At 46.1% G+C, this 124,815-nt stretch overlaps 7 protein-coding genes and 1 long non-coding RNA gene across 18 annotated transcripts; 4 read left to right on the forward strand and 4 right to left on the reverse strand.

Moving 5' to 3' along the window:
• The first annotated feature begins 482 nt into the window (after positions 1–482).
• ZCCHC10 (zinc finger CCHC-type containing 10) lies at positions 483–10,817 on the forward strand. Its single transcript, XM_030504492.1, has 4 exons — positions 483–594; positions 3,538–3,699; positions 5,619–5,660; positions 9,024–10,817. The coding sequence occupies exons 1-4, from the start codon at positions 512–514 to the stop codon at positions 9,289–9,291; spliced, it is 555 nt and encodes a 184-aa protein (XP_030360352.1). The 5' UTR covers positions 483–511; the 3' UTR covers positions 9,292–10,817.
• Positions 10,818–13,573: 2,756 nt separating this feature from the next.
• On the forward strand, positions 13,574–66,083 carry AFF4 (AF4/FMR2 family member 4). 6 transcript variants are annotated; one of them, XM_030504497.1, is made up of 22 exons: positions 13,574–14,037; positions 32,905–33,031; positions 34,224–35,015; positions 36,418–36,462; positions 37,302–37,388; positions 42,287–42,323; positions 43,812–43,860; positions 45,188–45,208; positions 45,748–45,802; positions 46,765–46,802; positions 47,155–47,317; positions 47,823–48,740; positions 50,330–50,418; positions 52,586–52,823; positions 54,928–55,025; positions 56,410–56,473; positions 56,622–56,758; positions 57,160–57,231; positions 57,929–58,022; positions 59,085–59,128; positions 59,920–60,140; positions 60,405–66,083. In XM_030504497.1, exons 2-22 carry the CDS (start codon positions 32,909–32,911, stop codon positions 60,521–60,523), a joined length of 3,504 nt encoding a protein of 1,167 aa, XP_030360357.1. In that variant the 5' UTR covers positions 13,574–14,037; positions 32,905–32,908; the 3' UTR covers positions 60,524–66,083. The 6 variants fall into 6 exon arrangements, with proteins under 6 accessions (XP_030360357.1, XP_030360354.1, XP_030360358.1 ...); XM_030504494.1 differs by having other exon boundaries at positions 13,612–13,808; XM_030504498.1 differs by lacking the exon at positions 13,574–14,037 and adding an exon at positions 14,397–14,469 and having other exon boundaries at positions 32,904–33,031.
• On the forward strand, positions 17,063–19,480 carry LOC115615854. The gene is made up of 2 exons (XR_003994151.2): positions 17,063–17,215; positions 18,021–19,480. It is a non-coding gene; the product is annotated as an uncharacterized LOC115615854 (long non-coding RNA).
• A 656-nt stretch (positions 66,084–66,739) lies between the features above and the next one.
• LEAP2 (liver enriched antimicrobial peptide 2) lies at positions 66,740–68,668 on the reverse strand. The gene is made up of 3 exons (XM_030504502.1): positions 68,477–68,668; positions 67,953–68,092; positions 66,740–67,023 (listed from the first exon to the last, which is right to left on the reverse strand). Exons 1-3 carry the CDS (start codon positions 68,531–68,533, stop codon positions 66,987–66,989), a joined length of 234 nt encoding a protein of 77 aa, XP_030360362.1. The 5' UTR covers positions 68,534–68,668; the 3' UTR covers positions 66,740–66,986.
• A 3,623-nt stretch (positions 68,669–72,291) lies between these two features.
• LOC115615852 (cytochrome b-c1 complex subunit 8) lies at positions 72,292–73,029 on the reverse strand. The gene is made up of 2 exons (XM_030504501.1): positions 72,667–73,029; positions 72,292–72,514 (listed from the first exon to the last, which is right to left on the reverse strand). The coding sequence occupies exons 1-2, from the start codon at positions 72,818–72,820 to the stop codon at positions 72,420–72,422; spliced, it is 249 nt and encodes an 82-aa protein (XP_030360361.1). The 5' UTR covers positions 72,821–73,029; the 3' UTR covers positions 72,292–72,419.
• Positions 73,030–74,127: 1,098 nt separating this feature from the next.
• GDF9 (growth differentiation factor 9) lies at positions 74,128–76,209 on the reverse strand. Its single transcript, XM_030504500.1, has 2 exons — positions 75,780–76,209; positions 74,128–75,208 (listed from the first exon to the last, which is right to left on the reverse strand). The coding sequence occupies exons 1-2, from the start codon at positions 76,207–76,209 to the stop codon at positions 74,256–74,258; spliced, it is 1,383 nt and encodes a 460-aa protein (XP_030360360.1). The 3' UTR covers positions 74,128–74,255.
• A 5,320-nt stretch (positions 76,210–81,529) lies between these two features.
• On the forward strand, positions 81,530–110,021 carry SHROOM1 (shroom family member 1). 6 transcript variants are annotated; one of them, XM_030504659.1, is made up of 8 exons: positions 93,404–93,465; positions 94,941–95,028; positions 99,689–102,535; positions 103,302–103,360; positions 104,415–104,996; positions 105,356–105,509; positions 106,683–106,955; positions 108,559–110,021. In XM_030504659.1, exons 3-8 carry the CDS (start codon positions 99,794–99,796, stop codon positions 108,811–108,813), a joined length of 4,065 nt encoding a protein of 1,354 aa, XP_030360519.1. In that variant the 5' UTR covers positions 93,404–93,465; positions 94,941–95,028; positions 99,689–99,793; the 3' UTR covers positions 108,814–110,021. The 6 variants fall into 6 exon arrangements, with proteins under 6 accessions (XP_030360520.1, XP_030360518.1, XP_030360523.1 ...); XM_030504660.1 differs by lacking the exons at positions 93,404–93,465; positions 94,941–95,028 and adding an exon at positions 81,530–81,625; XM_030504658.1 differs by lacking the exons at positions 93,404–93,465; positions 94,941–95,028 and adding an exon at positions 82,815–82,891.
• Positions 110,022–116,534: 6,513 nt separating this feature from the next.
• Positions 116,535–119,702, reverse strand: SOWAHA (sosondowah ankyrin repeat domain family member A). The gene has a single exon (XM_030504665.1). It carries the CDS (start codon positions 119,662–119,664, stop codon positions 118,321–118,323), a length of 1,344 nt encoding a protein of 447 aa, XP_030360525.1. The 5' UTR covers positions 119,665–119,702; the 3' UTR covers positions 116,535–118,320.
• Positions 119,703–124,815: the final 5,113 nt, after the last annotated feature.

Here is a 124,815-nt window from a genome sequence, read left to right on the forward strand (position 1 = left end):
TGATTGCAGGTGTTAGGACACATCCATGCTAACAAAACCGAACACTTGTAAAGTGAGAAGCCGGTTGTTGCCAGGCGGTGGCTGGAAGGAGGGAGCAGCAGCGGAGCGGCCGGACCCGCGACTGAGCGGCAAGAGGCTGAGGCGGGACCGGCCGCCCTGAGCAGGCACTGTGCGCCGCGCCATAGCGGCCGGGGGCTGCGGGGCTGGCGGAGGGGACAGCGGGGAGCCGGCTGGTGGGAGGAGAGAGCAGGGACGGGGCGGCACGGACCGGGGTAGGGGCAGAGACCGGGATAGGGACCGGGACCGGGATAGGGACCGGGATAGGGACCGGGGCCGTGAGGGACCGCCCAGCGCGGCCGCCGCCGCCATGGCAACGCGGGAGGAAGCGAGGCGAGACGCGCCGGAAAGCGCGGTCCCCACAGCGCGTCCTCTCTGGCCGCGCGAGGAGCTACTCTCTGTGGCAGCCGCTGCGTCCTCCAATGGGAGGAGACGGCGGACGCCACATCCCGGCATGCAGCGCGGCCGCGCCTCACTTTCCGGTGTGGTCGCTAAGATGGCGACTCCCATGCACCGCCTCATCGCGCGGAGACAGGCGTGAGTGCGGGGGGGGCGGTACCGGGCAGCGCCCCGCGGCCGCCGCCTGCGGGGAGAGGGCTGCGGAGCGGCGGGTGCGAGCCCCGGGGGAGCGGGGCCGGGGTCTCCCCGGTGAGGGGCTCCGAGCGCTTTCTGAGGCGCTCCGCACCCGCCGGCCAGCCGGCTCGTCCGTGAGGGAGCGCGGCCGCGGTGAGGCGGGTGGTGGCACGGCTGCAGTGAAAGGACGGGAATAGCGGGGTTGGGCAGGAGGAGGGGACAGGGAGGGTTCGCGCTCTCGGTGCTGACGGTCCTGGGCAGCGCTGCGGGCAGGGGCCGCGGGCAGCGCTGCGGGCAGGGGCCGCGGGCAGGGGCCGCGGGCCGCGGTTTCAGTGGTGGGTGAGGGGGTCTGGGGCGTCCGGTCACGGGTCTTCATGGTGTACTAAAATAGTCAGATGAAGGCAAGCTGTCAGCTCGTGTTATGGTGTGTTATGGAACTCTAGAAGAGAGGAAAAGCCAGAAAAGAAAGCAAGTGTCCTTTACTCGGATATGCGTATTGCATTCCCGTAATGCCCTGATAGTGAAGGGATCTGATTGTAAAGCTCTGACTGAGAAAAATCCAACGATTTTGCTTGTTTACGTGGAGTACAGCAAATGCCCATGTTCCATGTATGGCTTACACTGGCTTTTCATTTGTTTGTTACTTTGTTGTTTGGTTTTGGTTCAGGGTTTTTTGGTTTTGTCTTTTTTTTTCCTTCTTTAGAATAATTTATTTCTCATGTTTCAGTTTTTGGAGTGTGGGGTTTTTGGTCTGATCACAGTTGCTGGCTAGAGTATGGGTAACTCCTGCATTCTCTTGCCTTTTTCATTGTTTAGTATAATCTCTTGCCTAGTATTTGCAATGGAAAGTAATAGAACTTCAGTGTACTTGTGGAATGCTCGTGCTTTCAAGTTGTTATGAGTCGAGGAATTATTTCTTTTCTTGTTATGTCTCTGTTTGATGGGTATGTGCTGAGTTCTGAACGTGCCAGCCTTTGCCTCCAGGTCATGGGCATGGATCCTGCTGAAAGTTTGCCTCAGTCTCGTGGTTTTCCTTAGTGTTAAAGCTTGTCATTGCGGGTGAGGTGTTACAGCTCTGGAGGTGTTGAGCCGGTCGGATGTTTTCCTGGTAACTCTTCTGAGGCTTGATCCTTATCTTTTTCGCTTGCCCAGAATTGTCTGCCCTGGTCCTGTGAGTCGTGCTAAAACCCTGCCAATAGTGAGCTACGTTATTGTTGCCTTAAAATTCCATTCTGTTCCTGTGGAGGCAGGTGTGGGCTAGTTTGAGATGGAAAAATACCTGCTTTTGAGGGGTTTTATGTTGTTGGAGTGTTGTCATTCTGCTTGTGTAAGTCTTGTGGCAGGGCCAGAAGTCTAAAGTAAAACACAGCAAACCACTGAAAGACGTTGGGTTTTTGTTCATTACTAGACATGTGCTTCCTGTTCAAGTCTGAGTGAATGGTGCAGGGCGGGTTGTGAGTTTGGTTTGTTTTCTGGTGCTGATTTAGATCGGTATTTCTAAGGCAGGACTATGAAGGCAAACAGCGTCTGCATTGAAAGTGATGGACATTCAGAACAAGATTCCCTTCCAGATACAGTAGAACTGTCAGGAAAGGTGATGGTAAGGTCGAACGAGAAGCAGTTCACACCTTGCTTTGGAAAGCAGCATTCCTGTTGAGAGGAAAATGCTACTGGTCTGTAACTTCGTGCTCACTAAATGAAGAGTCTGGAAGCCTCCTCCTGCTTAAGCCAGGCCTGTGAACTGCAGGGAGACGAGATGGGCTGGCCTTGAGAAGCTGGTGTTTGCTTTTTGGAAAAAGTGATAAAGGTGAAAAGAAGTTACAGGAGTTGCAGTGAACGGTGGTGGGAGCTGCAGAGGCCTGATGGCAGTGCTGGCTCGGAAACTGCTCTGTGGTTCCGACCTTGAGCTGAGTCACTTGACCCATGTGCGAGTTTCCTTATCTGTGAAGGAGGAGGCTGGCTGTGAGAAGGTGCCAAAGCAGCTTTTGCAAAGCTTCAGTGGTGGTGTAGGAGCTGGAACATGGAAATTGGAGTTTTCTCCCTTAACTGGCTTCGAAAAATGGTCAAAGACTTTCCCAGAGTGTGAGAACAGAAATGTGGGTGTAAAATGCTCACTAAAATGTCAGGTGTTGGGATGGTTCAGAGCAGGATATGAAGTCTTGCTTACATTGCACAAAGTGAGCAGGAATCTGATTGTTTTTATGACAAACCTTCTGCCAGGCTTGGATCAATCCTGGGAAGTTCAAACAAGCTACAAGTAGGAGCAGCTCTGAGTCCTGGGCTCTTTGTGGGGATTTGGCAGTTTGGTACTCGAGTGTTAAGCAGTTTCATTGCCAAATCCTAGAACTTGCTTCTTGCTGGCAGGGTTCTAAAATAGAACCTTGATTGTGAATCTGAACTACATGCAATTACACTGCGGACAGTTTGTTGCTATCCAGTAATCATTCCCAATAGCTGGTGAACAATTATAGCCTGTAATGCTAGAAGCTGTGCCAATTGAGTTGATCGAATGGAGGCTGCAAGTGAGCTGAGCAGCAGCTAGGGTAAAGCTAAGTGACATTCGGGTGCAGTTGGTGTGTGTTGACAGCTGATGTCAGTAGTTCAGCAGTCACTGCTTTAGCAGAAGATAGAAGCTGAAGTTCTGCAATAGAGGAAAAGTATCTTTGTTTTCTTTCATAAACTGTTGTATGAAAATGCTTTAATAAATGGGAATGTGTTTGCCTAAATTCTGTATATATCTGAGGTTACTGTTGTTGTCCAGCTTTAAGCTAAAAGCTAAAGCACCATGAATGTCTGCTTTAATCCTAACTACATATGCTGTTAAGTATCTGCATGATAAAAAGAATGCTTTGTCAACAGGCAGAACAGACTTGGAATCAGTCACTTAAGCAATTCTGCCTTTTTTAGGGAGGCAAACAAGCAGCATGTAAGATGTCAGAAATGTTTAGAGTTTGGCCATTGGACGTATGAATGCACAGGGAAGAGAAAATACCTGCACAGACCTTCGAGGACAGCTCAATTAGCAAAAATCCTTAAAGAAAAAGAAAAGCAACTATTGCTGCAGCAAAGGTAAGTCCTCTCCTGAAAGGAAGATTAAGTCATGCTTAGGTGGGAGCAGTTTTTAATCCTGGTTAAATTGGGCTGGCTTCACAGTGATCGTATAATCCTAAACTCTCTTGGGCTCCTTAACTGTGCCATGAGGGAGCCACTCTCAAGGATGAAGCTTGTTCTTCACAGGAAGAACAACTTCCTAGGGCACCCTTTTACTCTTTGCATGGCTTGCTTGGGAGGGTTATTTCTTGTCTGCAGAGAACTTGGGTCTGCTTCAGAGTGCTTGTGTCATCATCTTTAAAGATCTGATAGTGAATCAGTAACCAGCAGGCAAACAGAGTCTAACAAGGTTAATATTTACTTTCTGACAACCACATAGCTGACTTTTCAGCATTAACTCATTTCAGCAGTTGTTCCAGGATCCTCCTGTTTGCCCAGTGTTGATCCCACGCTTGTGATGGATATTGTGGAGGTCTCACTTCCTGGTGTCAGTAAAGCCCATTGCTCACCCCCCCTGGAGTGGGAGTTGGGGAGGGAGGAGAGGTGAGAAAACGCGTGTTCCTCAGTGATGTTTCTGCATCGAACCAAAGCCAGCACGCCCGGCTCTTGTGTGTGGTTCTGGAGACAGCCCCAGGGAAAGCAACCAAGTGCTGTGGTGCACATCTGGTCTGCAGGAGACTGAGTGACCACTCTGTTGTGTAACCCCGGAGTAGGGACCTCCCGTACTTACACAAGCGGGAAACGCTAGAGGGAGGCATCGCCCTGTGCCACGGCAGTGCGGGTTACTCGTGCTGAATGAGGTCCTGTCTAGTGAAAGGTGCTTTGGGATCGAATTCCTTTTACTCACAGTGACTTCTCCAACCTGTGAAACACCTCATTACCTACAGTAAGGGCCTTGATAATACAAGTAGTGTAGTATTTTCATACCATATGTGTGAAAATAAAAAATTGGGGGAAAAATGTAATTCTGGCATACAAAAGGCATTGAGTACTTTTACTGAAATACAGTAGAGCTTACACTATTCTTTCTTCTTTCTCCCCCTTTCTGGGGTCTTTATCAACGCATTCTGCTATCTGAGCTCTAAATGAAACATATTTGCATGGTTTACTTCTATTTTTGTCTATTTAGGGTGGCTTCTAATAATAGGTTTCAGTTGGGGAAGAAGTATCCTGGTTCACAAGAGAACATACAACTTCCTCCTCATATATCAGGGGCATATTAAGTTTGTTGTAAGGGTATGAGGGAGGACTCCTTGCATCCCACATGTTCCAGGCTGATTGATGTGCTGTGTATCTGCCGTGGGGTGAGAGCAGCATGTGCCTGGTGGGTTTGACTGAAAGAGTTTTATAGAAAACCCCTTAAATCTGCAGAAGTGAAGACTGGTTTTAAACCCAAATCCACAGTGTTTTGTTAAAAGAAACTTTCTTCTGTGCCATTTACCACTAACACTTTCTGTGAGTGTTTGGGTACTTGGGAATCTCAAAGATGCTGGAAAGCATCAATGCAGATACATTGTGTGTCTTTTTGTACTCAAAAGTAATGCACGGGGGAAGCTACAGGCTAATGCAGTGGTTTACCCTTTGTTTCAATCAATTCAGTCACTGTTAAATATGGTTATACAGAACTTCTTTGTATCCCATCCCCAAATGTCGTTGTCCATATAAGATGAAGAGTAAAGAAGAGCACGTACTTAATGTGGAAAATGAGAGGTGAATTGCTGCTTTTTGGTGTTGTGTCTTTGCTTTCCTGCTCTGTAGCTGCTGTTGTTTTCTGGTTTGCACAGTGGCTGAGGCCAGCTGCCAGGTGAATTTTGGGCAGTGTGGCTCTGCCAGTGCGATGCCAGTTTCCAGTATTTTAAATTCAACTCCACTGTGCTGCTATGTATTTACTTTTCCTGCTGTGTTAATTAAAGCCATTGTTTTCCCCCCTTAACCAGCACTGGAGAAAGTACTGCAGAAAGGAAGACCAAGAAAAAAAGGTACGTGGGGGCCAGGGGCAGAGGGTGCAGTGTCTGTGCGTGACCTTGCTCTGGTGTTGCAGCAGGAACGGACAAGGGCTCTGGGGGGAAAGTCCACACTGCAAATACACATTTGACTTTCCTGCTTTTGGCCTGTGACAGACATTTGCTCCTCCCTGTCCACAAACTCTGTAAGTTCTTTGTCCTCTGCTTTTCTCCCTACTGATTGTCCTGTCTCTACGTGATCTTGCTTTAATGGTAAAGATCTTCCTATTTCTGCCTCAAAGTTCATGCAGTGTGTGTTAAACACCTGTGTGAGAATGGCACACTGTTTGCTAGCCTGTAACCTCGCCACCTGCCCAGCTTGCTCTTCCTCAGGTTTTCATTCCCTTCTCGTAGCAGCTGTCCCTCTCTGAAGCTTTGTCCAGAGAATGAAACACCACATCAAGAACTCCAAACCCAACCCCAAAACCGAACAGCCCCCTCAATCCCAGACCAAAAGCCAGGAAATAAACCTCCCCCAGCCCCAGGTATTTGTTTGAGCTGAGAACTTTTGGACATTATTGCTACTTCACTTTGCTTTAACGCTTCCTTGGGAAGTTGCTGCTGCCTTTGTTAGCAGAACCGTTTGGGACCAGCTGAACCCTGGCTGTGATACACGTGCTGATCGTGGTGGGAGGTTTGCTTCTGGGGGCTGCCTGTACAGCAACAGCCTCTTTGCATTGAGCTGACTGTTCTGTCTCTAAATTGGATCTTCTAAACCCAGTTTGTGGCAGATATTTAAAGGCTCTTGCTTTGTGGGGCAGTCATTAAACAAGCTGCAGCAGCTGTTTTAAACACGCCTTTATTTTAGGCTCTCAGGTGGAATGTGGCTTCATTGGAATGCTTCTTGGTGAGTGCCATGGTGCTGCTGTCAGAGCCTGTTTCACCAAAGGCTCCTTTCTCAGGAGTGTCCATGTATTGTTGGAGTCACTCAGGACCAGGGAGCTCAGAAATTAACTCATTTCTAAGCAGTGTAGCTCAGACCTCCTCCTGCCTCAGCCTTCTCACAGGCTGCATTGGCATAAGGATTTTCAGAGTATTGGAGCTCTAAAGCAATGCAGGAATGAAAAGAGCAAAAGGATTTATGGCTGAGGGGTTGATTTGGCTACTTTTTCCTTAAAACTTTAAAACTCTTCTATTGTTTGCGTTGTTCCTCTGGTTTTATGCAAGCACCAAACCCAGCACTATAAACTCCTTTCCGGATAGTTTGCTATTTATATATTTTATGATGATACAGGAAGAATTAAATATGGAAAACTCAGCGAAGGGTCACCACTGAGTGTGTAAGTTTCAGATTTAAAGTGAAAAAGCAGAAGCTGGGGCTCTGGCAGCACTGGTGAGCACTAACCTTTCGCACAGTGTCTGTTTTGATATAAACAGTAATAAGTGAGCTACAGGCTTAACCAGAAAAACAGGATCTGCAGAGGAGCTCTTGTACAATCTTGTGACCTCAGGTGACGCGGAGCTGTCTCCTGGGTGCCTCTTGGCTCCGAGGTTCCCATACTCTTTGGTTACTAACTGGAAGCCCACTTCATGCTTGGACCACACAGAAATGTGCCTGTCTGAGGGTAGCTCATGCCTTAATTCACTCGTTTCTTCAGGCACCCAGCTGTGATTGTCCCCACAATGGTGGGTGGGATTTATGTTTAAAATCACCTGGGGTTGTTAGATGATGGCACCAGAATTAGGAAGGTCAGAAAGCCTCAGAAGGGTGATAGTGTGTGTTACAAGAGGCAGCAGCTGTTCCACAGCTGGTGCATGGGATCATATGAGATATTAACACTTAAACTTGCTTGGAGGAGAATGAATCCCTGTCTGCTGGAGAAATGTTGGACTCCTACAGTGGTGTAAGAGACCCCAAATCTCAGATCTACTAATCTATAGCATCTGGAATGTTATATTACCTGCCTGGGACAGGGGCAAGTAGGTGAATTTTACTTGCTCCCATCTCCATCTTCTTTCTGTGACTACCAACAGGCCACATATTGCATCACCTGAAAACAAGTGTCTGCTTGTTTCTTCCCTCATAGCTCCAGCTCCTGCTTTCCTCCAGGAGAAGCAGTGTTAAATCCTCATGTTTCAGATTCCAACATAAATACTGGAGGTCTATGGACTGCAGCTATGGATTCTGTGAAAGGTGCTCAGGAAAAGACAGGATTCCCTCAATGATTCTTGCCCGTATAAACGGGTTTCCGCATCTCATGGAACTCTTTGGATTGGAACTACTGGTCCCACTTTCTTTTTGTTTCCTCATCTTAAGACAGTGTTTTCACAAACAATAAGTCTGTATTTGACCAGATTATGGCTTTATCTTTCATAAACAGCCGTGGTGTCTGCACACACAGAGATAACATTGCGGATGTAGTGTAAAGACTGCAGTGGTTCACAGTGTAACGCACGTGTCTGGATTCGTCAGCTGATGTGATGAAAACAACATTACTCTTTCTCCAAGAGCCTTAGCACAGGCATTTCCTGAGTTGTAATATTTATCCAAACCCTCTGATAAAAACTACTCCATTAATTTTCTAATGGAAACAAGACTCTGCATTATTATATCGAGCACTTCTGCAGGCTCTTTGGCTGGCTTGGTAGGAAGAGAGGTGAATTAGTACCTTTATACTTTGTTTGGAGAATGATCAGTGGGAAAATTTAATTGTACCTTCTTGGAATTTGTATTTCCTTACTTGGAGATGTTGATCTTGAGAACAACAGCCTCAGTAAGGGCTCAGCTTGGAAAAAAAAATGCAGAGGATACAGAAATCCTGTTGCTGTGTTCATAATTCTGTCTATCTTGGACTGTTTCCACCCCTTCTCCTCCACCTTAAACACAAGCATCCTGTAGTGGCAGGCACTCTGGGTTCTTTCGCCAGGAGTAGTCTAAGAACAGTTTCTGTTGAGGATAGATAGTTCTGACATTTGTGAAATCACTGACAAAACTTCCACCGCCTTTCACACTGGCAAAGTCTCCTCCTTGCTGTGGGGAGCTCGGGAGTGGATCTTCGTCAGATTTTCCCCGAGGCTTCAGTAGTTGAGGACTTTCATACTTCCCTGCAGCCTCTGCCTTCTCCAGCCAAGTCAGTAAAGACACTCGTCAGTACTAGCAACAAGATCTGTGCCAGCTTTCAAACTTCACCTTTTTGTGTAGTCCTGTTGTGGCTTAATTCATGCACGTGGTGTCATGGAAAAAGGGGAAGGGGAGGCACGGGAATTTGTCTTAGATTGTCAGGCCTGGAAATTTTCAGGCCAAATAATTGATCTTTGGGTTACAACCCAGTCTAAAGAACCCTGCATAATGATGCTGTCCCAGCAGGCCTGTTCTCATCTGTGTTTGCTTGCTTTCAGATCCAAAAGTGTGACCAGTTCCAGCAGCAGCAGCAGCGCCAGCTCAGCTAGCGATTCCTCATCAGACAGTGAAGATTCTTCTACCTCCTCTTCTGATGATGATAGTGACAGTGACGAGAGCTCCTCTACTTCCTCATCTTCTCCATCCTCGAGTAGTTCCTCCTCCTCTTCAGAGTTCGAATCGGATTCTAGTTCCTCCAGCAGTAGCAGCAGCAGCACAGACAGTAGCTCTGATGATGAGCCACCAAAGAAAAGGAAGAAGAAATAGCGTGGTGCGGGGTGGACCTGACGGTTAGTGAGTGGGAACACTCTGCCAAGTTGTCTTCAGCACACGGCTGCCAAACAGTTTAACCTGTCAACGTTTCTACTGCTGAACCTTTCTAAGTGTTTTGCGTAGTTGTTCATAGGCCACGGGAGGTATTAGATGGCACGTGAGACTTCCTGAAAGAGTATTTTTGTGGTTTATCCTTTTATGGAAAATTTTACTTTTTTAGTTGAAAAATCTATCATCAGATTTGTTTATATGAGCTAAGGTCCAGTCACCTGGATGTTTACATGCTGGAAAGCAAAAGCTTTTCACTGCAGATCATGCTGTGCATCAGCCACTACTACTCTGTTCATGACAGCTTCACTGACAGGTAGAAAACCCTCTCAGCTATTGAGAGCAGGAGTTTCATGCTGCTGGCTGCAGAGCACTGTTATTGTGGAAACTGAGTGTTGCACACAGGGCTTTCATCTCGCTGGTAACAAACGTGTTAGACACTGCTGAGCTTTTCCTGAGGCTTCCAGGTTGAGTCTTAACTGCAACATAAAACTAGTGTTCATGTGTTAATGATCAGTATACTACTCACTGTACAGAGGTTTTAGTCTTTTCAACTCGCCTCTTTCCTTAGCTCATGTGTTTGTAGTAATTCGTGAGACCCAAAGCGTCTCTTGCAGCAGGGTGTGTGTGAGGAAAGGAGCAGTGCACAGTGGGAGAGTTAGGAGTGATGCTGCTTAGGAGTTTCATCTTTGTGCCTTTTTTTTGTAAACTAAATGTATCCTAGTGAGAGAAGGGCTTCAGTGGGTGTTTGTCAGAACTCCCCTGGCTTTCTATATGGAATAGGGTCAGTAAACCCAGAGCAACAGTAGTGGCAAACAAAAACAGGCACTACTTTCAAGGAGGTAAGAAAAAGGCTGTTTTCACTGGATGCTCAGTAGGGAGGAGTCGCCTTTAAATAGAGGTTCCCAAAGGAAAGTGTTTCCCTTTTGATAGTTTTACAAAAACCTGTTGTGTGATGCAAGATGACCAGTCGTGGTGTTGGGCACGTGGCGACTGGCATTAGTCTGCGGTGTCATCTGTCCATTATCTTCATGTGATAGTGTGCACGTGTCTGTGAAAATCTGGCATGGGAGAAGCAAGTTAGTGCAAAACCAAAACAAACAAAAGCAAACCCCAAACATCCTGTGCTGCAGAACAAGTAGTGCTGGTTGCACAGGGAGAGTTATTTGTTCTTCTGGTGGTTTGAAGCAGTTGGCGTTAGCGTTTGTGATGCAGTCTCCTGAACTTCTTATTGTTGCAGTGCCCTTGGTTGGGGAGGGGGCATCACATGTGGAAGAATTCCTAAATCTCTTGTTTAGGTAAAATATAGTAACTAAAGTATTTTTTATATTTTTATGGAATAAGTAGTGTGTAGAGTTACTTTTGAATAAAGTGTGCTTATTTAAATGTTTGATATGTATGTTGTGTTTGTCTGTAACCGTTCCTGTTTTACAGAGCACTCTGCAGACTGTAAATAAAATTAGCAGAAAGTTGTTTGTTGTCTTGAGTGAATGTACCGTTTAATGGGAAAAGTTAATAAATTATTAAACAGCAGTTGCTAAGTTCATGCTTACTGCAAAGCCAAAAGTGAGTGACACCGCAGTAAAGCGTGTGTGGAAGCCCTCTGGAGTACTGGACTGTGAACAGTGCAGGTTTAGGGCCATCTCCCCTTTCCAGTAGCCATGTGTGGTGACTGACACAGGCGTGGTGGCAAGCTCACTGCTGGTGACCTCTCCCTTGTGTGGGGACATGCTGTGAAGAGCATGGGGTGATGCTGTGCTGCGCAGCAGCAGCAGCATGGGTGTGAAGGAGGACTGTGGTGAGGAAGAGGCAGTGGTTGGGAAGGCAGAGGATGGGGTCCAGGCTCCCTTCACTGCCTTCTTAAGACCATGCTGTCTGTTCACTTCTTTAGTGCTGCTGGTGTTCGTGTGTAGATGGTTTTGTTGGAAGCACGCTGCTTCACACAGTGTAGCACTTCTCCACACTGAGTCCTCTGCCAAGGGAAGTTAGAAGCTCCCCAGTCCTAAAGCCGGTCACTAAATTTGGAGGGTTGGTCTCTTCATGCATCTGTTTGTTTGCGTCTCCCTTGGACAAATTGGGTCCATTCACAAAGACAAAAGGAAGTGCTTGTGTGTGTTAGGTCCTGTCAGCGGGAGCCAGGATAAGGTCACCTAATTACAGCTGGGGCTATGGAGAGCTTAATTTAACCTCTGGTCTGCTGTTGGGTCCCAAGTGGAGATTCAAAGACATGGCTTGCTGCTTTCACTGGCTCTCCCGTACCACCAACTGCAGATTGAGCCCGAGACCATAGGTCCCTGTGTACTCAGATCTTCAGAACAGTTCAATTTCAAACATTTCTTTAAAATTGCCTTTTCTGTTTGCTTTGTCTCTACATATTCTTATTTTACAGAGTAACCCCCCCAGCCTGCCAAGAGCCTTCCCCCATCACCTTCGCCTAGATCACACCCTGACAGCTTGCTGGATGCTTTGATTCAGTTTTTATTTTTCAGTGGGAAAGGTATTTCTTTAATTACTGTCTTCCAGAGCTCTAGGCCAAGTACGAAAGATCATTAATTTTGGTTTAAAACCCACTGACTAGAAATAGTTGTATTTACTAAGCAGTTACATGAGACCCGTATAGCTCTGAAGAGCCTCCATTTAATCCCTCCAATTACAAGCAAAGCTGCCCTTGCTAATTGAAGGGAAGCAATTGATGGAGTCTGGCAGAAAAACAGCCTTGGGAAAAGGCATCACATTTCAAGGAGAAATGCTGTGAACTGGAGGGAGGGAGGGAGACAACCTGATGGTCTGGTCCAGCTCTGTGTTACACCAAACATCTGTCAGTCAGGAGCAGGTTTTAGGTCCCTCAGCAAAATGGCGTTACACAGTCTCCTGTGGATTGATGGATTGATTCATTTTCTCAGAACTCTAATAAATAGGACTTTTGCGATCAAGTGGATTTGATTTATAAAGAAATGATTCAACATATTTTAACCCCATGGGTTTAATTTGCTTTATGAAATTGTATTTGACCGAGCTCTGCCTTCAACCAGACACTGAGACATCAGTTGTCGGAGGCAGATCTTCACAGCCTGATTTCATTAACTGAGATGTGTCTGCGATACAAATCATAACCACGGAATCACAGACTGGTTCGGGTTGGAAGGGACCTTAAAGGCCATCTGGTTCCAAACCTGCCATGGGCAGGGACACCTTCCAGCAGAGCAGGTTGCTTAAATAATACCAGAGTACGTTTGACTTGTGAGATACGGTATGTCAGAAATGTCACTGGCAGAAAGTGGTTTTATAAACACCACTGAAACTGATAGGAAGGATGTGTTGGTGGTGGTGTTTTCTGTTCCTGTTTGTCAGCTGCAGCAGTGTTACTTCCTCAGAGGAGCAGCTTCTGCCCTCCCTGCCTGTGTTAATCCCCAGGTGGGTCTGGTTCCACCCCAATTTGATCACTTCTTCTTGTGGTGGTGGTTTATTTCAGCATCACAACAAACTTGATTTAACTGCCAGTAAAACAGTTATGAACCGTTTCAGACTGCCTCTAGATTTATTGTGTCATTTTACAGCAATTTTTGCATGAAGGGTCTCTGTGATCACAGTATCAGAGGCTGTATTTTGATTCTGGAGTTTGTTACGCCAAAGGAAAGTGCTGTTTGGGTGGGTTTCCCACCCTTCTGTTGCACTGGTGTATTTCAAACAAATAATGAAGTATTTCCAACAACTAATAAACTATTTTAAAAGCATAATCCCAAAGTATGATGTTCCAGTATGTTTCAGAATCACTTTATGTGGAAGAAGTAGGTTTTGTTTAGTTTTTAATCTAGCCTAAATGTTTATACAGCACAGTTGTGTGTTTGTTTTCGCAGGAGCCTCTCCCTGAGGTGATTTTAGAGCCCGGCACCACCGCGGGTGCGGGGCCTCCTGTGAGCCGGTCTCGCTCAGACTCAGGCACCTCTCGGTCCCCGGGCGCGGGCTCAGGCACCAGGCGCTCCCCGCCGCCGCCGGGTAACAAAAGAGGCCGGTTCCGCCCCCGCTGGCCGCGGCCCCGTTCCCCTCACGGCGCTCCCGCCCCTCCGCGCGGGGCCGTGCGCACACCCTGCGTGACGCGAGCGGCGGGAGGCGTGGCCGCGGCTGGCCCCGCCCCTCCCCGCGGGGGTCACGTGTTCAATGAGTGTATTTCCCCCCACACACCTACCCCCCCACCGTTCCCTCCCCCCGCCCCGTCGGTAGGTCACGTGAGCGGCGGCGGGGCTGCGGCGGCGCGGGGGCTGCCGGGTATCGCGAGTGCCCGGCTGCGGGAGGAGCCGCGGCCCGGCCCCGCGGGCGCAGGGACGGAGGCCGGACCCGGCGAGGGGCACACGGCTGCCCAGGCCGACGCCGCCGGCCCTCGCCGACCTCGCCGCGCCGCCAGCCCGGCCCCGTCCCGCGATGGAGCGGCGGGACCCCTGGGGAGCCGCCGTCGCCTCCCGCCTGTGAGCCGCTCCCCCCTCCCCCGAGCCTCGTTCCCCGCCGGGGCCGGGCCTGCCCCTGCGCTCCCTGGGCGGTCGGTGACTCGGCGGCGGCGCCCCCGTTCCCTCGGGCCTCTTCGCTTCCATACTCACACCCCCCCTCCCTTCCACCCCCAACCCCCCTCCTCCCCGCCCGGCGGGCCGGTGGCGGCAGCCAGGAAATGGTCCGGGCCTAGCGGAGCGGCGAACGGAGGTGAGACGCGGCCGGGGGTGGGGACGCGCGGGGACAGGCCCGCCCGCCGCGACCGGCACCCCGCCGGCGGGGGGGATGGAGGGCGGGATCGCCGAGCGGCCGCCGTCGGACCCCGCGCTTCCCCCCCCCCACCCCCGGGCTCGGAGCTCTCCCGGCCGCAGCCCGGCTCCCCGACACCCCCCCCGCCCCGCCGGGCTGCGGCTCCGGGCGGGCGGGATCGCCCGTTCCGCGGCGCGTCTCCCCCCGCTTCACACCGCGGGTTCCCCGCACGCTGCGAGCGACGCGCCGAAGGAGTTCCACACCCGGCGGGCACGGTGGGGGTCTGTGCCGGGCACCGCTCCCCGACCGGCCGGTCCCGCCGCGTCCCTCCCGCTGGGGAGCAAAACCTGGGCGGCCCCGAGGAAAGGGACGTGTGGGGAGGTTCGCGGAGCCCGGCGCGTTCCCTTCTCCCGGCCTTTGGGTTCGGTCCTTTTCCAGTAATTGACGTCAGGGCTTTGTTCCTTCCCCTTTGCTCTCTGCGTTTTAGGCCCTGAGCCACTCTGGGGATGGAGCGGGGCAGGATGGGTGCTGCGGTGGCCATAGGAAATGGCTCTGGGTAGGTGCTGCCGGAGGTCAGGAGAAGGGAGACTCCCGGGGTTCCTGACACACCGTCATCGCATCCTCCTTGCCAGTGACGAGATGTAGTTACGTAAAGCACCGGCCCTGGCGAGGACCGTGTGGTGCTGTGTAGTCAGAAGAGCCGTCACGTAACGTTTCTGGAGCCGGGGCTGACGGGTGCTTTGGGGTTTTCATTTTTCCAATGAACAGAACAAAGCAGGAGAGTGCCGAGAGGGGTCACGCAGGTGTTGGTGCTTTCACTTGCCGAGTCTTTCATTCGCCTCTTGAAATGAGAGAGTGGTTAACTTTGTGTCGGGGGAAAACTGAGTGCTTGTACCTGGATCTTTAATACAGCCTCAAAAGAGGATGTACTCATGCAAAGAGAGTGCTGCTGTGCAGGTGTGGGTCCCTCTGTTTCACAAGGCTTATTATGGTCTTGTTTGATCATTTACTTACAAAGACAGAGGGTTTTAAACATTCCCGTGTTCTCATTGCTGTCAGTGTTTTCCCTCCGTGTGAGCTGAACAGGCGCTTCCTCAGCATCTGTAGTCTGAAACCAACTTGTTCTGCTCAGGTCTGTGCTGTTGTTTGTCTCCTTATTGCCAGCTCCTTCCAGCTACCGAACTTCTTGCGGCTGAACTTCTGGTTCCTTGTGTTTCTTTGAAACTTGTGGGAATTTCTGTGAAGTGGCTGGAACATGGAGCCCTGCACCCTGGGGGCAGGATTGCGAAATTCGGAGGACTGGTTGTACGCTGGATTTGACATTTTGTTATCACCTCTAATGAGAGAAACGTTATTAAACTCACAGTGCTACAGTTGTGTCGTCTGCCTCGGCACAGTGGGATGTACACAGCCCTGTCGGTACTGTGTAGGGGTGTTATACTGGAGTTATGCAGTGGTTTGTAGTGGTAATCGTGCAGCTCTTGGTGGTCAATAACCAGAAAGAAAATGTAACCCTTTCCTTTGACATTATTAGTATCTTGGCTTTATTAATGTATCAGTATTAATTGTAAAGCCTTACTAACTGCTATACGATGTATTTGCAGCTTTGGGCATGAGCAAGCTCTCCTCTGTTGAACAGTTTTGACAGTGATGAAAGAAAACTATACATTTCAACTCTAATCTCAAAAGCAGGTTCAGGTCCCTGGTGTTTCCTTTCAACATCTCTGCAGTTCTTGTTTTCTGACTTTTCTCCTGTGTCTCAAACACAGACCGAGCCCCTGGGGTAGGTTTTGTGCAGGAAGGCACACAGCAACCAGAAAAAAAGGAGCTCGTGTATGTGTGTTTTGCTTTCCGGTTACAATGATCTGAACTTGATAAAACAGGATAAAACCTCAGTGGAATATTACTTGGATGTTTAGGCTGTCTTTTTAGTGAGCTGGAAGGTACAGATGCTTCTGTGTGCTTATGGCCCAACTATCTAATGAGAAGATGCCACGTGTTTTTGTCTGCAGAAGCCATCCACTTTGTGTTGCTTGGGTTTTGTAGATAAATAGTTGCAGCAGAAATCTGTCCTGACTTCACAGTTGGTAGATAATAAGTTGGCACTAGCTCCTTCTTCCTTTTCTAGCTCACGGCTGCTGGCAAGGATGTGCTCCTGCACTTTATTTTCCACCGTGGTTGCTCCTGGATGTCGAATATGACTAAAGACATATACGACGTGTGCATTACTGGCTGAGAGCACACGTCACAGTGTCTTTTGAAGCAGACAGGGGACTCTGTGAGCAAGTGATGGTCTGTCCATGTCCCCTCTAGATTTTCAGTGCTTATGAAAGTTGCTGTAACTGCTCATAACCACTTCTGGCGCTTTCCTTCCTCTTCATCCTCTTGTTCTGTGAGTTTTGTAATCGTTGCTGCTCTCGCTCTTTGCTCCAGATCAACAGCAAGGTGTGTGTAGAGCTGGGAGGAAGGTTAGTCCTGGTTGGGGTCTACCTGAGTGAGGATGAAAGAATTGGAGATTTTAGTGACTGAGATTTCTTTTCTGCTGCAGGAACTGTTCATGGCCACATAATTTCAGATTGTTGCTCAGATGTGGTTTGTTCTACGGGCACGTTTCCTTTCTGCCATGTTACTATAGTCTCACAGTTACCTTCAACAGAGGCTAAGAAATAGCTAAGCTTGAGCCCACCTCTCTTTGTCATTCGATTTTAATGTCTGTCTTGGAGTTTGTGTCAAGAAAGAAGCGATGTTGGTGTCGTCTTTGCTAAGCAGTGAGAAAAGAACACCTCAAATTGGGGGAGATGAAGAGGGACTGTCTGGAAATGAGTCAGGAAGCTTTTGACAGGTTACATTTAGATAGAGCAGGGTTGGGTGTATGTAACATACCTTGCTAAAATGTGTTAAAATAAGAAGAAATCAGGTTCCTAGAATTGCAAAACTAAAGATGGAAGAACTTACCTGACCATTATTCTTCTCTTGCAGGATTGTTCCTTCTCTGCAGCTACTAATGACTAAGGAGATGCTCTCCAGCTTGTGAAATTATAGGGGTTCTGTCCCTGCTTAGGAAGTCTAACTGCACAGGCTCCTGCTCCTTCTTGTCATAAAGCTGTTCTCCTCAGTTCAGTCAGCCCGAGTGTTTAAGGTAGTTCTGCTCTCTTACTGTGTGTTTTCTCCTGGGGGAATCCAGGTTTATTCCAGAAGTGGCCCGTGGCTCTCTGAAATGAAAAGCTGAAGCTGTCCCTGCGTCCTGCAGAGGTGCCCAGCACAGCACAGTGCTGCAGCACAGCGCTTGCCTCCTCCTCTGGGGCTGTGCCAGCTTCGGACGTGCTGTCCAGAATTCCATTTCCCTGTAGCTGTGATGTTGCTTCATGCACTTGTGTCTGATCTGGTGTTTGCCATTTCCCCACGCTCCCACATTCTTACTGCTTCCCAAGTTTCTTTCTCCAACTTGGTGTTTCAGACCTCTCTTTTCCCTAATAGAGTGATCTGTATTTTCTCCCCAAGTACCTTGTAGTTCTTCGAGTTGTCATGTCTCTTGTACTTACTTGATTCGTTAGTTCTTGCTGATGAATGTAAAACCTGGTTTATTAACTGGCAGCAGCACCAGGTACCAACAGGGAGAAAGCATCTCCTGGTGCTCTGTCCTGTGCAAACATTGAACAAGAGAAGTTCTACCCTGAAGTCTTGAACTAATTTTCTGCTGTTAACAGCTCATTAACAAAAGCTTTCCTGCACTTTTCTGTTGAGCTGCCCCAACCCAACAATGCCTCCCTACACCGCTCATAGCCCCCTTTTATTGAGCTGTCTGTTTTTACAGCTCATCTTGGCTTTTATTCGTGTCATAACATTTATTGATAATTTACTCGAACGTGTTGCTTGCCATCTTTTGTAATGAAACAAATATAGGGTGTAGTTTTATTGTAATCCTGTCATGATTGTGTGTTCAGGAGAGACTGTTCTATCATCCCAAATCTCTCCCTGTGGATAGGTGTAGTCCCCTGCAGCCTCACAGGGGTTTCTGGCTGTTCATTCCCAGTACTACACTGGGAGCAGAGGACTAGACAGAGCAGACAACAGGCCATAACAATGGTGTGGTGGCTCTCAGGGTGAGCCCTGGGTTTACTTACCTGCAGAGGGTTGATGTGTCCCCTGTTGTTGGCAGTTCCCAAGAGCAGCTTTAAGATGTTTGTCTTTTGGACTGGACTCAAAACTTCCCTCAGGTTTTAGTGGCTTATTCATGGAGGGGCAAAACGGACCCTGGGAATGTGTGTGCCCTTCCTGGAGCTCACAGGGGTGACTGCTGGGGTTGGGAAGAGTGGTGGAGAATGTGTCAAACCAGTGTGGATCCCTAAGCTTAGTGCTTTTAATACTCCGTAGCTTCTACTGTGTGTGGTGTTGAAATGAGAAGGCACCAAGTTTTGGTTTGCTGTAACTTCGTTATCTCCAGCAAACTAAGCTGGGTACTTGCTATCTTGCTACAGTGGAATCACACATCGTTTTATTTACAAACATTTTCCAACTTTACAAAAACCATAACAGTATGTTTAAGTTTTAGAAGCAAACATTGGGAACATGGTGTTTCTAAGCAGCGGTTAGCTTAAAAGTGCACTTCAGATAGGAGGAATTGTTTAAACTTGTCCTTAGCTCAGATTCTAAGATTTCTCCAAGGTAAATTGCTCCATATTAGATAACTCCCTCAACAGTTTTGGTTCCTGCTGAAATTTCACACCACTGAACAGTCTCTCTCCTACTTTCTCACTGGAGTGTAGCAGGTACATGTGAATCTTTGCTTCGAGAGCTGAATCACAGTCTGTCATCGCAGTGATGTGAGAAATGGAAATGTGTTTCAGATACAAAAACCAAATAAACATGAGAACAGAGCAGGTGTGTTGTTGCTCTTCTAGCTGTGTACAGTGTGGAGATAGCAAGGCAGTAGGCACCTCCCCATAGATAGGCACGTACTCGCAGATAAATGTGCAACCACCCTGAAGCCGTAAAAGGCAATGTTAGTGTAACTGGTCCTCCAACATCAGGAAACCTGCATGCAAGTTGTGATAGTGTTATTGACCCCAGAGGCACTTGTGTTCAGTGGTTTTCCCCTCTTGTGCTTCAGGGCTGTGTACAAACAGTCAGACACCTGGACTGTGCTTCCCTTAGTGTGATCCTGCTGCAAGTGTCTGGTTTGAAGTTAATATTTAATATTTATATTGGTTCTCTGCAATATTTTGGTATATATTAAGCTTCAAAATACTAAACGTTTACTCCCATGTATGTCACCATCTGTGCTGACATTACTGTGAAAGCTCCACAGCTGATCTGACTTGTACGCCTTGTGAATTCACCTGTATTTTCTTTGTTTCTGCATTTTGTTTAATTTCCAAAAGACATTAAAGAGATTTCAGCGCTGGAAGTGCTTAAATGGTTTTAATCAGGCTTTGATGTGTGTAAATCATGAAAGTGAGTAGGATGAGGGGGTAGGAGTCCACGGTTATCTTTCTATGGTTTGGCTGCAGGGAAGTTAATGGGAGTAGGAAGGAAATCTTAAGAAGGAATTCTTCCAGGCACAGGAGCAGGCCGTGCCCATGTGCTGGAAGACACACAGGGAGGAAGAGTGGCCTGGCCAAACAGAGAGCTTTGGCTGGGATTCAGGGAACAAAGGAGAGTTTATGACCTTTGGAAGAAGGTCAGTAGCAAGGTCAGTAATCCAAGGGGGAATGGTCAGTGGCTGAGACACACACAAGTCTCTGGGGCCGGATGGGATCCACTCAGGGGTGTTGAGGAAGCTGATGGAAGCGCCCGCTGAGCCTCTCCCCATCGTTATCACCAGTCTGGCTCACTGGGAGGGTCCCGGTTGGCTGGAGGTTGGCAAATGTGCCTGTCTACAGAAGGGCGAGAAGGAGGCTCCAGAAGGAGGATCTGTCAGCCTGACGTCGGTGCCGGGGAAGGTCATGGAGCAGATCATCCTGAGTTGCCATCGTGCGGCACGTACAGGACAACCAGGCGATCAGGCCCAGTCAGCACGGGTTTGTGAAAGGCAGGTCCTGCTCGACCAACCTGATCTCCTTCTATGACAAGGTGACCCGCTCAGTGGATGAGCCGGCGGTGTGGCCAGGAAGGCCAAGAGCATCCTGGGCTGTATCAGCACCAGTGTGGCAGCAGGGCCAGGGCAGTGATTGTGCCCCTGCGCTGGGCGCTGGTGAGGCTGCACCTCGAATCCTGTGTCAGTTCTGGGCCCCTCACTGCAAGAGAGACATTGAGGTGCTGGAGCGGGGCCAGAGAAGGGCACCGGAGCTGGTGCAGGGCCTGGAGCACAAGTGTGATGAGGAACGGCTGAGGGACCTGGGGGGTTTAGTGTGGAGAACAGAAGGCTCAGGGGGGACCTTCTTGCTCTCTGCAACTGCCTGACAGGAGGATGGAGCCAGGAGGGGGCTGGTCTCTGCTCCCAAGGAAGAAGGGGTGGGACAAGAGGAAACAGCCTCGAGCTGGAGCAGGGGAGGTTTAGCTGGAGATGAGGAACAATTCCTTCCCCAAAAGGTGCTCAGGCATTGGAACAGGCTGCCCAGGGCAGGGCTGGAGTCACCATCCCTGAGGGTATTTAAAAGACGTGTACATGTGGCACTTGGGGACATAGGTTAGAGGTGACCTTGGCAGTGCTGGGTTAAAGGTTGAATTCAATGATCTTAAAGGTCTTTTCCAACCTGAATGATTCTATGATTTATTTTTTTTTCCCCCTATAGGAGAGGGTAAAAGCAAACCAAAAAAGCCACATCAAAATGGGGATGCAGTTTGTGTGTGATGTGCTGCAGTTTGTGTGTGATGTGCTGTATTCTGTGGGCAGAGCAGTAACCAGAGTTTCTGGAGAGAATAAAAATCCCCAATCTGCCAGTTTAATTTTCCATTGCTATTAGCATAAGCATTTCCGTATTTAAGGGTAATTAAAAACTGGCTTGGTCAAAGTCCAGATCTGAAAAATTGAACTTCAGAAAAACAGAACATGGAGAAATGGGTTAAAGGACTTAGTGGAGGAACATGTTGTAAATGTAATTTAGCGAGTTGTGCTGTGTTGGGGCATAAATAAGAATAGTAACCTAATGGGAGTTGCCATGATGCAAAACGCTTGATTCGACAAAGTTGTCCTAGTAGTTTGTTCTTGTAACTTCAAGGCCCTCAAAGCATAAAGATTGGCCAAGAGGAGATGAAATGGATTAATGTTTTTCCTCTCTCATGTCTTTTTGATGTGCTGGGTGGTCCTGTGTGGAAAAGAGCTTTGTTTGTGTATTTGGAGTAGGTTTTTGTATATTTGGGTGGGTGGGAGCTGGCGGTTTCTGTTTGTTTGAGATCTAGCATTAAACCTTCCAGTTCTCATGTGGTTTGTGTCAGTGGCTCTGGAGGTGTCTAGTTCCTGCAATCCGGGTTGGCTGTGGAAAGCCCTGTGGCCACTGGACCTGTTTAATACAGTGTTTTAAATTGACTGGTGAAGTTTGGGAACCGCTATGTTTAATTTTGTCCTCATGATGCTGATAGGATAAAGAGCATCTGACACGGTGAAAACTCTGCTGTAGAGAGCTTTGAGAAGATAAAGGGTGGAAAGGTTCTCCTGGAGCAATGATGACTTCCTCTGAGATATCTGCACCAATTATATTTAATAAGGGGAAAAATACAGGTAAGAAGTTAGTGCTGTGACACATCCTTAGCCAGTGATTATGTTAGCCGTGTTTTACCAGGCAAGTGCTTTAACAAGTGCTCTTCAGCTTAAATTTGTTAATCTCTAATGACCTCCTAAAAAAAACTTTCTTTTTTTTTTCCCCCTTCATTTTTTTCCTCTGATTTTCTCTTTTTTTTAAGGGAAAAGTTTTCTTTTATGGCTACATGAAGCAAGATCCTTCTGCTGAATCCGTGCTGAACTGACATGTAAAGGCATTCTCACAGTGTCCTCTTCGTGTACCTAACTGCCTCAAATAGGTTGTGTTGGGGTTTTTTGTCTGTTTTGATAAATTTAGGGTTTGTTTTTGCGAAATGCAATTCCCATTTGCTGTGCTGGTGTGGAGGGGAGCACTGGTGATGGTGGGGGCTCGTGTACTTGCTCCTCCTGCTCTCTTCATGGCACGTGCAGGCATGTATTTATTCAGAGGGATGTTAAATTTCATTCAGCCGTGATTGAAAACTAAAGTTGGTCAAAACCCGACGTGGTTTCTCTTTCAGAGGAGTGCAGAATTAGGATCTCACTGGTTGGTATAATGTGATTTCTTGCTAGCAGGAGCGTACTTTTTATTCATACAATTTATTTAATCCATTATACAACTTAATATACTTTTTTTACATTATTATGTGTAAGTAAATAGTGAATTATACATGAAAAAAATTAATCCCTGCTTGTACTTAGCAGAATTCAGTTAATTCAACCAACAGCAAGGAGTTGCCATCCGTGCCAGGTGCCTAAGGCAACAAAACCCTTTCATTGAAGCTGGTTTGTCCACCACATCCCTGGAAGCTTCAGCAATGAGAAGCATTTCGTGTTCTGTAGCAGCTGAAAGCAGCTTTATCTGTTAACAGAGACATTATCAGGTTTAAGCTTTGCAACAAACTGGCATGCTGACAGTCTCTGTATGAACGGAGCTGGCCTGTTGCATTAAGTGTTTTGAAATTCAACTGAATTTTGACAAGACTTCTGCAAGGTTGCTTGTGGTTTTTGTTACCTTCATCCAGCACAAAGCTTAACTTCTTTCTCTGGTGGAACAATTCATTGAGTCTCACTGACTTTAAAGTACATATGTTGTTATGATTCTATGTTTTGTAGTTTCATGTCTGTCAAGTCTTTTAGCTTATAGCTAAAAATACGTGAAGAACAGCAGTTCAAAACCAGCTTGCACAACACCTTTCCTAGTTTCTTAAATGCAGAAGTTAAGGTTTTGGTCTGGGTAGGCACCATTTGATTCCCAGCTGCCCTGCCTGGGATATGGAATCGGGGAGCAGTGTGAAGCATGTTCTCTCTGGGTGTCTTTTGGGGCTCAGTCTCCTTCTGGTGTTTTGATCTGGTAGACCTGTGAACAGCACGGCTTTAGTTTTAAGGCCAAATCCAGAAAAGAGAGGAAAAGCTGTGAGAACTTTAGAGGGGGAAGAAGAACGAACCTAATGTCATTAGGGAAAGAAAGGTAACATTTTAATGAAAGGGTTTATATAGTTCAATTAACATTTATCAACTCTTTTCCCAAAGTCATTGATATTTCACTAAATGTCTTGATACTTGGTGGCTGCTGGAATTGGGACGTTTTTCTCAATCTGCTTCCAGGGGTTATAAAATGCAGGTGGCATTTTATAGGTAGGATGAAAGGTTCAAACTTTCCACCTTTTTTAACTAGTGTTTGTTTGGAAGCACTGCACATCAAAGCTGTGGCTTTCCTGCTGCATTTCAGCTTGCCTCTGTAGATCGTTCTGGTCCCTTCCTCTCGCTTCCAAATTTATTTTGCTTTGTCTGCAGATTTTAAATCCTCCTCTGCCCTGGGGGGTTTTTCCAACGTTTAACTAATGGGTGTCTCATATCTTCACTGTACTTACATTTAAAAAGAAAGTTATCCAACTCTCAGATGTTATGTCTTTTCAGACCAATAGTGATGCATTTGGTAAAATTCCTGCATACAAGTTAGGGCTGAAAAATGGGAATTGGAGCTAAAATTCTTATCCTCTCTTTTCTGGTGCTCAGAACTGTGGATCAAGTGTTTTCCTCTGTTTCTGAAGAGAGTTACATCATCAAATGTAACTCCTTAGCCCTGCCTGCTCTGCTGACCTGCTCTCCAGCATCCTCTGCTCTTGTTTTCATCAGTTGCAACCACGCTGCTTGTTGCAGACCAAAGTCCGCCTGTAACGCAGCGATGCAAAAACATAGGCTGTAATTCATGAGACTTTTGTGGGGTTTGGGTGTTTTGTGTGTATTTGTTTAGATTTTCTATTGTTACTTTGCTTTAACGGGTTGCTTATTCTTGTTTTCTAATGACATGACTGGTTGGGGGCCACAGGGCATTCAAACTTCGCTGTGTTTAAAAATAACCCTGCCCCCAAAATACCTATTTTGAACCTGCACAGATTGCCTCAATTCGGCTTAACCAGCTCCAGGAAATGCTGTGTCAGCACAGCCAGGAGAGTGGTGCGGGGCAGGAGTTGCTTTGGGCCAGGGACTTGGAACCACAGCCGAAATACACGGTCCAATTTAAAACCTGCCTTTGCTTTAAGTGCAAGTAGAGCTGGGCACAGGATGTATTCAGAGCCCCAAAATACTTTATTACTGGTGATTGTGCGGTGAAGATGCATCAAATAAAAGCTGTGTTTAGAAAATAAACTGTGCTTGAAGGAGCAAGGGGAAGAGGCAGAGATGCTATCGGTGCTTACACAGCACTGTCATGTGGAAGAGACCTTCCTGCTGCGAGCACTTGCAAAAGACCCAAGTGGTTTATACAGTGGCAGAATGTATCTCAGCCCCTGATGTTCATTTGAGTATGTTATACGGCAGGATGCCTGCACCTTGGTTATGATGGGATGTCCGAAATGAAAGTCTGGTGGGGCAGTGCAGGCAGGTGGTGCTTCAGTAAGGCTGGGGAAGGGCAGTTAAACCTGGGTAATGCATTTGATAAACTCTCTCCTTGCTTTTAATGTAGTTCCGTTAAGATAGAAGAAGGAGGTGAAATGAATGTGATTTTTCCCTTTTGCCTTTCACTCCTTGAGTTTAGATGGCACCTCATTAGAGCACTGTCTCCTGTTTCCAGTCTTACACAGAGCGTATTTATCAGAGAATTTCTGTGAAGTGAATCCTTTCTTGATCTTAATGCCACAGAGTTCATAGCACTCAAATGTCATGATGTCTTTCATGAAAGTAAATTAATGTGAGGAAGTCAGAACTATAATAGCCCGATTAATGTTGGATGTCTGAATAACTATTGCTTAATAAAATTTAAACAGCAATTGTCTTGGCTTCAAAGTTTAAACAGAAGAACAAGTAGGCACAGGAATCCCTTTGTTAAGTTTCTGCCCAATTAAACTGCAGAATATTGTTGGGAAACAGTATTAGAATCTGCTTTGGTTAGCCTGTGTGGACATGATAAGATTGCATGTAAAAGTTATGTGTTTGATGGTCCATCTTTGCACTGTGCAAGCTATAGAATCTACCAGTGGTGGAGGATGGAAAGGATGAGGAGAATATTGTTGGTTGAGTGTGAGATTGAATTGGGCTGAAGTTTGTTGAGATTTGCATGAGAAACATGTGTTCCCAGTGGAGGGCAGGGCTCTGAGTTCAGTCTGCACTGTAGGGCTTTTGGTCTTCGGAACTGTAGGATGTCAGGACTTGAGCTTCAGATGATGTTAAAAGGAGCATCATGACCTTAAAACCTTGGTTTTAAGACAGCCTCGTATTCTGACAGCAGTTTTGGTGACGAAGCAAATAGAAATGCAAAAACTGGGAAGGCAACGTTGAAATCTGCTTCTCTTAACAGCAGAGAGGAGCTTTGCTTCCCTCTTTGGGCTTAGTTATCGGTAACAAGAGCATGTGGAGGCTCCTCTGTCTTACCTGACCTGTGGTCCTGACTTGGCATCGTGGTCAGTGCAGAAATGACACTTTTAGTAGACAGGGGCTTTGCTGTGTCACAGCATTCAGTTTTAGAGATACTTTTTACCTTTGAGCATCAGTAGCCCCACTGTTGGGTCGTTCCTTTGGGGGATCTGTGCCATCTGCCTCTGTGCTTGCATCAGTGGCAGCTGATGGAGGAATGAACCTTGTGTCCACTGAGAGGAGGAGAGAGCAGGGAGTTGTGCTGTGACTTCCTGGAGTTCCCCATTGCTCTGTTTCTGAAGAGGCAGGGCAAACAGGAGGGACTGAAGTGGTGTCCTGTCGCAGCTCTGCCCTGTGAAGAAAAGAGCTGGGAACATTTCAGTGTCCGGTTAGCCAGGGGCAGGGGGAATGCTTCCATTACCATGGAATACTTCTGCACAAAAATATGACATTTTAAAGAACGAGTAGTTTTGGGTCTTTTAAGATCCCTTTAGTAAATTACATCAAACCAGTCTTGCAACTTCCTCTTGGATGTAAACGATTTAAAGCTATTTCAGCAGTATGTTTTAGAAATGGACTTCAAACATGTTTTAAATGAGCTCCATTGCAACTGCTGAAGTTAGACATTTCTTCCTCAACTTGGCTTCTAAAATCCAGTTGCTGGGTGTTAACTTTTACCCTGGCCGCAATGCAGTCCTTGCTTCTGTGTGCTGAACCTCCTGTATGATGAATAAGAATAATACACCCATTTTCTCATCTGAACCTCTTTAATGAAACATTATACTCACAGAAGCCTCTTTAAGTTCTAAAGGCTCCCCAAGTCCTTTTTCAGCAGTCAGTGTTGAGTTACAAGTGATGGCATAGTTCTTTTATCCATCATTGCGGCGCGGTGGCTTCTCAAGTAGAAGAATGCCTGGCTGGTACGTGGTAACCTGACACAGTTGTGTGGGATGAAGGGGGAGTCTGGCAGTTAAAACTGAAGAGCAGGAATGTCATGAGTTGTATCGCCACTTGACTGAGACCCTGGAATTACCCAACGTGCTCTCAGAAAGTACTGTGGATTCCTTTCCCGACTAGCGTGGGGAAGGATTTGTGCTCGTCTCTCCGAGCAGCAGTGGCAAGTCCAGGCACATAGCGCTTTCTTGGGGATTTCTGCGGTGGCAAGGGAGCTGGGTAGGAAGGAGAAGTGCCTACAGCGAGCTGGGACTCTGCCTCCCTGGGAGCGCTCATCACACATTAACCTGACCTAGGCCAACTTACTTCTTTTGGTTTATTTTGTTTAAAGCTCTCCACGCTCACAGTCCGTACAAAGGTGCTCGCGCCCAGCTCCTGCAGGACCTTGTGAGCGTGTAGAGGAATCCCTGGCAGGAAGGGTGGGATAGGAACATTGATGTTTATGTTCTAGAAACGAGAAACGTTTATATTAATGTGACTCACTGGCTTATATTTGTGTCTTATTCCCAATACAATCATATCTGTTGTATTCCCAATAGCTCAGAAACTTCTAATGGAACCTTGGAAAGAGGGTAGCTCTCTTCTGGAGATGGAGCTCTGTAAGAGTTCATCCTCATCAAAATATCAAAATGAGATTACGGCTCAAGCTGCTTTATGTTCACGTACACATCCTACTGCATGAGCGTGCCCCACAGCGAGTTGATTGATACTGGGTTATAATTTGAGAGTAGCACTGGTATTCCCAACCTTTTCTTTGGTGGAGCAGATCCGTTTGCAGCTGGAGCCATCCACACTAAACACCCCTCCTTGGCACAGAAAACCTCCGCGGTATTAACCAGCGCTGAGGGCGAACTGCAGCCTCTGTGTCAGTAGGTACGAGGGAGAGAAATAAAACAGAATACATCATCCTTCTGAGGAGTTGTTTTTTTCCTGTTTCTTGACACATACGAATATTATTTGAAATTCCTGTAAACTCTCGTTCTGGTTTTATTCCTTATTTCAGTGTTATAAAAAAACCCCCAAAAACTACTTTGATCGCAAGGGCTTCTGTTCTTGCAATGTTGGGGCTGGCCTTAAGCATCCTTCTGTTACGTGTTCTGTTGTACTCTCCTATGATTAGGAGGAAATGTTTTATTTCTCTCTGCATTTTGTTTCCCATAACACAGAAAGCTAGATGCTACCACTACACATCCACTGTTACATGAGAAGTGATGTATTAACTAGTTCTTGGTGGCACCAGAGCATGTTCCTGGGTTGTGTGTGGTGGCTTTTGTTTTTTTTGATGTGGGGCAGTTATTTTTTTAATTTCTAATTTTTTTAACAGCCCTTGTCGTAGTGCATTTGCAATAAGAAGCTGGCAGAGGAGTATTTAGCTTTGTGGTATGTGATTTTAGTGACAGGATTGGTAACTATGCCATAGTTGATGGACGAGTTGGGAGAGGCATGCCATGCCAACTCCATAGATATAAGGAAGAAGCTCTTCCGTGTGCAGGTGCTGAGGCGCTGGCACAGGGTGCCCAGAGAAGCTGTGGCTGCCCCATCCCTGGCAGTGTTCAAGGCCAGGTTGGACACAGGGGCTTGGAGCAACCTGCTCTAGTGGAAGGTGTCCCTGCCCGTGGCAGGGGTTGGAGCTGGAGGAGCTTTAAGGTCCCTTCCAACCCAACCATTCCATGATTCAGTGATTATGATTCTGTGTTTAGATGCTCCATGATCATGATAAGAGTAAGAAAAATACTAGAAATAAGTCACAGGTATCTCTGGGAGAGAGTTGGATGCAGCATTAAGCAGTTTCTGGTATTTTTAAATGCCTTCTGAAAACACCATTCCTTAGTGCAAGCAGGTTTTCAGCATTTTTATTCCCTCCTTTATAAATAAGTAAATAACTTGTGTGTGTGGTGCCGTGCCCCCCTGCATGGGGTGTGCCCTGCACAGAGCTCTAGATACTGGTGTGTTCTCTCTGAAGACTCCTTATCATTCATGGCCAAATGTTGTCAAACAGAATTTGTGTTTCATCACAGCCAGTGAGCCAGCGCTGGGTAAACGATCTGTTTGATTTCTCTTGCTTATGAAACCAATTCAGATAGAAGAAAGCCCTTGAGTTAAATGAGGATATCTTGAAGGAAGTGAAGGTGTTGCAAACGCGCTTTGAAGACCCACTAATGGCTGTTTGCAAAGTGGTGGGTTTAGATTCCTTTTTGCACATGGGGAGGGTTCCTTGGGCAGACCTTCACCTGTGATGGTTTTGCCTTATGGTGTTGGGAAGATGGGAAGATGCTGGTGATGGTGACAGAGCTGGTGAGCTTGTGGAAGGAAGAGGTGGTTCAAGAGGGGTGAGAAGGAGCTGCGAGTCCTGTGCCTGTACCGGGGGTTGGCACATTCCCTTTCTGTTGCCAGTAAAGCTTTGTCAATGTGGGAGTATTGGTTGGTTGGTTTTTTAACTGAAAGTGTGGTCCAACAGTCCCGTACATGGGATGTGGCCCCAGAGCTGAGGGAGCAGGAGGCGGGAAGCAGGAGAAGGCAGCAGCAGGCAGGGCAGCTGCCATTTCATAACACAGAGATGCTGATTGCTTTAGTTGAACTCTAGCCAAAGCCGTGCCCTTTTTGGATTAGGATGAACAGAAATACCAAATGGGATTTAGTGAGATGTTGGACGAGAAATGAAAGTTGCGTTTCTGGTATGGATGACTCAAATGACGCTCGACTCGATCCATGTGCTCAGCAGATCTAGATCCACGGTTAACAGTGTTAAAGAATATGCACAAGTGAATTTAGTGTCAGAAGTTTCTGTGAACTTCCTGATGAATTTCCTGCTTTCTTTCGACTCTTTGTATTGAGCTGGGAGAAGAGGCATGTAGGATGAACAGAGTCGGTTGTGTAGTGAAGTCACGTAGTAACAGGGCTGTGCAGAGCGCAGCGTGGCCAACTCTGCACAAATAATGACTCAAACCCCACAGAATTACAGAATCAGACTCTTAAAAAGGGAAACACTGTGCTGTGCTTTGGGCCTCTTTTCTGATTCTTTAATTTTTGAACTTTTTGTTCCGCAGATGTGGGAAATTAAAGTGACTTTGGCCCTTGCTGCAGGGCGTTAGTTCTGTCTCCCTTAGCCTGGCTCTGCTCCTCATAGGTGGTCACACTTTCACTCAGGCTTCCCGGGAAGAAGGAAAGGGAATTACGGCAGGATCCTCTTGATAGCAGCAGGTACAAAGCGACAAAATTCATCTTCCACTGTGAGCCTGGTGCGCAGGGATTGAGGAGCAGAGATGCTGTTCTCCAGCCAAGAGGGTGGGGTAGGGGTGGCGGGAGCTCGCCTGCACGGGCTGCTCCCGGCTGTTTTATCTTGTGGGAAAAGGTTCATATCCGGGGAGTGGGCGTGGATGTGGGAGAGGGAGAAGCAGTTCTGCCTCTGTGCAGCACTGGCTGTGTCTGCAGCGGTGCTGGGAGCAGAGACAGAGCACAGCTTCCCATCAGTCAGCAATTGAAACTGGGTGAGGATCCTAATAATCCCAGCCTGGTTTGTATTGGAAGGGTCCTTAAAGCTCATCCAGTTCCAACCCCCCTGCCACGGGCAGGGGACACCTTCCACTAGAGCAGGTTGCTCCAAGCCCCTGTGTTCCAACCTGGCCTTGAACACTGCCAGGGATGGGGGCAGCTCACAAGGGATCTTCCATTCTCGGCACCAAGGGTGATGCGGGGCCTGGGGTCTGCTCTGACTTGGGCAAAAAAACCTGAGGACTGGCAAATAGTACCGGTGCCTCCTGCGCAGTAAATGTTAGACAGTGGGTTTGAAAGGCTATTTGTTACAAGTGGTCTGAAAAACAGTTTTGGCAATTTTCCTTTACTGCTGAAGGTAATTGCCCAGCAGTGTTGATATTTACGCAATTAGTCTAGTGCTTTTCCCAGAGTGCCTCTGCTGCTTGCTTTCTGAACCCAGGCACATTTGTCCTCTGTTTAGGTTTCATTGATGTGGAGGATACAGATTTGAATGGGAAGCCCCACTAACTTCATTTATTTACACCTTTAATGCTAGTGGTGATTTTAATAACTTAGTACATGTCGTAGGCACTTAAAATATCTCTGTGTAGGGATTTAGAAGATTACATACAAACAAGTCAACTTGAATCACATTCAAACTAATACAAAATTAAAAGAATTATAGGAAGAAAATCTAAACCCAATCCCCATACAGTCAAAATGACTGCCCTTTAAAGATATTTATCATTTACTAATATTACAAAAGACTGGGGAGGAGTGGTAAAAAGTGTGATTAACTGGTGTAGTTCTGATGACTAATTTTACATTGACCTTGGCAAGGTATAGCCAGATCAGCTCTGGTTTCGCTCAAACTCAAGTGGATCTTTGCTCCTTTCAATGTGACAGTTTTGGCACGAAATGGGTTTTTGCCTCGGTCCAAGAGTTACAGTAAATGTTGATAGAATTTTGAAAGATGATGCTTGTCTCTGTAAAAAATAGTGGAAGGTCTTTGTTGGTATTAAACCCTCTATTTGTAAACTGTAGATGTAAAATTCTTAGTTTAATACTGTAAATCTTCTAAAAGTATAGCTGCGTGTAATTCACACATGTTGAAAGTCAACGGGCTGCTCAAAGACAGGCTACTCCTATTCCTTGCCTCACATTTTGCCCTTCATAGTAAAATGGTTTGATTCAGACTGTTCCACTTGGCTTTAACCAATCAGTATCTGGAATTAAATCTGATCTTTCCTCTGTTTAAATCCTGCATGTATAAGAAACTGGGCTGCAGTGTGAAGAATAAGCTTGTAAAGCCTTAAAGTTTTAGAACAAGTTTGGCCTTAACGTCAGAGTGATCCCCGGCAGTTTGCTCACCCCATTCCAGCATTCGGGTCCTCTCAGTAGGCAGCCTTGATGTTCACTGGCAGTTACATGAGTTCACCTGATCACAGGAGAACTGGAGAAAAAAGTGATTTTTTTTCACATTTAATTTAAAAAGTTATCGCATTCATAGACTGGATATCAGCATCAACTTGGGTTATGCTCATGGCTTTTACCTTGCTTACAACACAAGGGAAATACAACGAACCCATTGGCCTTAAAAAACGTCAAAAGATTTTAAATTTACGCTGTGGGTTTATTCTTTTTGGCATCCTCTTAGATGTCACTCTATTCAGAGTAATAGACAAAATGAAGCCAAATGAGTAAGGAATTACAGTAAGAGGCTAAAATGTTATGAAGGTGACAAGACTAATATTTTTTTAAACCGAGTGACTAGGCTGAAGTCTTGTTCGGGATGGAATAACTGGGTTTGTGCAGCTCTCGAAGGCGTGCTGGAGCAAAGAGTATATTCTTAAGTAATCAGGCAGCTGTCTAAAACCACAGAAGAGTGCTTTTTCTAAGCACAGGATATTTCCTTTTAGACTGCAAATTCTATGGAAGAACATCTGTTTCTTTCCTGGAAGCACCTACCATAGTGTTTGCAGATCAGTAAAAGGCACATGTGTAAATCTCTCAATGCAAAGTGTAGCACATGTTAAGAGAGTCAGTACCACCTGATGTAGCATCTTGTTTACTCCTCGGAGTCCCAGAGCTTTATCAAGCTCAAAGGGAATCCTTTCCAACTTTCTATTTTTTCTGTGGTACAACCCTCTGACATGTTTCTGTTAACTCAAGCAGCAAGAGCAAACTGCAAAGCAAGATTTGTAAGAGGGGAGATAAGCAGGTTTTTAACGTGCATTTTTGCAGTAGGAGAACACTGTATTGGTCTGAGGCAAAATGTGCAGTATTGCCAGAAGTTCCCTGAAATTATTGCTTTGGGTGGAAAGGTCTTTAGGGAGGAAGGGAGACCTGGAAACAACATCAAAGCTTGAGGTTAGGATCTGTGGGTGAATGGGTGCCAATAAATGTATGTCAGCAGCAAAAATAAACTAAATCTACAGTAGAAGTCAGGCACTTGGATGGGTGGGGGGATAAGAGAGTAAAATCCAGAACATCTGGGGGATGTGGAGGAGCAGAAGTATTTTGGAGATGAATGGGAGATGTACAGCGTGGGCTGGAATAGCTAAATGATTCGAGCAGGTGAAATGGTTTGAAATAGCTACTTGCCTGAGGACTTTGTGAGGCTTTTTCACTCTTTTTATTACTGCACAAACTTTCCGTGTCAGTTGTAGCTGTAGGTTGTGGGTTACAGCTCTCCTAAGCGTGAAGTGTCGTAACCTGGACAGACACCTTTTCGGTTTTGAGGAGTCAGGTCAGCGGGGGGTTCTTCACGCGGTCCGTCTCTGGGCAGAGCAGGTCCTGGGGCTCACTTGTGCTCTCCCATCCCTCCCCTTCCCTTCAGTGATCAGAAATTCTTTGTTTGTCTGCAGCAACATGAACCGTGAAGACCGGAATGTGCTGCGAATGAAAGAAAGGGAAAGGCGAAATCAAGAAATTCAGCAGGGTGAAGAAGCCTTCCCACCCAACTCTCCTCTCTTTGCCGAACCCTACAAAGTTGTGAGTTTATGCACAGTTTTTAGAGCAACCTCGTATTTTAAATTCATTTTTACCTGCCTTCTTTTTAGATCCACAGCTCTTACATCAAGTGTTTAAGCAGGGCTTGAAAATAAGGATGGGCAGTTACTAACCAGCTGTGCTGGAAGATTTATTTTCTATCTTATCTGCGAAGGAGTGGCTGCTTTGTAGGGAGTGAGAAAAGGGAGGATAAAACCATAAATTTCTTCCGCTTTCTTCAGCTTTTGCTACAGTGACTCAAACCCATTAAACTGTCCATTGTGTTGTACCAAATTGCTTCTTTTGGGGTGTGTTAGCCTGTTGCTAAACTTTCTAACCTTCAGTCAGTGTAACCCAGACCTGGGTAAGTTCAGAAAGAGAATGTTTAAATAGGAGGTTAATTTTAGATGCTGAAATGCCTGGTGTGACAGAATTATCAGCTGTAACTCGTAGGCCAGGAGTTTGTATCTGGTTTTGCAGTTTATTTTGAAGGAGTTGACTGTGATCTTGTACAGCTTTAAGCCTGTGCTGGGTTTCCTCCCAGGCCTGCTTTGCGGAACAGAACTGGAAAAAATAACCTAAATCTGGGCTTGCTAAAAAAGAACCATTTAAGATTATATTTAGGTATTCTGTGCTTGATAACCAAATCCCACACGTATGAAGTTAACTGGAGCTGGTTGGGATGCATGGGTAGTGGTACAGTGTACCTCATTTGGAAACCAAACTGCTTATATAAGAAAGAACCCTTCCAACTGTTGGCAACAAGAATTACGCCAGGATAAATTCCAATTAAAAATTAAATACAGAGCTGAGGTTAAGCTGATTTTATTTTACTGTTAATTAAAAGCTTTTAGGACTGCTGCATTCTTTGATAGAGAAATAGGCTTTAAGGTGACAGGAGGCATCTACAACTTTTAAACTTGCATCCAGCTCACCAGTGCAGTATTTGAAGCACTGCTCAGTGCTGTTTCAGCTGCTCCTGCTGCTGAAGTACATCCTTTCCTTTTGTTTTAGGGGCTTAAATTACTGCTTTAAAAACTAAAATTGGGATTTGGAAACAATGGCAAAAAAAGACTGAGGCTGGCCATGATCTTAGCCCTGAAATTTCAAGTGACTGCAGTAGTTGTCAAATCAATGAACTGAAAGTGAAGTTGTGACTTTTTTAAAGCATTATTTGTTCCAATTCCTTTCACAGACCAGCAAGGAAGACAAGTTGTCTAGTCGGATTCAGAGCATGCTTGGTAATTATGATGAAATGGATGATCTTATAGGAGACCGCTCAGTGCAAAAGCTTGTTGGAATTCCCAAACCAACCGTACCATCAGCACCAGATGACAAAGCAAACCAAAGTTACTTTGGTGATCAGAGACATAATCCGAGCTCACATCAGAGCAGCAAATGGACTCCTGTAGGACCAGCACCTAGCACTTCCTCACAATCCCAGAAACGGTCCTCAGGTTTGCAGAGTGGGCACAGCGCTCAGCGCGGCAGCGGCAATAACAGCGGCAGCAGCGGCCAGAGGCACGACCGCGACTCCTACAGTAGCAGCAGCAGCCGCAAAAAAAGCCAGCATGGGTCTGAACACTCCAAACCACGTTCTTCCAGCCCAGGAAAACCATCTGCTGTTTCTTCGTTGAGCTCCAGCCATTCGAGATCTCATGGAAATGATCACCACAGTAAAGAACATCAACGTTCAAAGTCTCCCCGGGATCCTGATGCCAACTGGGACTCTCCCTCTCGTGTACCCTCATTTTCAAGTGGACAACACTCTAATCAGTCTTTTCCACCTTCACTAATGTCCAAGTCCAGTTCAATGTTGCAGAAACCCACAGCGTATGTAAGGCCAATGGATGGGCAGGAATCCATGGAACCAAAGTTATCTTCCGAACACTACAGTAGCCAGACTCACAGCAGCGGGGTGAATGAGCTGAAGCCTAACAGCAAAGCACATCTAACCAAGCTGAAAATCCCTTCTCAACCACTAGATGTAAGTTGCTGTCGGTTTCCTGGCTTCTTGAATGTGAGTCCCTCTGGGCTGGGATTTTCCAGCTCCTTTAAAATCCCAATCTGCATAACTAAGATTTAGTTTTTAGTAAACACTGGTTTTGTTGTTACATGAAGCATCTTAAACTTAGGCAGTGAAGACCTGGATTTTAACAGGGGAATGCACAAAAGTAATTGTTTTTGCCTTCTGCTTCTTCCATGTGGATACTGTGATTTTTGTTCAGTAAAGGCTCTGAGACATTCAGAAAGGCTGACTTAGCAGAGAGGCTAATTTTCATAGAGTATTTCTGTAGTCAGAAGTTAGTGAAATAGTGGGATATTCACAGACATTTTGCCAGGCTAGATACATACGTTGTTGTTACTGGGAGCCACGTTGCCTTAGACTGGTGATACTATCTGTGTCTGTCAGATTTCCTTTTGAAGTGTGTAGCAATTACAAGATGTGATTATTATACCTTCACCTAGGGAAAATAAGCAAACCCTAAAGCAGGCTGAATTGACCAGGGTTCAGAACGTTTATCAGTTATGCTGGATACAAAATACTATTGGATTGACAACTTTTAGTAGCTTGGGAATTCTCGAGTGTTTAAGGCACAGACTGAGTGCAGCTCAGTGACAAGGAAAGTGCCTTTCTTAATAGAAGTGTCATTGCCTTGCCTTTCCTAATAGAAGTGTCATTGCCTCTCCTGTTTAACTGCTTGAATTATGGTAGAGAATTGAGCTAGAGAAAAGCCTTCCTGGGACTTCAACAAATAGTGAAGTAAGATCCAGGACATGGAGAAGGGAATTGGAAAAATAAATGATTTTGTAGTTTGTGAAGACTTGACATGCTAATGCTGATGCAGTGAATGGTATCGTAGCTCTGCTTCCTTCTGCTTGTAGCAGTCAGGGGCAGGAGATTCATAGTTTCATAATTATTGCTGTTTCTAGATTCAGGCTGTGATTATGTTTTATTTCATAATGCAGTTTGTCATGACTGTGCGTTCGTGGTCATGCATTTGAGTTCAGGTATTACCAGTGGCTTCTTCCAGGAAATGATTGAAAGCTATGTATGATTCCCCTTGCTCTCCCTCCACAAGTTTTTAATATCACTGACAGGCTGTGATCTCTTTAACTGTCAAGTGAAAAGTAAGAGAATATTGTCACAGTTTTAGAGATCTCATGTATTTGATTTTCATAACTGGCTGTGACTCATACCATAAAAATATGGATCTATCTGATACTAAAATTAATGTTGATGAAAAGAATTAGCAAGGTCTGTTTGTATCTAGAGTCCAGATGAATCATGACAAGGATTGAAGTTTATTTTTAACTGTTTCTAGCCCCTGGGATCTTTTAAGGAAGATTTGCTTTAGGAGATGTTAATCCTGAGTTTTGATTTGTAGGCATCAGCATCTGGTGAGGTGAGCTGCGTGGATGAAATTCTAAAAGTAAGTCCTCTGTTGCTTTTGTTCATAACTTATTTGTTGAAAATACAAAGTTCCTAAGGAGGTGGAAAGTACTCTGCAGTTGAGTAGTGCCTTTTAAATCGACTTGGCTGCAAGTTGTTACAGGAGGGCGCTTCAATTACTCCTCTAGCATAGGTTGGCTGGGGAAGACTGAAAGCAGAGCTGGGCTCTGGGCATTGCTGGGTGTGCACATCATCTCCTGGATATCCTTACTGCATTCCTGTTCTTGCAGGCCACCTCCCTGCTAACCAGAATTGCCCATTTCTTCCACCAAAATACAGTCCTCGTATCTTTTAGATTATAGTAATTCTTCTGGTACCCCATGGCAGAACTTTCCCTTCTCTTCTACCCGGGTTATTTTCTCAAGTCTTCATGTGATGTGTCTACTCCATGGTCCTTGGAGACGCTCTGAGAGAACACTTTCCTGCTTCAGGCATTTGATTTTCCCCTTTTTTCCTCAAACTTCATAGGTTTCCCTTTCCTAGGATTCTTCTTTCTACCCCTGCATCCTCCATGTTCTCTTCACAGTCTGAAATGATCAGACTCTGACCTCTACTGCAGCTTATGTTCAGGCCAATCAATTTTATTGATTTATGCTTTCTGCTTGTTATTATGTCTTGACTCTCTGTTCTCATAGATAGCAATTTAAAATTTAGGTTTACATGCAGAATCTTTGTTACACATTTGGCAGATAAAGCTTAGTGAAGTGTGGACAGTGAACTGAAAATTGAGAGGCAGGGTTACCATTTGAGTCAAGACTGTAACTTGAAATCTTTGCTTTTATTTTTGTTAATAGCTTTCCTTTTTTGTTCTGGTTGTAGGAGATGACCCATTCTTGGCCTCCTCCACTGACTGCTATTCATACACCATGCAAAACTGAACCGTCAAAATTTCCTTTTCCAACAAAGGTCAGTGCTGTAGCCAAACGCTGAATGCTGTTGAAAGAGTAACTCTTGTTAAAGATCAGGGTTTTGGAACTCTCTTAAATTCAATTCTTTTAGGTCTGGCTTTGTTTCAGTGCTTTGTATCTCTTTTATCTTGCTTCACAACAACATCGGTCAGCAGTAGCCTTATGAAGAATGCCATTGGTTTTCCTCTGCTTCACACACTGCAGGGATGTCGATGGTAGAACTTTCATTTTACTTTTTGCTTCATAAATTCAAACCTTCTTCAGGATACTTCTGAAGCTTGAAAATGCCATTGAGCCCTTTTCCCTGTAGGGAATCTTTGCACCATTTTGTGTAGAACCAAGCATGTGTGTTTATCTCCATCTGGTAGAGTAAATGCTAAGAAATTTCAATGTACTTTTGTGCATGAATTGAATTTTCCTCATCATTTTGAAGTCCAGTAAAGTCCTGTTAGGTCTTACATTTTCAATTACCAAAAAAATGACTTGAACAGTTTTAGAATCAGATGTTTTGCTAAAGAAATTTTCAGACTCTTCCAGAAGATCCTCTCCCCAACCTCCCATGCACTTAATAACTACTGATGTGTTTAAGCTATTAATTCTAAAGAGAAATCAGTTGTTCCTTGCTGCTGTTGACAACGCAGGGCACGTTTCCAGGAGACCTGCTGGAGCTGACACCTCTGAGGAAGGAGTTCTCTTGCTGGCTGCTTGCTGCCTCCCCGGGGGCCGGGTCAGCAGCCCCAGCTCCAGGGTTTCCCAGCAAACAGGCTCTGGTGATGATTTGCCTTCAAATCCAGCTCTGCCATCTGCAGCGCTTGGAAGCTGCTGGGTAGGCAGGGCAGATAGCTGGGGGTAGCGACTTCTGCAGGCACAGCTCAGCTTGCGCTAGCTGACTCATCCAAGAATTCATGGTTTGTTTCCTGTATTTGCTGATTACCAGTGCAAGATTGAACTCAACAATACAGTTTTATTCCAGGCTCAACATATCTGAAATGGATTTGGGGTACTCCACCCTAACTTGGCATAACTTCAGAGTGAAGAAATTATGCTTGTTTGTCTTCATAATAATTAAGACTACCCTTTTCCTGGCCAGACTGCTGCTCTAGAGCATCACTTGCTGCTCTCAGTTTCCTCTCAGAAGCAAATTACTCCCCAAAACATAACAGTTCACTGAAGTACTTTAAGAAGATTCTCTCATTGAGGTCTTTAATGTAATCTGTCTAAACCGATTGTTTTATGTGAATGTTTCGACATCAGCTTCTTTCAGCCAAAGGTTCCAGGTCTCACATTGTAAGTGCAACATCCACAAAACTCCCACAGGCTGGTGCAAAGTTAAAACAGTTCAGGTTCCTTTGCTGGGTAATATCCCAGAGCTATGGGCAGTTCTGGAGTCATCACCATCTGCATTTCGTGTTGTGTCTCACTGCGTCTTCCTCGCTTCTCTCCAATGAGCTGAAAATGCAGAATAAGCCATAGACTTCTCAGCTTTACTTTTGAAGGCATATCTAGAAATAAATCTCCTTGTCTATTTTCTTAACTTTAGATCAATATTAATCTTACATATATTACTTTCAGTCAGGGTTCAGTTGCTGTGTGACATAAAACTGTGAACTTGAAATAGTTCTTAACCTTTATTGTAGAAGAGAGAAATTCCACATCTTCCCTCATCGACAAAGGTACTTCACTGCTTTGAATATTTATTCCTGAACCTTCAGGGAAATGTTTTCCCTTCACACTCTTTTCAGTACATTTGCTAGAACTGCTTTTTTCTGTGTTTCTCTGGTATTTGACTCAGTTTGGGAAGAAAGGAGGTGTGCAGCGATAAATGTGTCTTTGTGATGCAGAGAGAAGCTACGTAAGATTGCATGGTGGTGGTAATGTTTGAACAAAAAAGGTAGGTTGTGGGGTTTTAAACCTATCAACCTGGATTGTGCTGCTTCACCCAGTTTGCAAAAAATTCCATTTATGGCTGCTCTGAGTCTTCTGACTTTTCGCCAGCTTTTCTATTTTGTGGCTGCACATCTTAGCCGTGGAACTCTGTCAAATTCTCTCTCGGCATCCAAAGCCTATAATTTCCTCTGCCTTTCCCCTCTGTCATTCTTGGCAGCAGCATCTTTGCAGGATTCCAGTGAGTTAGCGAGCCATAGGCTTGTGCAGTCTGGACCCAGAGCAGGAGTCAGAAAACAAAACAGAACAGTGGTTTACTTTAATCAAGCAGTACTGTTCGGGGAAAGCTCATTCTCTGTAATACTGTGCTCAATGTATTTGCAAGTAATATGCTGAAGTATTTCACAGCATTCCTCTTGTGGGCAGAAGTTTGGTATGTTTTGCCTGCACACATAAAATTCCGCTCCCTTTGGTGAACCAGTCGATTTTCTGGTAAGGCTGTTGGGATAGGACTGTTTTCCCTACGTGTAGATAGTGAGTAGCTTGAAGGAACTGACTGGGGCCTCTCTGGTTACTATAAATATATCTAACAGTTATCAGGAAGTCTTTGAATCAGAAGATAAAACTTCATGAAAATAGGTCAGGGGAAGTTTTATGAAAAAAATACAGATTCCTGAGTCTTGATAAAAAATGTTACCGGGGACCTAACGCTGTAATTTTGTCCTGTGCAACTTTATTAAGCCATGGGCTCGCAGTGAAAACCTCCAAAAACACTGGCATGTTTGTAAGATACGGTAAACCCAGCTGTTTGCTCGAGAGTGGAAGTTGTTTGTTTCAAAGCAATGTGATTGCTTTGGTTTTGGCAGGTTTTGTCCCTGCAGACCTGAGCAGGGACTTGGAGGGGTCTCTGGAGAGGTGGACTCTGTCTCCAGGCTTATTCAGCGTCTGCACCTTGGTGGAGTTGCTGCAAAGGCCCACGCTCAGATCCCTCAAACTGCTGTAATACAGAAACGTCTGAGAAATAAAAATGAGATCTGACCTCAGATTTCAAACATTAAATGGAAACTGGGGCTACGGCCAAGCTGGTAACCTACAAATGAGAGCTTGGTACCCCAAGGCCCTTCTGTCCCCTTGGCCAATGTTTTTCTCTCCACAGTTTTTGTGTTACTTTTTGTTTCCTGCTTAAGTGTCTTCCCTATCGAACCTCAGCAGTCTATTATACTTTGGTTAAAAGGGTTTCCTTCCTTTAAGTTGTTTTTAATGTCTTCTTTCTGAAGTAGACTTTTAGAATGTGCAGCTATAAATAACTCTGGCATTGAAAGGAGGGCTTTTTTTTTTTTTAAATCTGAGTTTCTTAAAGAAATATTTATTCAAAGGCAAAATAGATGGCGAGAGAGTTGGAAAAAGTTGCACATTTAAACGTACCACCTCGTTAAAGTGCACTTCAGTGAAAGGCTGCACTGTGCCTTAGAAATAGGAAGTTGACTGCAGTGAGCAATTAGGCAGGTGTTTGCTGCAGGATTTGTGATACTTGTACTGGAAGGAGTAGGGCCCGTTCCTCCTCCCGTGCTCACCCCAGTGCAGTCGCTCTGTGGATGTAGGGTTTGACCACTGTGTGGTCTTTGCTTCTTTTTTGATTTATGGATTGTCAACTTCTCTGAGCTGACAGTGGAAAAGGGCAATCAGGGAATCGTGCTTATGCTCTTTGTACCTATGTAGCAGGTGAAAATCAGGTTTTATTTTGAAGGAAGTGTAGCTGTTGCTTTCTGTTGAAGTCACAAGGCTTCTCTCCACCTTCAGCTTCACTTTGCAGTTTGATTTTATTTTTATTGTCCCTTTCTTTCCGTTAGTAAAGATTAGAGGCGTTTGAAACCCCTTACAAGGAAAGTTCCGTATCAAGTTCCCTATCAACAAAATACTTGAGTGCATTAGTGCAACTGCTTTCACGTTCGTAATAAAAAGCTAAGGGAAATAAGAAATACACAACTGAGCTTTGCTGTGTAGAGAAAGCTTTTGTGTGTTTGAAAAGCCAGATTTTGTAAACTGTGTCTATAACTGCTGCATGTCACTGGCTCGGCTGTTTGGGAAAACTGGGTCACAGCTTTACCACAAATCCTGGAATTCATTGTTGAATTGCAGTTCTGATTTGCCATTGCCAGAGCATTTAAGTAAAAACTGTGTATTAACATCACGAATTGAGTCAAAGATTTTCAAGTTTGATTTATGGGGCCAGCATTTGTCCTCATTTTGAAATGAGGTCAGGAAGGTCCTATTTTAAAAGGGCACTCGAGCCTAGAAGTAGGTTCTCAGGAACTCAGTAGCCTCTGCGCATTTGTTTGTTGAAACAGTATTTTAGGGTTTCAAAAAACAATCATACAAGTGCTAAAATTTGCAAGGCTTCACCTTTCATGGATTGATTTATAGGTAACAGATTCATTATATACCAAAGGAAGTTACATGTCCTTGTTTATTGGCTTTTGTACAAGTGGCTGGCCCAGTCACATGAAGACGTGGCCTTTGCAGGATGAATGACATGTCAGCCAGCTCTGCCGGGCTGCATTTGCCAGGGACTGGCTTGGAGTTGGAGTGAAAATACATAAAACCAGCAGCAAAGCTTGTCTGTGTATAAGAAAGATAAAGTAAAATATACTGAATGGTTCCTCTCTGTGCAAACGTACATGAAGATGGGATTTACGGACATTACATAGGGATTTTGGAGTTTCAGCTATCATCTAGTACAACTGCATGTGGCCCTTCCTAAATCCAAGCAAGTGGGAAAGCTGAGCTGAGGAAGAGGAGTTTGAAGTGCTCCTTCTCTGTGCTGGCTGGGCTGTGAGGGCTGGTGAGAGGAGCTGGGGCCCAGATAACAAATCCCTCCTGTTCTGTTGTGAGGTGTTGTCTGTAGAGGTTGGGTGCCATCCTTTCAGTCGAAAGAGTATCTTGCTTCCAGCATGGTTTTTGATGTGTTAAAGTTCCCAGTGAAAAACCACTTGTGATCTTTTATTCCCTTAGGAGTCTCAACAGTCCAGTTTTGGCACTGGGGAGCAGAGTAAGTATATGAAACTTCCTGTAATATGTTCAGTGTTTTTGTTGTGATTCACTTTTCTCAGCACCTCTTGCTTTTTAGAGAATGAGATTTTCCAGACTGGTGTTAGGATGGTGTCTTAAGTTAAGATTTTCTGTACTTTCTCAGGTTTTAACCTCTTAAACAATTGCTTGTTTTTGTGTCACATTTCTGTTGCGATCTAGAAAGCTGTAACTGAGTTGAAAGGTTGTTACTGTCTTCCAGGGGAAAAAAATAAGTGGTTTTAATTTGTCATTTGTTCTAATTCTGGAGAAAATGCCTCCCTCTGTGCTTCATCGTACTGAAAATAGCTGAGTCCTAAAACAAAACACCCTGTAAAAAAAAACAACTCCCTGCTTGGAGATATGCTGGAAACCGAGATAGGGCTCATGCTTACATTTCAGTAGAGGCAGCACATTGCAACTTCACTGTTTGTTTTCACTCTGTTGTTTTAAAAGCAAAAGAGAGAACTGGAGAGGAGCTTGTACAGTGTTATGCTTAGTAATAATATTGAATTTCATGTCCCAAAATGCATTTTCAGATGTTAGACAAAAGCAGCTTTTATTTCTCTTTACCTGTATCATTGTTTTGAATATTACTGGAATTAATAACTTAGCACAGGTAACGTACCAGGTGAAATTGAATTAGATTAGTGCTGTTCCCTTCCAAAAGTCTTTCCACTTCCTCTTGAAGTGATTAAATAGATTAAATAGTAAAAGAAGAATGGTTTATTCTTAGATGTTCAGATTAAGCTGCATGTGAATACCTGGTACAGTGGGAAATTAAGGAAACAAAACTCAAATCCATAATACTAAACCATAGACTTTGTTAGAGGAGCAACTGATCTTTAGGTGTGTGAGTGAAGTTAATCAGAAGCAAAGTTAATCAGAACCACTTTTCAGATCCAGTTTGAATTCTCTGGGAAGCTTTTAACAGCCCCAGTTCTAGTTTGTGTTGAACTACACTTAGCTATTTGCCAGAAGTAAAGAAAAGGGAAAGAAAAAAGCCCCAAACCGGAAAGCAGATCACATCAAGATGTATTCCTGTTGTAAAAATTGACTTCTGAGTTTGATTTCTGGATGTGAAGATTGGTCATTCACTGAAAAGCTACGTAGGGGCATGCTGATTTATATCATGTATCCTGCATGTCGAAGGCAACAGATTAATCTTGATAGAAGCAAAACAGTTTTCACGCCATCAGTAACAAGTTGTGTATTGGTTTAGACAGCAATGGTTTACATAATTTTCTAGAGTTTCTTGATTAACGTTTGCTGTATTTAGTATTTTGTCTCTGTATCCACTCACTTCTCCATTTCTTTCAGTCTGTTGGAGATTGTACCTTGTGTCAGCTAGTTACTACTTTCTCCTGTCTACTCAGCTGTTCTGGTTTCTCTAAGTCTGTATACACTTGGCAGCTTTGACTCGTTTTGCTGGCTGAGTTTTCACTGTGCATTTCTTTTTTTCTTCTTTTAGAACGGTATAATCCTTCATCAAAAACATCCAATGGTCATCAGTCCAAATCGTAAGTGGCTGCTGAGAAAATGTTTCACAAACAATAGTTGGATCTTAAGAGATTTGGAAAATAGCCGGTTCTTTCACTAGGATGTGTCAGCTCTTGCACAGACACTTTCACATACTTCTGCTTGACTGGCACAAAAAGGGGATCATCGTTAAGCAGCCATTTTCTGGGACATTAGACCAAGTATTGCTCACTGGAGCGAGTAATACACGCCCTGCGCTGCCTTTCCATTCCCCTGTCGTCTTGTCAGTTGTCAGGGTAAATGTGCAACAGTGTGGACCTTGGAGTCAGCTCGGGAACCACAAAGGGATCAGCATATAGGAATGGGCAGGATGGGACAGGACTTCCCAAACGTGTGCATTGCAGAGCTGTCAGCTGGAAGCAGCTTGTGGTGACAGCACAAATAGGGTGGGAACTGGTTTGTACTGGAAGAGACAGTAAAGTATTTTTGGGATCAAGTTGAGTTTGTTCTGCTCAGTCTCCGAACTGACTGACAAACATTTCTATGAATTACACACACACAGACCCAATGTTTTACTTTGTCAATCGTGAACTGGAATTAAAAAGGCAAGTGGAATATTCTAGATGGCTGTGGTGCACCTTTCTCATACGTGGAAATCAATTACATGCTGTTAAAAGATTGTTTCCAAACAAATATGGCAATGAAAATAAATGTTTACCAGCTGGTTGTATGTTTAAGGAAAGTGTTTGTAGATTCTGAAAACTAAGTTAGCATTTGTTGTGATGCAACCACAAATGAAGTGTAGTTCTGCTTGTCTGTGCACATGTTATGGTATTAGCAAGATTAAAAAGCACATGACCTGTGAGAAGGGAATAGAACAAAAAGAACCCCCCTCAGTTGTTGTAGACATACAATCGGTTTCCCAGAAACATGTCGTTTAAGAAGGTGCTCATCTGCAGCCAGTTCAATGAGTGGTAGAAATACAAGTTCACCGTTTGGCTTTGCTTCTGTCATAGCAGGATAGACTAAGAAGGAACTGTGCTGTTCCCAAAGCTGGGGGCTGTGAGAACATCTAAGAACAAGCATTAGTGTTGGACATGTGTTGAACTGGGGTGCACAGGAGGAAAGTTGAGATGATGTTTCCTGTGGCAGTCCAGTCTTAAATAAATAAAATCCCCTCAGTGGTTGTGATCTGGTCAAAAGAACTTTAAAAAGGAGATAAAGACATCTTTTGTAGAATAGCAATGAAGAATATTTCAGAACTAGGTCCTAGAGGCTGGTGTTTCTTTTCAGATCACCAGTAGAGCAGCTGGACTGTGAAACTGGGACGTATTGCACTTCTAATCCTTTCTCATTTTCTTTTTCCAGATGCGAATCGAACCAGACAGAGTAAGATGTTTTGTTTTTGTAATCAAAGGGGTTTTCAGTAAGCACAAAAGCCCTGTAGTGCTGCTTGATGTTTTCAGTGTGGTCACCTATTTTGTCTTGTGAAATAGTGTGTGCATGTATGACTACCAGAAATAATTATGGCTTTGAATAATAATAAAATAATTATGGCTTAGAACAGTCACGGTGTTGCCATGAAACAGGAAACAGCCCCTAGTGTTAGCTTTCTTCATTCTCTTTAAAACAGTGTTCTTGGCCATTGTAAGAAGTTAACTCCTCCTGCATCAGTAAATTGTGTCAAATTTCCTTTCTGAATTTAACAGAATGAACTAAGGAGTCTCAGTACTAGAATCCTTATTCTTCTCCAAAGAATGACTAAACTCACCATTCTTGAACATTAAATGCTAGAATGGTATCTTGTGGATTTCACCCACGCAGCCTGCTCTGTAGTATAAACAATAGCATGTTGAAATATAGAAGAGTGCTTTGAAAGTAATTAAAGTACATGGAAAAACTTGTCTCACTTTCTCCCTTTTACTTAGTATGTTGAAAGATGACTTAAAACTTAGCAGTAGCGAAGACAGCGATGGAGAGCAGGTATGTTCCTTCAATCAGAGCTTCAGAAATGCAGCAGTGTTCAATATTCTAACAGCAAACTGAGCAGCTTAAGAGGAGGTTTCTGATTAAAAACCAAATGGAATGTTTTTAGACAAGCCTCCTAAATGTAAACTTGGGGGAAAATTACCTGTTTTGTGAAAACAGTATGCTTTTATTTAGAAAATCTTGTTTTACGGATTTCAAATGGGCTTTCTCTGAACATAAAATGGCAATAGCATGCTTTAAACATATGGAATGGGCAACCATTTAAAGATAGAACCTTTCATGTTCTGCCACTCCAGCTAAAGATTATGTGGTATGAACTTCTCTGCACATTAGCGACTTGGGACTGTGCTTGGGCTGATAAAGGACGCTGTAACTGGGAGTATATAGCAGCACCTTTATTTTATTGAAAAGTCTCTTTTCTCCTCTTTGTCAATATTAACTTTGTGCAGCTTCTGCCAGAAATGGCATTTAGCTAAATGAAAAATCCCTGTAAGGTCTGTGCTACCCTGCAGAAAGCCACACTCCTCTCTTGGTTCTTTTCTTCCTGTTCCCAGCTCTAGTACTTGATTGTCTTCATGTGGAAGACTCTGAGATAGTACATTCAGTCAGTTAATTCCTACTACTCTGGGTATCTTGGGGATATGTTGTAAAATGTTGAACCATCAAAAAGATGGAAACATAATGAGTGGTGGAAATAGGAACTCTTAGAGCTGCAATCAGAATATATGAGACTCTAAGATGATAGATTTGTGGTGAAAACTTGGAGAAAATAACTCTGGTTTTCTGCATAAGGGAAATGCAGACAAATGTAAACAGCTGCAAGCACTGAATAAAGATGCTGTTCAGGCTGAAGAACTTAAAAATCTAAAGGCTCTAAAGTGGTGCTTTGCACCTGAACTGTATGTACAGTCCTAAAGTAACTTCTGGAAGTTTCATGCACTTTTTCTTAATTGCAGGACTGCGATAAGACAGTGCCAAGGAGCACACCTGGAAGGTAGGCATTCCTGCCGCATTGCGCAGGGAGAGCAGAGTGGAGATGTTCGGCTCTGTCAGCACTCCTGACTTCTGAAATTCGTGTTTGTGTTTTGTCTTCTGTTAAAGCAAAAGGCAATTAGAATTGAATCAGTGATTAAATAGCATATATCCTGCTAACTACACTAACTGCTTTGGGAAGGGGGGGGAAACAAAGGCTGATGTTTGTTCCAGCATGAACTGTGTTCAGTTATGTTGAATTTTCTAGTAAATGTTAATTAAAATATGACATTTTATTCTTTCTAATTGAAGAATTCTGGGATCTGTTTGTGCCCTGGGTGATGTTGTTAATTTTTGCTCATTTGTCTTTTCAGTAATTCTGAACCTTCACAGCATAACAGTGAAGGAGCAGATAATTCACGGGATGACTCGAGCAGCCATAGTGGATCTGAAAGCAGTTCAGGATCTGACTCTGAAAGTGAAAGCAGTTCCAGTGACAGTGAAGCTAATGAACCATCCCAGAGCGCATCCCCCGAGGTAGGGTTTGACATGGATTTGGGCTCTCTTCATTGGCTTGGCCTTAATCCTGACTTTTGAAAGCAGAAATAAGAATAATAAAATCATGGGATTCTTTTCAAGATGAACCGTTCTTTTGCTGAAGTACCTGTGATTGGATATGGTAACAATTCTCTATATAAGCACACATTTGAGGTTTGAATTTGAGGTGCTGTTTGCTACCAGCTACCTTTAGGAGAGCAGAAGTTAGATATAATAACAGCACCTTAAAAAGATACAGGCTCTTAGTGTGGAAAGCTATGGCAGCAAATAACTGCCTGTTGATAGCAGTTGCTCCAGAGGGAGGAAAAAGGAGAGCTGTTATTTAGACCTATATTCATCAACCTGTACTTCATTCATTATTTATCTCAGGATTTTTTGGTGTACCTCTTGCTTGGCCTGCAGCATGTTACAGCTGTCCCATGGCAAAGATGGGAGAAATGTGAAATGTTTTATCTAACACTGTTTTTTTACTTGGTTTTTTTAGCCAGAGCCACCACCAACAAACAAGTGGCAACTGGATAACTGGTTGAACAAAGTTAATTCACATAAAGTATCACCAGCTTCTTCCGTGGACAGCAATATTCCATCTTCCCAAGGCTATAAAAAGGAGGGACGGGATCAGGGCACAGGGAGCGGATACACTGATCAAAGTGGATCCAAGGATTCCATTTCCTCTACACCAGGGCGAGATTCCAAACCCACCCAAAAGGGCTCGGAGGGCAGTCGTGGCAGGCAGAAATCGCCTGCCCAGAGTGACAGCTCCACACAGAGGAGGACTGTAGGTAAAAAGCAGCCCAAAAAAGCAGAAAAGACATCTGTTGAAGAGCCTAGAGGAGGTCTTAAAATAGAAAGTGAAACCCCAGTAGACATGGCAACAAATATACCTTCCAACAGGCATAAGGCAGCCACAAAAGGCTCCAGAAAACCCAATATAAAGAAAGAGCCCAAATCTTCCCCTCGGCCTACAACAGAGAAAAAGAAATACAAGGCTTCAAGCAAATCTGCCCAGAAATCCAGGGAATTCATAGAAACAGATACCTCATCCTCTGATTCAGATGAAAATGAGAGCCTGCCTCCTTCCTCACAAACACCCAAATACTCTGAGAGCAATAGGACTCCTGTTAAATCTTCCATGGAGGAGGATGACAGCTTTTTTCGGCAAAGAATGTTCTCTCCTATGGAAGAGAAAGAGCTTCTTTCACCACTCAGTGATCCTGATGAAAGGTACCCCCTCATTGTGAAGATTGACCTGAGCCTCTTATCAAGAATACCAGGGAAGCCTTACAAGGATGCTGACGCACCCAAAGTGGAAAAGAAAACCGTGCCAGAGAAGCACACGAGAGAATCCCAGAAGCAGCCGTCTGACAAGAGTTCTACAAAAGGCAAAAGGAAACACAAGCAGGTGATGATTTTGTAGAGAGAGATTTGCCTGTTGCCTCAGCCCCTTAGGGGATTGCTACTGGTGTCACACGTGTAGCCTAGCGATGCAGTTCATACCTCACTGTGGTGACTGAGCAGTGCAGGAGGTGATTTTGTCTGTGTTGTGTAGAACACATGGATCATCCCTGTGCTGTTAGAGACTACTGGGATTTTCTTTTGGAGTGAAAGGGAGAAGGGAGAAGGTTGTACTTGCAGCTGGAGCTCATGGAGGTGGCACAGCTTCTGTACCTGTGAGTGCTGCATCCTGCCCTCTCATGCCTCCACTTGATCTGGCACAGCCCCCGTTGCACTGCAGGCCACCTCAGGCAACTGATCCAATGGAAAATTCACCTGGCCAAGAAAAAGGTAGTTCTCCACTGGATCAGCTCCTCGAGGCAGTGAATCATGCAACTGCATAGTGCCAGGACAAGGGATGGGGCAGAAATGGGCCTGAGGCATGGCAGCAGCAGAAGCAGTGAGCTCAGGGGTGCTGCTCTACTGGGAGCAGAGGGATCTCTCCATGATGATCTTTAATTTTTTCCAAAAAAGCATTTAGTCTTTTCACCTATAAATAAAAAGCAGGGATGCCTGAGGGCAGTAAAGTGGACAGGAGTCGATGGGGAGCTGAATAGAAGTGATGCTCTTAGGGGGGAATGGTAAGGAAGTGGCAGTGTAATCTTAAACTGCTTTTAGAAACCTCAGAACATGGACAGTCTGTAAAGAGCAGACCTGTCAGATGGACTCAGTGATCCAATAAATGTTTACAGATTCCTGGTTTCCATGCAGTCAGCACGGTGGAGCCCTGGCTCAGAGGGTCAGAAATGGGATTTCACTCTGAAAATTTCACTTTGTCAGGGATTTGTCAGGGTTGTAAGACTTGACATCTGGAATTAAAGGATTACATGGTTATGTTCTTCCCTGTGAGGGTGCTGAGGCGCTGGCACAGGGTGCCCAGAGAAGCTGTGGCTGCCCCATCCCTGGCAGTGTTCAAGGCCAGGTTGGACACAGGGGCTTGGAGCAACCTGCTCTAGTGGAAGGTGTCCCTGCCCATGGCAGGGGGTTGGAACTGGAGGAGCTTTAAGCTCCCTTCCAAGCCCAAACATTCCATGATTCCCTAATTCTGTGATACCATTCCGAGAGTCATTTGGCTCTCCAGAGGAGATAGATAATTTCAGTTAAACCAGTTTTCGTACTGAGCAACCTAAGAAAACTTGATCACTTACTGAAATGAGTGTCTTCTAGGAGACCTTTATTCACTGTGTTAATACTTCCAGTATTTCATGGTGATAATATGCTTGTGCTAAAATGAACAACTTGGCTGCTGCTTCTTTTATGCAAGTTGGTAATTCAGAATCCAGACTTTGTTTTCAGTTATGTTCCAGTATTGGGATCTGGTCAAATATTTGACATGGACTAGATGCCGTAGGGCATATCCTTGTCATCTGTACGTATCTTATTTTGTACACTGCAAAACACCTGCTAAATTGAGTCTCTTTATGAAACATTGCCACTCTCAGTGAAGCTCTAAATGTGGACCTTTGCCTGGATGTATTTCTTGTTTGCTTTCCTCAGAACGAGGATGAAAACAGAGCCAGTGAAAGCAAGAAAACAAAACTGGAAGAAAAAGCTCCATCAGGACACAAGACTTCCAGCAGCAGGGAGTGAGTATCTTGGCCATGTTTTCACCATTGAAGGCTCAGGGTGATCAAGGAGAAGATGGGTGCCTGTCTTCTCCCCTCTTCTCCTTCCCTCCTCTCCCCAAGCGTTTCCACATTCTGAATCAGTTGGTAACATTTCATTGTTTCTTACCATTCAGACAGAATTACTTCAGAGTTTCTCCTAGTAGTTGGTGGAAATTAATTTCCATAACTAAGAACATTGACTAAAGACAATTGTTTTACTTAACAGAAGTGACGTAACCCCTCCCGTGAAGGGTTGGTGTCTTATGGAATCAATGCTTCCTGGTTTTGCTCTAATACACAGCAAGGGTGGTTTTGTTTTAGAAATCAGCTGGTTTTTGCAGATTTCTAGCAAAAACCAGCTTTTTGATCTTGCAAAATCTGTGCTTTTAAATTATCCCAATCTGATAATTCTCCATTTAGCAAGTGTAAACTGCAAATAAATTACTTAACTGGCTTAAATGTGGTTTAACCCCAGCCAGCAACTAAGTACCACACAGCTGCTGGCTCATTGCAATCCCCTGCTGGGATGGGGAGGAGAACTGGGAAGTTTAATAATTGAAATAAAGTAAAATACTAATGACTGTAATGAAAAGGGAGATAACCAAAAGAGAAATAAAACTCAAGGAAAAACAACCAAATGATGCACAATAAAGAGCTCGCCACCCGCTGACTGATGCCCAGCTCGTCCCCGAGCAGTGGTTGGGGTCCTCCCAAACAACTCCCCCCAGTTTCTAGGCTGAGCATGGTGTGGTATGATCTGGAATATCCCTTTGGCCACCTGTCCTGGCTGTGTCCTTTCCCAGCTTCTTGTGCCCGTGGCCTTCTCGCTGCCGGGGCATGAGAAGCTGCAAAGTCCTTGGCTTGGTGTAAACACTACTTAGCAACAACTAAAATATCCGTGTGTTATCAGTGTTATTCCCATATGAAGTCCAAAACACGCCACCCTACTGGCTACTAGGGAGAAAAGCAACTCTCCTGGCTAAAACCAGGACACTGGCATTGTATGGGAAGCTGATGGCATTGAGATTTGCATCCGTGGATTTAGCCTCACAGTTGGTTGAGAGATTAGCTAAGAAAAGCGTGAGTTACACAAAAGCAAAGTAACAGAGAATTAACAAATCAATAATGTTATTTAATCCTCCTTTAGTTGTTTGTTATTTCTGTAAATTCCCATGCTTTGTGTAATAGCTGTTATGCTGTTTATTTCTTGGTCCGTGTTACTCCACAGCAGAAAGTAAGGGTTTTTTCCACTGCCTTTTCAAATTGCCATTTCAAGTGACTGAAAACTGGTATAATTATGTCATGGAAAATATTTCTCTATAGTGAGTAATGGCCAAATTACAAATAATGTGAGAAGCTGCAGCACATCAGATGCTAGAAAGCTTGTTTGCCCATTCTGAATTAAACTGTCTTACTATTTGTTAGGAAACAGATGTAGAATAAGTGGATCCATTTCTGGCTTGATTATGCTTTTTTACCTATTATTTCTGATACTTGTTTGATTGCGAGTGCAGTTAGCTGAAGGACATAGAACTAAATGAAACTGTATGATCTTACAAAGGTAATGGGTAGAAATAATTATTATGGGAAGCCTGGAATAGCCAACGTTAGCCCTCAGCAGTCAAGTAAGAGTGTACTGAAAGGCTGCAGTGAGAAAGCTTTCCAGATGCCTGGGTTCCAGAGAACATTTATCTGGACCATCTTCCATCTGAGCTGTTAGATGACGAGTCGGGAACAGACAGCCTGGCGCTAACGCTGGCATCCATTCCTCACATCCCAAGTGTTCGGGGTGGATTTTTTTTATTAAGAACTCTTGGAGGGGTGTGGTTTTATGGTTAGAACTTGTCTGCTGTGTGTTCAGGTCAGAACAAATGAAATGGGGAAAGCGAGTTCAATTTGGCTTCATAGGAACCTACTCACCGGGATGATTAGTCTCTCTCTTTCCCTCTGTATCTGCTTTGCCAGGTTGAACAATAAAAATGTGCTTTGTTTAAAAAATATTTCATTTTTAAATAATAGATGTATTCAAAATAATAAAGAAAAGGTTTTGTGGTGTTGAGGTTTTGGTTTTGGGGGGTTGGTTGTTTTTATTTTGGGGTTTTTAAAGGAAAGAAACCCCAAAGCTGAATTTGTTCCTTTTGTGCAGGTCCTCAAAGCCAAGTGCTATTAAAGAAAAGGATTTGCTGCCATCTCCTGCTGCCCCAGTCCTGCAGAAAGATGCCAAGCAAGAACATGGCTCCCGGAAGAGGACGGTCAGTCAGTCCTCATCCCTGAAGTCCAGCAGCAACCTTGGCAAGGAGAGCAGTGGTGGCAGTAAAGGCAGCTCGTCTTCCAAACAGAAGAAAACAGAGGGCAAGGGTTCTAGCAGTGCTAAAGAAACCAAGGTAAAGGGCTTATCTGCACATGCCTGTTGCTTTGCATTGCAGTTTGACATGCTCAGTGTGATCTAAACAACAATTTGCAGTTCAAGTTAAATGCAGTTAGTTTTGGATGTGCATTGTGTTGTGTCCTAGTACTTGAGTACCGTGGAAGTCTATAAATTAGAAAACAATCTGGGAGATATTGTGGAATACTAATGCTTATTCCTGCCAAATGTGTTTAATCAACTTCTGATTACTGATGCTGCTTCTGTATTGTTGAATTTGTTAGTAAGAAATATGACCAGAAAGCTGTTTACACAATGGTAAATGAGGTTACTCTTGTCTCAACAGACCAGATAGAGCTTGTCCTGATTTTTAAGGAGAGCAGGAGCTCAGTCCACTCTCAGTGCTAGGGTGGGAAGCTGTAACTCTCATTTCATGACAATGTAGACCACAGGAAGAATATTTTAACTCCAGGTTGGGAATATGCAGCACTATCTGTGGTTGGAGTGGAGAAAACATGGTTATAAAGATGGTGCAGAAAATGGTTTTTAAGAGCTATAGGTTAGGGAGATATTTCAATATGATGGAATTTAAAAATATTACAGGAAAATTATACTTTTAGGTCACTAAATTTAATGTTCTTGTTGATCAGTATATAAATGTGTAGTACTGGACAGAAATTAGCCTGTGAGGACATCTGAGAGCATATTGTTGAATGCCTGTGATGCACAGTTCCTGTTGTATAACCAGTTTTTGAGCCTGGTGTTTGGCTGGGAGGGATTTCACCTTTCTGTGTGATTTCAGTGTTTGCTGCACAAGGACAGTGCTGGTGTGGCTGCCTCCAACTTCTCTGCAGCAAAGCCCCGAGCCTCTGATGGGCTGCAGAAACTCCAGTAGCTGAAGGAGCTACTAAACCTCAGTAGCTGGATTTGCAGTGGGAAAGCTCAGAAGCAGAGTCTAACAATGTTCAGGAAAGATAATTGATTTGGGGAGGAGTGAAGCAGCAAATAGACATTAGCAATGGCAGAAACTTAGTCATTGGGGTGGAGCTCTTGAATATCTGAACTGGGAGACATGCTGTGTTAGTGCAGGTGCCAGCGCGGTGGGATCGGAGGAGCCTGGCAGGGCTGTGCACATCGGTGGCTGCAGAAGGCACTTCCAGGAGCTGCACATAGTGCATTTGCCTCACAGGCTGAGGCTTTGCCCTTTGTTTGTCAGCATAGAAATGTCCTGAAGCCAGCAGTTAATGTGTGAGATGTTTATCATGTTATTCTTCACGTATGCTTAGTCATGCCTTTCTCAAAGTAGTACATGCTCTCCCTGCATTTGCACTGCGTGTTTCGTTGCTGTTTCTGCGTTACAATGGCAGATAGCACATTGCCGTGCCAGTCTGGTGCCTTGCAACTCCAGGATCCTTCTGATAAGCAATAATCTGTTAAGTGTAAGTTATGAAATACGTCTATATAGGTGGCCTTTGGTCATGATAAAAGAGCAGAAAACACGTATGAAGCTGGGGAGCTGTTTTCTACTGTTCAGCAGGTAAAAATGGATTCACTTCTGATTCACAGCGTATTTCTAGTGACCAGTCTTTAGCCTGAAGTGTCATGTTGAGCCATAATTTAGAGGAGCGAGGACAGTGTGTTGTAAAGACAGCTACTTTTCTCCCTAATTATGATGCTTATTCTTCCGAAATACTCTTTTTCCAAGGCAAAGACATTCAGCTGAGTGAATTGTTGATAGAAAGGAGAAATCATAAATAATATTCATCAGCTCTTTGTTAGAGTGGAAAAACAGGACTTGGAAACAGAGACATGGGAGATTCAGGCAGGGATTTCCTGGCCTGGGTGTATCTAGAAAGCCTTGGCTGTGTTCATTCTTCTAATGGAGATGCCCTGGTGTGTTAGAGTGAGGAGCTTGGTTACAGCCCCTGCGCCAACAGTAGGTGAAAGCCTCATGGAAGCTGTGTTACTGTCTGTGGAGAATGGCAGCTGAACCAGCTGCAAAACTGACCTTATCACATATAATGTGATAATGGGCGAAATGTATACAACAGATGCTTTTCTTGAAGGCAGAGAAGATGTAACTTTTCTTTACATTTATTCTTTGGCACCAATTTCCCTTTCAGGAAAAGATTCTGAACAATTCATCCAGCTGCCCTCCTGTGTCTGCTCAGTCTACAGAGAGTTCCAAGTCAAGAAGAGCAAAACTTGTTTTTGATGATAGGTAAGAACAGCAGAAGGTGCCTCTCCCTCCGTGGCGCTGAGTCTCGGAGCGTGGCCAGCTCCCTGTGGAGAAGAGCTGTTGTCTTGCTTCACAAAAGACGTTAGGAACACACTCATACTCTGGGGAGCTGCGTGTTGTTCCTGCAGTGCTGTGCTTGTCTGCCTGCTCCTCGGGCCAGTGCCTTGGCAGACAGCACGGTCCTTGAGGAGGAGCTGTAGCCTGCCCTGGACATTCCTGCCGAGCATAAGAGGACCATGCAGTAGATTTAAATAGCTCAGGGCTGTTCTTGTTCTAAATGCTGATGTGTCCTTTTCACCTTACCAGGACACTGCTGCTACCTGTCTGCTGCTCAGTGGTTTTCTCCTTATAGTTATTCCTTAAAGAAAGAAAAAGGAAGAAGTCAATTTGCTGATTTGAGCTACACTGTCAATCATTTAGGACAAAATCGTTTATGGGGATTTTTCAGTTATTCCAAGACAAAACAGGGATGAGAAATTGAGATAAGATCAAACTTCTTTAAAAAAAGAATTCTGAATGTGTGTTGAAGTATAGGAAGATATAACAAGAGAGCACCCTTCAAGGAATGGCCATTGTGCTTTGGAACGGCAACATGTTAGAACTTTATGGTTTTGACTGAGACATTTTGGGATTTCTTGGGCCTAGAACTATTGGAGCTAATTTTGTAGGTATAGAATATTTTTAACATTAACTATTGCTTTTTAATTCCATCAATTTCATGTAAGTGGACTGTTAAAAACGTTGATTTCAAATATCTTTAATTCTTTGACAAGTAAGATAGTGTGGCTGGGAGAATTGATTTCAAACTTGAATCAACTCATAGGTAATAGGTTAATATGTTGAAATGTGTAATTACGCTTTTATGATTGCATTCTGCTCATCTACTTGTGGAAGTCATTTAGCTTTGATTGCTTTGGGTGGCTAAGCAGAGCAGTTAACACCTGAATACAGCTATTCTATATTGCTATTGTAATTTTTAGCTATCTCACACCCTCAGTCATGCAAGTCCTGGAGGCGCTGGATTAATTTGTCCTCAAGTTTTGTGGGTTTTTTCCTTCCCTGCCCCTGTTGTTGGTCAGGTGTTTGGTTTGCTTGACTGTCAAATGCAATAAATTTAACCAAATCACAGTAGTTATCACAGTAGTTACTGTTTTGAGTTACCTGAAACTAGAGAACTGACTTTAAACTATTTTTAACAATTTAATCATACTGTAACTAACCATACTGGTTACCTGTTTTATCATAGTGTAGCTCCTCTAACTTGAGTTAGACAGAGAAAATAGGAAACTTGACAACATTAAGAAACCTCAGTCATAAAATGCAATGTGATATGGCTGGGGCTGATTCTGTATGTCCTCTGTTGCAGGACTTACTCAGCTGATCATTATTTGCAAGAAGCAAAGAAGCTAAAACATAACGCTGATGCATTGGTAAGTAAATCTCCGATACTCAGCCAGGGTTTGCACGTTACACTGGGGTTTGTTTCCTGCTGTTGCCATTTTGCTGCCCTCCTGTACTGCAGCTCTCTTGTACTTCCTCTCTGGTTTTTGTCCTTAAAAGCTTTTCCCATCTGCTCAGTCTGACAGGTTTGAGAAGGCTGTCTACTACCTAGATGCTGTAGTGTCGTTCATTGAGTGTGGGAATGCATTGGAGAAAAATGCTCAGGAATCCAAGTCCCCGTTCCCTATGTATTCAGAAACTGTGGAATTAATCAAGTAAGCATTGCAAAGCGTATACAAAAGTCAAGTGGGTGGGAAGGAGCTCTGGAAAGCAGAGCTGCTACATTCACTGAAGTTGTTGCCAGCTTTTGAGATCTCATTCTCCAGTATTACTGGATCACTTACCAGTTCGTTCCAGTTGGTGAGGCTTAAAGTGTTTTCATGAAGGTTGAGATGTTTTCTGCTAAGGCTCTTGAAATCACTCTACAAGGCATAACACAAGAAGCAAAACTGTTGCAGTTACTGCCTAGTTGGCATTTCGTTCACGGTCTGAGAGAAGTTTCTGAAATGGTGAAGACAGTTAAAACTAGAAATTCCGAAGTGCACCGGTGTTTGCTGACTGATAAATGATAACTGTCATTTTTATTGTGTTGTTTACTGGATGACTTTGTTTGCAGATACACTATGAAGCTGAAGAATTACTTGGCACCGGATGCTACAGCTGCGGATAAAAGGCTAGCAGTGCTTTGGTACGTGTCTTCTGAACTCAGTACAATGCACTGTCTGAACTTAATGCCCTGATTAATGTCAAGTGTGTTCTCTACATGAAATGCTGTATGACACTGAGTTCTCAGGTGGTTTTGAACCAAATATGAGTTTTCCACTTACACAAAGATTACTGCTGTATATCTGATTACTGTAGACCGGGGCTGAGGGGATGTTGACAACGAAGGCCAAGTCTTTGAACTGTTAAGGGGTAACAGCAGAAAGGACGAGGGTCCATCCTGTGTACTCACCCAGTGATAGGTCAAAATTGGAAGTGACTGTAAAGAATTGGCCACAGCAGGACCAGTTGGAGTCAGGCAGAAAAGGATGGGGAGACCATGGTGGAGTGCATTAGACTCCGTATGGCCTGACAGAAGCAAAAAGTAAATGAAACCTTTGTTTGGGAAATAACTGAGTGTTGTCGTCTAAGCTCCGAACTGGAAACTGATTGTATCAGTAAAATCACTGAAAATTACGGTCTCAGCTTAAGTCACACAGAGCTGGGTTTATTTCCTTGAGAATTTAAAGGGGGCCGTGGATTATTGGTTGAATTAGAAGTTGAGAGGTGTCTTCTCAGAGCTGGCAGAGGAAACTTCAAAAACACAACTGTTAGATTTTTGATATTCACTGAGTTGTGATAAGCTTGGCTTGAACTGTAACTTGTGTTGTGTCTTTGGGCAGCCTGCGGTGCCAATCTCTGCTATACCTAAGGCTTTTCAAACTGAAGAAGGAAAGTGCATTGAAATATTCTAAAACTCTGACTGAACATCTGAAGGTAATTGTGTGTGTATGTTCTTAAAACCTGATCACGTTGAAGCTCTGCATCTCTTCAAATTCCTGAATCCAATTTTCAGACTGTGCACGTGGAATATACCCTGTTTAGAACTGGGCCTTTAAAGTGTATTAAAGTTGAGTAGTTTAAAGCTGGGAAGAGACAGTGTGAGTGCCATAACCCCACTGGTCCCAGCATGGAAGCTCTATTAATAATTTGGTCTAGCTTTTGTCTTCTGTAATAAAGTTAGAAGGCTTCAAGGAGAATTTAAAACGGGTTTTCTTGCTGCAGAAATACAAGCTGAAACTTCACTTGCATGTGTAAGCTGAAAGGAATTCAGGATCTAGGGCTATATTACATGTGCTGCAGCAAACACTGGCGCTGGAGCCAACTTCCAATTCAAACCCAAATTGTTCTTTCTTGGTTGTGGTGCTTGCAGTGGGATGTTTGATATTTTTTTCAGTTATCCCCCACCATGAATTTACCTGAATTCAGGGAAAGGAGATGAAGAGACACATCCTCTGAGTGCATTTATTTGAATCGAGATGTTGCAGATGAGAAAAACCGTTACGATACTTCTGTAGTGTTACTCAGTCCTTAATCTAGGCTGTGCTTTCCCGAAGGAGCACTTGGGGATAGGTGACTCATGTCACTGGGTTTCTCTGAAGCTCCCAGCTGAGAGGAAACAGGATTGTCTCGTGCCTGACTTCTCAGAGTTTTTGAGACATCTTTAATTGTCCAATGCCAGAAATAACAGATTTCTTCCTATTAATGGGCTGAAAAAGGCAAGATGTTCTCTAATGGATAGAGCAGAGGACTACTCCAGTCCTATGTGTGTTTAGTGGCCTTTGTGTTGCTAAAATAATCCCTTAATTTATGTCTTAGTCATCAGTAAAAGAGGATATTTTCCCAAATGTTAATTCACTGTGACATTTAGAATGTGGTTATTGCTTAATAGAACAAAAATTAATTTGGCCGAAAATAGCCATTTAAACAGCCAGATAAAGTGTAGCTGGTGAAAGTATGAACATGAATCAGGTGACAAATCTCTTTTTCCCCAAACAGAATTCCTACAATAATTCTCAAGCACCGTCACCTGGTATGGGAAGGTGAGTAGTCAAAGCTGTTCCCTGTGCTTCTCAACCTATAGCTAGTTTTCTACATAACTGTGCCTGAGGTGCTCAGGGAGTGGCTTTTCACTCTTTAAGGTGTTGGGTGATGGTTCTGAGAGTGTAGATTTTGATTCAGTAGTTTGTGTGATGAAAGGCTTGGAAGGCGTAAGGGTCAGTGTGTCACTACCACACAAGTCACTTATCTCAGTGAGTTTTGTTGGTTTATTTAATGCTTTTCCCCTCAAAACAATGGTTTTGTTAATGCTGCAAGCCCAGACTGTTACAAGAACTTTCAGGGTTGTCTGTTCCATAGTACAGCAGTTTACTTCTATTCTTTTAAACCCAATGCTGGACCTGTGATCATTACTCTGTGAGTTGTGGGAGGGCATTTCAGACTTGCATCGTGTTATCTGAAGGTGTAACACTATGGCCAAATAGTGACCATGTAGTTGTAATGTTGTCATTATTATTCTTTAGGGTTCAGTTTATTTAAACAATGAATTCGAGATTTGATTGAATGAAGGACGATGAGGTTTGGTAATTAGGTTTTGGCTGTGAAGTTAACACACAGGAGCTGGAGGATCCTCAGCAGTTGTTCCCAGCTCATGCATTTCATGTGTTGTAGGGCACATCCTGACCTCTTGATGTGCAAGGTGGGAACGCTTTAGCATCTCACACCCCGAGATATGGGAAGAGAGCTCTTAGAGGGCATCTCACAGCATGATGTGCCCAAAGTACATATGTGTATATATGCGTTTTACAATTGAACGTTTCCTTTGGACAAGCAGCAAGCCCGTGGGTATGCCATCTCCAGTCTCTCCAAAGCTGTCTCCAGGGAATTCAGGAAATTACTCTTCCGGGGCAGCCAACCCTTCAGGAAGCGGGTCCTCCGTGACGATCCCTCAGAGGATCCATCAGATGGCTGCCAGCTACGTCCAGGTTACATCCAACTTCCTCTATGCCACTGAAATTTGGGACCAAGCCGAACAGCTGTCTAAAGAACAGAAAGGTAAGAGCTGACCTGGGAGGGTTGTGACACCAGATGTACCAGAGTGTGCTCATAGGCTTTAAAGTGGGGCGTTGCAGTTAGAGGTGTGCAGGATGCTGAACCAGGTCCTCCGCAGAGGTGAGGTGGAAGGTTGTGCCTTCGGTTGCAGTGAAGGTTGTGCAGTGGTGGTGTGTCAGTTTAAGCCATTGAAGATGGGGGTTTGGGTGTAATATTTCCCATATAAAAATACATGCATGGCTTTAACTTGTGTTTCTGTTCTTCCAGAGTTCTTTGCTGAACTGGATAAAGTTATGGGCCCTCTGGTTTTTAACTCGAGCATCATGACAGACCTAGTGCGTTACACCCGTCAGGGATTACACTGGTTGCGCCTGGATGCCAAGTGATATTTGGAACTGAAGGAATGGAAAATCAAACACATTTTTCTCGCTGCCTCTGATTTATCTCCACAACACTGTGTCATGTCAATAAGGAAGACTGCCATAACACATTGCTTAGTTGACACTAAGAGCAAGGAATGCTTTCACACGTCTCCCATCCTCATTTGTGTTTTGTGTTTTAACCCCAAATCATCTGGTTATTGGACTGCTTCAGTATTCCCGGTCTAAGTTATTTAAGTATTTTAAAATTTGCTACATAGAAAGGAGTAGTTTTGCTGATCTGTCATGGGCAGATCATTGGAATTCCAGTCATAATCCAGGAAGAGTCCGTTTAAATCCTATTTATTTTAATTTTTTAATTTTAATTTTGAACAGCCCGGTTTTGGGGCAGTTTTTAGCTATTCCCTAAATTTACCCTTTCGAGTACTTAGCAGAAATTAAACATAGACACTTTATTTAAGTACTTTGTGAGCTTTGTTACTCTGTAATGTCTTGTGGTGGTAGAGCCTGTAAAAGGAAGTAGGGTTGATAGGTTCTAACGTGTAGGGACACCATACTTTCCATGCCTAATGCCTATGAGTCAACTAATAAATGACAACTACAGATTTATTATTGCAGAATTTGTACTAAATAGAAAAGTTCCAGATATTCTTCTACGTATTAAGATACTTCATTTAAATGAATTATAAAGAAATTTATATGGAAAAGTATTTAGCTGGATCTGACTTGGATGGTTTTCCAGGCAGTTTCCAAACATGGATTAACACTATAACAATCACAAAACATTACAGTGATTTGCATTTAATGTGAGATCAAAGTAATGGTGTAGGAATGAGCTTCAGCCCGGCAGGTGCGATGCAGACAGGAAAGGTTTCTGAAAAGGACAATCTTGTGCTTTTTTGCATCTCTTCATTTGAAATACCTTTTGTTTCCGTGCTTGTCGTTTCCTGACGCCTCCAGAATTGGTGAACTTTGTGGTGAACAAACCCCACAGCAGTTAAATTCCTACCAGAACTGTCATTTGCATCTTTTCCATTGACTGAGAAACCAGGAATCTTTAGAAACCGAGGTCCATTTTTTCCTTTTAGGGTCTGATAGGTGATGGACACTACAGGATGACAGTGCAAGAGCTGTCGTGGGGTGGGAGCACACCTGCTATTACAGGGAGAGTGACTGTTGTGATGCAGAATGGATTTAAAGCTTGTATTTACCCCGTGTTGATGAAGGTCCCATTAATGTTTGATGGAGCATAATACTCACTTGCGAGGGAGCGACTTGGTGCAACAGAAGTGGTTGATGGAGTTGCAGTTGCCTGCTCTCAAAAAGTGTAAACCAAAGTACCTTTCCACGTGAGGTGCTTGTCTGAGTTAAAGGTTTAAACTGCTACTGCTTTCAGTAATGCTTAGTGCCCCTACCATGTCTGGTGTGCCTTATGCCTTACTTTTAGATGAAGATTTTATGAACTGTTTACAAGATGTTTTACAGCAGGACCAGGTATATACTGTATGCAGTGGTCTTCTGCAGTACTCTGGTAAAATTCCATTTCCTTTCTAAAAGTCCTAGTGTCTGTCACACAAACTGACTTCTCATTGCGGTGGTCTCCTTCTGAAGAGTCAAACTCTGAATCCTTTGGAGTGAGATTGTGGAATGCTGCTTTGTTTTCTCTCCCACTTAACCTTTTCTTCCATACCAGATATGAACGTGCATGTTCAGGAAAATGATTGCACTAAATTTTGTGTGTAGTTGTAGCTAAGTGCCAAACTCACGGCAACCTCGCGAGAAGGAATAGAATTCTACGCTCTCAGTACTGCAGTATGTCCTATGGGCTTTAAGAGTTTAGAAGTTTTGCAATTAGTAACCTACTAAAAGGTAGCTGCATATTCGTAGAGCTTCCTTTGCGTTCCAGCGTGTTTTGTACTTCCAGAAAAGCTTTGCTACATACGAGTGGATGGATACATGGGCAACAGACCTGTGACTCTTCCCATGACAGCTGAATTTCCTCTTCAGGTCTGTTGGAACATCCTTTTCCTTGAATCACTGTGCAAGGTCACATTTCTGTTAGCGTTTGCTGTTTGAGACAGAATCTGTACCCTCAGACTCCACATCTTGGCTAATGGGACACTGTCAACTCTTTTTCCTTTAATACTCTAAAGTGCCTAGCACACTTTTGACGCTATATAAAAGATACCTTCATAGAAGTTGCATTCACCGTTTCTTTTTTGTGTAGTGCTGCACTAGCCGGCATGGCTGCGTTCTGGCTTGCTCCGTTGTGCACAGGTACCGTTCCTGTTAGCAGGAATGGGCTCATCTCTGGGAATTATTTTTCTTTTCCTTTACTAGAGTCCCACAAATACCTTTTGGTGTCACGTTAAATTGGTCTCCTAAAAATGTATCGCTTATCCCTAGATCAGTGGATCTTAATGGTCTTTGAACAACCACAAGACTTTATCATAGGAATCAACCAGGTTGGAAAAGACCTTTAAGACCATCAAGTCCAACCGTTCCCCAGCACTGCCAAGGCCATCACTAAACCATGTAACTAAGAGCCTCGTTTACATGGTTTGTGGACACTTCCAGGGACGGTGACTCCAGCACTGCCCTGGGCATCCTGTTCCAATACCTGAGCACCCTTTGGGGAAGGAATTGTTCCTCATCTCCAGCTAAACCTTCCCTGGCGCAGCTTGAGGCTGTTTCCTCTTGTTCTGTCACTTTTTACTTGGGAGAAGAGACCAGCCCTTACACATCATGTCAAAATGTGGACCTGCCTGGTTGAACGTGTCCCACCTGAACAGCGGACCTCAGGGTGGAATACCCCTGGAGCGCTGTCCCAGGCCGCCTGCCATACACGAGATACTGGTGGCCTCATGAATCGAAAAGAAATGCCTTATGCATCTGTGGCTAGTTCAAACGGATAAACTTCCCCATTCCAAAAGCACACCTTATTTTGGGATGTACTGTTGTTTCCGAGAGAAAAGTGATGTACTTTGTCAGATTCTGTAGCTAAGTGCTCAGTAGGCTTCCATCCCTCTGTCCAAGTGCAGGCGATGGGTCTCGCCCTGTTCTTCCATAGTGGTGACACACGTCACTGGGGTACCAATACACGTCGCACTAGTGACAAACGAGGGAATCCTGAGCTCCTGCCTTCCTTCCCAGGTGATCCCCCAGACAGCTGTCTGTTCAATACATATCAATGCTGTGATTTTAATTCCCTCGCTGACTGTGGTCCTAGTTGGTGAATCTTAATAATGGCTTACTCAGACTAGGCTTGCTCAGCTATCAGTGCTGTCTGAATCCGCTGTCAGACTTGCAGGGTCCTGGGTGATAAGGTGCAACCATCAATAATTTTAAACATTCAGGACACCAGAGAGAAACAGCCCGAGACTTTTCTTTTGATTTGAAACTATTAGCCATAAAGCAGAGCATCTGGGTGGCTCTTCTTGGCTTTCGATGGCAGTATGCAATTTGTATTGTATGTGTCTTTTAATATATATGTATATATATATGAACTCAGTCTGTCCAAAGTATATGTTATACTTGTTTTTAGATTATGGTGCAACTGACTATATTGATATATTATTTATTGAGTGCTGAATCACCATCTTATTGGTGATAAATATTGCATATTATACAGGAGTGCAATGTATATTCCTTTAGATTGCTGAGGCTTGATTGCTGTGATCACAAAAAGATGCCCTCAACTGTATTTATGAACGGCCCCAACACACCGAGTCAGTACTTCATAGGAATAATGTAGCACTTGCCTGGGGCAAGTAAAACTAACGCCATAGGCACATCAGGAGGTGGTTTGCCAAAATGGCAAGCTGCTGGAGGAAGAGAGACTACCTTTGCTGTATTTAATAGTTTACCTAACAGGTATTCGCTGTCACTGCAGTGTTTGTATTAAGGGATTGAAAGGGCCTGAGCAAGTCAAGTTTGAATTACCCATTGGGGAGTCAGCAGCTTCCAAATTCTGACATTTCTGACAAATACTGTGGTCGGGGTTTCAGTTTCTCTGTCTGATGAATCAGTGTTATGGAAAACCCTGTGTTTCCAAGCAACAAAGCGAATGCTAGACATCTGTGAGAGTAGCCAAAGCTTTTGCTAGCCAACTCAGACAAATCCAGAGCTGTTCCAGGAGACAAATCCCCTAAATAGGAAAGTTAAACTCAGTCAATTGGGGAATCATGATCTATGTCCAGTTCCGTTACTTTGCAAGGAATTGGGCTCTGCTGCCGGGGTGCTGTTTCTTAGAATCATAGGATAGTTTGGCCTAGAAGGGACCTTCACAGGTCTTCTAGTCCAACCCCCCTGCAATGAGCAGGGACATCTTCCACTAGATCAGGTTGCGCAGAACCACATCCAGCCTGGCCTGGAGCGTCTCCAGGGATGGCTTTTGGAAGCGAGCGGTGGTGCTGGGTGGGAGGTGAGGGCTGGTTGTGCCATCAGGATGTTGTGGTCTCGGTGGGAGCCCGGTGGAGCAGCAGCTCTGCCCTGGGCGAGGGCAGCCTCGGGCAGCCTCAGCTCTGCTCCTGGCCGGTGCTCGGAGGGGTTGGAAATGCGGTGGCGCAGTGTGGAGTTCCCATAGGATGTCTTATGTGAATGCTTCACTTGGTTTAATTCCATCTGGAAGCTTAAAGTAAAGCGTTTCCGTTCCTGGTGGAGCCAATACAGGCAGACTGGGACACGGCATTCCTGTCTCCAGTTTTTATATGCAAGCCCGATGGCTGGTGCCGCGTTCCCCTGGGCTGCGCTGGCATCCCGCACCCCAGAACTCAACTCTAAGGACCAGGCATGACTTTTGCAAGCACAGTTCCTGACATTTGTATCTGGTCCCCCCCTTTTAAAATTGTTTTAAGAAATTTTGTATATGGAGGATAAAGTGCTTATATATTTATTAAAACAAATCCTTTATCTTATTTGAAATTATTATTTGGTGAAGAAGGGTTTTTCTTTTGGGGGAGGGCTCGCGGGTGGGGGAAGGTAACTTTGAACCTGTCACTTATAAATGAAGCCCTTATTAACCACTCAGAAAGGTACTGTTAGTAACTAATGGGATGTCTCTGTTTTATGCTTTGTACATGACGAGTCCATGTGTTACATTTTGTTTTCTATCAGAGTATTTAGGCATCTGTCTTCAACCAAAACCTAAAAGAAAAAAAAACAGACTGTGATTTTATTTGTTGCAATACATTTGAAATTTCAAAGGGTACTTTGGGGCTCAAAATTAGGATTTCTAAGTCAGTATGTGCATTTCACGTAATAAAGCTGTTAATGGTGAGCAAAGTATTATATACTAACTAGATTTTTTCCACATCTGTATAGTATATTCTATGTATTTTGTGGTATTGAGATTATAGAAAGTTTAGTGTCTGAAACATGCGTTTAATGTGTATTTTTAAACAAATTTATGGCAATTAAAATATTTGGAGAAAAGGGTATCACATTTCAATTTGTAAAGATCTTTTTAACTACTGTGTCATTAAAATGCTTTGTACAATGCAAAACTGTAACTGGAGAAACTAAGTTTAATAAATATCAAATAGATTTTCTGTATTAAACTTCAAAACCGCTGTGCCCGTGTCTGTTGTGTGGGTCTCCTCCTCCCTGGTGCTGTGCTTAAGCAGAGGTTTCTGATCCTAGTTTTTTGATCTATGTATAGCAAAAGGAAAACAGCATTCAGTGTTTGTGTCCTGCCCTGATTGATGCTGGTCTAATCAAAGGTGGTTTTGTTTCTTTCAGCCCTGCAAGTTAACGTGTGACAGATCAAAACCGGATTTTGATTCATTTATTTTAAAACAGGAGCTACTCCAGTGGCAAAAGTCAGTCTAGGACATGTATTAAAGTAAATTTGATTAGAAGTAATTAAAGGTAAATACTTTTCCTTCCAGTTATCACTGGATATATTTGGGATATTGAAAATGCTATCAGTATTATCAGTTTGTTTGCTCTCCCTTTCTAACAGGCCTTTATCTGAGGTGCTGATAAGAGTTCAGCTGTTGAGACGGAGATAGAAGCATGCTCTGCTTTGTGCACTTGCCAGCTTGAAGGATAAGTGTCTAAAGTCCAGTTTGAACTAAGCACTCCTGCTTGAAACGCCAGCTGTGCACTCCCCGTACACTTTGCTCACAGGATACAAGGAGAACCAAGGTAGCTTGCTGAATAGACATTTTTAATTCACACCTTAAAAAACAGTAATATGAACCATTACAAAATACCCAAACAAACAGGGCATGCACAGTCCTTTTATTAAGCTTGGCCAGAGCCATCCTGAAGTGTGCTGCAGAGGTAGAGCCCTCCGTAGGAAATGCTCTCAAGCTCTGAAATCCTTTTATCAGTTCATGGGGCAGAAACATTAAATACACATATTGCTGGATCCACTGTTCTCGCTTTTGAGCGGTCAATAAATACTTCGCAGGTGAGTGGAGCACTGTTAGCAGTAACAGCAACGGGCGGGCTTCAGTGAGACGGGTCACTCTGAGGCTGTTGTCAGGAAGCAGCGGTTCTTCCTGGAAAAGAAAACCTCATCAGGCACTGCCAGCTCAGGCATGCTCTTAGCAGTGCTGGTGTTCTGCTTACAGGCCATGCACTTTGCATTCTCCCCTTTTATTCGGTTCATCTTGATTAGTGTTCTGTTCTCTGCTTTACATTGCAGCTCCAAAGTGTGTGTCACACAGAGCTATATGGTCAGGCTGCGGTGCAGAAATCACCCACAGCTGAAATCCTGTTCTGTTGAGATCTTCCAGTAGCTGCTGTTGCAGTTAATCAGTAGAACCAAATATGTGTTGCAAATGCACCCAGAACAGCACCCAGCTACCCTGTCCTGTCCATGTACATAGAGCAGAAACTGGCTCTGTTCTGTCCATCTCTGATTGCTTTCTGGTATGTGTAGAGTAGGTGCCATGCAAAATCACCTTTCAGTCACCAAGTAGTAATTTTAACTAATCAATTTAACTAGACATAGTTGGACAATTTGCTCATGTCTAGTGTTCATGAGAACTGAATGGCTTTTTATATTTAGTTGTCTTTTAAACTGTGAGCATAAGTAATCATCTTAAACTGATTCATTTAGGGTAAGATACTGCTTTTAATTAATATGCTTTAGAGTGAACAGAAGTGCCTTTAAGAAGGATTAATTTTAAGGGCTCTAAGCAATTAACCAAAAGCTGTCTCAAATCCTGTGCTCTTTTTTCAGAAGACAGGTTACTTGGGGTTGCAATGAAAGGACCAGGGGTTATCATCAGGGGCACTTGGACTCCACTCTGTTTGCATTGCTTACAAAAGAGGTCTGAATCTATTGCACCATCCCTATTCCTGGTATCTTTTTTTTATGCACAGAATTAACTCCATATCTCATTTAGGGGAGAGTAAGTGGGAACTTCCTCTACATAATACGATACTAAGTCACACTGAGCCTGAACATGAATGAGGATGTTACCTGCAGAGCATTGTAATGCATTCACTGTTATCCCTGCACGAGGCTCCAACAGGTCTCAGCGAGACGCCTCTCCAGAAGGGTGTCATCCTCCTCTGTCGCATCAGCTGAGGCTCTGGATGGTTCAAAGAAGCACAGTGTGTCTGGAAGAGAGTCAAGGTGACTGTCAGAGCGTGCAGCAGCTGGTCATTCTGCTGCTGAGCTCAACAGTCTGAAGAACTTGAAATCTTTCTCATTTTCAGCTCATAACATGCTCTGTTGAGGTATAGTTGCTTGTATCCTAACCCCACAGAAGTATGAAAATTAACAGTGTTTTTTAATCTGCTTGGGAGGAAAAGCAGAACTACTGCTAAGTTATGTCTCAGAGGAATGCAGTATTCACTAGGCAGGTTTTTTGTGACGATGAATGCTCTGAAAGAGCTCTACTGTCACCTCTAACCTCTGCCAGTTACTCATGCAAATCGTAACAGTTTTTATGAACTCTCGGAGCGTTTGAATTAGCACTGTAAATAGTTGTCTCTATTTACCTGGCTGAGCAGCAGTGAGCAGAGAAAGGGGATCACCAGCATTTTCCAACAGTGCATCTTCACAGTGCGCGCTGTCACTTGGACCGCGGGACCAGCCTCGGGCAGAGGAGGTAGAAGAGCCTCAAATAGAACTTCCCAAGCCTCAGCTAGATTTTTATAGACTTCATTCTCTTATCATTGCATCAGCTGTCAGTCATTACAGGAACAAAGTTCGTTTCAAAGCAAGAGGGAATTACTAAATTAGCATCTGCCACAGTGATCTGGTTCAAGGCCTGTCTTTCTGGCTAATGATTTACTCTCCTTCCATTTGTACTTTGTCTGGTCAGCTTACCTCTTGTGCCAACTGTTCCTTTCTTTAAAACTACCTAACGCATTACCAGAACCCGATGGTGGATTTGAATGCAAAAGGGTGGCAAGCCCAAAGTGTTAGGGTAAAGATCAAAAGCCATAACCTTATTTAACTTCCGTGAGAGTCGCAGCATGTGCGGCTTTGAGTTTGTCAGCTGGGGGGAAGTTTTGGTTTAGTGAGCTGCTTTGGAGCAGAGAATCATGGTTTTGATTCTGCTTCTCATTCTTGGTACATGAAAGGATCATGAGGAAGTTACTTAACCTGCTTTGCCCCGTACACAGCATTCAAAAAGCAGAAGGAACACTTGTCAGATAGGTTTTGGAATGTAAAAAGTATGTTGTGCATGACAAATAACAGACCTCTTCTCCCAAGGATCCTGATGTGCAGTTGAAGATGATAATCTCTAGATGGTGAATCCCAAAAGTAGGAGAGACTGCTGCCAGGGGTCGCTGGAGCAGAGTTGCTCCATGTGGCAAGACTGTGGCTTCTTTCAATGAGCCATCACTGCTACAGTCTGCACCTTACGGTGTAACTCACGATTCGTCTCCTAAAGGGTGCCACAACTCCCATTGATGCGAGAGAGCAGCTTGTCATCAAGAGGAATGTTCGTTTTTTCCATTGTGAAATGAGATTGCAACAGCCCAGAGAAAAGAACGTTTAAGAACAGCTCTGTGTTACCTCGTGTTTTCAATAACCCCCTCAGCTCACACACACTGGGACAGGTGGGAGAAGAGTATGTGTAAGATCAGCAGCCTGTAAATGGACCTCACTGGTTCCTGCTCCTCATTTCAGATCTTGTGCCTCTGGCTCCCACAGCTCTCCCCTGTACACCCAACCTGCCAGGTACAAGATGTTTGAGATTGCAGAGTAGCATAAAGAGGATGCCAGCTTATTTGTGTCAAGTATATGTGGGGTTCAGAGCACCCTGTGTTTTAAGCTAAGTCAAGATACTGTATAAAATAGTGAACTATGGTTTTGCTAAATGGCAAATATAAATCTGGATGAAAGAGGCTGCCACTTGGAGTGATTGCTTAACATGGAGGCAGAAGTGCCAGCGTGGAAGGCAAGTTAGATTAAGATAATGCCATGTTGTCAGGTTCCTGTCTACATCTACAAGATGATTGCCTCTTAGCCCAAACTTCATTGGGATTAAATAAAAACCCTTCCCAGCTTATTGTCTACAACCAATATTGGAGAATTCATTCTAATTTCTGCTGTTTCCACTAGGCACTAGCATAGAACAGAGAAAGGACAAGAGGCAGCAGCAGTAGTCTTCATCCGTGGAGCACAGGATTTGGGGTGACAGCTCCTTCAACTCTGACAGCAGGGCCCTCTGTATGTCGTCATTTCTCAGCTTTTTTGGCTAGGTAAGGCAAGTACTTTGTGACAATAAATCAAAATCCTTGTGTGTCCTTCTGGGTTACTGACAGCATCAGCATGTCCCTTTCAAGCAGCAATCTCTATACTCTGGGCAAGAAACTGGGGAAAAAAAAGAATAGAATTTGGCCAAGTGTTTCCACATATACAAGCCCAGGTTGCCAGTAAAAACCCACAGCAAAGACACAAGTTCTAACAGAAAAAAACCCAAAGCGTTGCTCTGTTGCCACTTTAATATTTACCAAAGGGAAGTCAGAACTAAATTAGATGACACACGAATTTCCAGACACCTTGTTCAGGCCCCGACGTACCTGCTGGCTGATGTCCCGAATGCCACGTCCCCGGCTCCCTGCCCGGCAGGCTGGGCCCTGCGGCGAGCACGGGGACACCGGCACGGCGGGGATGGCTGTGCAGGGACAGAGGACATCATCTCGGCAGGGTTGCGACAGGCCAGTGCTGGAGCAAAGGGTGAGGAGCCCCAGCCTGCAGCCTGCTCGCTGCTGACACTGCAGCAGGGCCGAGCACCGGCCGGGCTGCGGTGCCTCCGGTCACCGGCTGAGGGGACGGTGCTGGGAACGTGCTGCACTGTTTACACTTGTCTAGCAGCTGGTTTGGGCACGGTTCAACTGTCTGTGAGCAGGGACAGAGACCTTGTGGGAGAGACCGAGAGGAGCTGCTCACCTTCAGCAGTTGCTGAGATGAAATGCGGTGAAGAATGAGCATTTATGGAAGGTACCACTATAGAAGCTCGCACGTGGTACCCTTTCAGCTACCCATCAACTGCTGTGGGTGCTCTCGGAGGGTAAATAAGCAGGACACAGGGGCATTGGAACTAGATGGTGTTTAAGGTCCCTTCCAACCCAAACCATTCTAGGACTTGTATTTCTCCTGTTTATGCCAACACTGGACTCTGCTTGGAGTAAACACAAGAGTAGGAACAGCCCTAAGACTAAACTTAATCCCATGTGCTTAAAAGCCCCAAAAGAATAAAGCATTCAGCTATAAAAACTGCATAATCCTCATCTTCCTGAAGCACGAGCCTGAGCATCTTTGTCTTCCAGATAGCCCAGCCCTGAGCACGCCAAGAAACGAACTCAGGGAGACGTCATTCCCACACTGTGGATAAGATAAACTCTTGGTACCAGCTGCAGGAACAGCACAACAGGGAGATAAACATATTGCTTTGTGTGTAGCAGGAGCTTGAGACTGTCGGCTGAAAGCGAAAAATAGGATAAGGGAACTGGTCAAGTGTTTGGACTGCGAACAGTGAAGTTTGTTCACTTAAAGCCAAAGGGTGAGTTTGTCACATACTTCAGTAACTTTACTACTAGCAGTTGTTTTTAAATCATCTTCAGGTATTAAACGGTCTTGTTTTTATGATTAATACTAATCAATAGCAGAACTACAGTTAATTAATATAAGTAGGTAATTTCAATCACAGAACAGCCCAGGTTGGAAAGGACCTTGAAAGAGTGTCTGTTCCAGCCTTCCATGGGAAGGGACCCAGCTGAGGCCATCTGGCACCATGTCCTGTCACATCTGTAAAACCCGCAGCTGGGACGCCCCTGGGGAGGTTGTTCCTGTGACCAACTGTTCCCACGGAAGAAAAATCCCTTTCTTGCATGGCGATGAGACCTCTCGTGGTGCAGTGTGTACCCGTTGTCCCTTGGCTCCTGCATGGGGCTCCTGCTGAAGAACAAGCCTCCCTGCAGGGGTCAAGGTCCGTGCTCAGCCCTGACCACCAGCCAGCTCACACAGTGCTGGGCAATACCTTTTTGCCTTGATTTTACCCAAACAGATTTTACCCAAAATCTGTTTGCCTTTCACAGATCTCAAGGCTAGAGGATAAAGCACCAGCCAGTGAGGGAAAGACAAACAGAGCAGGGAGTTGTTATTCCGAGTCATCTCCAGCTGAAGGCACCCCTCGCTGCGTTAGTTACACCGACAAATGCAGAAACAGAGAGGCTGGAAGTGCTCTGAGATAAAAGCATCTGAGCATGCAGAACTTTAGCCTGATTATCTCCCTGCACAGAGCGAACCAGACACATAGTTGATGCTGCTCACCTTAAGCATCCTAAGATACACAAGATTTCACACAGAGGGCAAAGTTTATTAGACAAGTCTTATCTTCTCCTTAATACCCTTCTGGTCATGTGGAGACGCTCAGCAACACCACAGTGATAATACAGCGAGAGAACAACATCCATATTAACTTAATTACTGGTCGTTTTCATAGTCAGCGGGGTTCTTCCTCTTCAGCCTCTCAAACTCTTGGGTTCCCCAGGAATACAGGAGATAGGCTGCCGCGAAGGCTGGAAAGGAAAGGGGAACACTCACAAGCCGCACTGCCGTAAGCACTTCTGTGACAAGAAACAGCCACACAGAGCCTCCCCCATCCCCAAAGTGACGATGTTGAGGGGGGAAGAGGATAAAGAAAGGAGGGGTTCAGCCCCGCCGTACTCACGGGGCACCACCTTGAAGACCTGTCCGCTGAACCGGCGCCACACGTTGGGCACCCCGTGCGAGAAGACGTTGGGGAAGGCGCGCTGCTCGAAGGGCGACAGGCTGTAGGTGATGATGTGGCGGACCCGCGCCAGGTTCCCGAAGTGAAGGCCCATGGCGCCGCCGGGTCACCTTCCTCCGCAGCCCTGCAGCCCCGCGGCGCCGCGGAACAGGAGGAGGAAGGGGAGATGCCGCTTCCCCTTCCGGGGCGGGCGATGGCTTCACCCGTAGTTCTGTCACAGCACGGCGGGTGGAGCGCTGCAGGCGCCATACAGGGTTACCTCAGCGAGGGCATCCCCAGCGCCGATAAAGAAGCCTTTGTCCCGCTCTGCTCGGGCCGCACGTGGAATAATCTGTCAGTTTGGGTCCCTGCTGTACAAAAAGGCTGGGGACCGGCCGGAGAGGGTCACAAAGATGATCCAAGGGCTGGGCAGTGTGTGAGGAACGGCTGAGAGCGCTGGGACTGCTCAGCCTGGAGGAGAGAGAGCTCAGGGGAGACCTTAGAGCAGCTCCAGTGCCTAAAGGGGCTCCAGGAAACCTGGAGAGGGGCTTTGGACAAGGGCCTGTAGGGACAGGCCAAAGGGAATGGCTTTAACCTGCCAGAGGGGAGATTGAGATGAGCTCTGAGGCAGAAGCTCTTCCCTGTGAGGGTGCTGAGGCGCTGGCACAGGGTGCCCAGAGAAGCTGTGGCTGCCCCATCCCTGGCAGTGTTCAAGGCCAGGTTGGACACAGGGGCTTGGAGCAACCTGCTCTGGTGGAAGGTGTCCCTGCCCGTGGCAGGAGTTGGAACTGGATGAGCTTTAAGGTCCCTTCAACCCAAACCAGACTGGGATTCCATGTTCCAGTATCTAAAGGGTGGCTACAAAGAAGATTCCTTTTTACAAGGAATCAAATGGATAAGACAAGGGGTGATGGGCACAAGTTACTCTTGGAGAGATTCTAACTGGACATAAGAGGAAACTTCTTCACAATGAGAACGATCAGCCATTGGAATAATCTCCCCAGGGAAGTGATGGATTCCCTAACACTAGACACTGTTAAGATCCAGCTGGAAAGGGTGCTAGGACATCTAGTCTAGGTCATGTTTACCTAGGAGCGTTGGACCAGATGATCCTAAAGGTTCCTTCCAACCTGGGATTCTGTGATTTCAGGTGATGTTTTCCCTGAGTGGTGAGGATTCAAATGTAAATGAGGGTTCAAAGACATTGATGTAAGTGGTATGCAAGATAGGCATTTATTTCTCTTTTTGAATCTGTAAGAAAACAGCTTAAAATAGACATCTGGTAGTTGAAACCTTTTCCACATTTTAAATGCAAAATTATTTCAATAAAAAGATATTATTTACATTTCATTTCACATTCTAGAAAGACTGAGTGGCTACAAAAATAAGTGCTATGTTGTAAACACCTTCTACTAACTCCATGCTAAATCCTAAGGGATTCTATAGAGCTACTAGAACTACACAAACGCTATTCATTTAATTATAGCTGCAACTACTCTGAGAATGCCAAAACACCCAAAACCCGAGTAAAACCAATCGGGGTTCACCCACTACCGACAAGTGCACTTGGTTGCTATCATGTCTTCATACTCTTTGTAGACAATGGAGCCGTCGGGCTCTATGGTTAGGACGCTCAGCGGGCTGTATTCGGCAGGAACGCAGGAGGGCTTTGGGACAGACGAGTCCAGTTTCTCATAGATGATGTTCTGTACCATGGTGTGCACAGGAGAGCCGTAACGGTGCCCGACAACCCTGGGGCAGTCACCTTTGCAGTACTGGGGGCTGTACCTGTGTGGTGCTATGATCCATTTGTCCCATTTGAGTTGGCTAAAACTTAGGCGGAAGTTGTGAAGCTCACACTCGTTTTGAGGGAACAGAAACTGTTTGAAGTACTCGCTCAGATTAGAGGGTGAAGTTGCTGGCACTTCTTTCCCATTCTCATCTCTCCGCCGTCGCGAGGCCCTTTTGCCCTGTGAAGTCTCTTTTCCTTTGTCACCCGTAGGATCAACAAGCAGACTGTTCCTTTGCCTGGGCCGCACTGGGATTTTCCTTCTGTGCCTAAGTGAGTTCCACCTGTGGTAAGCTTGCTCACTGGTATCATTCAGGTAAAGAAGAAGAGAAGGGGGAACCAGTGCCATATTAACGGGATTTTCCAGGTTAGTGTTCTGTTGTGGATCACCCATCAGACAAGTGAAGTTCACAGCCATGTGAATATTCCTTCTGTTAGTAGCAATTAGGGGCTGGAGAAAAGAAGTCACATCGATCTCAACCCACTTGCGTTTTCTAACTTCAAAGTGCAGGCTAAAAGCGATAGCGTGCGAAACGCTGGGGCATACTTGGCCAGAAAAATCATGCTCCTTGACAGATAAATGGCACATGCACGTAACTGAAGAAGAAATGGGAACTGAGGTGTCAAAGGAGTAGAGCAGGACAGACTTGAGTAAGTGCTCCAGACCAGTGACACGATCCAGGTTGAAGAGTAAATCCACCAGGTGAATGTCTCCTGAAAAGGGAAACAGAAATCTTGGGGAGTTAGTGAGTCTTGTTTTTCCACCTAGACACAAATACTAGCATTTAATGGAGAAACAGAAACAATTCAGCAGCAGATTCTTCCCCAGCACACATACAAGGCAGGGAGAAAAGTCATCTTGTAATGGGATTCTGGCACTTTGTTGCAATGCTGTGTTTTTATGGCCTTGAATAAAGCAAAACAGAGATGGGCAGTAGAAGGAGACGAGATGCCCGTTGTGCCTAACCATCTTTTCCACTTTTCTCACTTTACTTAGAACTGATTGTAGTTTTCTCTTAGTCGCAGTAAGAGGAATCAGCCTGAAACATCAGTATCATCTAGGACATAGTACCAGTGGTGTGGCATTTCCCAAACTGTGCAGAAGATTGTCTAATGCCATTCAACAAGAAGCAGGTTATGATAACCTCCTACAGCTTATCAGAGGAGCCACCAGGATTAAAATAGCAACAGCTCTAACAATAAGACATTTTATGTTACGTTGCAAGCACAGAACACATGGAAACCCCCACTTAAACCTCAGCAGCTGCTGTCCCTGCACACCTACCTTTCATCAGGTCCCTGTGGCGGTGCTTGCATTCAGAACACGGAGTGAAAAGCCGGACAGTGTTATAGAGATGGCTTTTGTTGGCCTTTGGGATTCCCTCCTTGGTAGCAGACATCTTATACAGCCTCTTCATGTACCGAAGGGCTCTGGAGTCCGGCTGCAGCCTGGGGACCTCGCTTTCCCAGACCTGGTGTCCCCGGTCAGACAGCACCTTGAGGAGGGGAGGCAGGAGGGCATAGCCACGTCTCATGCCTTTGGGCAGCCACAGCAACGGATTTAGCTCGCTGGTGCTGTCCTCAGGAGCTACCAGGAACCCAGAGCTCTTGTCAGAGGCTACACGTGCCCTGGAGTGAGGGGAGCACTGGATGCTAAAAGAAAGCCAGTGAAGACAGCAGTAGAAGCAAACACAAATTCTCCAGGTACCCTCCATGATCTTTAGGGTCACAGCCAAAACAGTGCCTCCCCTCAAATGTTCAAGTTAAAAGAGAGCCCCTGAGCCTGATCCCTTATATATGTTGCAGCTGTAGAATGGGAGGGAGGCTTCTTTGTGATTAGAAACCAAAGAGAAAGATCTGCAGCTGGCTACTTAAACCACATGTTGGCTGCATTTAGGCTGGAGCCTTTGCCCATGAAAGCATTATTATAATCAAAAACCTTTCTCTTGAGAGAGAACCTTTTTCACATGGTAAATGAAAAAGCTACAGTGAGTGGCAGCCTCCAGAGGGAGCTGGGCAGACAAGTTAGCGTCAGCTGGTCTAACTAAATCCGGTTTATTTGTGGAAGTACATAAAGCTAAATATCACTGTTCTTAGCAGCAATAAGCTAATGGAGGAAGTTGGTTTTCATTTTCTGTTAATGTATTTCTGACATTTCCTTCTCTGTAAACAGCAATATCCACTTGAGAGAGAAGTAACTATGAGGATAGTACTGTCATTCCAGCACACAGCACATCTTTGCCTCCAGTCTGAGGTAAGGCATGCAGAAAGCAGAGTGCTTTTTCAGTGTCAGTGTCTGTGGAGTGTGCTCCAAATAGAGTAATATTGGTTGCATCAGAAACCCACCGAAACTCTTGTAGCTGAGCATAACTAAAAGGATGACTTTAGTTTTGTTTCATGAGGAATCTGTTTTCGTGGCAGTTGTTTTTGATTAGAGCTCTGCTTTCAATAATCTACTGAAATGCCACTCGTAATCCAACTTTCACAGCTTAAGGCTTCTGGGTACAGATTGCTGGTTCGAGAGTGTTTAGTGTACAAAACTGACACTCTGGTATTCTTTGGAATGGAAGGTTAATTCTGTACAAAGCTGTATAAATATATAATATGAAACAATCTTAAATCTATAATATGAATCTTTTCTGCTAGCTTTCTTAAAGCTGACTTGATTATGATGAGAGGGGGATACTGTCACTTCTAAGGTGAGCTGTGTCCAGCCTGTTTTGGATAAGGTGATCTGTACTTTGATTCGTTTTAAAAATCTATCCATGCTTGCACTAGACAAACTCCTCTGCTCCCTCCCTTGTGGGTCTGGATTAGTCCCACTTTGCGTTAGTTTCAAACAAATGTACCTGCAGTTTCTGCTGTTCCACGACAGTTTAAGCTGCCCTCTAACCCTACCCTTTTCCACACACCACACGTGCATTCCTGCTCTCTCCTTTGCACTGATTTCTGATGTTATCAGATTTTGTGGTGGCTCCACGCAGGGAGCTGAAATGGTAGGAAAATAATCCAACAAAAAGCAAGTATTTGCTTTACATTGCTGAAACCACTGGACAAGCTGAGAACAATTAACCTATCTTGAATGATTGAGGGCTCAACAGGACAGGAGTGGTACTTGTGGGTGGTAAAGACATAGCAAATCCTTAACTAGTGTTCAGTGTGATGAGTGCCAGAATAGTCTTACATATTTCTGTATATACACTGCAGTGAAGAGGGTATTGTTAAACATGTAGCTTTTGGAAATCTCACTTAAGTAGACTGATAAGGTCATGAAAGGACATGATTTAACTGTAGACGTAAACCCAACCCTGACCGAGATATCCCTGCGTAGTCTAGTGGCCTGATCATAAAACTCATCCACATTTATTAGCTGTCTTGTTGGAAATCTAAGCAGAGAAGTCAAAGTCCAGACACATCCGGCTTGAACCAATCTATCAGGCACCTTCCCCAACTGTAATGACAGGGAGAAGCCAAACACAAGCTGCCTCATGTTCTGCTGGCCAGGGCTGGGAGCTGCTGTGGTGGTGGCTGGGGACCACCAGCACAATAGCTCCCCATCTCATTGTCAAGCATAGTGCTGCTTAGTTTATTTTCCTTCATCCTGGTGTCTGACTGGGTTAGGTGCTGGGGAGGCTTTCAAAGGGTGTTATGGGTATGTTTTCACATTTTTAGTAACTGGTTGGTCTAGACCTGTGGAGATGGGTGTAGTTGGTTAGACTCTGGTGTGTGGCTGCTCAACCCTTTAGAAAATGGGATCATTTTCAGAGCATAAATGGGAGCTGAAGTGCTCTGAGAGTGGCTGTAGGAATGCAGAGATTCTCAGTGTTAGTAAAGGCTTAAAATCTTCCCATGGGTGTATTTATGTTCTTGAGCAGCTCCTAATAAATCAGACTTCCTCTGCTCTGCAGTAGCCTATAACAAAGAGGGAGAAGGCTGGAGTTTATGCTGCCATTGATTGTTTCTCCTCTGAAATCCAGCTCTCCTGAACAGATTTACTGATCCAACACAGCCACAACGATCCCGAGGTGCAGAATTGAAGCCTTGCGACTTGCTGGGGAGGGAATGAAGGAGGAAAGAGAGAGCCCTTTAAGCCACACTCACTGCCAAAGGCAGTTTATCACCCTAACTGTGACTTTCTACTGGACTTCAGGTTTCTTAGTGCTTGGACACACTTGCTGAAGTTGTAAATAGCAGCTCTGTTCGAGTGAGGGTTCTGGCATACCTACACGTGCCAGTTACGTGTGCACAAGCACTGAAGATATTAAAGACCTGTTTAGTAAAACACAATGTCCAAGGAGATTAGTAGATTCATTTCATCGGACCTCTTCAAAATCCAGACCATTAGTAGATTGTTTGATAGTCTCATGTTTTAGCTATCTTAAATATTTATTCTATTATTAATCATCAGGTTGTTGCAGTAGAAACCATTTTTTCCCCTGGGGAAACACTGAGTTTCAAATAAACACTGATTCTTAAATTGCTATAAAGCAGAGCTAAAGAATGTGTAGCTGTGCCCTTAGCTAGCTAATGACATCTGTTTGTTTCCACAAGGGAGCAGGAGCATTAATCACAGCTGTAGCTGTTATGCCCTGATAAACACAGTGGTTTCATTTTGGCTGCTGGGCTGATTCAGTGAACTTTGAAATACCAGAAGCATCAGGTGCTCTCTGCAGGCTCCATTAGTGATGTGGCAGGAACGTAGTGAACTGCCCATGCAGAGCACAGCTGAGCTGCGTGTCTGCGCCACACGTGTGAGCTGAGCGGTCCCTAGCAGCTTAAGGAGAAGAAATACTTCTAATAGCTTCTTCCTGCCGTAAACCAAAAAGATCAAACACATACGTACATATGTCATTGTTTGACAGGACAGGAGCAGAGCTAAAAACCTACGTACCACTGGTTTTGTGACTACAGTGTAGACCAGATATTTTTTATCACTGATGAGAGCAGCCTGTGCTCAAGTCAGCCCATATTTATCTCCTTGATGATAACATCATCAATGCCTTAAACTGATGAGAGCCAGAAGATCCAGCTCCGTTTGCACCTCTGTTCCTAACCACTGCCTTCTGCCTCTGATTACAGCAGCCTCCATAGCCTGTGCTGTCCCACCGGCCATTTGAGCTGTTTTCCACAGACACAGTAGATGAGATTTGTTCCCATTTATCATACTTGTAGTTGTCTGATGGAAGATTCACTTTCCTGGCTGAAAGGTCAGCCTTCTGGAAGAGCTTGGAAAAGAACCGAAATCTCCTAATCACAGACATAAGCTGGGGCACTGATGGATGGTTTGTGAATTCCATTTTTTCCTGCAGACTGCTTCTCCTACCACCTATGTGGTTTTGCATGTATCACTTGTTTTCCTTATGTTTTAATTTACCATCACTTGATTATCATTATATATAGAACCTATAAATTCCCCTAATGGGCCATGAGCCCATCTTCCTGTGTGCTGCGTAAACACAGACTAAACTGCCCAGAGAGTTTGTAATCTAAATAGAGGACAAGAGAAGGGACTTGGCACACAAACAGTTACCTTTGTCAGTGGGATAGAAGAGCAGAGTTTTAGGGATTTAAAGAAGATTACAGGAGATCGTTGCTGCTGTTGGCATTAGCGGCAGCACAGAGATGATGTTTGAAAATGTAACAGGTTAACAGTGGAAGCTGTGCCCATGGGGGGGGATACACTGATACTTCCCCTCTTGTGAAAACAACTGATTAACTGAGAGCCCCACTCGGCCATGGAAAACAAGCCTGGTTTTCCCTTGCCGCCAGGCTGCTGGCAGCCATTGGGTATTGCTGTGGTATCATCATCAAACCTCTTCAGTGTTACTAACAGGAGGGTACTTGCTTCTGGAGTGCTTTTTAGAGCTCTCCTGTACCAAGAGTTTCACTTACAGCTCATTCACGTGTCACTTTTCATCATCCATGTGAAGACTGGGGAGGAATGTAGATATTCAGTGCTGAAGCCTGGCACTCAATTTCCCCTGCTCAGCAGATACCACATGGAAAACTAGTAGGTTTCTCCTTGTAATCAGATATTCTTGAAGAAAATAAAGATAATAAAAAAATAACCACCACTGTGGGTGGCAGAGCAAGCCCCTTCCACAGAGCACCTCTCCATTTAGGTTGGTTTAGGTGGTCCAGCGTCTGGTAGGTGTATGGAAAAATATCCAGGTTGAGGTTTTGGTAGGCACTGTCTGCAAATCTGTGACACTGACTTGCTTCATGTAGGTCTTTGAAAAGCCATTATAGGGCAAGTTGTGTGCAGACTTCCAAATACAACTGCCCATGTGGAACCTGGATCAGGTAGTCTTTTAATATAGTTAATTTTTTACTGAAATAAGCCCACTGAAGTTGATGAACAGAGCTGTAATTTCTTTGCTGTTGCAGGGAGGTGCTGTGCGTGTACATCTATTAGAAGTGGCTTTCAGGTCAAAGTTGTGACTACATTAATCCAGGCCGATGGGCGCTGCTGTCAGGGCTGGGCTTTGCTGTTCCCTTCTCGCCTTTTGGCCTTTCTTCACGTGTGGGTGAATAGTTTTCACCTGCTTTGTGATGTGATGATCCATTCCCCAGCTGCGAGCTCTATATAAAGTGTGGGGCAGCCTGGTATGTGCTCTTTGCTAAGGGGGAAGGCTGGAGGTGGTGATCTGCTGCTCTGAGAGCATCTTATAGTTGGCTTAATTTAGGTGCAAGGTGAAGTTATACAATGCTCCAGTCAGGTATGTATTAGATGCTACAGGTACCTAGAAAGGTTCAGTGAGAAAATGGGAGTTGGTAGAACTTAGCTGGGCTTTTTGATTGATTCCTGTTTCATGACCACACAGGCAGGACTGCAGTTCTCTCCCTCCCCTTTTTTCCAGAAAGGAAGAAAGAAAACATTTGGAACAAACTATTTAAAAACCAGGAAACGGACCTTATACTGGAATCTTATACTGGCTGTTGTGCCTCTTGCTGTGGTGTGCCGCTGGGGAGCAGAGTTTGTGAAGCTTATTGTTATCCCTTCCAGCTTCCCTGGTGTATTCTCCTGCCTGGTGAGCTCTTGTGTACAAGCTGGAGAGCAAAGAAAGCCCTGAAGAATGAAGGCTGTGAGCAGCAGAGTGCCTGCTGCTCTTCCCTCAGCTCTCACCCCAGGTAAGGTGCTGTCTGCCAGCTGTGAGTCTTTATTTTTCAGAAGTGTTCTTATTGCTCCTAAATAAAACAGCAGTTCTGGCTGTTCTCGCAGTGTCTCTGCTGTGGGGTTCCGTCGGGGCTGGAAGGTAGGGGCTGGGAAATGGTGGTTTTCAGCTTGTTGGGGTCTTGTTTATTCTGCACAACTGTCAGCCAGGGTTAGGATGTGAGTCCTTACGTGACCCTGAGTGAGAGAAAAGCTGAATTACAATTTAGCTTCTTAAAATTGCAGCAAAATAAATCCCAGGATTATATTCTTTTCCAGTCTCTCTGCTCTTATGCTTCCTATGTGGATGTGCTCCTGGTATGTGGCTGTGTTGGGTTAAAAGTTGGACCTGATGCTCTTATGGGTCTTTTCCAACCAAAGCGGTTCTGTCCTGGGATCAGATCCTGTGCCCTGAGGGCCTTGGCCGACAGTGAAATCCCAGCCGGTGCTGAGAGGTGTGGGGAGCTGGGCTGGGATTCCTTTTTCCTGATCCACCAGAGCCAATGGGATGGGGTGTCTGCAAGGGCATTGCCAGCAGAGATGAAGATGTTATTGTCAGGCCACACCTCGAATGCTGTGTGCAGTTTTGGTCCTTAGTGCACAAAAAAGAGGTGGATGGGCTGGAGAGGGTCCAGAGAAGGGCCACAGGGATGATCCAAGGGCTGGGCAGTGTGTGAGGAAAGAGCTGGGTTTGTTCAGCCTGGAGAAGAGAAGGCTCAGGGAAAACCTTATGCCCATGTTCTGGTATTTAAAGGGTGGCTACAGAGAACGTGAAGACTCCCCTTTTTTACAAGGAGTCATATGAAAAAGACGGGGGTGATGGGTGCAAGTTACTCCTGGGGAGGTTCTGGTTGGACACGAGGAAATTTTTTCCTAATGAGAACAATCGGCCATTGGAATAATCTCTCCAGGGAAGTGCTGGACACTGTTAAGATCCATCTGGGCAGGATGCTGGGACATCTCGTTTGGGTCGTGCTTTGCCCAGGAACGTTGGACCAGCTGATCCTTGAGGTCCCTTCCAGCGGATGGTTCTGGGATGGTTGTGGGATCCTTGCGGGGCTTTTCCCCCGCTCCCCAGAGCTGCCCCAGCGCTGGCGCCGGGTTCAGGTTCATTATCCTGACCCCTCCTCCGTGCCTCCCCCTGGGCAGGGCCCTGCCCGGCGCCGGCCCCGGCCACCGGCGGGCTCTGTCCGGGCCGCGCCTGGGGACGCGGCGGCGGCTGCCGAGCGCGGGGGGCACACGCGGTAAGCCCGGGGGTGAGGGGGATGCTGGGGGCCGGGGCCGGGCGGAGGGAGCTGCAGCGGGAGCGATGCGGGAGCGGTCGGTGCCTGGTGCTAATGACGGGGAACGGGAGCCCGGGGTGGGGGGTTTCGCTCTCCGGTCTCGTGCTTCCACCCCGCTGCACGGCGCGGGAGCGGCCGCTGCCTGCCGGGAACAGGGGAGTTTAAAGTGGCTTTGTCAGACCTGAGCCGTGTTTCAGTGGTTCTTTCGTAGTTTACCGTTTGTGGAACTCCAGAACTAAGCTCTGTGCTGTGGAACAATGCCCCTTATTTAGGCTGTCTCCAGCAGGAGGGGCTTTAATCTGCCTATTAAAGACCTGAGCTACATAATTATTTCCTGCTAAAAATCCCGGGGCGGTAACTGCCCAGACCCCTCTTTCCCTGGTGTGCAGAGACCCGCTAATAGGATTCTTCTCTCACAATGAAAGGTCTCCTTAGCAGCGTTTAGCGTCGAGAATGAGGCAGTGTCAGGTAGAAACTGAGTGTATTTCAATGGAGAAATGTATGCTAACGAATTCCAAACTTGAGCGCTCTGTGTTCTGCAAAGTATTTGTGATGTGCTTTAAAAGTAGAAACATCTCCAAAGGTGTGCATGTAAGTGGGAAAGTTAATGAGAAAATATTAAGGTTAAAACTCAAAGCAATTTGAGTGTGTGCTTAGAAGCTAGAAATCCAGGTTGAATAAATAGGGGAGGTGACAGAAAGTAAAGTGTTTTCAAGTGTGTGTGGGAGGGAACCACAAAAGACTTTCCAGCTGTTTACAAATGGGGAGAAGAACATGCAAATGGATTTGGTTGTGAGTTTGCCTGGGCAGGTTTGTAGTTTTGTACCTCTGCTGCTGTCTCTCGTGTGCCTTTATGCAGAGCTGAGGTGCAGGTCCCGACATGCAGAGGGCCCGATTCGTGTGACTGGGGCTGTGTGTCCATGTGTGCAGCTGGGGCTGCACATGGACATGGCAAACTGCATCCAGGCATCCTGAGAAAGAGCCTCCAGGAGGTGGCTGGAGAGCGGCTGGGACAGGGGCAGTTGTGCTGCGGATCCTGGTGTCCTGGGCTGCCCCATCCCTGGCAGTGTTCAAGGCCAGGTTGGACACAGGGGCTTGGAGCAACCTGCTCTAGCGGAAGGTGTCCCTGCCCGTGGCAGGGGTTGGAACTGGAGGAGCTTTAAGCTCCTTTTCAACCCAAACTGTTCTAGGATTCTGCAGTTTATGCTTTGGGACTAGTGCAGCGTCAGCCCAGCCACAACTGGGAGCTCCTGGAAATTCCAGTGTGTTGAAAACAGAATCTTCAAGATTTAAGTTACTTAAAAGAAAGAAATAAATATCAAAGCATTTTTCAGAGACTCATTAATTTCCCAGACTTGGGAAGAATTTCAGAGGGAACAAAGAGCATGTCCCTGATGCAAATTCATGCAAACCAGAATTGAGTTCCCTTCTCCAAGGCATGGGAAACAGGGTTGTTCAGTGGCAGGTCAGAAGTATTGAAATGAGGCAAGGCATCATTTTTCCCCTAAGCTGCTGCTTGGGAATGCAGGATTCACTTTGTCCGTGTTTTCCCCAAAATTCTGGGCAAACGAGGGTGATGCTGCTGCTGACTCAGCAGGTTTCCTGGCCGGTGGTTGTACAATGCACATCAAGCCAGAATGGGAACCAGGCCCAGCTGGTCCTGGGCATCGTCGCAAGTGACGCAGTTTCCAGTCTGGGCTCTGTGTGTGTGCATGGCTGCGCGCTGTGTGGCTCAGAATGAATTCTGTGACTTGACTTGTATGTGAAGTACCAGAGGGTCTGTACTTGCTCTCGTAGAGATGCATCATTCTGTAAATACAGTGGAGTTTGGGTGCTTTTTTTGGTGCCTCCCAATTTCCCAGCTCCTATTTCAAGCCTCCTTGCTAGGACAACCTTGTCCCTCATTTCCCCTCTGGCCTACCAGCCCAGCCTCAACACTTCTACTCTGCTACATGCACCTGATTCTAACTGTTCTCTGAATTTGGTGGTTCCTTTGTTCCACCTGGCTGATCCGAGCAGCACAGCAATGAGAGCAGAGCTCGGAGGTTTCACAGCTGTGGATGATGCTGAGCTTCCAAAAGAAATTCCAGGAATAGCCGTGTAAGCTATGGATTGAGTGCATGGAGACTTTAATACACCGAGTCTCTACTGAGCTTATGCAAAGTGATTGTTCAGGGATTTAAATTTAGCCCCAAATTCAGAGCACTTTGATTTCACAGCGAATCAAAGCCAAGTGCTTGGTGCAGTGGCTGTTCGCTGCCAGGTTTTCGGTGTGAACTTGAAGGGACAAGAGCTACTGTTTCATAAAGGATTGTCAGAATCTTTAACTTGAGAAGACGATGTGTTACCCTGAGACATGTCCTTAAACAGCTGGAACACTTCATCTGACCACCTAAAAAGAGAACCCCCTAATCCCATGAGCAGAGCTGCAGCTGGAATGTTCCAGTCAAACGGATGAACATTTGTTGTAACAAGTACCTGGCGCAGACGTGAAGCACTGCTGGTTTGTGTAGGACCTTTCTAGAACACGCAAACCTCTCTGGTTTTCTTCCTGAATACGAAATCACATCTCTCTGCTGTGGAAGTTTGTTCTTGGTGCAGCATTCCATCCATGGAGCTGTATGAGATTGTTTCTTGGATCATGGACTTCCCTGCACCTGTCTCAGTTACTGCAGAGGCTTCTGGCTTCAGGAACGGGGAAGGAATATGGTTGGAATGTGAAAAGAATGTCTTTTTGCTATTAATCTATCCAGGAGTACTTGTGCATTGGGCTGTCCTGAGCCTGTGCTTAATGAAACCTCAATCCTGGTTCGAAGCTTTTTAGAGTTGGAAGGGACCTTAAAGCTCCTCCAGCTCCAACCCCTGCCACGGGCAGGGACACCTTCCACTAGAGCAGGTTGCTCCAAGCCCCTGTGTCCAACCTGGCCTTGAGCACTGCCAGGGATGGGGCAGCCACAAGAGAGCTTCCTTCTCTTTTTACGATAATAAATATAAATCAGCAAGAGTTTTGTTTGGTTTTTTCTGAAGAAAGTTACTAATGTAAAGTTACAAATACATATTTATTTTAAAATTGTCAACAAACTTCCCACAAGCTGTAAAGCAAATGGCTTAGCTGGTTAGTGTGCTCTTTGAGCTGAGTTTTGGGGTAAGCTTAGAGCCTATAAAATGTCAAGGTTTGACCCAAGGGTCTGTCTTACTTCTGTGGCTGGTCACTGTAAAGCTAATCTGGGTTTTACTGCTCTGAGTGCTTCACAGGTTACTCTGTTCAGTGACTGCTGACCATGGCCACGCTTTGGTGGTTCTTCAATGGTTTTGTGTGTTCTGAGTACCTTGAAATAAATTGTTTCATTTTGGGTGGAATTGGAGCGTTGTATTTGGCCCAGAACAACAACTTGTACTTCTAAGGTTTTTGTTAGACAAGCTGAAAAAGTGATTTTGACATGAACTCAAGCAATTCTTCCTGAACCAATTCAGTTGTCAAACTGAAAATATCTGTGATGGGGCAATGGCAGGAGGCTGCTCCTGGCACATCTCTGTGGCAAGGATCATGTCTCTGACACTTCCACCCATGTGAAACTGAGTTTCCAGCCCCCGCCTCATGAGAATTCCCTGCAAATCCTTGACAGAAATAAGTCATGTAAGGGGAGAATATGACTTTGTCTGCAAGCAGCATCTGTTCCTGGGGAAGCTGAGCTGCTGCTCCTGCCATGTGGCATTTTCCAGCGAGGACTGCAGAGCCCCATGTATCAGGCAGGTGCCAAACCATATCCAAGCTTGGAATTCCATGTGTGAGAATGACTTCGGGATGTGCCAGTCCCTCCCTGCCCTTCCCTTCGCACCAGCTGCTCTCCTTTTCCCCATGGCAGATCTCATGCTCATGTAGAGGAGACGCATAAATCCCTATGAAGGCCCATGGTAGGTGCTGTGGTTTGTAGAATGCTTCTGTGGTATTTCAGAGGTGTCTTGGGTGGTGTTTCAGGAGGGTCGGTAGAACCTCTTCTGACATGTTTATGAGCTTGCACATGTACTCTTGGGTGTCTTGGGATGAAGGATCTAAGGCCATAACCTGAACTCACCTCTGAAAATGCACCCACAAAGCTTGGCTGGTGTGTGCTTATCCAACATGGGAAACCTGGTCTGGTCAGCAGAGCAGGGAACTGGAAAACAGATTCTGCCATTAACCTACTGCATGAATGTGGCTAAATTGCTGTGTAGCTCCAAATCTCTCCATTGAATAGCTTCAGTCAGCTCTGTCTGAGAAGTGTTGAGTTCAAAGCACCTCTCTATATGCTTATATAGATACATATTGCAAGTAATTTTGCCTAAATTACATAAAACAGACTGGTAGAACAAGAAGGATTTGCCCATGTTAAATAAGAAAGAAGCCCTTTCTGGGTTTGTGGGGCTTGTTAGTGAACTGTCAGGCATTAGAACAGAATTTCACCTTGGGTGTCTAAGGAAATTGCTTCTTTTAATATTTAAAATCAAATTTCAAAAGCCAAGATGAATTATAGCATCTTGTCTAAGCACTTACAGCAGTTTCCACAACAGACACCTTCTGTGCTGCCTGTTCTCTGGTAATTAACTTCTTACAGCTTTACCACATTAAAACATCTTGACATTTGCTCCTGAGCTTTTTCCATAGTGAAAACTCCTGCAGAAGCTCTTGTGAAATTTGCATTGTGCACAGCTTGCAGAATACAGTCCTTATGAGCAGAGATGGTTCATGGAAAGGAAAATGTGTGCTGCTGAACATGCTGATCTTAAACATAAATGCATTTGTACGTTATTCTGTCGTTGCAATGCCTTCTGAAGTCCAGGGAGGCTCCAAACCTGAAATGATTAGCTGGCATTTCCAGACTATAGGCCAAACAAATGCTTACCAAATGTGATTAATGAGCCAGGTTTGCTTGGAGGCCTCTGAAACTCTTTTTACTGTTTGATGATTGGAATAATATTGCTTTGACTTGTGAAAATGTGTGCACAAGTCGTGCTGGGAGACAGGCTGGGGTTTTTCAGAAGACATTAGTTCACTCCTGCTGGGTTTATGTATTTATAAGCTCCATGGCAGAAAACAAAGGCATATAAGACAGACATACCTGTTGCCAGTCATTGAGCTGAACTGTTCTTGATGCCCAGACCTTCATGTTCTGTATCAGTTGACCCTGTGTAATTTTCCCCTTAGCACCTCACACGCTGCAGGAGCAGGCTGCTGGCAGAGTCCATGGCTTTCCTTGCTGTATATTGGTTTATTTGGGAGCGTAATAATCCTGCTCTGGATCTGGAATTTAATCACTTAATGCTCCTTTTCCTTATGGTACCTAATGGCTACATTATTTATTTAGCCCCCCAGAACAAAGACCCCGTTGTACTCGAGTGTTGTGCGGGAGAGCAGGGAGCCTTTGCCATGTAACTGGATCGATGTTCCAGCAGAAGCACTCGCTGTGTATTTGTTAGGTGCAGGGAAGGGGCAGCTCACACTGAGGGCAGCAGCTGGCACTTTGCTCCTCAGCCTGGTCCCGGGGGAACCATCACATCCCTCTCTTCTTACTTTACTCACATTTTACAGCACTTAAACAAATAGATCACCATTTCTTTGGGAGTTGTTTATTGCCATCCTGTGCTGCTCTTTAATACTTGGCTACAAGTGGGATTCCTCAATTTAAGTGTAGTGACAAGTTGCATTTAAATTCTATTTTTATAATTATTTGTGGAAAAAAGCAGAGGAGTGACACATTCCTGGCACAGAACACCCTATTTTTTGAATGCCCTTTCATTTAGCCAATGTAAAGAAAGAGTTTTGCCATAGATTCCCATAGAATCAGTTTCAGACTCCAAGTGGGTTTGTAGTGAGCCTGTGTTTGCAGGCTGAGTGATAGATGCACCTTCCTACTTCGGGCCCTAAAGCTGCTTGTGTTTCACACCCAGACTCAGTTTTATATCGAAGGGAGCTTGGCACAGCCCTAACACTGACCTGGTTTGGGATGAATTCCTGTGTCACAGCTCGAGCTGTGGTGCTGCTGAGACACGGTGTCCTGCCCAGCAGCACGCTCTGCTCCCCTGGCATCGACTCGACGTTCACCCTGTTCCTCTGTGAGCTCTTCCAGCTCAGTAACCCCTGGGACAGCTTCTGCCACATTAGCAAATGGAATCAACTCAGCAGAGCCCGACAGGTACAAGAGGTGCAGCGAGACCAGTGTTGGGGGTAGGAAAGAAGGAAGTGGGAAGAGAAGGAGAGATGGCAATTACTCCCCTGTCAGCAGCAACATTGACTCAGCTGCATTTCCGTTTAAATGCTTTGAGCAGATTCCATTCCAAGGTCCAGGGATCGCTGTTAATCCGTGAGCAACATGAAATGAAGTTCAGCTGATTCAGGGAACAGTATTAAACTGTAAAATTAAACCCACTTATCCAGGCTGGTAAAGCCCCTTGATCCCAAAACTAAAATGTCTCAGTGTTGTGAGATATGGTATCATCTAAAGATGCTTCTCTGGGTTCAAAGAGCTCACGCTCTGGTGGTCTAGATTTAAATGTGCTTACAGTGTGGCTGCAGCTGGAACCTTGGTTGGCTCAGTACTGTTTCACTTGTCTAATGAGGCTTTCGAATAGGATTTAATTGTTCTCACCTAAACACCATTATATCTTTTACCAGGGACAAAGACTGTAACCTTACCCAGTCAAAGCTCACAGTGAAGCTTTACAGGACTAACAGCGTGGCCGTGCTGCCTGGCAGTGACACCAGTTTAAGGGCATTCTTGGCAGCTGAGCTTTCCCCAGCGCAGAGCCCCTTGCCACTGCTCCACACTGCAGCAGAAAATCCTGCTCCTTCCAGCTTCTTATATGGCTGTGAATGGGAAACCAGCCTCCAAAGGAGCGTGAGCAGAGGGAACTTGTGTGAGTTCCTTTGGGTGGAGAACATTTTGTACCAAGCAGGGACTGAAGGAACACGAGGACCTGTCTTTGGTACCTGGTACATAGGTGTGATTTAGAACAATAGTAGTGGCTTTGTGTTGCCTTTCTTCTATAAATTACTACCAAACAATTAGTTAATAAGAAATTATAAAAAATACTGATTGTTTGCTGTAATGTCATGCAGAAGGATTTCCTGCCATAGGAATTGCTGGATTCTAGTGAAAAAGTGGTGAATGTGTGTCTGTCTCAGTGCTCTGCCCTGCTAGCTGGTTTGGTTACGGGGTAGGGCAGCCACATCTGTGGAGCCTGGGATTGATGGGAGATCTCGGGGATGTTATTTTGTCTCTTAGGCTGCTGTTACTCAGATGGTTTTGGTGGGTAAAGCCCAGGATTTTTACTTTCTATCTGTGCTACCATTGACCTAGTTTTGGAAGCCAGTAACCCCGAGCAGCCATCTGTATCCCAGCTGATGCCAAGTAGTGACAACAACATCAAAAGGTAACACCCCGCTGGGCGATTGGAGGATTTTATGGGCAGCGTATGCTGTTTGTGTTGCTTCCCCTTTGGATTTCACTTCCTAACCCCTTGCAGCATTCAGAAACAACAGGAGTATTGATGGTAACTACTGACATCTTTATCGTGAGTGTTATGAGGTTTTATGCATCTCTGAAAGCATTGGCTACAGAGATTTGAGGCTTCCCTGGAAGTCTTAGCTCTCAGTCAGGAAATCTACCGTGTATACCACTACTTTTGGTTGTGAAGAGTTTGCAAACATAATGTAAATGCACTTGAAACATTTAGGAACCCAGGGACAAATGAATCAACCTCAGCTCTGTTGTTTTTACAAAACCTTGGATTGTTTTTACTCTTTGCCCTGTTTATTATTGTTACCATGTAAGTTTATAGCTAACAAACCTAAGCGGCTTTGCCAGGGCTTGTGCATCTCCTGAGAATACTCTGGTTGTTTCCTTTGGTGCTGAATGAACGGTTGCTGTGCTCGTGTCTGATACGAGGGCAAGGTTCTGCCTTGGTGCTATCATGTTCTCTGCCTCTAGTGTATTGTGGTGTTTTGAATTGCCACAAGCAGCTGTAAATTCTCTCTTCTGGGATCTCTCCATCACATCTCATTCAATCCGTGCTAGTCTTTAAGCATATTGCTGTGGTTCAGTCGGGGCAGGGCTGTGCTTACCCCCATCTCTGACGTGTTTTGGCTGTTCTGGGTTTGACTCTGGTGGTGGGGCAAAGGGCAACTACTCAGCCCAAATCCACAGCACTACATGTAAAGGCAGTGGGAAGGTTTAGCTGTTGATGTCTGTATAACATGGATCTCCTGTGGTGGTCGGGACCCTCGGGGAGCTCTGCCCTGGCTCCCTGTTGGCTCTGCCAGTGTCTCGCAGGCTTGTGGCTTCCTCAGGTGAGTGTGGCTGTGATCCTCCCCGATGGCAGTGCTGCTGGAGCCAGCCATGGAACAATTCACCCCTGTGAGGTACAAACCACATGTAATATGTGATAACTTCTTTACAAGGCAACTGCTTTGTAACTTAGAAGTAGCATTTATAGAATTTGTAGACCATAGAATCCCAGCCTGGTTTGTGTTGGAAGGGACCTTAAAGCTCATCCAGTCCCAACCCCTGCCACGGGCAGGGACACCTTCTACTAGAGCAGGTTGCTCCAAGCCCCTGTGTCCAACCTGGCCTTGAACACTGCCAGGGATGGGGCAGCCACAGCTTCTCTGGGCACCCTGTGCCAGCACCTCAGCACCCTCACACGGAATGCACGAAGCTCCTGCACAGAGAAGGCACAACCAGCATCATGTCACCAGTTGTCCCCAGGGGAGAGCTTTGCTCATGGCCTGGCAGGAGGAGCAGCTCAGGATTGTCTTCTTCCTTCCAAGCTGGTATCACGCAGTGTGAGGTGCTTTTATTCTCATTTCTTGGGCTGTTGGGAACGGTCCCTTCACCTCCTGTTGCAGAGCACTTGGCTCCATCAGATACCAAGTTGCTGCTTTGTGAAAACAGTAAATGACCCAGAATGACTAAACACTGGGTTAGTTACTGAGTAACTTCCCGGGAGCCCTTCTCCATACTCTGGGTGTTACTGGTCACATTACCTGGGGTGGAAAATAAGTTAGGTGTAGGGATGGCCTGTTTGGGTACAGGATAGTGAGAGGAGCCTGGGTGTTTGCTTGCAGAAGAACCTCAAAAATGAGTTAAATGAATCAGCAGTGAACAGTATTCCAGAGGCTTCTGTATTCCCCTCATGCACAGGGGATGTGGAGTTGAGCTTTTCCCAACAGAATGATCCCTATCCTCTCCTTCCATGCAGTAAACCAGGGATGGATTTGGAACTCTGTGGTGGCTGTGGCAGCATCTGGCTGGGGACCGTGGTGAAGCCAGGCAAGAAGCAGAGGCTGAATCTGTGTCCCACCATCCTGTGTACAAACTGGATGTAGCCACGAGTGAGCAGATTACTTCTGCAGGAAACGTGGAAGGAACCCCCAGTTTTCCCTTGAGAGATGATACATAAGAACAAATGAGAAGCTGCTGCCTGCATGGTGTTATCCAGTTGGGAGCTTAGTTTGGGGGGTGGGGGGGAAATTACAGTGGCATAAAATTGGCTTATTTTTTTAATCCCAGCTGGAAACTAGTGGGAATTCAATCTCCCCAGATAAGGATCTTAGTATCAGGCTCTACTGCATAGAGTTGGAGGTAGGAAAGAATTTATTGTGGATGTTTGAGCTGGTTCAGAGTGGCAAGGGGAGGTGAAAGCCTCAATCTGTGCCTTCTGTGCTGTCTTATGAACAGAACACTTGATAAACCCCACTGCAAAGCCTGCAGCACACTAAGCACAGCTCCAGTGTTTCCTTGAACTGTGTTAATTTTTATTGTACAACCCTTTTCTCTCCCCCTCTGAAAGCAGAACTTAATTTGGTAAGAGAACCAAATCTCACTACTTTGGTGGAGTCAATCTACTTTCAGTGGCTTTAATTAGCTCTTGTCCAGCAGTGCTGCTGCTCTTGCCCCTCTGGCCAAGAGCTGGGGACAGCGAAGGCCCAGGCGTGGCCGAGTGAAGGATGCTCTTCTGGCCGTGCTGTCCCGGTGGGATGCACAGGAGGGAGTGTGTGAGTGCTGGGGCCTCAGCAGCATCTTCATGGAATTTCTCCGTTGTGCCCACACGGGAGTCGTGGCCGCTGCCAACAGCTTGGGCACAAAAAGCACCGCTGTTAATAATTGACTGGTGCGATAGCGAAAGGGCCGAGCCCGCGGCCTGCTTCCCTCCCGGTGCACTGCAGCGCTGGGCACGGCACAGGGCAGCTTCCAGCAGCGAGGCACAGGGGCGGCTGTGGAAGTCACTTGTGCAGCTTGATGCTGGTGCTGGGTGTGGAGCTGCTCGGAGATGTCCCAGTGGTGTGATGGACCAGCTGAGAGACCGGGAAAACCACCTCTGGTACTGCGTGAGCTGCACTGGATTCACTTCAGGTGCTGGTGTTAGGAAGATCTGTCCTGCAGACGTGGCCGGAATGTGGAGCCAAAGCATTAGCTTTTGTTTTCTAAAGAGAAAACTGGAGGTAGAAAGCTTGTTCTAGCTATACTTCCCATGGATATGCCTTCAGATCTCTAGAGGTAACTAACCCAAGCATCATCTCAGAGTGTGTGTGTGTGTATATTTTAGATGGCTGTATCTGGCATATATTGTCTCTGTAATTCAGCCGTTGCTGTGATGCCTGTCTGGATATTTGCTTTATGCAAGAGAAGAGTGAACATAACACTCTGGTTACTCAGTGTTTGTATTGTGTTTGCTGTAAATCTGGTGGAAAGGATCTGCTGATCTGTGATCTAAGTAACTGCTCCTTAATCTCCGGGTAAGTGTGTGTGTTTGGGGAGGGAGAGTGGTTCCATGAAACCCTCCGTGCAGACCTCTGAGGGCCACAGTGTCTGTGTCCATTTACAGCCTGGGTGATCTCTGTAGTCTCTCCATACAAGCAGATTTTCCTTCATCTGGACAGTGGCCTTTGGAGCATGGCCCAGGAGGGTGCCACACCAGTCCTCACACCTCACAGAGGTTGTGTGATGTTATGTGGTGTGGGTGCTGCCAGGTGCACCCAGCAATGCCTATGCCCATGGCTGTGGGTGCCTGTGGGCATCCTGGCAGCAGTTTACAAGTGGTTTGCAATGTCTCTGCAGCACAGGAGGTGTGGGGGGTGTGCTGAGCTGCACACCCTGCAGAGCTGTTGGTCACACAGGAGATGGACCATTAGACATGTATTGCAAGAGAACACCCAGACCGAGGCATGAGCTAGTGGAGGTGGCAGGAGGGAAAGTGTAACGTTGGAAAACAAAGTGTGGAAGTGTTGTGTCTTCTATTGATCCTTTCTCCCCAGCAAGGGCTCTGGGGTTTTTTCCAGAGCATCTGCTGCCAAAGTCCGTCTGCTCCCATCCCTTCTGTAAAGTCAGCAGGAACACAAATGAAGGAGCAGGATGTACCGTAGGAAATATTCAAACCACATTTGAAATGTTTAACCTGGGGTTGAAAGCAGCTTTAGGCACGTGTGAGTACACAAGGCAGCCTGAACGTGAGGGCTTGGCCTCTGTATCTGTGTGTGAAAGATGGCAATGTTCTTAGGGCAGCGTGCGAGCTCTGATAAAGCCCAGGAAAGGCAAATTCTGATCGATAGAGTGCTGTGGGTGCCCTTGCTTTGGGATGTGTGGCACTTGGTGGAGCTGCCAGTTACAGGCACTCGGATTTTTCTACTTACAGGCTGTTAATAATGGGCATATTTTAAAACCCTATAGCACAGAGGGCTCACTGGGGTTAGCACCTCTGGGCTCCAACCACACACCAGTGGAAAGAGATGCTGAACTGGCTTTCGCCTGTTTAGGGGCCAGTTTCTTCTCTTGTGGGCTTCACTGTGGAAGCTCCGTGCAGTCAGTAGCAGTCAGGAGACTGAGAATTTCATTCTTCTCTGGTGTTTCTTGTTGGTAAGAATGAGAAAGCATCTGAGGCTGCTCTTACCACTGATCTGTGAGTGTGTGCTCATCTGCAGTTTACCCTGTACCTGGAAATGAAATCTCTTTCTCCTTGTTATGTGTTAAAACAGGATGGTTTATCCATCAGAGGGAAAGCAGTGCCAAATGTGTCCTGATCCGTCTGAGCCTCCCTGCCTCTCTGTACCAAGTCGTGTGTGTGTAAGTAGCTATGTGCCTTTAAAAAGCAGCCTTCTTCCTAAACTTGTTGGGAGAGGACACTAGTGAAGGCTTTTTACTTTGAATTTTCTTCCGTGTTCTCTAGGATACAGGATAATATGGACTGATTCTGAAAGCATGTGTCCAAAAATCAACACTCTCATCAGGTTTTTTCTCTTTCTGGAAGTCTATAATTCTTTAATGCTCTTGAATATTTCTGGGTCTGTTCTTGCAGCAGTGTGGATGGTAAATTTATGGCAATAAAGGAACTTGATTAGTTTCTAAAAAGGAAGGAAAATTGCGCTGAAGTAAGAAGGGATGAAATGGAAATGATTAGAGAGAAACGTGTGCGCTTGGGCTGAAGCTGTGATTTCTGGCAGAAGCGTGCTTTGAGAAGGGCTTTCAGAGATAGAAACAAAAATAAGTGTTCGGTGCTCAGCAGATGAGGGAGTGATGATGATGGGAGCCAAGAGCAATTTTTGAGGCTGAATAAGGGAAGTCAGGGAATTCGAGGACAATGGGAAGTATGCAGCGGGTGACTGCTCTCATTAAAAGGTCAGACTCTGCTGGTGCTCAGAAAAGGCCTCTCCGGGGCTGTGAGGAATTGCCAACCCTCATCATCCTCATTAAACCCTTGGCCAGAGATCGGACCGTGGATCTCTGGCCCAAAAGCATTTTATTTGGGCCACAGCTTTACATCAGCCAAGGTTGCATGTCACTGAGATGCCAAACGTTCATGTTCAGCAGTGAGATGTCATCACTGGGTGGGAAGTGGCGCTGGGGAAGGTGTAGCTGGACCTGTGCTGGCACTGTGGCTCGAGCAAAGCTCCTGCACTCATCGGTGGGAATCTCTTCCTTCTGCAGAGAGCAAGGCATAGCTGGGTGAGGAAGTTCAGGCAGATTTGTCTCCCCACTGCCACCTTCCCCACCAGGAAAAGGGGATATTAAGATGCATTAATATTATTTTCATCCTCCCTTAAATGACTCAAGACACTTTCATCACTCCAGAAAGCCTCAAGTCTGTGTCTGTGGCTTTCACTGGAACTGTGTACATTCCTCAAACTGTGCTGAGATTTACTTCTGTGCACACAAGGCTTAAACCTCATCTAAACCCCATTTAGGCTGTTTTGAGAATGTCTGATCCTGTGACTTTCCCTGGCTCCCAGTAGCAGGGTAAGTTTCCCATTGGGCCTGTGTAAGCCAGACTCGAAAGCTTGTCCTTGGGTTTAGATGTATGATACCCTTGGCAAGCGTTAGCTACATGCATGATAGTGCTGGCAATGGCACTAGATGGGAAATCTGGGTTTTAGAGTCCTCAGAAATCTTTGCAAGGAAAATACAGACCATCAGAATGTGTTTTCCAGTCATCTAAAGGGGATGTCATCTGATACGTTTGCCTTCCCCTTTGAAACCTGAAGCTGAAAGCCCCAGGAGATAAAAGGGTTGATTGTAGGGTAGCAAAAATAATAACAATAAAGGGAAAAAGAGAGAAACAGACTTTCAGAGCCACTGGGCACAAGGGTGATCAGCAGCCACGCTTTCCTGCATGTGGTGTCCTCACATTTCAGCAGTCATGTGAAAGTGATGGAATTTAAAGACTTCAGACATTTGTCTGGAATTTCTGGATATTTCACAGTCTGCTCAAAGGAGCAGCTCTTATTTCCAGACATCTCATGTCTCAGAAACACAGTGACTGAGAATGCATTTGTGTTGTGCATGTGCACAGCTTTCTGTCCAGGAAGACCTGGATGGAGACCTGGGAACTTCTGCTTGATCATCAGCAGATGACCTGCTGCAGGCGATGCGGTTCCATAGGCTCTGCACTTGCCTTCCCAGGATTTCAGGCTTCCTGAGGCTTGCCTGAGCCTCACAGGTGATGTTTTGGTAGCAGTTACATCTCCTGGGCTGTGAAGCAGGTGGGTCAGGTGCTGTGGACTGTGCAACTGATTGGAATCTGAGGAATTCTGGCTAATGTTTACATCAGGTGTTTGCTCTCTGATAGGAGACAGGTCATTCACAAGCATGTACATGACATAATATCGGGAGGTTGGTCACGGTGTTTGCTTTGTGTTTCACACACTGACCATGCTCGTTGCTTGGGGAACAGTTGCATATTGTAGTTAGATACAGATTAATAGCTGTGGGTTTCCCCTTAGTTCCATGGACCCATTTGTTTAAAAAGGGCAGTTTTACAGACATAAACTAGAAATAGCCAGTGTTGGTACAGAAAGCTTGGCCTTAAAAGAGAGGTAACTTGTAACTGCAGCCTGGAGTCACTGAGTTTTCTCTGTGCGGTTACTTTGGCAGAGACGTGAGGCTTTGTCCTCCTGAGTTGGTTACAAGGAATTCAGGGTTGTGCAATACAAACCACCTTTCCCTGGAGTTAGGAGGCTGAGGTGGTGACTGGTATTGTAACAGCAGCCTGCGAGGGGCTGGAGGCTTCAACAGGACACAACATTAATGTTTTTCCTTTTACGTGAGAAAGAGAAGGCAGTTTTCATACAGTTCTTTAAACACATTGGGATCAACACTTCTGCTTCCAGAGTTCAGGAAACATCTTCTCCAAAGGAATTGTGGCAGGTTTTCCCTGAGATGTGTTTCAGTACAATATTATTTACATTTTAGCAGAGGCTTCTGCAGGACAGCGTATTACTTTGGTTCTTACCATTTTTCAGTCACTTCCAGGATGTGAAATTGCAGACTTGGTCGTAAGCAAACCAGGTACGTAAAATGTGAACCATGGCAGGAGTGGGACCAGAGGGGACCTGTTGTGCGGGAAGCTCCTCTTGCTTGTCTGGCACTTCCCCACGGAGCAGAAGGGAATGCTGCAGAAAGCCTCAGAGAGGTGATGGGAGAGATAGCACGGGAGGAGCAGAGAGAGGAGGGAATGTGCTGCATGATGCAGCGTCCTCCTGCTCAAGCAGGGACTCTGTGCTTGCTGCTGCTGTTTCCAAATTAGATGTTCGTACCTCAGTCTTCTAAGATATTGAAATTCTATTTACTGTTATTTCTGGTACCATCACAAAAACCCAAGACAAAAAGTCTTTGCTCACTTGCTGACCTCCTTGTAAGTCACAAGGAGGTAGCTTGATATAAAGGAGGAAAAGAGATCTTGGGAAACAGCGGTGTAGGAAACCAAGAGAACACTTTCATTGACAGACATAAACCATGTATGTTACGTAGATTCTGTACATAGCTGTGAAAAGTTAGAGCCAAATTCTCACTGTAAATCTGAGTGGCTCCATTAACTTGAGTGGAACTGTGCCAGCACATCCCAGACGAAGACTTGGCTCGCTCTATTAATAGCAACAGAGTAATAGAGCTGCTTGGAGAGGTTCCACTGCAAGAGAATTCAGATGTAGAAAATGGAGATAAGAATTAGAGGAATCTGCCTTCTGCTTCTCCTGTGGAATGTGGCTCCCACGGGGTTTGATCCTGCGCACCCCCAGCACCTCCAGGTACGTGGCACTCGCACAGCTCAGTGAGACCCAGCACTCCCTGTGGTGGTCCAGGCTTTCAGGTGCAGGACGCTTACTGAGATAATGTAGCAGTGGTGTGATAGCAACTGTGGTACAGCCTGGTTTTGCATTTAGTGTCAGTGCAGTCATTTTCTCAGCCGCTTTTCTGTCTCTGTAGCTTCAGAAAATCCAAGGTTTTCCTTTCACCTTCACTTAAGGTTTTTATTTCTTTAAATGCATCAGTAGACCATGGTGAAAAGGATGTGGGATGTTGTCATTAGCCAGTGATGCTTTGTGTTCCCTCTGTGACCCTGTTATTCAGGGATAGACAGCTAACTTTCACAGCTGCATTTTAGATTACCTCAAAAGAACTTCTCCAGGTGTCCTTGAGTCAGTTTCTTACTGAAATGTCCAAATAGGCCCAGCAGAAAATCCTTCTGTTTTCCTTTCCCAGAAACTGGTTAATTTATTTACTGTGTCCCACCAGTCCAAGTTCCCTTTATAGATTAACTTGTGTGGTTTGGCTCCTGTCCATCTCTTCCTTTGGCTCAAAATGAATGATACCAGGACTGTCTTTGAAACAAAGCAGGAATGTGAGGTTTCTGATTAAACAGCAACATCACCCCTCAAACCTCTCTTTCTGCCAGCTTTGAGGCCCCACTGCAGACGTTCAGTGCTGGGAATGGTTGGGTTCAGGTCTGATGAGATCAACCTTTTTGAAGAAATCAGGTATGTGTTATCCTGGTAGGATTTGGAGGCAGTTCTGTCTCCTCAGAAGGTGTGTTACTGGAGCAGTTTGTCACTGAAGGCTTTCACTGTTTGCTTTCTTTTAGTCATAGAATCACAGCCTGGTTTGGGTTGGGAGGGACCTTAAAGTTCATCCAGTCCAACTGTGTTTTGATTCTGTCCTTTGGTGTTTGGCAGTCATAATGAGAGGGCATCTTCCAATTGTATGTATAGTCTTAGACTTAATAAAGGTCTGGAGAACTCTTGTCATTAAAGACTTGGTTGCTCCATTTGTGATAGAGGAAACGATCATTCCAAGACCCTGGTAATTACTGAAGCCACAAATTGACTGCTAGCTACCCTAAATACTATTTCCAAGCTCTCATCTGGACCATGTGTGCGATGCTCAATGTCTGATCTCCGCAGGTGCAATTAGAATCCTCCCACTCAGTTTTTCACATGTTTTTCTTTCTTTTTAGGATCCTTTAGATATTACTGGAATGTGAATGCAGAGAAAAATGTGCTTTTCCAACAACTCAGTCGTGGATATTTAATCAGACGTTGGTTTGTAGAGATGCTACAACATGACTTCATCTGGGAATGAGATAGAAAGATGGACTCGGAGGCAGGGTGGCAGAGCTGGAGAGCTGGTGGAGCCTCTGATCTCTCCTGAAAGCAGCAATGGTCTTCCACCAGTGAAGTTGGTTGGCAGTGTAGAGCATCTCCTGCAGCTCCCTGGAAGAGTGGACTCTGCTTACAGCTCTTTCTCAGGGGGATCAAATGCTCCAGAATATCCCAGCCCATCGTGCTATGGTGAAAACTGCTGTTGGCCTCCAGAGCAGGTACCATACATGGACTCAGAGTATGTAAGAGGTATTTATAATCTCAGTGCAGCAAACTCTGACCTTGGGTGCCTGCATCCCTGCACAGCACCAGACCTGAGCAGCCATAACTCTCACAGCAGCAGTCTCGCTGGGCGCTGTGGAAGCACTCCTTCCCGAGGGACATCACAGCAGGCGCCTCCTCCTCTGGCAGCACCTCCACCTTCTCCTCCCATGCGACTCGATAGCTATAAAGTCACCAGACACCTGGAAAACTCAAGAGGAAGACACAGCTCTGGAAGTCACAGTGACTGTAGTGTGCAGCCAGCTCCTCGCGTGCAGGACAATCAGCTGGTGGATAGGGATGTACCACGGGGCTGGCACAGGGATGAAGTTGCAGAGCAAGATACAGTGGCTGCTAGGGAAAACACTCTGGAAAACAAGGGCCTTTCCTCTGATTCTGCAAATGAGGTATCTGTGTCCAAAATTCAGGGGTCAAAGATGGAGGAAAATGGAGATAGGAACCCATCCCAACAGCCTGTGAAGAGAAGCAATCCACACGTTTTCAGCAGACCTTCTTCATTCATTTTTCAGGAATATTTAAAGACTGACTCTGTGGCCAATATCCCCAAAATACTTTCTGCTTACAATTCAGTTCATGCTTATGCAGCTCCTGAAGAGAAGAGCTCCAAGTCCTATCACCCAGTGCATACCCACCCTAACACTGTTAATGATACACAAGAAGACAAACAGTGTCCCTGCAGTGTACGTCAGCCAGCTCTCAGAGGAGACGTGCAGAGCTCAGTGCCAGAGCCCGGCCAAGGAAGAGGATCCGTGCCCTGCCCTCCGTGCCCGCTCCGCACCGAGCTGCGTTCAGATGTGGATCAAGGTGGGTTTGAGGGCAGTTGTGACTTCAGATATAAGGAGAATGCTTCCAGGAAGCTGAATGGCTGTACAGACAAAAGTCAATGCAGTGACTCTGAAGGAAAATTTGGGAATGATGTCAGGGAACTACTCCTGAATGAGCAAGCCAAAATGCAGAGGTCAGCACTGTCCTGCAGCTACAGTCCTGCCGAAGCGGAGCCTCCGTGCTGTGAGGAGTGGGATCGGGGAGATAGGCAATGCCCTGGTAATACTGGCCAAATGCCTTTTATCAGACCAAAGGAAGAGTCCACAGCTCATTTTTTACATGAAGCTAAGAAAGAAAAAGCGGCCAAAACCAGCAGTCCTGACCTTAGCACATGTCTGGAACAAGAGGAACCTCCCGTTCAGAAATGCCAGCCTGAATTTCAAAAGCAGCTCTTGAGGCAGCCTCGGGATGATCTTGCTGGTGAACAAATAACCAGACAGACAACTCCCATCCTCTACTATCTATCTGGGGGGAAAACCACTGATATCCTGAACCACAACAAGCTCTCCCAATGTCAAGGGGACTCGAGGAGCTCACCGAAGGAATCTCCACCAAGCAGCCACTCAACACGGTGTCCAGAGCTGCAAAGGGAAAGCAATCAGCCTCGAAGCACCAACCACCAGCACCATCAGTGCAGTGCTGATGATCTGCTTGAGACTGAAGATCTCATTCGCATGGATGAGAGTTTCAAGAATGACTATAGAGAGAAACTTAAAGTGGCTCAGAAGAAGGTTCTGAGAGAAACCTCCTTTAAAAGAAAAGACTTGCAGATGAGTTTGCCAGTTAGAATGAGGCATAAACCCACTAAAAGGCCATCAGTTGAATACCTTAGGTCCTTCTCGTTATCCAGTGCTAGTGAGGATGCTAAGCCTGTTCCTTGTTCCCCTTCTCATCTAGAATCCTTGGACTGTTTCAGTGGAGATGAAGAAATTAAGAAGCCACAAACAGGTCGAATGGGGGGAAGAAAAAGGGTAACCGAAGAGCAGAAGAACCTGTGTTATTCTGAACCTGAGAAACTCAATCAGCTGGCAGAGAAGGAAGTGTCATGGAGTCAAGTCAGGGATGAAATCACTGAGCAAGGTACAGGGGCAGCGAGGAGAAAGACTCTGGAGAGCAGAGGGAGGGCACTTTCCAGTTCAAGTATCTCCAGGACAGAGCTGAAACAGATCCAGCATACTGCACTTATCCAGTACATGGAACGGAAGATCAACCAGAGACCAGGTAGTTCACAGCACCTCCCGCTGCATAAGCCACCCCTGGAGAAGAGGCCATCACATCCCAAATGGCCTCCTGGCAAGACTTCCAATCCCAACGGGAGCAGGAAGATGCAGAACGATGAGGTTTTCTGCCAAGTTTTCCCTAAAGAGAAATCACCGGATGTTGTTCCTCCTTTGGCTTTTGTTCCCCCGCTGAGCATGAGCAGCAGGTACGATCCCAGCACTGCTGGTACAGACACCTCAAAGCACGACCCACCACCCAACGAAGCGGACAGGGACCACCCCAGCAAGTGTGCATTGGCTGAGAGCCTCCTGCAGGAGGGTGATCCACCCGGGAGAGCTTGGGAGAGATCGAAATCCACTCCTCCTTCCACACAGGTGAGACAGATGTTAGTCATTATTGTTTGAGAGTAACTTAGGATTATTTACCTGGTTTAGAGAGCTGTGGGACTACTCATATGAAAAGCTGCTGAACATCATGAATGAGTAAGTGCAGAGGTGAAGGCAGGGGAGATGCACCACGTGTCCCTTGGAGGGGACAAGGTGTGCATGGGGTCTCGCATTTGGCACATGTGCAGAGAACATGTGCTGTGTGTGGGGTGATGCTGGTTGTGTTTCAGCGGTCACTGGTGTAACTACAGCAACTTCATTAGAACAGTGTCCCAGAAAAGGCTTTTATATAGAGATTTTTATTAATGACTAACTGGTTTGGCTCCTGAATTTGAAGGACAGCAGCTGTCAATGTTGTGTCAAGGAGAATAAAGAAGATAAAGGGTCAGAAAATAATCTAATAGATTACTAAAATTAGCCAACTGAAGAGGCTGACAAACTAACCCCAGTGCTGCCTACTTTCTGAATTGTTACGGGAATAGAGAATATATTTTGTTGCCAGATGTTCTTTGGTTTTCTGGGTAAAAAAGATGGATGCTACCTGGGGAGAGCATAATAGCAATTTCATTAATAAAACCAGATAGGCACAACAAAAACCAAGAAAGCTCCGTACAAACAAGCACAAAACCTTGGTGAACCTACTCAGAAATCTAGTGTTGGCTTCTGTTCTGGGGATGACAAACATGGGAGTGAACTGGAGCCGCTGCCTAGTGTGGAGATGCTGGTTGTCCCAGTGTGCTGTTTTTGTTTTCAGGACACTCATGGACTAGTGGCACCATCCCGGCGCTGTGAGAGCAATCTTGGCACCTCCAGGTAAGGCTGTGAAGGCTCTGCCTGGGTTGAGCCCATGTCCGAGACACATGAACTCCAACAGCAGCCGTGGTTGTCTGCTGCTGTCCTTGGGTCTTGGGATCCTGCACGGCCCAAATGGGCATGCTTATCTGCTACACTATTTGTTTCACTTTGGGGCAGTCTTTCCAATCATTTCTGCTGTGTGGAGCGAGGTGGAAGAGGCAGCGAGTACCTGAGCCGGCTCCCTGCGGCAGCCGCTCGCCTTCACACGCCTGAGGTTGCAGCTCCCTCATCTGAGCTCTGGCACAAACAGCATCTGCAACAGCACAACGTGCCCAGGCTGGAAAACCTGTGTGATCAGAGTGGAGTGTGGCAGGGGCTTGGTGGGAGTGTTTCAAAGGGCAAAAAGCACCGTGCTGTTTACACACAGCTCACTCGGTGTGTGTGTTAACTCTCCGTGTTTGCCTTGCTGCTTTGAGCATCAGGAAAGAAAAACATCTCAACAAGGCAGTGATGCCAACACTTGTGTAGTAATAGAAATTCCACCATTTCAGTTACTCAGAAAGATGCCAGTGGTTTCTGGAGGCTTGATTATCTTGGAAAAATGGTTGTATGTTTAGTAAGATTTTGAGTTTTACCTTAAATTTCCCAATTTAGCCAAGAGGCTCAACAGGACAGCATGGATGTAACTGGAAGTTCTGGACAGAACAGTAACATCAAAACACGTTTGATCATAGCTCTATAATATGTACTAAGTAATGAAAAGATGAGAAACCCAGAACCGGTTTCATTAGTAAGTAATTTAGATTCTCATCTTTGGGACAGAGCTGGTGCTTTTTACCACGGGTTTATTTCAGAAAACATGTATGTTGGACATGATTAGAAAATGGGGATTCAAACAGTGTGGGGCATTTCCCATGTTTGCTTTTTTTGCAAGAAAAATGAATAGGTGTTCTGGAATCTGAATTTAAGAGGAAGCTGGAAAGAGATGACAATTACCTGTAGCTGCTTGAACAGTCTGCAAAATATCTGTGGTAGAGGAAGTGTCTCAAAAGGAAGTGTTTCTTTCTTCTAGTTGCCATGATCCTGAGAAAGGTGGATGTGAGAATTATGAACATAAAGACAATGACATAAGCGGACGTGCGTGTTGTCAGGGTACCAAGGAGCTGACTCCTGAAGCCTCTATTCCCATCCCAGGGAGCAGAAGCAGGGAAGATGCTCAAGCAGAGGAGGAATGCAGCACTGAATCTCTGAGCAGCAATGCTTTAACAAAGTGTCTGGAACAGCAGCCTGCAGCTTCTCCAGAGCCGGTAATGTGCTGCCACACAGTGTTAGCTCAGCCCCACCACGGAGACAGGAATACAGCCAAAGGTTTCATTGCAAAGGAGACATCTGTGCACAACGGCCAAAGTGATGCTCACCCCGAGAGAGAAACAAGTGTGCCCAAAAGGAGGCTGCAGTCTCCTGAAGACCAGCGATACGAAGAACTTGCCATGGACATCATTGCCAAAGACAGTTCTCTAGTGGATATTCTCATGCCTCACCCTGATAGAAGAACTACTTTAGACCTGATGGAGGGTCTGTTTCCTGTTAACATTTCCATGCTGGATAAATCACACAGGAAAAAGGGAGACATACAGCACGTGGAGGAGAATGAGTAAGTACACAAATGATCTAGTATTTTAAGCTACTTTACTGTATGAGTATCACGTGTACTAGTAGTAAGGTGACCTGAGCATATTGTTTTATTTTGGTTTCATTAGCAAATGATTTACATATCAAGAAACATCTGAGGCTATGGGTATATGACAGAAGAAATGTGGTTCAATGATACCTTATTACAAGGGACTGTGACAAATAGAGACAGCAAATCTTTTGCTCTAAGTCTTTTCGAAAATTAGAGAAATGGCTGCTGAGAGGGGGTGATTCTCAGTCAGGATGGGTAAAACCATGATACACAGTGTTTCAGAACTAAACTCTGAAGTGCTTGCCATGGGTATTTATTTTCTGTTCCAGTAGCAGGAGAAGTAGCAGAGATGCACCAGCAGAATGTTCTGAACCTGAACACGATGCCAAGCAAAGGAGTGAAGATCCTGCCTCTGAGGGGAGCCAAGTCCTGGGCAGGGGCAGAGACAGCACAAATGACCTGGATGACATCATGTCTAAGAAAGTATGTACATGACCATCAGAGGAACCCTGTTTATTCACCATGACAAATAAGTTGTTATTTATGTCATATATTTCACTGTGGATATTTTTATTCCTGATTTTTATCCCAATAATAATGTTTCACAGATAACTTTGAATCCATTTTTGCCACTAGGTGAAGCCCTGGTAAATTAGCATATTGGTGGTGTTTAAATCCTGGTTTGATTCAGATCCCTTCACCACATACTTCTCTTAAGCAGGTCATTGGGAATGGGTTGTACCTGGAACAAGCACGTAGGGTGGGTTATACCTTTCCCTGCAAGGCCAGCTCCTGTGCAGCACCTGAATCTCAATTTAACACTCAAATCTGGTCTCAAAACCTTTAAAATTCATTACAACTGGCAGCCTGAATAAGAAATGTTTTTTACTCTGAGAGAACTGGCAGTTCTTATTTCATACAGTACGTAAGGAGTAGGATAGAACTATGGCAGCTTGGAAGGGCAATCTGTAGCTTTGAAGAATGAGATGGGTTTTTTTCCCCTGTGGAAACCTGGCCATGGTCCACCTCAGGTAATGACGATCTGCCTTCCTGAAACTCCTCCTGCTGTGCCTGTGGTGATATTCCTCATCACCCACTGTCTAATTGCTGCTCCTGCTCATGGTGGCATTGGCTCATTTCCAAAATAGCTGCTGGGATTCCTCTCCTGCTCCTGTCTTGGGGCCTTTTTCCGTATCAGCATTTCCCTATCAAACAGCCTCCTCCTCTTGCTTCACTACCCAGGCACTGCAACTTGCTTGAATCACCCCAGGAACTGACTTTGTGCATATTATAAGTGAAATTCCAGTCCTTGTAAACCTTGGTAATAGAGCTGTGACTCGATGCTCATGTCTTGGAGCATAAATGTGTGTAACCACGTTGTAATCCTTATTGCAGCTGACTTCTGGCTGATGGGAAGCTCTCTGAGCTAGGGATTATATCACCAGTTAAGGTGATTACCAGTGATTTGCTTTTCAGAGTTTGACAATTAAGGACAGCTTAGAAAAATACTCATTTTTTCTCCTTTCCTAGAGCTTAGGATCATTTTAAAAGTCAAAAATCTGCCAAAGACGATGTGAAGAAAATCCATTCCCTAGAAACGATCTGGATCCTCTTTGGCAATAACAGCTTTCTGGGATTATCTTTTTCCCTTTGCAGCTGGAACTCATGGCCAGGCTCCGGTCCAAGCTGCAGACCCTGTGTGGGGAAAGGGAGCTCGTCCTCTCCGAAGCCCGGGCGTGCGCCATGCGAGGCGCGGAGCTGGAGGCCCTGGTGCGGGACGTCTGCAGGCACAACGAGTTTGAGCGCTACATGATGTTCATCGGAGACCTGGAGAAGGTGGTGAGCCTCCTGCTCTGCTTGTCCAGCCGCCTGGCCCGCGTCCAGAACGCCATGAGGAGGATCAATGGCAATACGGATGCTGAGGAGAAGGTGAGTGACAAGCGAGCAGGGGGGTTAGTTTGTTTGGGTCACTCCTGTCCAGGTGCGGCTGAGCTCGCCTCATTGTCTGACAGCTCTAAACAGAAGTTGTAAGTTACACGTGAATCCCAGCTGCTCTTATACATGAGATTAAATTATACATGAAATTGAATTATACATGACACCAGCCATTCTCCTGGCAGTGTTAGTGCCACACAAGGAGATGGTCCGAGCCAGGGGTGGCCTTTGAACCCTGGGGGCAGCTCCAAGCCTGGGCTTCAGAGAGCAGTTTGCTGTTTGGGGTTTTTCCCCTGGTGATTTCAATGTGGTAATTGCTGCCTTTGAATTTGTTTCACTTAATGGGCTTGTGTTAACCATAGTGAGCAGGAAGATGTGGTCGTAACCTGAGATAAAATTCCCTGCAGTTTAACTCAGCTAGCCAGTTTTGCTGGAAAATCAGGAATTGTCTCATGTCACCAGGAAATCCTTTCAAGTCTGAGAAGTCTCCTTTTTGCTAGAGAAGTCAAGCCAAGTCTATCCCAGGAATGATGCTGTCCTGCTGTCCTTTTTGCTTTTAGACATGCTTTTATCCATACAATACCTGCTGTTCTCTCTCATGTGGAAACTCAAAAAGTGCAGAGTTGGAAAAACTGGGATTTCCTTGAGCTGTGCTGCTGCCAACCTGTAGCTCTAGAGGTTTGTCATAGTTCACATGCAGAACAGCACTAAAAGGGTCCTGCCATGCAGTGTGACGTGGAGATCAGGATCAGCCCACTCCAGAATGTCAGTCACAATAACAGGAATAACTTTGAGCTGTATTTCACACTGACTTTGGCTTTGTGGTTGGTGCTTCTTTAGTGTTATGTTTATGCTCTTCATAGTAAATGCATTAAAATATTCAAGCATTTGAATAACATAACGAAGACTTGGTTATGTGCCAGCATCTTCACAACCACCTCCCAGTCGCTGCCTTTGCCCCAGTGTCAGCACAACCAGCAGTCTGGATCTTAGGCTCTGTTTTTAGGGTGCCACTGGTGACCGCTGCTCTCTGCTGGCCACTGTCCTGAAACTGGACATTTCCCAGCAGTGCTCCCCCTGTGAAAATCATCACAGCTGGAAGAGAATTACCTAAAATGTACAAGTGTTAAAATCCTGTAGACCAGGCAAGGCTTGATTCTGGTGGGTTTGTTAAAAAGAAGCCTTTGATGAACAGTTACCATCTGCAATATGTACCTTTTAATAGAAGTTTTAATAGAAGCTGTCTTTTTAATGTGACATTGCCACTGTGGCCACACACAAAATACAAAGGTATGTGTCTTAAAGAGCTTCTAATTGAATGAAGATGGATACTTTAAAATTACCAGAATGTTAAATATATTGATTTTTCTCCTGGGGGCAGCATGGAGGAAGTGAGCCCTGATGGGCTTCACTGGGTGTCTTTACCTTACAAGCCACAAGAATGAGTAATTCAATCGAGCAAAAGCTCATGTGGAACACAAAACCCACAAGAGGAAGTAATTAAATTAAATTGACTGTGGCTTCCAAATGAAGATCTAGAGTCTGCCAGGAATGATGAGTTTTCACAGTGTGCTGCTTTGTTCTTTCGTTCTGTCAGCAATCGCTCCACGAACGGCACAAGCTCTTGTCTAGACAGCGGGAAGATGCAAAAGACCTGAAAGAGAACCTGGACCGCAGGGAGAGGGTGGTCTCTGGCATCCTTGCCAAATACCTGAGTGCCCAGCAGCTCCAGGACTACCGGTGCTTTGTTCAGGACAAGACCTCTTTGCTCATTGAGCAGAAGGACCTCGAAGAGCAGATTAAGTTTTTTGAAGAACAATTAGAAAGTCTTGAGAAAAGCATCCGACTGTAGCGCCCGCCACCAGCCCACCCGCTGTACCACCCTTTGTGACCTTCCCCTGCAATCCCACAGGCTGGGCTGGGTGAACTCTTGCAATCCTGGTAGTGCTGTGGTGCTGACAAGTGTTTAGATGCTGCGGGGATGCTCTGGGCACGCACTGGATGCGCCTTCCCCTTGGACAGGCCAACTGCCAGCAGCATGGAGCGTGTCGCATTGGAAATGACCGATAGGATGTTTGCTCCTATTAACTTGGTGTGTATTTCCCCTTTTTGTTGTCTGTCCATCTGTTTCCAGATTGACATAATCCCAATAAAAGAACGGTACAAATGTTTTCCCGCTGTGGGTGGGTTGAGTGAAATGAAAAATGCTGTGGGTGTTCCGATTTGGATTGGGGAAGGCACGAAGCCATGGGGAATGTTATGGACCATTTCAGTGAAACTCCTGCGCTCATTTCTACTGTTTATATGTATGACACAGTGAAAATACACTGTAATGGAAGAAAATAATTATTTCCTTTCCTGGCAGCTGCCATCCATGAGTCTTTCCTGGCGCTGTGTAACCCTGGTAGGCTGTTCAGTCTTAGGAGTGGTCCTCATGGACATCAAAAAGAGCCGCTCAGTGTTGAAACCAGCTTAAATGAGCACTTTGGGGAGTGATAAACTCTGAAGTTAGTCCTGCATAGCCATTTGCCAAGTCCTCTTATGCTTTCAAAGTGTTTATTTTTCAAGCAGCACCTTCAGGGGTTTGGTTTTAGGTAGTTTTCAATCGTCAGCATGAACAAGAAGTGCTGAACGTGGGAAAGCTGCTGCTGTGAGGTAGGTGGGACGGGTGGAGGAGATTATTCTGTTTCAGTGAAGCTTTATATAAATCCCTTGGCAAAAATCTTTTAAACTAATGTTGTGTGTTGAGTCAAACCAGTGATGTTGCTGTATTTAAAATCTGAGTGTGGTTTTTTTGTTTGTTTCTAAGTATTCAGTGAGGGGATTATTGTGTCTGAGCTACATACCGAGACCATGAATAAGGCGGCTACTAATCGAACTCGGGCTTCTCCCACAGACAGAAGAGATGTTCATTGTTCCATGATGTTAGGCTTTACCAAGAAATGTTTTACCAGTGGCGTGGAATGACCACTGAGAGAAGCTGTCCTGTTCCTGAGGCACCTTCTCCTTTGGGAGAGCTTTCAATAAACACCTGGAATGGGGAATTGATGTTAAGTTTAATCGGATCGTTTGTGTTCATTTTACCTCGGCTCACATTCTTCATCTGAGCTTACCCACTGGGCAACTTGAATGAGCTGATCAAGAAATGACAATGTACAAGAAGGAGACCAGTGTGTGTGTTCTGCACGAGCAATGTTTGTTAAGGATAACTTGCCAATGCTCTGCCTGCTGGAGGAGAGCACAGTGTGCTGCACCTGCCCATGAGCACATCCAGATGTGGCCTGGGAGTTACACACCAGGGCAATAAAACACAAACAGCTTGTCAGGCTCCCAGGTTGTCAGCTGCTATTTGTCTTCAAAATAAAGGAATAAAGGAGAGGATCATCAGGTGCTGCCCACACTCCAACAAGGAAGCATTGTTCTGTTCTCAGTTTGCATGTTTATGCAGAAGGACTCATGTCTAGAGCCCGGCTCTCATTTCAAGAGAAACAAGAGAGTACCCTGAGTAAAGCTGCGAGGACTTGCTGTCAACAGTGTTATGATGTGCACCAAGTATCAGTAAACCTCTTTGCTGACAGCAGCAGCTTGCTTCCCAAAGCACCAGTGGGTCTGGATTGTCAGGTGGGTCTTGGTTCTGATACTGATCATTTGTTACCAATGTGCTAGCAGGGCTGAGCCCAAGGTAATGGTGGTAGTTCCCACTGGACCTAAGTCCTGTGCAGCATTTCCTGGCACACTGACATGCTGAGATGTGGGCTTTTAAAATCACAGTCTGATGTGCAAATGCAAGTCAAATTCATTACTCGGATTAAATCATCATTAAATCTGATTACTCAGATTAAATCTTAATTAAATCAGGTTAAACCATAATCTGATCCCAGATGAATGGTGGGGAGCAGCCCTGGCTATCTCTGGGACTGGTGAAAGGCTCTTGGGTTGCTCAAAATTACAGCTGTTACCTGCAGGAGAATGAGGAAGAGACATTGTTCTTAGAGGTGGGCTTGAATCTGCTTTCTGATCAGGGGAGAAGTCTTGAATTGTTTGGGTTGAAGGGACCTTAAAGCTCCTCCAGCTCCAACCCCCTGCCACGGGCAGGGACACCTTCCGCTAGAGCAGGTTGCTCCAAGCCCCTGTGTCCAACCTGGCCTTGAACACTGCCAGGGATGGGGCAGCCACAGCTTCCCAGCTGCTGCCCAGAGCCCTGGAAAGCTGTTGGCTTCCAAGGCCTTGGCATTTCACCAGTGCTGAGACCTGCTGAGCTGCTACTTCAGGAAAGTCAGGTGTGTGTGTTGGGGGAATGTAAGGAATGAGGGAGCTCCTGGTACCTGAGCTCTGGGAGAGCAGGCAGGAAACCCCCGGCGCTGCCCAGCCTCAGGCAGTGGAACGCTTCCTCCTCTTGCAGCCTGTAAGCCTAATGCCCTCTTATCACCCCAGGCAGAAGGTAATGTAACCCCACCACCACGAGAGGACTGCTACCAGAGACCTGCGGGAGCGCTCTCTGTGCATTAATTACAGCTACACCCAGCAGGATGCAGAGTAGTGCGAGCAGCAGGAGGAAGGTGAAGGAGGCAAAACGCAAGAGCCTGGGTCTCCCCCATGGGGTACCAGTGGGGAGGCTGCTGGGACTCCAGGAACAGTCTCTGTAACTCGTGGCCATCCACGCACCAGCAGGGTGGAGGAAGGAGCTCCAGAAGCTTATGCTCTGCTAAGCAAAAGCCCATGGGTCTGGCTGCAGGGTTAAAAGACACCTTTTATTGCCTCGAGCCAGGGAGATGAGCAAGGGTTACTGGTGTGGGTCAGGAGAAGTGGGCAGCACATCATGTCTGGCAGTGCCTTGGCACTGATTGCAGGGATTTTGGACACGGCAGCTCATTTAGAATCTGATTTAACACCCGCTGCAATGTGTGGGAGTCGCTGCTGGATCAGGAGCTGCTCTTTCAGCCTCAGGCACTAAATTGAAGGATTTTAATCACTTTTTATTAAACCCCAGCCTCGTTTCCTTCACTGGGGCGTTATCCTGTGGGACTTCTCATGTGGAGCTAAGGAAGGAATGGAGGAGTTAATGTAAATGTACTCTGCAAAAGCTCTATCCGGTGGCTGAGAGAGCTGCATGTAATAAGTGGAAAGATGTTCTCGCTGCTTTGGGGATTCATGGCAACCGTCTGAATCAAACTTTAAAAATAAACTGTGGGCAGCACTGCAGAGCAGATCTGTGCCTGGGGAGCCCACGTGGGCACTGAAGAATCATCAGGCTCTAGGAATCATACAACCCCTGGGTTTCACAAAAGGAAACCGAAAAGAAGCAGCACATGAATTTCACTGCTGAATGAAGAGGCATTAAAGGTTATCAGAGTGACTCTAAAATACCACATGAGCCTCGGAGCTGAGTCACCTCATAGATAAATCCATGGAGAGAAAATATGGGCTGAACTGATAGTCTTGATTTAGAGGATAGGATGTGCAGGAACAGCCAGAGGTCTTTCTAATGGCCTTCAGCCCATGACACATGAACAAGAACATCACCAAAGAGAAGTCTGAGCAATTCTCACTAATGGGCAGAAGTGTACAGCTGAGTGCAGAGCGGATGGACAGGCGGCTGCGTGGGGAGGAGTGAGCCCTGAGCCCAGGGCAGAGCTGTCGTGCTTTGCTGCAAAGAGGGAAGGTACCGCAGGAGGGTGGTGGGAGGAAATGCAACACAAAACACCACGAGGAGGTCTGTGTGTACCACGGTGCTTTGTCATTGTGACCGGATTGGTGCACCTTGTCCTGGGAGGCTGTGGCTGCCCCATCCCTGGCAGTGTTCAAGGCCAGGTTGGACACAGGGGCTTGGAGCAACCTGCTCTAGTGGAAGGTGTCCCTGCCCGTGGCAGGGGGTTGGAGCTGGATGAGCTTTAAGGTCCCTTCCAACACAAACCAGTCTATGATCTCACCAGTGTAACTCTCTACCTGAGGCAACACAGAGCAGAACTCCTACCTAGGAAAGGGAAGCTGCGCACTGTCAGCATCGCTTTTGTTGTGCACATCTAGAATTTTTCCTTCACAGAAAGGCAAGAAGACAAACTGAAGCTGCGCTGATATTACCAGTAGGGGTCTGTTTTGCCTGGGCTCAGAGGCAGATCGTTGGTTTAATTTCAGAGCTTTTTTTCATCACTGTAATTAAAAATAACAACTACGTACTGAGCTGAAAGGGCAGCGGTTGGTTGGGTGCAGCTCTGGCTGCGTGTCCCGTGTGGTTGCAGAGCAGTCACCAAGGCTGGGGTTGGCTCAGGGGGTGTTACTGGCAGAGCTGCTGCAGTTAATCCTGTCCCAGCCCTGGCCTGGGTAGATGGATTATCCAGAAGATCTGTTTTGCTGCTATACTTTGTGCCACTTGAGGAACAGTGCGAGTTCTGCACAGAGAAACAATCTTTCCCTTGTCTGTATGAGCTGCATTGCTACCAGAAGTGTTTGTTGATACAAATTTACCCCAAAATGCTTTGTGGTGCGCTATCTATCACTGTGTGGATCTATCACTTTTATTGTCCCTTTCAGGGCAGTCAGTAGGACCAGGCTGCTTGTGATGGGGCTGCACCATGTGCTTCTACAGCTGCTCTGTTCTAGAAATCCCTGCAGGTCTAACGGTGTTGGTCAGTGGAATGAGTGGGGTAGAGCAGTTTTTCTCTCTAAATGCCTTTTCTGAACTGCTCTAGGTTATCTGACAAGGACACTCTTGCTGCAGGCAGCCACAGCACCATGAGAAAGTGTCTCCTGATGGCACTTCCCTGGCAGTTCACACCGAAAGGACCGGTAGGTACCCAGCCACTGGTGATGCTTCATTCGGGGTTGCACACGTGGTGCAGGGGTGAGATGGGATCAATCATTTGCTTTCTCTTACAAATTAGTGAACTAAACCTTGGAACTGGGTTAGAAAATGAATGTTCCTCATTACAATGCAGAGCTTTTGATCTGTTGACCTGCTCTGCCCCCGTTCTACCCCTCCAACAACCACCCACCGCATTGTTGATGCCCATGCTATGTGCTGGCCAAGTCCCTGTTAACAACCTCTGAATCTGGGGGGTCCCACATTAGTCCAAATCACTCAAAAGCTGCCACGTTGCCATTTTATTCAGATTAACATGCAAATCAGGAGGCAAATGCATCCAAGGAATGTAGGTCACAGTGGAAATGTGCGGACCAGGAGAAGGGACAAGCAATGGGGAATTAGGAGACTCTCGAAAGGCCTCCTCTACCTTCAGCTGGTGGCTGGAACTCCCATGGGTCTGATGGAGTTACTCAGTGGCTCTTCTGCTGCACCTTGGTTTTGTGATGAAGCCAGAAGCTTGTAAAGGACTCCATGGCAGTGCAGGAGTGGTGTGTCCTGGGGCTTTCATAGAGCAGGGGTTTCTGTGTGGCACTCACAAGGGAATGGAGATGTCCAAGACATCTGTTTGAGCCTGCCCATGAGTGCACCACCTCATGCTGCTCCAGCAGCCGCAGCCAGGAGGACAAAGTCTATCCCTTTGTGTAGAACTGTGGCTTGAAGCTTGTTTGCAGCCCCCCTCAGCACACGTTTCTGAGCTGATATCCCTCAGAACAAACGGTGCCGAGGAATGGATGAGCCAAGTTATCTTTAGCAAGGCCTGAGCCAGGGTCAGACAAACATTAAACATTAGCTTTGCTGATTTCTGACACTGCTGAGCTACAATCTGTGCCAGTTTTGTTTGTGCAGGCACTCCCCTGAGTGTGCAGCATTCACAGCTTGCAGATGCTGCTGGTGCTGCCTACAGGTCTGAAACACCATCCTGATTTCGATGTGAAATATCAGTACTAATTGTGTGCTTTAAAGAAGTGACCAAAGTAATTATATTTTATAGCAGGCAAGTAGGCAGGCTAGTAACCAAGTAAAATCATAGAATCTTGGAATGGTTTGGGTTGGAAGGGGCCTTAAAGCTCCTCCAGTTCCAACCCCTGCCACGGGCAGGGACACCTTCCACTAGAGCAGGTTGCTCCAAGCCCCTGTGTCCAACCTGGCCTTGAACACTGCCAGGGATGGGGCAGCCACAGCTTCTCTGGGCACCCTGTGCCAGCGCCTCAGCACCCTCACAGGGAAGAGCTTCTGCCTCAGAGCTCATCTCAATCTCCCCTCTGGCAGGTTAAAGCCATTCCCCCTTGTTCTGAGCCCCAAGCTCCTGAGTTCTGGCCTGTGCCTTATCTGCAGCTTCCATCTGCAGCTCCCAGCCTTCCCCCACCATGTAAGCCATGTCCACAGGGCAGGAGTGGAGGATTTGGGGTTTTTCCCTTTCTTGCAACCAGCTGCGATGACACAGAAGGCAAGTTCCAGCTCTGGCCTGTGCCAGAGGTTCAGAAGGCTGCTTGCCTGGCTGTGGCACATGCTGTGGCACAGCCCCTGCCCCGGGCCAGCGTGGCTGGGAGCTGCAGTCCTCCTCTCAGCTCTGGTGCTTGTGAAAGCACAGCTCATTCATGCACGTGAAAATCCTCCTGTGTCCAGCCAGATCTGGGCTTGACGCAGGGAAATTAATGAGGATCCACCAAACTGAGGGATTCATCAACAGTCGCAGCCTTAGTCTCTGCCAGTAAAACGCTCCCATGATCATCCTTCAGTGTCCCTTTCGTAGCATAAATGGCAGCATAGGAACCCAAACCCAGAGAGCCCAGGGACTGGTTCTACCTCTAACCAAAGGCCATGTGTGTTTTCTGAGATTGCAGCAGTGTGTTCTCTGTACCTCTCAGTATTTGTTTGCCCCTGAGGTTGTACAGCACGAGGTACGCTCATCGCTGCCTGCCTAAACACTCTCTTATCCTCAGTCTGCTCAGCAAGGAGGAGGCATGAGCTGAGTCACTGCACAACCCTGCTGGCAGAGCCGGGCGCACCCCATCGCAGCACCGACCTTGCCAGCTCCACACCTCAGTGTTGCAACCTTCCGGCCAGGCCCCCGAGCACTGCCCGGGAATGCTGCAGGACAAGGCTCGTGCTGCTGGACACCTCTCTGTCACAACACCTCATCTCTTCCATGCCTCCCAGGAAGGAGTAGCACAGAATTTCCTTGATGATGCCTGTTGCAACAAAGTCTTATCTTGGCTGTGATTTCTTGCCTTTCCTTTGGCACAATACAGGAGCAACACAGCCTTCTCCCTCATTTCCGTATGGTGAAGTCACAGCCATGCTTTACAGGTGGGTTGGTTGTTTTTTAACCAGGAAACACTCCATCCTTGAACCTCACCTCTGACTCGGGTAGGTTTTACTCAGAATTAGCACTAAAATTTCAGCTATTTGAACAGGTACCAGGCTCAGAGCCACAACTACTGAACAGACTTCCCCATAAGGCTGAGTCAAACTGGAGAGTGTTTCCAGTTCTTGCAGAAACACAATGCTTTTACCAGTCCTGCTGGTGCCTCAGAGGCAGCACGAACGCACACACACGGCTGTGGTTTCAGAAAATACAGGGGGAAAAAAGGTGTTTAATGCCAGCAAACTTGGAAAGACCTCTTTTTCCCCTGGAAGTGTGTGAGCTGACACTGCAGCGCAAATCCAGGTTTCAAATGAGCACGCTGGGCACTGGTCACAGCGACAGCTATGGAGCAAATAGGATTTTATTTTCTCTTTAAACCCTACTCCAGATATAGCAGTCAGGAGGTGCTGGAGCACCAGCGTTCACTTGGCAGCTCAAGCAGTTCGACACAGCAGCAGAGCGGTGCGGTGGAACCCAGGCTCCCGCGGGAGCAGGCGGGGCAGCCCCTCTGCAGCCATGGGTGCGCTCCCAACCAACGTCACAGGCTCCGATGTCACCCACTCCAGGGACTTCAGGGGATCGTTTCAAAGTGAAAGAGGGCAGCGCCTCCCCTCAGCACAGCCCTACAGCATTCCTTGCTGTAGGAGCATTTGAGAGAAGCCAATTAAAGCCTATTAGAAGTACGAGGCTTAATTCAAGGCTGAAAAAACAAACATTCCTGAAGTCACTGGCTTGGAAAGAGAGGCAAAGCATGCAAACAAGTGTTTCAGTATGGAAACTGGAACACCCCATGGGGCTGAAAAGCAAAGCAAGTGCAGTACCACCATCCCCTTCATCACCTCTGAAATATACAGGGGTTTCAGATACATTTTTAGGGAAAAGGGGATGGTTTGGCATGCTGGCCCCAGGAGTTGGGCAGCTTCTGTTCTTAGCTCTGCCCCTCTGCATTGCCTTTAACCAAATAGCAATTAAAAAAGTAACCACCTCACTGCCATGTATTAGTTAACCTGCAGTTAGCATGCTTTGGGGACCTACACGGAGTTCTACACATAGAACAATTCTGTTTCTAATATAAAAGAAGAGTTAGTTTTAGGTCCATGATTCATGCTGCTGAGATAAACACTGCTTTAAGAGGTCATGCAGACATTCCGTCATGAAACACCTAACATAAAGCCCAAATTTTATAAACATTTATTGTAAGTAGGTCAGAATCAAAGGCCAAGCTTTAAATAAAAAGAATCAGACATAGGAGCCTTTGTTCCCAGTTGGCTACTCAGAAACTGCAGGATCCAATTCCCAGTTTTCAGTTCAGTTTTTCACTATCAACAAGGTTTTTATTCAGATTAAGTGACCGAACTCTAGTCAAGTTTCAGCATTCACAGTATCATCAAAGACGTGGTTAGTACCAGCTGGTCACAAAGTCTTTCAGGAAGAGGAAAAGCCACAATTACAATGCTAACCTTGCTTCCAGACTGAGGTAGACAGGTCATGGTGCTGATGGTGGGGTTTATTTTTGTAAAGTAGTTCATCTAATAAAACACATTAGTCAACAACGGAGATCGTTACGTTAGCATTTGTGATAGTGAGAAACTTTGCTTTGAAAAAGTACACAATTTGTTTTTAAATAGAAATATTCCTCTTCTGTTACCAAAATAGTCAGAAACATCATAGAAAACTATGCATCTTTCCTCTAAGAATTTAAGCCTGTGTAACAAGCCATGTTCAAGTAGCCAGCTACCAGCTTGCTGTTCACAGTGTAAAATACGCAATCCTTTACCTTACTTTTGCTCTCCAGCCAAGGAGCACAGATCAAGAAGGCTGTACGTTAAGCATTTTAACCTGTCTACACACATAGAGGTTTAGTTTTTCAACCATGAAGTATAAAGTTTGCAGTCTCTCCCGACACATCAGGATGGCACACGCAGCATCTGCAGTGCTCCCAGGGCAGCTACCTCTCCACCAGTGGCTGTGAGTTGGGTTTCAGCCCGTGGCCTCTGGGGCCCCTATCACTGGTTTAGTCCAACATCCAAAAAGACAGACAGGAGAGAAGAAATCCAAGCTGCTTCTGGGAGAGGAAATCGAGACCCTGGTCACATTATTAAACAATTTGCATCCGAAGAAGGCAGAGGCTAGTGGCTAAAGAACAGCTCAGAAACAGGTCTGCGCTTCACAACAACCTCCTCTTCCTCCTCCTCCATCACCTCAGAGAGTGAGGAGTATGAAGGGAAGCTCCCTCTGGTCTTTGGCTTCCTCCTCGGGCCCGTAGTGGCAGCCAGGAGCTTGTTTAAAGATGAAGGCTTCCTCAAACCTTTGGTGAGATCGTAGAAAGCCATGTCATCGGATATCACCCCCAGGAAAGTGCTTGTTGAGCTCAAGATGGAAGCCGCAAGCTTTGTGGTCTTCTTGATGGGCATGGAGGGCTCTGTGCTGTGGGGAAGGCTGGGGTCCCCCAGCAAGCGCCTGACCACAGAGGAGGCCCCTTCCTTTAAGTACTGGTGCGGCTTCTTCCCGCTGTAGTCCCTCAGGTCAGTCTTGGCATGGTAGCTGTAGACCAGCATGGTGATGATCTTCTCCTGGCCGTGGATGGCAGCCAGGTGAAGGGCTGTGTAGCCGCCGTGTGACCTGGCATCCACATTGACACGGGTTCCCCCCTTCTCGGCCGCTCTGATGATGTTTGTCACCATGTCGCAGTTGCCGTTCTTGGCGGCCCAGTGCAGGGCGGTGAAGCCCGAGATGAAGTCTCTCCTGTCCGCCAAGCTGGCATCGCCCAGCAGCAGCCCGTGGAGCTGCTGCGTCCACTGCCCGTCCGCCGCCATCACCAGCCACTGGTGCTCGGCCTGTTCCAGGGGCACCGCCGACGTCTCCTCGCTGGCCCGGTGGTTCTTGGTCGCCCGCCGCAGGTAAGGGGAGCGGGACCCGGTCTCCACCTCCGGGGGTGACAGGGGGGACCCCAGCTCCTCCGGCAGCCCCGGCGCGGCGGCAGCGGCGGCGGCGGGGGCCGGCACGCAGCGCACCGGCAGCATGCAGGGCTTGGGGAGCGGCTCCCGCCGGGCCCCCGCCGCGCCGCCGGGCAGCGGCACCCCGCCACCGCCGCCCTGGAAGAGACCCCGCAGCTCGGACACGGCCCGCGGCCCCGGCAGCTCCTCGGGGGGCGCCGGCGACAGCCGCCCGCTGGGGACGGGGTCGGGGCTGGGGTCGGGGCCGCCGCCATCGCCCCCCGGCGCCAGCGCGGCCCCCGGCGGCGGGTCGTGGCGCAGCTCCCGCCGCAGAACGACGAACTTGGCGCCGTCGCGCTCCTTCACCACGGCCACGGCGTTCACCGCCGCCTTGAACCGCTCCCGCCGCGCCGCCGAGTCCCCGCCGGCATCCAGCAGCGGCCGGAAGGCGCTCACCAGCTCGGTGTTGCGCACCCGTCCGCCGCGCTCCCGCAGGAAGCCCAGCACGGCCGCCGCGCTGAGGTCGAGCTCCGCCATCCCGGCGCCACAGGTGGTGGTGATGGAGCCGGAGCCGCCGCCCCGCAGCGCAGCGCGGGGAGCCCCGGAGCGAGCCCGGCCTCGGGGCTGGCCGCGATCCGCAGCAGGAGGCACCTGCGGCGGCGGCAGCGAGCGCGTCCCCTGCGGCCGCTCCCGCGGAGGTGATGCGATCGGACCGCCCCGCCCCGCCCGGCCCTGCCCGCGCCGCCGCCTCCCTGAGGGCGCGGAGCGGCACCGGCGCCGGGCTCCACCCGCGGGGCGGTGCTGCGCTGCGGGGAGGGACGCGCCCGGGGCGAGCACCGCCACAGGCACCTGCCCCGCGGGGCGGGGAGGCGGGAGCGCACCGGCCCGACCCGGTCCCGCCGCGTTCGGGTCTCCCTCAGAGAGCGGGGGGGACCCGTCGGTCAAAGCACCATTAAATCCGCGCTCGGAGCCTCCGCAGGCAGCGGCAAACGCTTCATTGATTTACTCCTCCTCCGACGGCTTCCTAAAGAGATTGTTTCGTTTATTTCAGTAGCAAATAAGTGGTACAGGTTTAGGTAGAAATCACTGCGAAGTCAGGTGTCCGTTCTCTGAGAAGCCTCTTATAGAATCACAGGATCAACCAAGTTGGAAAAGACCTTTAAGCTCATCAAGTCCAACCATTCCCAGCACTGCCAAGGCCACCACTAACCCATGGCACTGAGGGCCTCGTCTACATGGTGTGTGAACACTTGCAGGGACAGTGGCTCCAGCACTGCCCTGGGCAGCCTGTTCCAATGCCTGAGCACCCTTTGGGGAAGGAATTGTTCCTCGTCTCCATCTAAACCTCCCCTGGTTCAGCTTGAGGCCGTTTCCTCTTGTCCCATCCCTTGTTACTGTGTTCTGTGGGAGCTGCAATTCTATTACCTATATTTACCTATATATTTATTACCTATATTGCATCTACAATGTACATATGTGTATCTACATAGAAGATTAAATCTTTACAACATACCTGCATCTATTCGTGTACACCTGGAGAAGAGTGAGCTTCGCTGTTACAAAGAGAGAAGCTGTCTCTGCTGCCATATCAACTACTTCTGCTTAAGCATTCAACATGATTATTGTTCTCTGTTCTACAGGGAATAAAAAGAAATCCCAGACAAACGCCTTTCCCCAGGCGGGGGAGTGGGGCTGGGGACCTCTCGGGGGGATGACGTTCAGCCTGCAAACTTGTGCTCTCCTACACAGAGTGTTGCAGCTGAGATCACTGCATTGATTCCTGAGTGGCTGAACAGCTTGTCTAGGAAAACAGCGAGAGAGACTGAGTGCAGAATGAACATCAGCGTGGTATGAAGACAGATAAAAGTAGCTGTCTATACAAGGGTGGGTAAGAAACCAGATAATAGATTCATTTTCAGTTTCACTGTCTTAGAACTTGAATAAAATGCAGCATCAGCCTGTGCTCAATCTCCATTTTGAAGGCAATTGGAGGTGCATCAATCCCCACGCAGTGCATCTCCCTCCCCGTTGATGCTGACCTCCCTTCTGCCTCCTCACACCTCGTACTAGTGGTGGAAGAGCCTCTTCCCACGCACTGCTCAGAGCGTTCCTTTGGCTGCCCTTCCCCTTCTCTCTCCATCTTCGTGCAAACCTCTGAAAAGCCATTTTATCTCTTGCTAACAACCTGGTGCTGAGCCAGTTCTTCAAAATCACTTCGCTGCTGTAATGTTCTTTCACATAATAGTGTGTAATCTTCATGCTGTGTGTAGCAATTCAGTATTTCTATGTATTTCTACACCTTTTATTACTGCCTTTTGGCATGCATAAGCAGCAGCCTCACCCTCTGCTCAGGCACCCGCTGGTGGCGGGTGTTCTGTACCAGCAACGCCTTCTCACTCGTGGCATCACCACGGTTCTGCCTGGCCTGCTGTAGAGAGCTAATGCCAAGCATCCAAACACTAATTGCTATGCTTTGCTTTCACTGTTGATTTCTTTTCCTTACTGGAATCCATTGCAGGCATAAGAAAATCTCAGCAGTCTGTGACTGTTGCACTGCAAACTTTTGACTGTACCCTAGGATTATAGTTTGTGTCTGCAAATGAATGAGAGGGGGAGGGAAATAGCTCAGAAGAACAGGCTCTTATAGAAAACCTTTTCTTATGTTACAAATGTTAAGGGACAAGTTGCTCCTGTTGCTTGAGTTGGTTCAAGCACAGCAGGGTGTGTCCTTGGGCTCACTGCTACACTGAGAGTGCTTCTGTGGGTGCTTGTGGGGAGGTGCTGTGCTCCCTCCCTGGCTGCACAGGCATCCTATCACCCCTCCAACGGCTTGTGTTGAGTCAAGAACCCAAAGAAGGGATGTTACTGACACTGCAGGTCCTGGTGTTCCTCATGGCCACAGAGCAGAAGGACACATCCCAGGGGGAGGTCACAGGGGAGGAGACAGGATGCCTACAAGTGCTCCTCGTGCCATGTGAACCACAAACTGGTTGCTCTCGTTTCACTGCCCGACACAAGGAGATCTTTCCCTGCCTGCCTGTCCCACGTGCGCTCACTTCATCCTTTGCGTGCAGCCCGTGCCGTGCGGTTGTGTTCCTCTGCAGAGTCTTGCTGTCAGTGGGTGGTAGGTTAGGCTTGTACTTTCTGTAATTAGGAAGAAACCATCATTGTGGCTAATCCTCCAGCATGTCCTATTTGCCAACCTTTCCCTTTGTTAATCATAGAATCATAGAATAGTAAGGGTTGGAAAGGACCTTAAGATCATCTGGTTCCAACCCCCCTGCCATGGGCAGGGACACCTCACACTAGACTGTGAATGGTCTAGTTGATGCCTTTTGGTTGCCCACCTTTCAGCTGAGTGCCAAGCACCAAGGGACCAGACCCCAGTGGGCTCCTCTTGGTTTACGGAGCGCTGGTCATATTCTGATCAGATTGCACAGCAAAAATTAAGCTGTTTGAATGAATTTTATTAACATAGACAATAAAAGCCTGGGGCATTGTGGGTGCTGTGCTCATCAGTCATCTGAAATTTCCAGCCTGAGAAAGCATGAGAAGTTTTTCTGTGTCACCAAACCCTACAAAGCAAGTATTTTTTGTCGGGCTATTTGCAGAATACTGTGGGCTGCTTCGTAGGAGATTTCAAGCCAACTGTCTTGATATTTTTAATTTCCTGGCTGGGGCACAAACAATGTACAGAAGCCCATGATTAAATTAATTTACTACTACGTTTTTAAACACAAATATTGCAGTGTGCTGGGTCTGCGTCACAAGCTGTAGGGAGCTGCAGGGCCTCTATTTATAACTGTGGCACTGAGCAGAGTCCCTTTTCTGGTGAAGAAGTTTCGTGAACTTGCAAACTATCAACATCACGGTGTAGTAAACTGCAGAGAGCCTGCAGCCTTCTCCCACCCCCTCAGGGAGGAAGGTAAAGGTTAAATGAGTAATTATTCACAGCACGCACAACCAGGAAATAAAGTGGGAGATCAGGGAAAGCATCGAGTCAGAGCAAAGAAGTTTCTAGTGACACTTCAGAACTGAAGGAGATGGTCGCCCAGGTCCTGCTCCTTCCCATGTGATATTCCCTGAGCCACAGGGAAGGTGAGGTACGAGGTTGGAAGCAATGGGGGAAGAAAAGGGAATATGGGAATAGTCTCAGTCAGACGGGATGTCTCTGCTTTGCAGAAAGGTGAAGCTTAGGTGCTATTGACTACAGAGAATTTGTTCCTCAAGGAAAACTTATTTTCCTCTGAACTGAAATCAGGGTTCCCAGAATAAATAGGATGACAAAGCCCAGGATTTTCCACTTTCCTTGTTGATATTTTCATGTGAAACAAAGGGCACGCATTGTGAAGGAAAATAGCTCTTCCTTTGTTCCATGGAGGAGTGCAGTAACCTTCCATAGAGAAACAATCGAGCAAGTCTGAGAAGGGGCAGGGAGGAGGGGAAGATTATTTGCAGATAAGAGGCATTTCTCATACATGAGCAAGGTTCAGTTGTAACTCAAGGACCTTGGTAAGAGGCTCAGATGACCTTTCTCAACAGCAACCACTCAGCTGCAGTTTTCCACATGTCTCAGACTCTGCGTTTATTAAATCCTGCTTGTTTCATCTATTAAATCCTGCTTGGGAGGCAAGGACCCATCCCAAACATCCTCTGGTTGCAGTGGTGCCTGCAAACTTCTACCAGGATGATGCAAACCTGGCGTGAGGTGCAGTGTGGTAATACTGCCCTTTTAGCATTAGGAGGCAGAGAAGTTCAGAGCCTGTTTCCATCCATCCCACTTGCACTCACTGGGACACTCAGTGTGCGCAGGGAAAACGGACCCACAGCTCCTATTGACTTCCAGCTTAGAAGGCCACTTCTGGAGAAACACCTTTTAAGTCCCATATATTGTCAGTATAACCCATGAAAGTTTGATAGGGTGCTTGGTGGGAGTGCTACTGAAAGAGCAGCTATGAAACTGTTTGATAACCATTTGATTGCGAATAATCCCCAGGAGGACAGATTGCAAGAAATGAATAGTTACCAACAAGCTGCTTCCTCCAGCCTGTGCTGAAAAACATGCAGGAATTCTGTTGATCTGCACTACCTGGGTTTGAAGACCAAGGATTCTGCTCAGCCCTGAGGAATGCAGCAGCTTCACAAGGCCCTGGGCTTGCTGCTGCATTCATGTGGCAGGAAGGATGATCACTCGCTCCCTGTGGCTGTGTGTGAAGTAAGAGGGGCTGTGGGAGCATTTATTTCTCTCCACCTTCATCGCCTGTACCCAGGGTCACAACCTGAAGGGGTAAAGCTGATCTCCCCACCACCACAACTACTGCAATGCCACGCAGAGAGGGGCACTTTCCTTCCTCTCCCCAGGACAGAGAGGTTCCAGGGACACATTTGTGCCTCTCCAGTCCTTTGTACTCTCTGCCCCAGCTCCTCACCTGTAGAAAATTCACAGTTTATCCTAAATTCACTGTGCATTTAGCAGGTATAATATTCCACAGTGTTTAAAATCCTTGCAGGAGCATCCATCACTGTAATATACGTTTATTACATTGAGCCATTAGGAATAATTTGCATAACAACTGATGCCTTAGCAGTTAAAGGAGCCACCAAATCAAATTCCCTCCTGTTGAAGCAGTTGTTATGCATGTGAAGCTTTTGAAAGTGGCAGGTTCCTCTTGAATTTGCATTAGAATT

Source organism: Strigops habroptila, chromosome 12 (assembly GCF_004027225.2).
Source record: "Strigops habroptila isolate Jane chromosome 12, bStrHab1.2.pri, whole genome shotgun sequence".
Lineage (NCBI taxonomy): Eukaryota > Metazoa > Chordata > Aves > Psittaciformes > Psittacidae > Strigops > Strigops habroptila.

What these genes read in the sequence shown, in the direction of transcription:
- ZCCHC10 (XM_030504492.1), top strand. Translation starts at nt 512, where the DNA reads ATGCAGCGCGGCCGCGCCTCACTTTCCGGTGTGGTCGCTAAGATGGCG. An exon ending in CAACTATTGCTGCAGCAAAG is followed by an intron (nt 3,700 to 5,618) that starts GTAAGTCCTCTC and finishes CCCCTTAACCAG; the next exon opens with CACTGGAGAAAGTACTGCAG. An exon ending in AGGAAGACCAAGAAAAAAAG is followed by an intron (nt 5,661 to 9,023) that starts GTACGTGGGGGC and finishes GCTTGCTTTCAG; the next exon opens with ATCCAAAAGTGTGACCAGTT.
- AFF4 (XM_030504493.1), top strand. Translation starts at nt 14,583, where the DNA reads ATGGAGCGGGGCAGGATGGGTGCTGCGGTGGCCATAGGAAATGGCTCT. An exon ending in AATGGTCATCAGTCCAAATC is followed by an intron (nt 43,861 to 45,187) that starts GTAAGTGGCTGC and finishes TTCTTTTTCCAG; the next exon opens with ATGCGAATCGAACCAGACAG. An exon ending in AAACTTGTTTTTGATGATAG is followed by an intron (nt 55,026 to 56,409) that starts GTAAGAACAGCA and finishes CCTCTGTTGCAG; the next exon opens with GACTTACTCAGCTGATCATT.
- LEAP2 (XM_030504502.1), bottom strand. Translation starts at nt 68,533, where the DNA reads ATGCACTGTTGGAAAATGCTGGTGATCCCCTTTCTCTGCTCACTGCTG. An exon ending in GCTCACTGCTGCTCAGCCAG is followed by an intron (nt 68,093 to 68,476) that starts GTAAATAGAGAC and finishes ACTCTCTTCCAG; the next exon opens with ACACACTGTGCTTCTTTGAA. An exon ending in TGCATTACAATGCTCTGCAG is followed by an intron (nt 67,024 to 67,952) that starts GTAACATCCTCA and finishes TTTCTTTTCCAG; the next exon opens with GAAGAACCGCTGCTTCCTGA.
- LOC115615852 (XM_030504501.1), bottom strand. Translation starts at nt 72,820, where the DNA reads ATGGGCCTTCACTTCGGGAACCTGGCGCGGGTCCGCCACATCATCACC. An exon ending in GGTCTTCAAGGTGGTGCCCC is followed by an intron (nt 72,515 to 72,666) that starts GTGAGTACGGCG and finishes TTTCCTTTCCAG; the next exon opens with CCTTCGCGGCAGCCTATCTC.
- GDF9 (XM_030504500.1), bottom strand. Translation starts at nt 76,209, where the DNA reads ATGGAGGGTACCTGGAGAATTTGTGTTTGCTTCTACTGCTGTCTTCAC. An exon ending in CCACAGGGACCTGATGAAAG is followed by an intron (nt 75,209 to 75,779) that starts GTAGGTGTGCAG and finishes TTCCCTTTTCAG; the next exon opens with GAGACATTCACCTGGTGGAT.
- SHROOM1 (XM_030504660.1), top strand. Translation starts at nt 99,794, where the DNA reads ATGACTTCATCTGGGAATGAGATAGAAAGATGGACTCGGAGGCAGGGT. An exon ending in AGCAATCTTGGCACCTCCAG is followed by an intron (nt 103,361 to 104,414) that starts GTAAGGCTGTGA and finishes TCTTTCTTCTAG; the next exon opens with TTGCCATGATCCTGAGAAAG. An exon ending in CAGCACGTGGAGGAGAATGA is followed by an intron (nt 104,997 to 105,355) that starts GTAAGTACACAA and finishes TTTCTGTTCCAG; the next exon opens with TAGCAGGAGAAGTAGCAGAG.
- SOWAHA (XM_030504665.1), bottom strand. Translation starts at nt 119,664, where the DNA reads ATGGCGGAGCTCGACCTCAGCGCGGCGGCCGTGCTGGGCTTCCTGCGG.